The sequence below is a fragment of the Dromiciops gliroides genome, chromosome 3, assembly GCF_019393635.1.
Source record: "Dromiciops gliroides isolate mDroGli1 chromosome 3, mDroGli1.pri, whole genome shotgun sequence".
Classification (NCBI taxonomy): Eukaryota; Metazoa; Chordata; class Mammalia; order Microbiotheria; family Microbiotheriidae; genus Dromiciops; species Dromiciops gliroides.
In genome coordinates, this window is record NC_057863.1 from 585,780,161 (window position 1) to 585,909,005 (window position 128,845).

Genomic DNA, 128,845 nt, shown 5'->3' on the forward strand with positions numbered 1-128,845 from the left:
ATAGATAGCTCTCTAGGAGCAGGGAGGGGGAATGATTCAGGGGTAAATCTAGACAATGCAAAAGGAAAAGCTATCAATAAAAATCTATTTGTAAAATGTCAACAAGCATTTATTCAACACTTGTTTGCCCTTCAGAGAGGACCAAAATGACATTACAATGTCGGGGTCAATGTACAGTATGTCTAGCTGTAGTTGATCATACCGATATGAGTTTGGAAGGCTCTACTACAGGTCAGGCACAAATAGTCTCTATGACCATTTGGGAGAGAGATGTCTCTAAATCTCTCTCTGTCTCTGTCTCTGTGTGTGTCCCTCTCTCTCTCTCTCTCTCTCTCTCTCTCTCTCTCTGTGTGTCTCTCTCTTTGTGCTACTGCAATTCTGCTTTGCTCAAATAGAGCACAACTCTGATGCAGGCATGCCACTCTGGATGATCCTGTGCCAGTGTCTCCCATATTTCACAATCAATGCCAAAGTTATTCAGAGAGACCTTGAGCATCTCCTTGTATCCCTTCTTCTGACCACCATGTGAATGCCTGCCTTGTGTGAGTTCTCCATAAAATAGTCTTTTAGCAAACATACATTCACCATTTGAACAATGTGGCCAGCCTATATTGGAGCTGCACTCTCTGCAGTAGAGTTTGAATGCTTGGCAGTTCAGTTTGAGAGAGCAGTTCAGTGTCTGGTATCTTATCATGCCAGGTGGTCTTCAGAATCTTCCTAAGACGATTCAAATGGAAATGATTCAGTTTCCTGGCAAGGGGCTGGTAAACCATTCATATTTCACAGGCATACAACAATGAGGTCAGCACAACTGCTCTATAGACCTTCAGTTTGGTAGTCTTTCAAAGCCTCCTAAACACTGAGCTAGCTAGCTCTGGCAATGTGTGTATCAACCTCATCTATCTATCTATCTATCTATCTATCTATCTATCTATCTATCTATCTATCTATCTATCTATCTCTCTATCTCTCTATCTCTCTATCTCTCTATCTCTCTATCTCTCTATCTCTCTATCTCTCTATCTCTCTATCTCTCTATCTCTCTATCTCTCTATCTCTCTATCTCTCTATCATCTCTCTATATATATCCCCTGAAAGTATGCTGCCAAGGTGAGTAAGTGAACTTATCCACAGCATTTCCATTTGCTGTAACCAGTGGTTCCACATATGGATGGTGGAGTGCTGGCTGGTGGAGAACCTCTGTTTTCTTGGTGTCAATTGTTAGGACAAAGTTAGCACAAGTAGCAGAGAGTTGATCCATATTTTGCATCTCAGCCTCAAAGGCTGCATGTGAAAGATCATGGCAAAAATCAGATTGCCCAGAGAAGTTCATCAGTATTGTATACCAGTTTCATGATGGTGTGCTTGCATGAGTTCTGGATAATGGACAATGCTCTCACACTTCCCCAGCCAGCAGTGGAGTAAAGCTTGCTCCCCTGCTTTTTATTTTCTTTTCAGAAATGTTGTCAGATGCTTTTAAACAAGGATGAAAACAGCGTCAAGTTCAACTACTGCACTTATGGCAAATTATTTAATTATTAAACACTTGGGGGCAGCTAGGTGGCCCAGTGGAGAGAGCACCGGCCCTGGATTCAGGAGGACCTGAGTTAAAATCCGGCCTCAGACCCTTGACACTTACTAGCTGTGTGACCCTGAGCAAGTCACTTGACCCCAATTGCCTCACTAAAAAACAAACAAACAAACAAACAAACAAAAACACTTAATAGGTACCAGGCACTGTACTAAGCACTGGGGATAAAAAGAAAGGCAAAAACAAAACAAAAGAAAAAAAACCAAGTCTCTGCCCTTAAGAAGTTCATAGTGTAATGGGGATACACAAGAAGCAAACAACTATATACAAACAAGATCTATTCAGGAAATAATCATCAGAGGGAAATTGGAGATAATCAACAAAAGAAAGGCACTAGTATGAAGGGGGATTAGGCATGGCTTCTTGCAAAAGGCAGGATTTTAACTGAAATTTGAAGGAAGCAAGGGAAACCAGGTGGCAGAATTGAGGGATGACATTCCAGGTATGGGGGACAGCCAGTGAAAAGTCCAGAGTTGGGAGACCGAGTGCAACCGGATTGTAGAATATTTGGTTGGGGGTAAAATGTAAGAAGACTAGAAGGTGGGGGCATGTTATACAGGGCTTTGAACACAGATCCTGGATGTGACAGGGAGTCACTGGAATTTATTGAAAGGGGCCAGTGAGGGAAAGGTAACACAGTCAGACTTGCTTTAGGAAGATATATTTGACAGCTGCATAGAGGATGGTTAGAGTGGAGAGAGACTTGAGGCAGGGAGACTAACTAAAAGGCTACTGTCCAAGAGTGAGGTGGTAAGGGCCTGCACCAAGGTAGTGGCAGTCAGAGGAGACAAAGGTACATATAGGAGGGATCCAAGATTAGGGTGCTTCTAAAGATAAGGAAAAGTTGAACTTCGGCGTGATATAATCAGAGCTGCTCTTGAGGAACATTAATCTGGTGGTAGCTTGTGCTGCTTAGAATAAGGAGTGAAAAGGGAAGAGGGGAGAAATCAGAGATAGAAAAACTCAGTATGTTATTGTAAAATTCCAGCTTTGAAATGGTGAGAAGGAGATGAAGTAATAAGAGACATAGTAATAGGAAATGGACCTCAGATGTGACTGATACAAAGAACTTCAGATGAAGAAACTACCAATGCAGAATGGTACCGTTAAAAGAAAATCTTGGTTTGAAGCAAACCCAAGAAGAGAACATTTAAAAGTGCTGAATACAGCCAGGCAATGATTTCAAATTGCCCTCTGCTTAAATAGACAACTTTTTGTGATAGGTACACATTTCCAAAAACGGATAGTTCATTGTGTCTCAGCTTCTCCCTCATTGCTGCATCATAGGAAAATGAGATTAAAGGGGATGAGATGAAAGTTCTGGTGGCTATTGCTGACTAGAGGTAATACAAAAGACAAGGGGATGGGATCAAAGTACATGCCACCTCTCCCAATAGACTAGATGATTCATACCAGAAGACAAGCCAAACCAGAAACAATGGGGTCGTTCGGCACAAATTTCAATAATTCTCTCCTGTGGTGCTAACCATACTCATGGTATAGCACAACAATTAAGCATATACTGGTCTTCTATTCTCAAATGCAACATCCCAATCTCTTGCTAACCACTGTTCTATTCTTGCCTTGCTTGTTCTATTATGCTAATTTTGCAGGATTCACCTTGCCATAAGGGAATTGGGTCTAATATCCTTACACCTCTAAGCTATCTTTTAAGGATGTCTGGTTTGCTGTCCAAAGAAGTCTGGGTCACTATCTTGCAGGTGGACTCAAACAATGAATACTTCTTAGTCACAGGAGGGAAAGAGAAGGGTTGTTGCTAGGCCCCATTCCCAACTTTCAACCAATCATTTATTGTTTCCCAGGCCTCAGCTAAGTAACCAATCATGCTTCCCTAAACCCCATCATATCACCTACCCTGCTGTTGTCTTTGTTCTATACTCTCCAAAACCTATAAAAGGGGAGCTATCCTTTTACTTGGAGTCTTTGACTGGAAACTGAGGCAGGTTACCAGCCCTAATAATAAAATGTTATCCCACTCAGAGAAATGTGCCTGTTTTTGCCTTTTTGTTAAATCTCACTCCTACTCTATTTTTCTTGCCTTTAAAAATGACTAATATAGAAATACGTTTTGCATAATTTCATATGTATAATTGATATCATATTGCTTGTGTTCTCAGTTGGTGGTGGGAGGGGTTGAGAGGAAGCAAGAAAATTTGGAACTCAAAATTTAAAAAGAAAAGAACAATAAAAATAAATAATTAAGATGTTAAAAAATAAATAAATAAATAAATAAGACATACTCAAAACCAATATGTCCCATTTTGAAACATTTTTGGAAGCTGTTTGTTTTTGTATATCCTAGCCCTTAGATTTCTAATAGCTTAATCTTGTTGCTTTTCTCAAAGTTTACTAAATCAGTAAATTTTAAAAATACATTAAGATCTTTATCTTATTCCTGTTTTTTGAGGAATATATATGTACATGTATGTATATATATGCACATATGTATATGTGTCTATCTTTATCTTATCCTGAAAGATTGAGATACATCAAGGGTTTAATCTGATGCAGGAATATATAAATATTAGCAGGGTATGGCAAGCCTAAAAACTCACCTAGTTGCATAGAATATGGACTTGACCACAAAGACACATTAAAAATAGTAAGATCTTTCATACTTGCATCCTATTACAGTAACTCAGATGTTTTTGTAGTAAGCTATTAATCAGCCGGTTTAGTATTGCAACAACAAAACTTCTACTGTTCATTTACCCTGATTACAGAAATTTTCTATGAAAAGAAAAGGGAGGGGGGCAGCTAGGTGGCACAGTGGATAGAGCACTGGCCCTGGAGTCAGGAGTACCTGAGTTCAAATTTGGCCTCAGACACTTAACACTTACTAGCTGTGCTACTCTGGGCAAGTCACTTAACTCCAATTGCCTTGCTAAAACAAAACAAAACAAAAAAGAAAAGGGAGGGACATGGTTACAATGATATCAACACTGTCCCTTCAAGGACACAGACTGATCTGACATAAGCCATAAAAGGGGAAAGGCTCCTTTAGCTCTGTTTGATTCCCGGAATGAGTCATATTCAACAGCCAATCATGTAGCCAAGTTCCACATTTATTCATAGGGTAACAAAAGGAAGGCTTACATTAACCAGATGGGAAATGTTCCAGTTCAGAAAGGAAATAGCACAATGGGAAACTGAGTCAAGAAGATTCTACCTTTGCCTTTACAAGGTTGTCCCCTCAACTTTCCCAGACATAGACATTTACCTTTAGAATTCCCTTTTGGGCAACACATGGCATTCCCCTTGAACAGTGTACTACTTGGCAATTCACACAATCATATTTGAACTCAAACTCAGACTCAAATAATATCAAACCATAGTCCCATGATAGTTTGCCTTAAATAGCAAATTTACACTAATGACAGCTTAGGTATTATTACTATTAGGGTATTATAATTTTCTCATGTTGCAAGAATAGTTAACAATGAGTACATATAAGGATATCTCATTTAACCTTCAGCTATAAGAATAATTGCATTCTGTAGTTTTACACATACAGTAATAGTTGACTCCAAACCCCAGAAAAATGCTGACTACAGCAAACCTCCAATTTTGTACTGTCTTTTAGTCCCTGAGGCAAAATAAGGTCTCTGAATCTAAGTTGACTCAAAGGTGTAGCTTCAATACGTACTATCTATTTGAAGGGTATGATTTCATAATTTTTAGAAGTGACAGCCAAGTAATATGTCAGATAAAACTCACACTTTACTATAAACACTTTAGCTGAGAGTGGTCTTGGTATTCTCAAACTTAAGAACTTTAGAAAATTATAGCATGCTGACATTAGGGCTAATGAGACTTTATGATCTTGTCTACCTTAAGTCTCAGACTTTATCTGTTTTAATATGTGTGTGTCCCATTGAATATTTACCAGTTTTTAAATACTGTGACCACAGTCTTTAACATATTAATTAATGATCTAACAGCATCCAGATTAAAAGGGAAGTTACTTTCCCAATGAAACAAGTGAAACTCTTTCTGGGTATAAATTTTCAAGGTAACAACATTTCTTATACAATGGTTTTCTACAATTCACAATATGAGAAATTAAAAGCCTAACAGTAACAGAAATAATATTATCGATTTTAAAAGCATAACAAACCTTTTCTAGTCAAATAATATAATTTCATTTGAATTCACTTCCAAATTACTATCTATTAATTTGCCATCCTAAACTAATCACATCCGAAATCCAGTATAGAGTAATCCAGTATGGATTGAATTACATTCAATTAATGATAGTTAACATGTATATAGTCCTTACCATGTGCAAGGCATCTGATCTTCACAACAACCCTGGGAGGTAGGTACCACCATTAACCCATTGTGCACATGAGAAAACTGAGGCAAACAGATGAAGTGACATTCTGAAGATAAGACACACATAAGAAGTTAATACATTTCTGAGACCAGATTTTAAATGAGGCTTTCTGACCCATGTAGTTTCTGAGCACATCTCCTTACTGCCAAATATCAAATATATTTTGTGTTCATTAAGTTCTAATTTACCACAATTATCCTAGTAGGAGAACAAATATCACTGTAAATGAGACTACATAATTTAGTTACAGGATAAAAACTTTAACCAAATCAGATTTGGGTTTACAAACTCAAATGCTGGGGGCAGCTAAGCACCAGCCCTAGATTCAGAAGGACCTGAGTTCAAATCTGGCCTCAGACACTTGACACTTGATGGCTGTGTGACCCTGGGCAAGTCACTTAACCCTCATAGCCCTGCAAAAAAAAAAATGAAAAACAAACTCAAATGTTAATATTTAGAACCTCGATTTTTTCTCCAAGGACTATAAGTTGCCTACACTTCAAAATTTTAGAGCTTTTGGCTTTCAGTTAGTAAATGTTATAACTTGATAGGATACTGACCAAAATTGCTAACAGACATTTCTTTAAAAGTTTTCTTAAATACTTCTTATTCCAATGGAATCAAGATCTTTTCCAACCTCTTTCCAAACTCCAAACCCTTTTACCCTCAAACCTCCATTCACACAGTCAGTACAAAACTGATGTCAACTTTATTTAGCTTTCCAACTATTTCCTCTCATCCATACTTGCTTAAACTTTCTTTCTTCCTTTTTATAATGCTCCAAAGGATTTAGATTAAAGCCTACTAATTTACCTAAACAATTAAATTCTGCTGAATGATTTGAAACTGGTTTCCACAAACCAGGAGAAAAAGAAAGGGAAAAAAAATCCTTCCTTTTCTCGTCAGTCTTTATTTCTGCAGTCTCCAACCTGGCCAGGGTTGTGAAAACAGAAAGGAGGAATCTCGCAGTTTTCTTCCTTATTTCCCACTGAAAGTCTGATCAAAAGTCAGTGAGAATAAATCTCTGTTTAACATTATGTACAGTTGGGTGTCTGAGCCCATTTTGGGAGAGATGGTGTCATGTGATGGCTGCTTCTTCACCTGTCAGATGTCGCTACCAGGTAGAGGCTTCCTCCTGCTGGATTTTCCTATAAAATCTCTTAAAGGGTCCCTCCCATTTATAGGAGAAATTAGTTTTACTTCTTAATCCCCTTTCCTCAGTCTTTTCCCCTCAGTTTTTAAAAGTCCCTCTAAACTACATTAAAATTCCATTTTCCCCTAGACTATTGTTAAAGTCTTGTTTGATTAGTTTGACTAATTGTAATCCCCAATATCCCATACTTTATCTGGCTGAATTTTTTTTCTTTTTATTCCACAAACTTCCTGAGTCCTTACTAAGCAGGGAAGCTCAGTAGACAAAACCTGCCAGGGTTTCCTTTCCTCAAAACTTTAGCAGATTATCTACTCAGGAGTTGGGAGGAGGCTGACTTTTCCCAATCCCTATATGCATTTGATCACCAGTATTCCCTTGCAAACAGAGGGACACTACATTCTTAGCTCCTTAGCATCCTAGTACTTTACTCACTCCACCTTTGTGCACAAATGAGAAAAAAACAATCAAAATTTGGGTTTGGGGATCTATTTCTCCTTTACCATTTTCCAGTCACTTCATGTCGGACTGATTGCTGAAGAAGTCTGCTCAGGCCCAATGTAAATCAAAAACCCAGTGCTGGCTTCCAGTTGTAGTAAAATTCCCCAGTGAGAGCCCTCAGCAAAGTGATTCTCCTGGCTGGCTCACCAAAAATTGTTAAAAGAAAAATCTTTGTTCATATCTTGCCTTAAATAATGAAGCAAACCCAGGAAGAGACATTTTTTTAAAAAATAGTATTTTGTTTTATTTATTCCAATTACATGTAAAGATAGTTTTCAACATTCATTTTTGGTAGATTTTGAGTTCCAAATTTTTCTCCCTCTCTCTCCCTTCCTCAAGACAATAAACAATCTGATATAGGTTATACAGTACAATCATGTTGAACATATTCCCACGTTAGTCATGTTGTAAGAGAAGAATCAGAACAAAAGGGAAAAGCCACAAGAAAGAAGAAACCATAAAACAACAACAATAGTGAAAAAAATATCATGCTTCTATCTGTATTCAGACGCTATTTTTTTTTTTGAATGTGGAGAGCATTTTCCATCATAAGTCTTTTGGAATTGTCTTGGACATTGCATTGCTGAGAGGAGCTAAATAAGTCAATCACAGTTGATCACTGCACAATGTTGCTGTTACTGTGTATAATGTTCTTCTGGTTCTACTCACTTCACCCAGCATCAGTCCATGTAAATTTTTCCAGGTTTTTCTGAAATCTACCTGCTCATAATTTCTTGTAATATAAGAGTATCCCATTACATTCATATACCACAACTTGTTCAGCCATTCTCCAATTGATGAGCATTCCCTTAATTTCCAATTATTTGCCATCACAAAAAGAACTGCTAGAAATATTTTTGTACATGTGGGTGTCCTTTTCCCTTTTTTATGATCTCTTTGGGATACAGACCTAGTAATGGTATTGCTGGGTCAAAGGGTATGCACAGTTTTATAGCCCTTTGGGCATAGCTCCAAATTGCTTTTCAGAATGGTTGAATCAGTTAACAACTCCAGTAACAATGCATTAGTGTTTCAATTTTCTCACATCTTCTCCAACATTTATCATTTTCCTTTTCTGTCATATTAGTCAATGTGATAGGTATGAGGTGGTACCTCAGAATAGTTTTAATTTGCATTTCTCTAGTCAGTAGTGGTTGAGAACATTTTTTCATATGACTATAGATGGTTTTAATTTCTTCATCTGAAAACTGAAAACTGTTCATATCCTTTGACCATTTCTCAATTGGGGAATGACTTGTATTCTTATAAATTTAATTCAGTTCTCTATATATTTGAGAAATGGGGCCTTTATCAGAAAAACTGGCTATAAAAATTATTTCCAACCTTTCTGCTCAGCACAGATTTCATTAGTATCTTCACTGCAACATCAACAATAACATATTTATGATTAGGTGTGGCCTAGTCTTTTATTTGGCCACTCATTCAGGAAATCTTCACTAAGTGCCTAGCTTGTGCCTACCTAGTATTGAGTCAAGGTGCTATGGTGGTTATGGAAAAACATGGGCCATTGCCCTGAGGAACTTGCAGTCTAGTTGAAGAGGCAAGACTTGTCCATAAAACGACTCAAAAGTAATTTCTTTTTTGAAGTCTTAAGGCCGTTTCACACATGTGGGGTACAGACTGTGTAGAGCAGTAGGAATTCAGACAAGGGGGAGGTGGATCTTGCTGTTTTAAGTGACTCGAGGCTTTCTACTTTCCTCACAGCACCCATTGTGGATGAAATTCTGGAGTCAGAAAGACATGGGTTAAATCTCACCTATGACACTTCTTAGTTACTATGTAAGCTGGGGAATTTCATTGAACTTTCACCTCAGCTTCCTTATCTGTAAAATGAGAGGGTTGGATTGGTGCTAGAGCATTGAGACATAACATGATATTTCCAGGGTTGCAGCCAGTCAGAAGTAGGTTGAAGTTAGGACTTTTTGGATATAAGGCCAGCTCTTTATTCACTAGACCACTCTACTTACCTGTCTAGGGGAGGGGGGAAGGGAGGGGAGGGAGGGAGAAAAATCTGAAATTGTAAAGCTTGTATAAACAAAAGTTGAGAACTATCTTTACATGTAATGGAAAAAATAAAATACCTTATATGTTAAAAAAAAAGGGATATGTGAAAAGAAAAAGCAACAACTTCTTAAATGAATGGATGTAGGAAAAGGGAAAGACTTAAAGATGACTCAAGAGTTTCCAACCTGGGTAACTGGGAGACGCTTGTGCCATAAAAAGAATCAGGGAAATTAGGATGAAGGGCAGAGGGGCAGGTTTGAGTGGTTTGGGGGAGGGAAGGGAATGACGACTTCAATTCTGCAGGAGCTATAGATTCAGGAGTCATCTGTGACAAGGTGATAATTGAAGCCCTGACCTGTCCAAAGCCTAGACTGGAACCCGCTTGAGAGTATAAGTTCTCTTTTGTAATTTTTTGTATCCCCAGCATTTAGCACCAGTGCCTGGTACATATGGCAAGGGCTCTTAATAAATGCTAGTTGACTTACACACTCTGAGTGGAGTGGGAAGAGGAAGAAGAGATTGAAGAACGGTAGAGCCATTCAATCCCCTCCCCCATTCCTTGTGGCCCAAACAAACCTCCAGTTTCTCCAAATGCCCTATATGACCCATCTGGTCAGCCTGAGCCCCCTGCACCAGTGGGCTCTTCCTCTCTGAGATATGCCTAGGCATAAGGCTGTTTAGAAGAGTGAAGGTCTAGCTGGGTAGCCGAGGAGCAAGCTGGCTCCGCCCCCAGGAACCTCAGGTAAGACTCAAACCGATTCCTTAGACTGGTCCAGCCCTAGATGCTCTCTCTGGTCAGCCTCTGCTTTCCTGACATAGGCCCCGCCCAGAGGCTTGTGCCCGCCTTCTCCCCGCCCACTAGGGGCTCTGGTCCCGCCCCCAGTCTCGCTCTGGAACCACTCTCCAACGGCTGCAGAGGGGAGCTGAGGCATAGAGAGTGAGTCGGAAAACCGGAGCTCAGCCCCAGTCAGGTCCAGAAGTGGGAATGGGGTTCCTGACTGGGGGACCGAGCCCCACTCTTCTTATAATCTGCTTCTGTTCTTAGCCCCGCCCTCTCCTCCTTTCCTGGACCTCCCTCTTCTTGGTACCTCCTCTTTCTAGTCCTTCCGTATGGTACCTCCCCCTCCCCATTCTCTTCTCACCCCTTCCCCTTTCTTCCCTTTTCCTTCTCAACTACCTCTCCCCACTTCTCTCTATTCCCTCCCTCCTCCTGCTCGCTCCCTCCCTTCTCCCCCTTTCTCCTCTCTTTCCCCTTTCCCTCCCTCTCCTCTTTCACTTACTTCCCCATCTCCCTCCTCTCTCCCTTCTTCTTTTCCTTTCCTCCTCCTCCTCCCTCTCTTCCTTCCCCACCATCTCTCTTCTTTCTCCCCCTCCTTCCCAACTCCTTCCTCCCCTCCCCCTTCCTTCCCTCCCCTATTCTCTCTCTCTCTCTCTCTTTTGGTGAGGCAGTTGGGGTTAAGTGACTTGCCCAGGGTCACACAGCTAGTAAGTGTCAAGTGTCTGAGGCCAAATTTGAACTCAGGTCCTCCTGACTCCAGGGCCTGTGCTCTATCCACCACACTACCTAGCTGCCCCTCCCTGTTCTCTTTCTTCACCTCTCTTCTCCTCTCCCCTTCCCCTTTTCTCCTCTTTCCCTCTCTTCTTTCTCTCCCTCTCCTACCCCCTTCCACCTCCCCTCCTCTCCATCCATGATCCCCTGGAAAGACAGGGGACCTAGCTTTCACATCGTGTCCCTGGTCTCTTATGTTTACCTACATAACCTTTGGCAAGTCACTTCACTTCTTTGGGCCTCCATTCCAGGGTTGTACATGGGGGCCTCTGGGTATACTTCCAGCTCTAGATTGGAAAGCCTATGGTCCCTTCTTTCCTCCCACTCCCCCTCTGCTCTACTTCCCTAGTTCCTTTATCTCTCGGGCCCCAGCGGGATTTCCACAAGCAGAGATTGGAGCAGGAGGAAGGCATTGTCTGAGGTATAAAGGCAGGTGAGCCCAGGATAGATAGCTGTTCAGGAAATGGCAGGTAGTCTGGTTTGACTCCATCATACGTGTAAGTGAAGGAGGTTGAAGTCAAGCTGTTTTCAAGTTTTAAGGGCTGGCATATGAAAGGAGGCCCTTTTCTTTTGCTTGGCCCTAGAGCTAGGAGCAACAGGTAAAAGTAGAGGCAAATTTTGGCTTGTTGTAAGGAAAAACTGGCCATCCCAAACCAAAATGATCTAACTTTACAGGAAGGCCATTCCTCATAACTGGAGGTCTTCAAGTATAGAAAAATTGGCCACTTGTCTAGCATATTCTAGGGGTATTTTTATACAGTTATGGGTTGCACTATAAATGGCCTTTGAAGCCCCTTCCAACTCTGCCATTCTGTGACAAGGTGGAATTCCTTAGGAGATGCCTGTGTTTAGGGCCCAAGAAAAGGATAAACATCTGAATGCAATAAAAAAAAAATATTGAATTTGAGGACACAGGACTTGAGTTTGAATCCCAGTTGTTCTACTTATTGCTTCTTTATAAAATGAGGGGGCTAGACTAGATCTCTTTGAAGGTTAACTTCTGTGGTTAAAAGCCTCTTTTGTGCTTTAGATCCATGATCCTATATTTAGATAAAAGTGAGTGGTAAGAGAGGAGAAGAGAATATCAAGATAGGAGTAGTCAATATTGCAGAGAGATCAAGGAGAACAGAAAAAAAGCTGTTGGATTTGGTGATTGTGGGGTAATTTGAAATATTGGGGAGAGCATTTTCAGGAAAGGGAATTTAGTGAAGTCATGTGATATATTAGAGGAACACAATGGTTTAAAATGGATAGACTGGGGCAGCTAAGTGGTGCAGTGGTTAGAGCACCAGCCCTGGATTCAGAAGGACCTGAGTTCAAAATCTGGCCTCAGACACTTAACACTTACTAGCTGTGTGTCCCTGGGCAAGTCACTTACCCCAATTGCCTCACCAGAAAAAAAACAACAACAACAAAAAAAAATGGATAGACTGCTGGCCTTGGATCCAGGAACTTCTAATTTTGTCTTACCTCTAAGACTAGTATTAGTTGTGTGACCCTAGGCAAGTCATTTAATCTTTCAGTACTGTAGGCTTCTTGTTCCCAATGTGTTTTCGTTGTTGTTGTTTGTTATGTGAACCCTCTTTCAACAACAGCAGAAAAGGTGTTATGAGTCCCAGGGTAATTTAATATACTACTGATAATATTCTTTTAGTTTTTTTATTCATTAAGTGCTCATAATGACTAAAATGACAATATTTGCCCCCAAATGTTCTATATTAAATTTATATTTCATAATTACAAAATAAAAATCATTCTACCTATAATTATGGCATTTCTAAATATGAAATTATAAAATTAATTATAAAATAATTGTGACTTTTATTTGGGACATTTTATAAGAATAAAAAAATCTAAAAATACCTTACATATTAGTATTATCTGCTAGACTTCATACTTATTCATTTTACATATGTTGTTGACTATAAATAACATTTTATTTTATTTTATTTTTTAGTGAGGCAGTCTGGGTTAAGTGACTTGCCCAGGATTACCCAGCTAGTAAATATCTGAGGCTGGATTTGAACTCAGGTCCTCCTGACTCCAGGGCTGTTGCTCTATCTACTATGCCACCTAGCTGCCCCCAAATAATGAAATAATTTACAACTTGGGAAACATTTAACATAATATGATAATCATATATAAACTTAATTTCAATTTCAGACTTTTTTATTTAAACATGGGTTTGCAATATTTGGCTTAACAGCAGACAGACAGCCTTTAAATCTGGTTCCACATTGAATTTGTAATTACAAAATTTAAATTTAAATTTAGAGTTTTTGGGGGCAAAAATACATTTGTAATATAATTGGGAAATTATTTACTGTTTAAGGTGTCTTTAAAGAATTTATAGCACAGATCCCCTGTACCATCATCATGTACTCCTAAGAATGTTCATGAGTCACTAAATAAGAACCACTGCTCTAGGCAACTCTGAGACTGAGTTTCAGAGAAGTTGCTCACCAGCATTGGTAGAGGGAGTATATCCTCACCTAGGAATTCCCTATATCAATAAAATCATTGGTTTCATCCCTATCATTGTGTAATATTTTAGGAGAAAGAGCTGAGACAAAGGCAAAGCATTGCTGATATTCTGAATGCTTCAGAACTGTCAACTATTGTCATATGATGGTAAACTCAAAAATTAAATGTTATAATTCATGATTATTGTTGCCATGAATGGTTAGGTTAGCATAACTAACCCTCAAGTTGACATAGTAGAATGTAACACGTTCAACTTCAGTTCAATGTGGAATCTTTCTTGAATTTCTCTGAGATGTACCTTTTTGGTACACTACATGAAGGATTCAGCCTTGTGCTCATAGGCTTTGCTAGCCACCATTAACATCTTGAAGTTTCCAACTCCTTCTTCTGACTGATGCCTGGGATTTTTCAACTCATCAAAAACTTCTTCCCTATTTAAAAAATTATCTTATTGTATCTCTAATACATTTATCCTATTGTATCTCTAATATAATACAATCTCTTGATACACTGAGCTGACAACTTTTGTGGTCCCTCAGCCTGGTTGGCTCACTGGATATAGAAATATGAAAACTATTACCATCCCTATCTTCTGTTCCTGCCATTTAGTGTTTGATCATTATATCAATTTCCTTTTCCTCTTAAAATATTTGGACCATCTTGGTTTTAAGCAAGAATATCTATATAAAAGGGAAAAGAAATGATTCAGAAATAATATTCTAGAGGCAAGGTTAGGAGACATGTATATAAGATTTCTACTTAGCTGGGCTTTAATAAAACTAAAGGTCCTTAGGCCAAGCTTGGCTCATGAATAGCCTAGGTGAGAACCTATACCACAGCATTCAATTCCTTTGTGACTCCCTAGAAAGAATGACCACTCTTCCCAGAATGCCATTTGCCTATTTGGGATATACCCACAAATGTTCCTTGTCTCATTATTGTCATTCTCTTTAATGAAATTATTGTTTCTATGATTTGTTCTTTAACCCACTCATTCTTTAAGATTAGGTTGCTTAGTCTCCAATTAGTTTTTATTCTGTGTTTCTATGGAGCCTTATTAAAAAGAATTTTTATTGCATTGTGATCTGAAAAGGATGTATCTAATATTTCTGCTTTTCTGCTTTGAACTATAAAATTTTTATGCTTGAATATATGATCAGTCTTTGTAAAGGTACCATGTACCACTGTATTTCTTTCCATTCCCATTCAGTTCTCTCCAGATAGCTATCATATCTAGTTTATCTAAAATTCTATTCGTTTCTTTGACTTTTTTCTTATTTATTTTTTAGTTAGATTTATCTAGTTCTAAGAAGGGAAGATTAAAGTCCTCCAGTATTATAGTACTACTGTCTGTTTCTGCCTAAAATTCATTGAACTTTTCTTTTAAAAATGTAGGTGCAGGGGCAGCTAGGTGGCACAGTGGATAGAGCACCAGCTCTGGAGTCAGGAGTACCTGAGTTCAAATCCAGCCTCAGACACTTAACACTTACTAGCTGTGTGACCCTGGGCAAGTCACTTAACCCCAATTGCCCCACTTAAAAAAAATTTAGATGCATTTGGTGCATATAGGTTTAGTATTGATATTGCTTCAATATCTATGGTACCTTTTTCATGATGTACAGTGTTTCTTTGTTTATTTCTTTTAATTAAATCTATTTTAGCTTTGTCTGAAATCATGATTGCTACCCCTGTTTTTTTTACACTAGCTAAAGCATAATAAATTTTACTCTAACCCTTTATTTTAACTCTATGCATCTCTCATTCTTAAATGTGTTTCTTATAAACAACATATTGTTGGATTTAATAACATTCTGCTATTTCTGTATTATGGGTAAATTCATCCCATTCACATTCAAAGTTATAATTACCATTTGTGTATTTCCCTCCATCCTATTTTTTCCTTGTGATTGTCCTTCTCACTCTCTTTTTATCCTATCCCCCACACTTTGTAGTTTATTTCTAAGAAGCACTACCTCCTTAATCCACACTCTTTTAAAGAATCCCTTCCTTATGTTCTCCCTTTACCCTCCAATTCCTTATTCTCCCCATGCCTCTAAGAGTTCCTCCCTTATCTTCTTCCTTCACCTCCTAAAACTTGATCTACACACACTTGTAAAAGTCCCTTTCTTATACTGTCCCCTTGCCTTCTTATTTCTTTATAAATTTAGAAGACTTTTATACCCATATATATATTTTCTTTTCCTGTCTTTAACCCAGATCTAATGAGATTCAAGTTTCCAGAACTACTAAGCCGTCTCCACCCCACCTCCTTCCTCTGTATCAGTTTTTCCTTTCACACTTCATTTGTATGAGATAATTGCTCCTTTTTACCTTTTCCTACCCAATTTTGTTTTTAGAATCACCCCATCATACTCAGCTCAAACCCAACCTTTCTTTCAAACTATTCAAGTAATAATGACATTCTTAAGAACACTAATAACATTTTCACATATAAGAAGAAAACAGTTTGACCTTATTGAATCTCTTATAATTGGTCTTTAATATTTACCATATATTTCTCCTGGATCTTATATGTGACTTTTCCATTGTGTTCTGGTCTTTTTTGTCACAAATACCTGAAAGTCTCTCAGCTTGTTAAATCTCCTTTTTTAAAAATTTATTCAGAATTATACTCAACTATGCTGGGTAAGGTTTTTTTTTTGGTCACAACCCCAGCTTTTTTGCTCTTCAAAATAGAATTTTTCCAAGATCTCTGGTCTTGTAGTGTAGAAACTGCTAGGTCTTGTTTAATCCTGATTATAGCTCCACAGTATTTAATTATTTTTCTTATTGCTCATAATGTCATCTCCTTAACCTGGGAACTTTGAAACTCGGCTATAATATTCTTGTAAATTTTTCTCCTGGGATCTCAGGTAGTAATCAGTGGCGTTTTTTCTATTTCTACTTTACCTTCTTGTTCTAGAACTTTGGTTTGGAAATTTTCCTTAATAATTTCTTGTAATATTGTATCAAGATTTTAAAAAATCATAACTTTCACATAAGTCCACCAACTCATATTGTCTTTCCTTAATTTTTTCTCCAGATCAATTATTTTTCTAATGATGTTTCACATTCTCTTCTATTTTTTCATTCTTTTGATTTTGTTTTATTATTTCTTGGTGTCTTAAAATGTCATTTGCTTCCCCTTGCCCAATTCTAGTTTTCAAGGAGTTAGTTTACTAAGTTCTTGGATCTTTTTTTTCCTCTAATTGTTTGACTCCCTTTTCATAATTTTCTTGGATTGCTCCTATTTTTTCCCCTAATTTTTCCTCAATCTCTCTTATTTGATTTTTGAAGTCCCATTTAAGTTCTTCCAGGAACTCTTTTTTGGGCTTGTGACCATTTAGCATGGTAACTGTCTATGGTTGGGTTCTTTCTCCTTTGTTTATTTATTTTTGTTTTTGTTTTGTTTTATTTTTAGTAACTTATTATTGTAATCATGTTTTAGTGCTGAGGTGTGGGTTATTGTGGTCCAGGCCTCATGTCCTTCTTACTGTTTATTTTCTGAGCTTTATCTAGGGGTGGGGGAAGTATCACCTTGGGCACTCCTCTTCACTCCTAAGCCATGGCTAGGGCCCCCAGCCATGTTGTCCCACAAAGCTCTTGCTCCCTGTAGTTACCCCTGTGGCTTCAAACTTCAGCTCTCCTTTCTTCCCTGCAACCAGGGACTCTGCATTCCTGCAAGTGCCCACAGCTAACAGGGTCCCTGTCTGTCTGCTGCTATATTCACCTGGTATGTACTAGCTCCTCAGCCCCCAAGTGGGGACCATGTCTAGTCAGCATAGCTGTGCCTGACTTCTCAAGAAAGGAGATGGTCCTTCAGTCTTCTACTCAGCTTTCCAATCCCCACACTTGTAGTGAGGTGCAAGTTCCTGAGGCTGAGGCTGAGGCTGCTTCCTAACTGAGCTGCCCCCAGAGCTTGTTGTTTATGGGTTCAGCACAGTTGGCCAGGTGGTATTTGCATTTTGGTCAGGCCAAACCTCTGCCCTGGAGGTCAAGTCTTTCCTGAGGTCCTCTCAAGTTTTTGTAGGAGGCCAGCTGCTTTACCCTGACTTTTATTTATTTTTTGCTGCTTTGTGTTCACTTCAAGGCAATGTTCTGTCTCCTTTGTAGAGGAAATTTAGAGAGCCTGGAATTTTCTGACCTACTCTGCCATCTTCCCAGAATACTCTCTCTCCAGTTACTTTTGAAGTCCCTTCACCTAAGAGTTCTAGCTTTCTCTGCTCTCATTACTTTCCATGGTTGTATGCATTATGTGTTTTATATATGTGTATATACATGTACTTAAAATTATACACATGTGTATGTATACACACACACACACATATATATATATATACATGCACATACGGGAATTAGTTTTTTGGTTTTTGGAGGTTACTTTGCAGGACAGTGCAGGATTAAGTGACTTGCTCAGGGTCACACAGCTAGTAAGTGTCAAGTGTCTAAGGCCGGATTTGAACTCAGGTCCTCCTGAATCCAGGGCTGGTGCTTTATCCACTGTGTCACCTAGCTGCCCCTGGGAATTAGTTATTTAATAAAACATAACATGATATAGTGGGAAGAATTCCAGATGATGTCATATCATAATTATGACACTTAGTGTGTGACATTAGGCAATTGTAGGATTTGGTATGGTGAAAAGATTTCTGGATTTAGAATCTGTGGACCTAGTTTCAAGTCCTAGGTCTGCTCCTTATTAAGAGGGGCCTTGAACAAGTTTCATAACCTCTCCTGGCCTCAGTTTCCTCACTTGTAGAATGTGGAGGTTGAGCTAAGGTTCTTTTCAACATTACATCTATTGTCCTATGAATTAAAGTTTGTCCAACAAAGTAATATCTTTACTTTTATTATTTATGTCTTTGATTTTCCTTTTTCTCATTATGGGATATTGAAATTTATTACTATTACTGGATTTGTATCCATTGTTTCTTATAATACTGCTAACTTTAAAAAATTTAATTTGGCTATTATCTTATATATTTAATGTTCTGTTTTCGTTCCTCTACTAAGTTACTACTCTGATGTCTTATAGTGTTGTGGATGTAACCTTGGATTTTAGAGACTATTCCAATGGTAGTGATAGGTCTTTTGAAGCTGGAAAGACTTTGAATATGGGTCTGATAATGGACTGCGCCTCTTGTTTGAGAACAAATATAGCTAAATTTAGAGAGTCTGATAACCAGTTTGGACAGCTAATATTTTTTAAGCTAGTTATTTTCAGCTAATTTTTCGAAAAGTTAGTTATTTCCTGATATGTCCTCTCCTTTTTTGTAATAAAACCAATAAGCAAAATGACCGATAAAGTATTTAATAGCACAGGCAACATTCAGTCCCATGAATGAATGAAAGATAAAGCATTTATTTAGTGCTTACTATGTGTAAAGTACTATGTAGTAAGTACGTACTAGGGCTACAAATAGAAAAGTAAAACAGTCCCTGATCTCAAGGATCTCATTTTGGGTGAAGACTGGGTGCAGACAACACAATATGGAAGCTTTTAACTGCAAGTCAGATGGAAAAGCCCCATTGTTTTTAGTATACAGGATACAGCAGCAAAGCTTCTTTAATGTAATTTTCACTGATAAAATTATTTCGCTTTCTGATATTGAGTGAGCCATTTGACAGCGCCAAAAGACTTTGGTGATAAGAACTTTCTTTTCTGCATCTTCAATAGATGTGGCTGTGGCACTTGAAAGAGTAGTTGCCAGGCTGTATCTCCACAGGGGTTGCTTCCCGGGATGATGGCTGTGGGCACTGGGATGGAAGCATTGTCATTCCCATCTCTTGGTTCAGAGTCCTGGACTGATTCCATTTGGGTATGAGGGGAGATGGTGGTCAAGGTCATGGGAGTACCCTGCAAGGTCATGGGAGTACCCTGACTAGCCCAGCATATGCTGCCTCCTGTCTCTCTTCCAGACTACTTTACTACTTAAGTCAGGCTGATTTACCTGCTCTGTGGGTGGTTGTTGGCTGGTAGTTTATGGGGATAGCTGGTCCCTTCTCTAAATGAGTTGCTTTCCCAGATGAGAATGATAATGATAGCTATAAGGAATGGTCTAGAAGCAGGACTGATGGTTGAGGATGGGGGTGGGGGAGGCAGAGTGCTGCCACTTCCAGGGCTCCTATGCTTATCTGCCTGTTGGTGATGGTAGGTTATAAAGTGGTGGTAGTGATGATGGTGAAGGTGGGCCCCTTCTTCACAATGATTTCTCCCTTTAGTGATTGCTTTGGGGGCTTGACTGGAAGCAGGTTTAGTGGTTTGGTGGATGCTTCTTTATGGAGATGAGGGAAATGGCTTTAATCACTTGTTCATTTGGGCCAAGATTGGTTATTTTAATGAATCTGCGTTCAGCTTCCTTTTGGTGTTGTTTTCATTTACATTATTGTAGTCAAATATATTATTCTTATGGTTCTTTTTTCTGCATCAATTCATACAAGTTTTCCCATATCCCTCTGAATTATATAATTTCTTTGTGGTTCAATAATATTGTGTTACATCATATTTCAGTTTGTTTAATCATTCCCCAATTACTGGGTATTTACTTTGTTTCCATTTTTTTTGCTCTTAAAAGTCCTGCTGCATCTATTTTGGTATAGATGCAAGCTTTCTTTTCTCTTTGACCTCAGAGTATTTGTTGTATGGTAGTAATGGTGACTTAAAGAGTATAAACAGTGACTTCATACATAATTCTAAGTTGTTTTATTGAATGATTGGACCAATTCACATTTCCACCAACAATGTATTAGTGTGCCTGTTATTGGACTTCTAACTTTCTAACCTTCTTGTAATGATGTTAACTTTTCTTTTATATATTTGACAGTTATATTAATTATGTCTTATAAATTTAATGTTCTCTTCTTGTTTCTCTTGTTATTATGCAGTAGTTTTTTTCAGTCATGTCTGATGCTTTGTGACCCCATTTAAGGTTTTCTTGGCAAAGATACTGGAGTGGTTTGCCATTTCCTTTTCTGGCTTTTTTTTAACAGATGAGGAAACTGAGGCAGACAGGGTTAAGTGACTTGTGCAGGATCACACAATTTGTAAGTGTCTGAGGCTGGATCTGAACTCAGGAAGATGAGTCTTCCTGACTCCAGGCCTGGTGCTCTATCCACTGTACCCTAGTTGCCCCCTATTCTTATATGTTTCACTGGGGTGGGAGAGGTGAGTCTAGGTTCTAGAGAATATGCCAAGGTAATACAAATTCTGACAGGTTTTATAAGAAACATCGTCCTGGACAAATAGCATTGACTATTGCTTTCTTTTATCATCTTTGACAATTTGAGTATGAGGGAAAGCAACAGAGTTGTTTTAATGTACATCTTATGTTAATGATATGAGTACGTTTTCATGTGATTATTGGTACTTTATGTTTCTTATTTAGAAAATATCTTTTAGCCATTTATTTATTGAGCATTAACAAAATGAAGAGATGGGGAAATCACAGATCCATCAGCGTATGTGTACCCTTCATTGAAAGTGAATTTTTTGAGAGACCACAATTGACTCCATTTCATTCTGAATTTTGTGGTACATAACCCTCCTTCCCCCTCCACACCATCATGAACAAGACCAGATACAGCATCCAGTGTCCTTCAGTGTCTCTTATCTCTTCTTATCAGTACGAAAATACTTAGTTGCAGAAAGTCGGGGATTTCTTACTCCTGAGAGTGTCCTTCTCCCTTGTCTGGCCTGACAGACTTTCTCTTTTATTTATTGAAACTAGCTCTTCTAAGAAGATAACTCCTCTATCTATTTCTTGTAGCAAACTGAATACATTTTCTTTTTCTTTTTTCTTTTTTTTTCTTTTTGCGGGGGTGGGGGAAGGGGGGGGGCAATGAGGGTTAAGTGACTTGCCCAGGGTCACACAGCTAGTAAGTGTCAAGTGTCTGAGGTCAGATTTGAACCCATGTCCTCCTGAATCCAGGGCCAGTGCTGTATCCACTGCACCACCCAGCTGCCTGAATACATTTTATTTTAACAAGTATACTATTTTTCTTTGTATGACCCTGTATTTTAATGAATAACTATCTTTTTTTTCTTAGTTTCATATAATGTATAAATATTGTTTGTTGAATCGTGAATGGCACATTTGCCATCAACTGCTGGTAGAGAATGCCACACTGAGTCTAATTAAAATTTGTTTCTCACTCATTCTGGCTCATTAGTATTAGCTAATCAAATTGCTAAGAAAATTCATGTGACATCTTCCATTGCTGTATTTTTTTTTTTAACAACTAGTAAGTGTCAAGTGTCTGAGGCCGGATTTGAATTCAGGTCTTCCTGGCTGCCCCCTCCATTACTGTATTCTAACTCTGAGTGATATCTCTGAGGATATTTTTTCTTCCTTGCTTCAAGATTTCTAGTTCAGTTTCCTACTTTTATTTTGTGCACTGGTACAGAAACATTTGAGGACGTTAATCTTATCGCTAGCCCCTTTGCCTGTCTTTATCTTTGGTGAATTGTACAGTATCTTGAGAGGCAGCATGGCATAGTGGTGATGGAACCAGGAAGACCTGGGTCTTTGTAACTTTGGGGAAGTCACTTAGCCTCTCAGTGCTCTAAGGAACTCTTTGAAATGATGTGTATTGTATGTTAGATATGTATTACACATATGTATATATAAACATATACATACATAGTATATAAAACAATACATGTTCCAAAGAATTTGCTGACCTGTAGCAGGATTTTCTTCTTCTGGGAGTCTGTATACTAGTGAAGTTATAGCTCTTATTCCTATTTCCCACTTGCTATTCCTACTATCACATAGCTGCTCTTCTCTCTGATAATCTACTTTAATTGATATATATGAACACTTTCCTCCCTCTCCTTTATTTTTTTGCCTTTTTGTTTTGCTTTTTGTTTTGTTTTTGTTTGTTTGTTTGTTTTTTGTTGAGCAATGAGGGTTAAGTGACTTGCCCAGGGTCACACAGCTAGTAAGTGTCAAGTATCTGAGGCTGGATTTGAACTCAGGTTCTCCTGAATCCAGGGCCAGTGCTTTATCCACTGCGCCACCTAGCTGCCCCTATTTTTTTGCCTTTTAATTATCTTTTCCATGCTTTGTTGGATCCACTCTGTCCTTGGCTTTAGAATCAAATCTTGTTTTACAACACCTTTCACTTAGGTACCTGTTCACTTACCACATTATATGTTCCCCCCTTTAAGGTGGCATTAGTGATGAAAAACTTCCACTTTCCTGACTAGATTTTCATAATCTTTAAAGATTCTTATCAGATTCCTCCTTTTGTTTTCCTGTGAATGATCATAAATGATTAATGGTCCTCAGATTTGACAAATCTTAGAGGTGCTCATTCTAAGAGGAAGCACATCTCTATCCTGATCTTCTTAGGTAGATAAATTGTTGCTTCCATACCTCTCAGCAGGGTATCACCAACTTCAGCATGACTCCTCTTCCATGACACTCTAACCTTTCCTATATGCTTATATGCTAGCTTGTATCATAGCCATTTGTGTTTATTACTTATTCTCTTAAATCCTCTCCCATTATATTATAATCTCCTTGAGGTGAGGGACCTGCGTAATTTTAAATTTTGTGTCATCAGTACCTAGCACATAGTAGATACTTAAGCAATGTTTCTCAAATGAATGAATGTGTAAGATAAAGTCCCAGCTCTCAGGCATTTTATAATCCAGGAAAGGAGGCAAGAGCTTAACAGGAAGGATCCGTGATATCATCAGCAAGAAAAACTCTTTGACTTAGGTAGATATTAGAGAGTTGCCTCAGACACATAGAGACTTATTGACTGCCCAGTGTCACATAGCTCACAAAAACATTGATAATAACATCTAACAATCATGTAGCACTTTCACGTTTGCAAAACAACTTTATAAAGGTTATATGATTTGATCCATATAATAATTCTGTGAAGTAGGTACTATTATTATCTCCATTTTACTGCTGGGAAACTGAGGCTGAGATTAAGTGATTGGTCCAGGTTCACCTAGGTTCATGCCTCAGAGGTAGGATTTTAATTCCGTAACACTTGATCTTTATCCTTTTTATGGCCTTGAGGTGAAGGTAAAATGACTGTTCAGCAGGCTCACAAAGTGATCTTTGAGTATCTATCTCCCAGGAAAATATAATAGCATTTCTCAGTTACTATTTCATGTGTTGTTTTTGTCAGTACATATTTATGAATCTTTTGTGTCTAGGGCGGTTTGGTTTTTTAGGGGAGAGAGGTGAAACCAATTAGAAACCTCTGGTTTTAGTGTAAAAGGACCTGCCCACTAAAAGGGGCCAGGATACATGCTCAGCTCTTGGGAAAATGCTCCAGTCTAGCAGATGTGGGATTCTCCCAATTATCCCTATTATATGAGAATACTTTTCATACAAGGCCATAAGAAGTGTAAAGACTAAGTGTTGTGGAAATTCAGGAGAGGGAATGAGTTGCTTTTTGTTGGGGGAAAATCAAAAAGCATTTTCTGAAGGAAATGACATTTGAAGTAGATCCAGATGAATGAGTTGAGATGAAAAAGAACCAAGAATTTTATTTTGGTTTCAATGGAGTATAGAGTAAATGGAGAAGAATAATGTGAGAGTGTGTTAAAGCTAGAAAGCTAGATGAGGTACAGAATATAGAGGATCAAATGAAAAAGATATCTTGTGTCATTCCTTCATAGCCTCTCTTCCTTCCTTCCTACCTGTCTTCCCTCCCCATCTAATTTCGCCTACTGCTTCGATGAGCTCCTTAGAGTCTCTTCTCTACCCCACTCTCCCCTCTACTCATACACACATTGTTCCTTCCTAAGCCTATTGGAAAGGGAAGAGAATTGAATACAGATTTCTCTTCTTGCCTTACATTAATGAGCTATCTCCTTTCTTTCTCAGGTCATTGCTGGAATTGGCAGAAAACTACTTCATGCTCCCTAAGGTGATGTGTATGACTGGACTGGGATATGTATGACTGCTCGATGGTGTGTGTGTGTATGTGTGTGTGTGTGCGCGCGCGCACGCGTGCATGTGCACACATGTACACATGCTAGCTGCTTGCCAGCTTTTCTGCTGTATGCTGAATATGATGGGTAGGGGTATATGTGTGTTCTGTATGTGAATGGGGCAGTGTGTGTGTGTAATAGGGTACTACTATATGTAAGTAGACTTGATTGGAGAAGCTTCTGTGAGACTGGTGAATGTATGGCTTGAATTGCTGTGTGGAGATGTGATTTAGGTGTATTGTGTGGCAGCAGTGTTTCTTGGGGCTGTGATAAAGGAAGGTCTGTGATTGGGGGTTGCTGTTGCTTGGAAATAGGCTCAGATTCTGCGCTGCCACAGGGGCCATGAGCTATCCTAGGACTTCTTCACCTAAGGAGCATGGTTTACCTTCACCTCCCCCATCCTCCCCTATACACTTTAATCAGGAGATTAGATCAGGTAAGAGGGGAAGGGATTGGGGGGAGACTGGAACCCCAGGGTACCAACATTATAATATCATTGAATCGGTTCCTTATTAAGTCTCGTGGGATGAATGGCTGGAGAGAGGTAATATGGTACTTTGGAAACTCATGGGGTGCAGGGGGCATGATATCTATTACAAACCATGGGGAGGCCCCGTCCAACTTCAGCACTGATTCCCTTTCCCCTGTACTATCTCTACCCATAAATATTGCCTTGTGTCTCCACAGTTCCAAGTCTTTTCCTAAATCACCTTGTTCTTGTGGAGAGGTTGGTAGATGGCTCCCAGACATTCCACATACCTTCCAGTTACTCAGGACTAGGCAATCCTTCACCTGGTGTATTCCCCTACTATCTTTTTTTTTTTTTTTTTTAGTGAGGCATTTGGGGTTAAGCAACTTGCCCAGGGTCACACAGCTAGTAAGTGTTAAGTGTCTGAGGTCGGATTTGAACTCAGGTCCTCCTGACTCCAGAGCCGGTGCTCTATTCACTGCGCCACCTAGCTGCCCCAATTCCCCTACTATCTTACTGAGTTAAGATGTACAAAATGGAAAGCAGGGAGACTTCTGAGACTTTTCTTTCATATCCCCATTTTGGAGTTCTTCTTACTCATCTCTTCTTCCCTTCCTGCTCTGCCCACTTTTCCTGCCTTGCCTCTCTTACACTCCTATACTTTTTCCCCCAGTGAAGCCAGTAGCCTGGGATTGGCAATCAAAACCAGAACTGTGGGCTCAGGCCATTCGTCATGAGCTCAATGCCCAGCTGCAGCATCCCCTGGAAGCAGGCCAGTCCCATGCAGTGGAGCTCCTTCTAGCTGAACTTCAGGTTCTTCTGGCTGCTGTGCTCCAGGATGGCAGTCCTGTGGCTTGGTACTACCTATATAATGTGTTGGCCTCTCTGTCACCGTACCGGACTCTGCTTTGTGGACACCTTGACATACTTCCTTTCTTGGAGCAGTTATATCTCTGGGCCCCTCAAATCCAGACGCAGCTTGGTGTGGATTTTCTGGAGGTGCTGAGACAGACCTTTCCCCCAGATACCTCAATGATGTCCCCATCCAGCCATACTTCCTGCAGACACCAGAAGAAGCTGAGAACACTGCCTTCTCAAGCTGCTCCAAGCCCACCATGCCCTTTTGTCCAGGCTGAACAAGGGCAGGAGGATAAGGATGAGAATGAGGATGAAAACTGCGTGTACCCTGTGACCCTCCCTGAGTTACAGTGTGCTCTGGGCATCGTGGGAGTGGATGTGGCCCAAGATGAAGCCTTCTGGATGAATGGGCTTGGTCTTTTGCCTTTGGCGTTAGCCACAGACATCCCTGTGAAGTACATCAGCAGTAAAGAGGAGGAAGAGGAGGAGTATCGTGATAGTAGTGCTAGGTGAGCAAACACAAAAACCTGGGAAAAGAGAGAGGAGTCAAGACCCTAAACTCTGGCTATCCTCCTTATTCTCCCTTTTTTTTCCTTTCTTCTCTCTCCTTTCCAGTCCCTACCCAACATAGTTGTAGAAACTCTGGCTGATTGGGTACTCTGGGTGAAGGTGGGGGAAGCTCTGGTTCCAAGCTCTCTTATTGATATAATCTCCAAATGTTTTAGCCCTAAGCCAACTTAATTTGTCACCATTTTTGCTTTTTGGCCCTGGGAATAAGGCCATCTTGCTTATTTTTTGTCCTCTACTTCTAGACACTCCTGGCACAATTTTTTCTCCTTGACCTACTTACTGTAGACTGAGACTACCAGACCCAAGCCAGTATTCATAACATATTGATCTCCTGCTTTCTCCACCTGAAATATTCAGTCAACCATGGGTACCTCTTGAGAAGTTTATTGCCCAGTCTTGGAATAAAACAGATGAGGGTTCAAGAGTGGAGGAAAAGGAAAGATGAGATGAAGTTCCAAGGGACTTCAGAAGATCAAGGAAAGACTCAGTGGGTTTGGAATTTGAGTGCTCTTCTTGTTTTAGCTCGAATCTGTAGCAGGTTCTGCCTGAGAAAGTCCTGGTCCCTTTTGTGTAGCTATGAGGTCCCCAATATCACCCATATGTGACCTGTTCCTTCCCATCCCCTAGAAAAAAAATATTACATTGGACCTTTGGCAGGAAGCTGCTAATTGTCAGTTAAAGGTTATTGAGAAAATTAATCTCACCTCATAATAAAAGTAGGAAAAACTGCTATAAATAAAATAAAACCCAACTCAGGAACACCTGTCAAAGCGAATAGATCTGCCATATAGCCAACTTATCTCAGCAGTTCATTGTGTAAATTGGCCACAAGAGCTACCAACAGGGAAGATTGAGGTTTCATTTCTAGCAGGGACGAAGAGCAGGAAGAAGCTTTCAGTGGCCTGCACACAGTGTGAGATGTTTGCTTTTCTGGCATGGCCAACTAAGTGCCCTCTGTGTTTAAAATACAGGCTAGTCTTGCTCCCAGAAGGGAAGATAGAGAGCTTAGAAAATGCCTTTCCATTCTCCAGGTTATCAGGAAAATGAAGTATTATGTAGTTGGAGGTATAGGAGTTAATCAGGACATCTCAAATCAATTGTTTTTTACCTTCCAGCCCAGTTGATAAAATTAAAGGAGTTAAGGAACTGGTAACACACAAGGCCGTGTTAAGATCTTAAAATGCAGAGGAGTGTTTTATACTTTGTTAACATTTTATGAGGAGTGAAGGTCTTAGCTTACACTTGGATCAGTGGATACTCAGCCATTGCTCTGCCCTTTGTGGCCTTTTAAAAGCAAGCTTGCCAGCTCTGAAGTCAGTTAAGGTAGCTCTGAAGAGTATTACCCAAGCCAAAGGAGAAAGCCAGCTATGGATTCAATAGAGAATTAGCACCTATTTATGCCCAGCATAAATAATGCAGCTTGAGGACACCATGAGAAGAACAGGGACCTATAGAGTCAGAGGGGTGAGTTGCCCTGACCACATTTACTATGTGTGTACCTTACTAGCAATCTAAACCATATGTATGCCCATTCTTCCCACTCATGATGTGTTTATTTGTGGGAGAATATATCCCAGGTCTGAGATGAATGTTTTTTAGCTTCTATCCTTTTTATTCAATGTCAGTAAATGCTTTTGCTTTTAGCTAATTGTGTCTACTGGATGATTATTAAAGGTAAAGAGAGCATTAGGTGTTTGTGAACTATAGTTTTAGGAGTTTGAACCTACAGAGCACCTTGAACTTAGGAGTATTTGCCCCACGGGGTACCCAACCTGCAATTATGAGTTAGGGGTACCCCAGAAGGGGAGTTACATTTTAAAGATATAATTTCATGTTTTCAATTCAATAAACATTAAGTACCTTCTGAAAGAAGAGCTTCAGGATAAAAATGATGAAGACAAGGATATGAAGAGGTAGGAGGGAATCCTTGAATCAGGAAGTTGGAGAGTAAAAATATATGACTCAGAAAAGAAAGGTTCACTGAATACTTGCAGGCAAATACTAGTCATAGTTCATCTATGTATGTATATGGTGTGTGTGTGTGTGTATGTGTGTGTATGTATGTGTGAGAGAGAGAGAGACAGACAGAGAGACAGAGTGGGAGGAGGAGGAAGAAGCTGTTTGTACTCTAGTAAATAATGAGTTCTTAGTTCCCATCAAGAGAATGGTTGTTTAAAGACTGGAGGAAGAAGAGTATTGGTGGTTTTTGACTATTGCTATTTGTTGTCCTGACATTAACAACAAAGAGGTCCAGTGTCTTCCAGAGCAGGTATCTAAGACATGATGGGAAATCTTCTAAGACTTGTCAAATTTAATGCTTACTACCCACTTTTAGAGATTAATCTGGTAACAAATTGTACCACTAGAAGGAACAAAGAAAGCATTTCAAGGAACTGAAATGGTAAGAAACCAAAGACCTTAGGGCATAGATGGTCTTTTTTTAAAATTACTGTTGCCAGTTGAAGTCGGGGGCTTTGAATGGATTCAAAAAGGTTAATAGCTAGTTTAGAAGATAGTATCTGAAAATGATTTTAGCTCAAAAGAAACATGAGATGTGTAAATTTCGTGACATCTCCACTCCAAATGTTCATATGGACTATTTATGAGCTGAACTGTGGTAGAGTCGTCTGAGCTCAACCACAGCTGGACCCCAATATAGTGATGTTATTTTGGTCTTCTTTGAGCATGAAGGACAACAACCAACCAACCATCTGAAGATGAAACTTAGATTTTGGACTACAGCATAAGTTATAGGTATATGGAGTGCATCTAATGAGAGATTGTAATTGTATAATTGTCTGAATTCTTAAAAATCTAATCAAAAGGATTTTAAATGGAAAAGAGAAGCTGTAGGGGAAGAAGAAAATCAGTAGAAACACTTCATATTTCATAGGATACAAAATCTAAGACCGGAAGCAAACATAAAACCAATGGTCTTAATTATTTTTGCAAAAATTCATAAAATATACTTAACAAACAAGATGACCTACAGACCTTTATGCAAGAAGATAAATTCTACTTCATAGGTATTAATGAAACTTGTCTGCATGGTGCAGGCTGGTCTCCTTCAAGGAAAAATAGATGAAGAACCTTGAGGGAATGCTGTTTCTTCTTCCAGGTTATTAGAGACAATGAAATGATCCTTAAAATATTAGAAGATATACTTCAGTGTGAAAAAATAAAGAAGTTAAAAAAGAATATGAAGAAATAGAGGAAAAATCTGACTTGCATTAAAAGGTTGGTGGTGGGAAGAATGTTATATATAGTTCAAGGAAGGAAGACACTGAAAAGAATATTTGGAGCTAAGTGCAAATTTGAGACTCTTCCTGAAGAGAGAAGGGAACTTGGTTTGAGAGAAAGCAATTGCTTGTCCTCAAAGAAATGATGAAGTAGCTACTAGGTTTTTCAAGTAAAAACTCATCCAGTAAGGGCCATTGGAAGAAGAGAAGAATAATAGAAATTAGTGAGTCTTTGCTGTGAGAATTATTGAGAAATCCATTTCACAACCTGATAAAGATATAGAGGTTTCCTGTTTTTCTAAATAATATATCCAAGATGTGACAGAGAACCTGCTAAGATTTGTCAAAACAGATGGCTACTACCCACTTCTGGTGATTCATGTGGGCAGAAAGGATATTGTCAGAAGAAACCGAAATTATAAAATCTTAGGCAAGAAAAAGACTATAACAGTACAAGTAGTGTTTTAATTACTCCTGCCCACTGAAGACAAATGATGTAGAAGAGAAAAGAGAATTTGATAAAATGAAAGTTAAGATGATGGTAGATAAATTTGGAATTTAGATTTCTAGAACGAAACATAGGAATATATTGACCTAAATAGCTTAAAATATTGGAATGAGAGACTCAAATAGGGATGGAATTTATCTCACAAAGATCAATAAGCACATATTTCACTGATAGTTTACAAATCTAATGAAGGGGGCTTTAAACTGAAGAGAAAGGAGGAGGGAGAAAACTACTTATGTAAAACCACCAAACTACTTATCTACATAACTACCTAGAGAGTAGTAAACAGTGTAGGAAGAATAATAGCAGTTGTGATGCTCAGAAAATTAGACAAAATCCAAGAAAGGATCAAGTAATAAAAATCCATGTGGTGCAGTAGGTAGAATGCTGGATAGAGTCAGGAAGGCCTAAATTCAAAAACTGCCTCAGACACTTAACTAGCTGTGTAACCTTGGACAAATCACTTAACCTTTCTCAGCTTCAACTTTCTGATTCATAAATGGGCTTTAATATTAGTATCTACCTCTCAGGGTCATTGTGAAGATCAAATGAAATAGTATATAACATATAACATAAAGGTCTTTGTAAACCTTAAAGTACTATAATAAATGCTAGATATATAGCTTTGTAGCTAAATAGCTAGCTAAGTGCTGCTGTGCAAGTGACTTCATCTTTCAGTGCCTCCCCAGCAACTGTCTAAGATAATGAGTTGTAGAGAAATTACCAGTTTACATTGGGGGGAGGGGTTCCACATTAGAAATTCCCTACAAAAATCAACTCACAGATTCATACAAAAAAAGTTATAGTTGCCAAATTTTCTGACCTGGAAGGGACCTCAGAAGCCATCTACTACAACTTCTCTTTCTTTTTCTTTTCTTTTCTTTTCTTTTTTTTTTTGCAGGGCAATGAGGGTTAAGCGACTTGCCCAGGGTCACACAGCTAGTAAGTGTCAAGTGTCTGAGGCCGGATTTGAATTCAGGTCCTCCTGAATCCAGAGCTGGTGCTTTATCCACTTCGCCATGTAGCAGCCCCCTAATCTACTACAACTTGAACATGAAGAAGAGTCCCCTCTACAATATCTCCAACAAGTGGTCTTTTACTTGAAGCCCTCTGGAATGGGGCAGCCAACCGCCTCCCAAAGCAACCCATTCTACCCTTGGAGAACGCTAATCATTAGGAAATATTTGCTTATATTGAATCTAAATCTGTTGCTTTGCAATCTCCTAGTTATTAGATATTGGGGGACCTGTGTCCTAGTGCTGATCTCCATGGAGTAATATTAATATTTTGGGAGCTGTGATAACAAAGCTCTAGCAAATAAGTACATGTGGCATTGTCCTGAGCCCCCATCTCTCTCCCAATTGGAAAAGAGAGTGCTCAGGAAGAAGCCTAATGAGCTTATATGAACCTAATTAATGGCAAGAAGGAAGTGTGTAAGGAAGGATTGGGAGTGGTGGTGGTAGTGTTGATATTGGTAGTGAACCCATATTATCCTCTTTCATATATTGCCCTTCAGATACTTGAAAGCAATTATCCTGTGTTTACAAAGTATTTTTCCAGTATAAATATTCTTAATTTCTTCATCCGATCCTATTATGATCTTTTGTTTGTTTTAATTTTTTATTTTCAGTTCAAAATTCATTCCCTCCCTTGACTCCCATCCTTGCCCATCAAGAAGGCAAGATTATACATAAGAAGTCATATAAAACACATTTGCACATTGACCATATTTAAAAACCCCCAAAAATAAAGAGAAAAAGATATGCTTCAGTCTGTACTCTTGAGTCCATCAATTCTCTATCTGGAGGTGGATAACTTTTTTCATCATGAGTCCTCTGAAATTGTTGTGGATCATTACAATGATATAGTTGTTAAGTCTTTCACAGTTGATTTATCTTCGTAATACTGCTGTTACTGTGTACATTGTTCTCTTGGACCTGTTCCCTTCACTCTGAATCAGTTCATATACATCTATCCAGATTTTTCTGAAACCATCCTCTTCATTATATGGATGGTGTGGTGCTGGCTGGTGGAGTACCTGTGTTTTCATGTTGTTAATTGTTAGGCCAAAATTAGCACAAGCATCAGAGAATAGATTCATACTTAGTTGCATCTCAGCTTCAGAGGCTGCATTGAGTGCAAAGTCATCTGCTAAGAAAAAATCATTCACCAACTCTACCTCTACTTTAGTCTTGGGTTTGTAGCCTTTTCAAGTTAAATAAATTACCATCAGTGTGGTTGCTGACCATGATCCTGTTTTTATCCTTATTGAAGGTATCTGACAACATTGCCAAAAACATCATGTTAAAAAGCATGGGAGCAAGCACATGGCCTTGCTTCAACTCCGTTGTTGACTGGGAAAGCAGGAGAGCATTGTCTGTTATCCAGAACGTAGGCAAGCACACCATCATGAAATTGTTATACAATACTGATGAACTTTTCTGGGCAACCAAATGTTGACATAATTTTCCAACTGTACTGGTTCTAGTGTCTTAAGTTAGATACTATTCTTCCTTAGGATGCTCATAGTGTAGTAGAGGTATAATACACATGCCCAAATAGCCATAATACAAAATAACCCATAAGAAGAGTAATAGAGGTGCAAACTCTATTCAGTTTAAGGAGGGCAAGATTATTTTACTTATTTTAAAGGATAGGTGAAGGGAGTTAATCAGGGACTACTTAAAATGTAGAAGGTAGCGTCTGAGTTAGGTTAAAATGTGGGTAGGTAATTCATATCTTTCAGCTAACTATGTGACTAAATGTATCATTTGTAAAAGTTTAACAGAGATGACAAGATTCTACTGTTCTTATTCTCTGTTGACTATAAAAAATATCTTATTTGGTTTGACAAAATTCTTCTTTGAAGTCCTTTAACTATCTTATGTACATGTGAAAATCATACAAGATTCCTTGAAAGCTGTAACAACAGGAGCTGACACAGATCCAGCCCCAGGAAGGCTGTGCCAAAGAAAGAGACCTCCAGAGCCTCTGAATTGGCTGCAGTGCCTGAATCTTCTGGAACTAAGCTCATGATCTGGTGAGAGGGCTGAGTAGATGGCTGGGGGGAGATTGCAGGTGTCTCTGCTGGCACTGAGGCACAACTCAGTTGTTTTACCCCTGCTGGGAACCAGGAAGCAGCCTTTAGTGGTGGTGGCCTAGGTGGGAGAGGGGTGCAGGCTTGCAGGAGCTATCACCCCAGCCAAACAAAAATTTTGTTTTCCAGTTGAAGAGCAAGTAGGCCTGGGGTTATTTACAGACCAGATGAGTGAAGAACCTGCCACTCCTTAAATTGTACCACTTTGGACCCCTTGAAGCTTGGGACAGTGCAGCCTGGAAGCAGTGCCCCACTTTAAGAAGGAGTTAAAAGTCAAGAAATAGGTGGGCAAAATGAGCAGACAGGGAAAGATGCAGATCATAAAAAGTTTCTTTGGTGACAAGGAAGATTGAGGTACACCCTCAGAAGAGGATAGCAACATCAGGGCTCCTACATCCAAAGCTTCCAAGAAAAATTTGAATTGGTCTCAGGCCATAGAAGTGTTCAAAAAGGACTTTGAAGATAAAGTAAGAGAGATAGAGGAAAAAATGAGAGTGATATGGGAAAGTCATAAAAAAACATCAACAACTTGAAAAGCTAAATGGAAAAGCTCTCTGAAGAAAATAATTGCCTAAGAATTAGGATTGAACAAATGGATGCTAATGGCTTTATGAGAAACCAAAACACAATAAAGCAAACCCAAATGAATAAAAAAATGGAGAGCAATGTGAAATATCTTCTTGGAAAAACAGCTGACCTGGAAAATAGATCCAGGAGAAAGCTGTAACAACAGAGACAATTCTGTTCTATGACTCTCTAATTATTAATAAAAATAAGACATAAAATAGGAAAGTGGATATGAATAGTGGGTGTTTGTGACTATCTTGGAAGATGTTCATTACAATCTTTTTTTTTTTTTTTGCGGGGCAATGGGGGGTTAAGTGACTTGCCCAGGGTCACACAGCCAGTAAGTTTCAAGTGTCTAAGGCCGGATTTGAACTCAGGAACTCCTGAATCCAGGACTGGTGCTTTATCCACTGCACCACCTAGCCGCCCCTGTTCATTACAATCTAAAAGGAAAAAGGATTTTCTATAGGACAGGGGTTCCCAACCTTTTTTGGTCCCTTTTTGCCCTTTAACTTACTTAAAAAAAATTTCTTTTTCCCCAATTACATATGTGAGTGTCAATATCTGTGTAGGTAAACCCAGATTCTCCTTATACCATTATCTCCCTGAAGAATTGCTCTACCAGTTCTTCCTCCTTATTGATCTGTACATCAAGGATGAGCATATAACCTCCCTCTGCCCTGATGGAAAATAATCAGCATAGCTTGGGCCTGAACTGTCTTCTTTTCCTTAGTAATTAATTCTAGGCATAGGGATCCTATTACCTTTCTTCTCTCCCTTTTTTTTGCCCTTTTCTTCCTTCTCTTTTTATTATATTATAATATAATGTTTTCTATATTATTATCTTGTTTTTGTTTTTGCAGGGTGATGAGGGTTAAGTGACACAGCTACTAAGTGTCAAGTGTCTTAGGCTGGATTTGAATTTAGGTACTCCTGAATTCAGGGCCAGTGCTTTATCCACTGCACCACCTAGCTGCCCCATATTTTCTATATTATACAGATAATGTTTTCTATATTATATTATACAGATACACACCTCAGCTATTATCATTAACTGTTACTGAAGAAAGGAGCTCTCGAAGGTCAAGTTCTGTCCACACACCTCAGACTATTCTGCTAAAGAACCAAATCATTTCTCTTCTTCGGAGGACCAAATACCTAACTCAGATCCACTTCATCTACCTCAATTTGGCTGCTACTCGGCATTTCAGGTAAGGACTTAGTTCCCAGGCACACCTAGTTCAGGCCTATGTACTCCAGGAACCCTCTTTCTTTGACCTCTTCCCTTTTGCTCCCTGCCCTAAGTCCTGCCTTCCTCCTTTGACTCTTTCTTTGTCCTTTTCCTCCAAATCCCTCATCCTATCCTTATCTGGCCTCCTTTCCTTGGCCTGGAATCCTAGCACTAGAAATTATTCTAGAGGTCATTTAGTCCAGCCTCCCTTTTTAGTGCAAGAATCCTCTTTGCTAATGTTTATCCTGCTTGTTTGAACAATTCCATTAACTTATCTCCCAAGGTAGTCTCTTCCATTTTTGGACAGCTGTAATTGTCAATACAGTATTTTTTGTATTGAACTAAAAACTTTCTCTCCGCGACTTTTCATTTATTGGGCCTAGTACTGTCTTGTGTTTCCTCCATTCAGCACCCCATATTTCCAGACTGACTTTTACATCCTTTCTGATGCCTTTTTGGATCCTTCCCGAGCATGAATCTTCTTGCCTGTCCTCATTCCTCAGCTAGGAAACTTTTAGTCTGTGCCATGGAAGACATAGTTCATATGACTCTAAGATAGAACCTAGTGGAGCAGCATATCACCATCTTCCTCTGGACTTACTTTACTTTGTCAATGTCCTTTCTAAAATACAACACTCAAAGCTGATTATAATACTCAGATTTGTCCTGAGCAACGTGAAGTCAAGTTGAACTATAACATTTCCTGTTTGGTTCTTGATATTATATTAATTCAGCATTGCATTTTTTGTTTGACACATCATCTTGTTGATTTGTTAAGCTCACATAGTTGAGTTATATAAATTATTGGGGAGCTGGGCTGGGTTTAACTAAATTACTGGGGGCCAGACTGGCTTTTTCTAAAATATTGCTACTTATAAATTAATGGCTACCGCACCCATTTTTGGCAGTAAGCATTTATTATTAAAGTATATTTAATGTTAGTAGAGTATTGACCGAGTGGCATTTAACACAAGCAGAAAACCCTCAGCTTATATTTGTAAGAGAGAGCACATGGCCCCAAGCAGAGCTCAGAATCCCTACATTACCTAAAAAGGAGAGCACTCAGACAGCTTTCCGAGCCTGGAGTGCAAGCCAAGAATGGCCTTCACCTCATGGTCTGAATCTTTTTTCCTCTTCCAATAGAGGTGGCTCTTACACACTGATCAAAGCTAATTGGCTAGCATCATTCAATTCCATTGGTTGACGTGACTTGAAGGTGGTCCATATTAAAATGAGCTGTATAGTGATGACATCAGAGTCTAGTGGAAGACAGAACCCTCTGAGACAAAGGTGTGTTCAAATAGATGTGGCTTGAGTCTATTCTCCACCTCGATTGTAAGCTCTGCACAGGATTAGAGCTCCCTCCTAAAAACTGATCTCTTAAGTGGGGGTAGGGTGTGGGGAATAGAAAGCCAACCAAAGACTGAGTCCTTCCTGGGTCCCCCCCAAAAAAACCATTATTGATAATTATTTTCTCACATAGTTTAATAAAACCCCAGAATTGTTTTGTAGCCATGTCTCTTATATCAGTTACTGATGGATCTATTTTTTTAAAGTGCAGTAACCTGATTAGAGAGACTAGGTGGTGCAATATAGAGAGCTGGGCTTGGAATCAGGACGAGTTGGGTTCAAACCTGGCCTCAGATACTTACTAGCTATGTGATCCTGGGCAAATCACTTGACTTCTGTTTGCCTCAGTTTCCTTACCTGCAAAATGAGGATAATAATAGCACCTACCTTCCAGAGTTGATAAGATGATCAATTGAAATAATAGTTGTAAAGTACTTAGCACAGTGCCTGGCACATAACAGATACTTAATTGTTTATTCTCTTTCCCTGTTCCCTTACCTATATTAAATTCTATTTGCTTAGATATAGTTAATCATTCTAGGCTCTAGAAATTTATTCCAATCTTGATTGTATTATCCAGCTGTATTGACTTTTGCTCCCATCAATACTACATTCTCAGATTTAGTAAACATGTATTCTAAGTATTAAAGTAATTGATAAACATGTTGAATGAAATAGGACCAAGGACATGTGTTAGGCCACTAAATACCTTCTTCCATGGTGACATCCATCACCATTCTTTGTATATGGTTGTGCTACAAATCTAAACAAAGCTACGAACTCACTATCTGCCCATCTTCGTCACTACCTCTTGCTCACAAGAATATTATGAGACACCTTGCTAAAATTTAGTTATACTATCATTTCCCTAATTAATCTCCTAGTCAAGTAAACCTATGCAGTTAGTTTGCATAAATTGTTCTTAGTGAATTCATGCCACTCGATTGTGATTACTCCTTCAAAGACTTACTAATTAATAAATCGCTTTATGAATTTACCAGACATCAAAAGTTTGTAGTTTCCAATGAAGGGAGAACCTTTGACTTTTTCCCATTATTTTGGCATCTTTCTTTCTTCATGATTTCTCAGCAGTTACCAGTGTGCTTCCAGTATCATATCCTTATGTTATCTGTGTGGGCCTGGAAACTAAGATTCATTTAAAATGATCCTTACTGTGATCTTCTCTCTCTTGGCTGCATTGTGGTTTTGGCTGTCTCTTCTGTTCTTTCCTCTTTGAACATTATAATTTCTTTCTCCTATTCCTCTTACTCTCCTCCTCTCATCCCCCTTTCCCCTACTTTTTTCTACCCTCTTACCCTCTCACCTCCTCCTTCTCTGTCCTCTTTTCCTAGGCAATACAACCCAGTTGTTGGGGTTGAGGGTATGTTTGTATGTTCATGGGTCAGAACATTCTCTTCATAGGCCATATAGCCTGACAGTGGTGCCACAGAACCGGGCAAAACCAGAGCACTACATCTTTTCTCCTTTTGGAGTCCTGCATGTTCATCCTGTGGAAGGCAGTGAATTAATAGCACTGGGTATCTGGCACCGGCATTCTGTGCTCTGGCAACAACTCCAAGACATCCCTTTCTTCAAGCATTATCTTGTGAGGAAGGCCTTTATTTGGTAAGTGTCAAGTGGTTGGGAGTGGATGAGTGAAGCAGCAGTACAAAGACAGGGGGAGGTGGTAGAAGGAATGGAAAAGATGGGTAAAGGGACAGGTTATGGGGAGATGAGATTGTGAATTTTGCTGTAGCCAAAGGGGACTTCAGTGGTGATAGAGAATTGTGGGATTAGAATAAGAGTCAAGAGAGGGTGGGTGGGAAGGAAGTTTGAAGAGAATTCTGACTTTTCATCTATAGCTGGAGGAAGAATGTTAAGTTGCAGGTGCTGAAGAAACGCCGGGATTTCCTGAGGAACTACCTACTCTTTGCTATACCCCACTTTGGGGTTTGTCTGCTCCACATTAACAGGTGGGATTTTCTTTCCTCTTATCCTCAGCCCTCTACCCTCACTATGCATGTGACAAAATGCCACATTCTCTACCTTTATCTGTCACTTTGTTAACACTTGAAGCAACAACAGCTTTTTTCCTGATTGTCAGCAGGACTATGTTCTGGACAATATATGAGGAGCAGGGAAAGACAAGTCTATCAATTTCCTGAGGGACAGGAGGCATGTCTCATTCAGATCCCTTATTCCAGTCCCTTCTCACTTTAGTCCCTCCCTTCTTTGCATTTCTAAGAAGTCTATCTTCTTTTTAGGCTTTTCTCTAATTTAATGGCCAGCCTTGGTTCAACATTTCTAGACCAGGCCTCATCACTGGGTCCTTCAGGATTGGCTAGTAGATCTTGAAGAGAGCATGAATGATGGATTTCCTGGCTGTTATAACTCAGGTCTCTCATCTTTTAGTCCATTATTTTTTCCCCACTCGGGCATCCAGATTTTACCCTTTCTTCATAGTTGGTTCAGTTCTTCTCTCTTGGCTCATGGCTTACCTAATACATAATCATCCTTTCCCATGAACCACATGGCCACTTAATATGAAATAAACAGATGGTGACTTCTTGATCACAAGATCTTCAGGAAGGATATATGCAGAGTGGGGAATTTTTCCTCTTTCCTTTCTCCCAATTTCCCAACCCCTCTTCTTTAGATTTGCTATCCTAGATTTCCTATTGCCTTTGTTCTCCTGCCTCCTTGAGTTTTACCACAAACTATCTCATCCTAATCTTTCCATTCCTTGCTCTTGTCTCTTTTTCCCCCAGCTGGGTTTCTATCAGGCTTTTCCTTTAAGGAGAGTAGGGTAGCCAAGAAGGGTCTGGCCCAATCTAGTGAGCATGTAGCGTTTTTGCCTCTCATAAGCAGCTAATCTTAAGAGGGAAAGCCTGTTGCTAGCCCTTCAGAGGAAGAAGTTAAGATAGGTCTTAACCTTTCTCTGGGGCCAGAAAGTAAGAAAGGAGTTTCCTTTTAAACTAAGCAATCAGTAAATCTCTAGTGAACACTTATTATGTGGCTGGCCCTATGCTAAGCTCTGTCATAGGAGAGAGGAAACTCTGTGGTCATTGCCTTTAGGGAGTTTAGTGTAGCTGTATGATTAGCCCAGGCCAAAGATGGTAACGCCTCATGCTAGCCTAGATGCACATTCTTTTTTTTAGCTATAGAGACTAGCAGCACTTTTCCTCAGCCACTGTTCTGCACCCCTCAGTTCTTGATCCTACTGACCCACTTTTCCCAATCACTATAGGTAACTTTTTGCTGAAGAAAAACACCAATGTTATGTTAGGCCAATAGAAGTCCAGGTACCAAAAAAAAGGAAGGAAGGAAGGGAAGGAGGGAGGGAGGGAGGGAGGGAGGGAGGGAAGGAAAGGAGAGGAGAGGAGAGGAGAGGAGAGGAGAGGAGAGGAGAGGAGAGGAGAGGAGAGGAGAGGAGAGGAGAGGAGAGGAGAGGAGAGGAGAGGAGAGGAGAGGAGAGGAGAGGAGAGGAGAAGAGAGGAGAGGAGAGGAGAGGAGAGGAGAGGAGAGGAGAGGAGAGGAGAGGAGAGGAGAGGAGAGGAGAGGAGAGGAGAGGAGAGGAGAGGGAAAAGAAAGAAAGAAAGAAAGAAAGAAAGAAAGAAAGAAAGAAAGAAAGAAAGAAAGAAAGAAAGAAAGAAAGAAAGAAAGAAAGAAAGAAAGAAAGACAAACACAAACAAAGGCAGGCATGGAAGCTAAACAGGAACTATTCTCCTATCCCCATATAAATCTTGGTTCATCCAAATCTTGAAAACTGGTAATTGCAGCTCAAGGAAGATATAACAAGATGAAAAGAGCAACTAGAAGGACACCTTGTGTGAGGTGACAATTCTGAAGTCTTAAGAATTGGAAAGGGGATGAACCAGACCACTTTTGAGGTTTGAAAGTGATTTTAGGACTGCCTTCCAAAAAAACAAAGTAAAATAGTACAAACAATTCACACTGGAGAGATTCACAGTATAAACCAGACTACTTGGGAGATGGTTCAGTTACCCAGATCAAGCAAGAGAAGAAAGATTTTGCAAGTTGTGGCCCTGATTTCTCAGAGGTTGCCCAAAACCTAAGAGATAATCGGGCTTAGGAAGGGATATAATTTCATAAGGATATTTAGAGAAGGGAAGTAGGAAGGCTGCAAATGGACCCTGTCCCTTTGTGTGCCTGGCCACAAGAAACTTTGATTCTAACATTCTGTGGGCCCTTCCTCCCAGGTTCCTGCAAGAGCTACACTCTGTTTCCTGGTTGCCCCAGGAAGAAAATCGATGTTACACACTTCCTGAGTTGCAACGAGCGCTGGCCAAGATGAATAGAGGGGCCTTGCGGGTGTTGCGACGTTGTCTCCGTTACTCTGCAGCTGTTCTCCAGCTGGTAGGCTTTCTAACCCCAGATAGATACCTCAAAACCATTCATGCTCTGTCCCCTAGGGCTGAAGATGATGGTGGTGGTGGTGATGATGATTGTATTTGTATAGTGATTTAAGGTCTGCAAAGTTCTTTACATATATCTCATTTTAGCTTCATAATAACCCAGGGGAGGTAGGTGCTATTATTATTCCCATTTTACTGATGAGGAAACCTGGGCAGACATGTGAGCAACCTGCTGGGGAGAAACTTCGATGTAGGGCTTGTATCATGGGCAGGGCTTTGACTTGGTGTTAGAAGGAGAGAAGGGAGCTACAAAAGATGTCTGATTTACCACCCATCCCCTTCCACTATCCCTCCATCCCTTCAGTTACTAGTTCACACAAATGTCATTCCCCTTCCTCTGGGTCATTCCAAATTCTTGTATACTCTTCGATTATACAAATGTTCTTTTAAAGTAATTTATTATGCACTTTAAGGAGAAACAAAACCAATCAACCTTACATATTTAATGATTTAAACATAAAAATGAATTTCCACATAAAAATCTATAGTACCTATTAATTACTCCCTCTCTATCCCATTCTGTTCTTTTTGTCCATTCTTGTGCATTTGTGTATATTTCACATATCCCAAATGTCTCATAGCTTAAAACTGCATTGTCAATACAGTTCTTTTTTTAACATTGAATTTTTATTTTATTTTTTCTCAATTACATGTAAACAAAATTTTTTAACATTCATTTTTAATGGTCGAATAGGCAGCTCTATTTATTTGTTACATTTTGAGTTCTGAACTATCTCTCTCCCTCCCTCCTTCCCCATCCTGCACCATTTGACATAGATATATCTATATCTATATGTATCTCTATCTCTATATCTACATCTACATCTATATCTACATCTACATTTATACCTACATCTATCTATCTCTATCTCTATATACTATACACACATACTATGCACACTTCTACTTATCAGTTCTTTCTCTGGAAGTAGATAGCACTTTCCATACTAAATAATTTGTAATTGTTTAGGATCACTGTATTGCTGAGAATAGCTAAGTTATTTCCAGTTTTTCATCATACAATATTGCTATTATTATGTAAATATTCTCCTGGTTCTGCTTGTTTCACTTTGCATCAATTCATGTAAGTCTTCCTACATTTTTCTGAAACCATCCTGCTTGTCATTTCTTTTTCTTTTTCTTTTTTTGGCAAGGCAATTGGGGTTAAGTGACTTGCCTAGGGTCACACAGCTAGGAAGTGTCAAGTGTCTGAGGCTGGATTTGAACTCAGGTCCTCCTGAATCCAGGGCTGGTGCTTTATCCACTGTGCCACCTAGCTGCCCCCGCTTGTCATTTCTTAAAGTTTGTTCAATTTCTTTTTCTAAGATGGGGTTATTTAAGCATTCCATTTCCTCTTCCCTTAATCTGGGTAGTTTACATTCTTGCAAATATTCATCCATTTCACTTAGATTGTCAGATTTATTTGCATTCAGTTGGGCAAAATAGCTCCTAACAACTGCTTTAATTTCATCTTCATTGGTGGTGAATTTACCCTTTTCATTTTTGATACTGTTAACTTGGTTTTCTTTTTAAAAAATCAAATTAATCAATGGTTTGTCTGTTTTATTGTTGTTTTTTTCATGAAAACAGTTTCTAGTTTTAGTTCAATGAGTTTTCTTACTCTCAATTGTATATTTCCTTTGATTTTCAGAATTTCTAGTTTGGTGTTTAATTAGAGATTTTAATTTGTTCTTTTTCTAGTTTTTTTTAGTTACACGTCCAATTTGTTGATTTGCTCTTTCTCTATTTTATTGATGTAAGCATGTAAAGATATAAATATTCCCTGGGAGCTCTTGAATCTGTCTATAATATTCCTAAAAGTTTTCATTTTGGGATGTCTTTCAGGAGGTAATCCGTGGATTCCTTCAATTTCTCTTTTACCCTATGGTTCTATGACATCAGGGTAGTTTTCCTTCATAATTTTTTTGGGGGGGGCAATGAGGGTTAAGTGACTTGCTCAAGGTCATACAGCTAGTAAGTGTCAAGTCTCTGAGGCCAGATTTGAACTCAGGTCCTCCTGAATCCAGGGCCAGTGCTTTATCCACTGTGCCACCTAGCTACCCCCTGAAGGTTGATTTTCCAATGAGATATTCCACATTTTCTTCTATTTTTTTTTGTTCTTTTGATTTTATTTTCTTGTTTCTTGGTGTCTCATGAAGTCGTCAGTTTGTGCTTTCCAAATTTTAATTTTTAAGGATTTTTTTTTTAGTGAGCATTTGTGCCTCTTTTTCGATTTTGCCAGTTCTTTTTTTAAGGTGTTACTTTCTTTAATATTTTTATACCTCTTATATATACATATATATGTGTGTGTGTGTGTGTGTGTGTGTGTGTGTGTATATATATATATAACCTATATCAGATTACCTGCTGTCTAGGGGAGGGGGGAGGGAGGGGAGGGAGGGAGAAAAATCTGAAATTGGAAAGCTTGTATAAACAAAAGTTGAGAACTATCTTTACATGTAACAGGAAAAAAATTAAATACTTTACTAATTAAAAAAAAAGAAAAAAAGAAAAAAAATTTTCTTATACCTCTTTTACCCAGCTGTTGACTCTCTCTTCATAATTTTCTTTCCTTTCATTACCCTCATTTCTTTTCCCAATTTTTCTTCTACCTTTATTATTTGATTTTGAAAATCCTTTTGGAGTTCTTCCAGGAATTCCAGTCCAAATTTTTCTCTGAGACTTTGCATGTTGCTACTTTGACATCTTTGTCTCCAATCTTCCCTGTCATCATAGTAACTTAGTTCAGGTCAGGGATTTTGTTGTTTTTTCATTTTCCAGCCTATTTCTTGACTTAATTTTATGTTAAAGTTGGCTCTGTTTCTAGGGTGCACTGTTCCAAACTTTAGGCCTTTTTTGCTGCTGTTTTAGGAGCTAGCCATAGGGGGCTGTAGATTTTCAGCACTTCCAAGGTGGTATGGTCTAAGGAAAGGTGTGTTTACTTCTCTTCTGGCCTATGCTCTGTTCCTCACCTAGAAAGGGACCTTGTTCCCCTGTAGCCACCAACACTAGCACTCCTCCTGGCCCTGGGATGGTGACCATGTTCCCTGCTCTCCTGCAGCCACAATTGCTAGCACTCTCTTCTGTCTTGGAAGTGAGACCAGGTTCTCTACTGCACCAGCTAGTGACCACAAGCTTTTCTCTCCTACCTGGAACCTTGACATAGGGCCTTGCTCCTCTGCAGCCTTAAGTGCCATTGCTTCTTTTGGTCCTGGGAGTGTCACCTGGAACTGTTTATGGGCAATGTAATAAGGTCCTAAACCCAGTGCCAGCAAAGGATCCCTTGAAATCTCCTTCTGACTATTTGTTTAACATTCCCCCTCCCCGCTTACCTCAGTCAATAGGCTAAGAGCTCCTGAAGCTGCTGCCACTACTAATGTAGCCACCCCCTAGGTGCTGCCCAGCCTGTGCTTCACTCCCAAGGCCCACCACTACCCCAGTAAGATAGGCTTTTCCTGCTGACCTCCTAAATTGTTGTGGGCTGGAAAATTGTTTTACTTGACCATTCTTTCCCTGGTATTCCAGAATTTGGTTTGATGCATTATTTTAGAATTGTTTGGAGGGATATTTGGGAAAGCTCAATTAAGTGCTTCTTTATGCCACCATTTTGGCTACATCTCTCCAGTATATTTCACTTGAGCCATATTTACTGTGTTCCCACTTCTGCACTCAGCTTCATTGGGAGAGACAAGAGAAGACATGGAGTATTCACTTGGAATTTAAAAGACTTGTTGAAGAGAGCAAATTGCACACATAATAATGATATTCCTATTCTCTTTTGAGGTTTTAGAGCATGTGTTCCAGAAGTTATTGAATTTCTTCTTCAGACCACGTTTTTATCAGAAGTCAGACTCACCAGACAATCTTTTCTAGGTAGTCCATAAGGCACAGCAGGTTAAGCATAAAATACTTTGGGCCTGGAAAATTATGAAGACCAAAGATTTACTACTGTCTACATAAAGAAATCAGGATAACTAGATAGCTCAGTGGATAGAGTTCAGGGCTTGGAGTCAGGAAGACCTGAGTTAAAATCTGAGCTCAGAATTTACTAGCTGTATGACCCTGGGCAAGTCACTTAACCACTGCCTTAATCCACTAGAGTAGGAAATGGCAAACCACTCCAGTATCTTTGCTAAGAAAACCCAATGGACAGTATGGTCCACATGATCATGAAGCATCAGACATTACTGAATGACTGAACAATAACATAGAAAGAAATATATCTGTACTGTTACATTAAGTGCATCTGTGTATCCTGGTAAAAATATTCCTTTTTGAAATAAACCTTCATATTCTGTATAAAAATAAATAAAAGAAATATATCTGTAAAGAAAAAAACAAATTCATTTTAAAATATAAATAAACTTGCTTCCAGATAGAGCAAAGGATAAAATGGGGAAGAAATCTTTTCAGTGCAGAGTATATTGTGTCACTTCTTAATAGGTTTTCTGCATTCTCTTTATTCCTTTGTCCCTGTCTCACTCAGCTTATTCTCATTTGATACAGTGACAACATCTCAATGTTTAAATATCACAGTAAAACTCTTTGACTCAGCTAGAGGCTGTTACAGCTCAACCGAATTTTGTGGGTCTCATTCTTTCTCTAGCATCATTGGTCTTTGCTGAGCCCATTACTTTTGTCTGGAACAACCTCCCCTCTGGTACTCCTTTCTTTTGGAGCCAACCTTTCCTCTTCTGGAAGAAAAAATGAATCTGGTAGGAGCTGGGGCCTTCTGCCAGTGTTACTCTGATTTTTACTACTTTTGAGTATTTTAGCTCTAGTGCCATCTTCTTTCCTTTAACAGAACACAGAGACTGGTGCCAGCCTATTTTGCCTTAATTTCACCCACCAAGAGCTCTGCCACTTCTACAATTTAATTTTTAAAAACACTGAACTCTCGGGCAGCTAGGTGGCACAGTGGATAAAGCACTGGCCCTAGCTTCAGGAGGACCTGAGTTCAAATCCAGCCTCAGACACTTGACACTTACTAGCTGTGTGACCCTGGGCAAGTCACTTAACCCCAATTACCTCACCAAAAACAAAAAAAACAACCTGAACTCTCATAATTTGTTAATCCACATTCTCTTCTGCTCTTTAACAATGCAAAATTTCTTCTAAAAAAGTAAATAATTTGTGCTTAATTTTTAGCAATCAACCATATGTTTATAGTTATATAAACTTGAAAATTAATTTCTACGTAAATATCCATAGTAGCTCATTAATTACTACTTTTGTATTCAGGGCAGCTAGGTAGTAAAGTGAATAAGAGTACTGACCCTAAAGTTGGGAGGATCTGAGTTAAAAATCTCACTTCAGGCACTACTATGTGGGTGACCTTGGGCAAGTCGCTTAACCCCAGTTTCCTTAAACAACTGGGCCATCTCCAGTCATCCTGATATATATCTTGCCACTAGATCCAGATGGCTCTGGAAGAGAGAATGAGGTTGGTGACCTTGCACAGCCCTCCCTCACTTAAATCCAGTTCACTGCAAGTCATGAGAATGAAGGACAAACAACGACATTTCTGTATCCCCATATGTTCTTTTTGTCTATTTATGTCTATATGCATGTATACATATATACATATATATACATACATATATATTTCCTTCTTGTAGTTAAAGTGTTTGGTGTCCTTTTGATTTTGCTTTCTTCTCTTTGAATTACTTTCTAAACTTTCCAAATTTCTTATTATCCTTCATACTTCTCATTTTTCATTGTGTTACACTATTCCTCTGTATTGATAGGCCTTTACTCACTCTTGAATACTTTAGTTGTTTCCTGTTCATAGAGGCAATGTGGTGACTTGTGTTTGATACTCATCCTCTATTCGAATAGGCAAGACTATGGACATATAGTATCACTTTAAGTGCTCTGTCCCACTATGGTTTTCTTGGGATCTTATCTACCTAGGATTATGATTTATGCAATTCTTTTGCTTGGTCCCTAACTTACTTTTGTTGCCTCTTTCTTGTCAACATATTATTAATCACTCCTCAAAGGGTCATTATCTTAGTAAGCAGTTCACTTGGATTAAGTATAAGGGTAATAAAAGCAGAAGCATTTATTTCATGTGATATAGACTATACTTTCTATTCAGTTCCCACAACTAGTTCCCCCTTTTAGGCTGTAATCAGTCTCTTTCATCTCTCAGCCACATCATGAGATTGGAGAAGAGAGGTAACCCAAAGTTCTGTTTTATTTTTAGACTTCCTATCTCCCAGTGAAATGGTAACTAAATAGATGCAATTTAATAACTAGTTTAGAAAGCACTATAGGAACTGAAGAGACACAGGCACATGGACAAACAGGGAGCAGGATTCTGGCTCCAAGGTGTTGGTAATTCTGTTCCAGGATCTAGAGCTTTGTCTTGCTTCTCGTTGTTCCTGCAGCCCCATCAATAAAATAGGGTGGGGCTCCACTGTCATGAAGGCCAATGCTTACATAGTGCTTCCTCTTATGGATCTAATGCTCAAAGTTACAGGGGAACAGATGCAACCCTTGCTGCCACTGTGTCTTTCCAATACCCTGTATCTTTCCCTTTCCTATACTTACTTACATGTGGAGATGTGTCTCCTGCCTCAGAATTGTCCCTAAAGTCCACCACTCAAATCTAATTCTGCACTGAAGGAGCAAAACCGATTGCCTTGTTCCTCGGCATCTTCTTTAAGCTGGAAAGGTAGCCACATCCCTTTTACACCCCAAATTACAAATAATACTCTCTATGCATCTCTCCTTCCACTTAGGTGATATTCAGACACCTCACTGTGGTGTGGAATGTTCCTGGCCTGGGTTATCAAAATCTAAGCCAGATAACCATATATCTTTGCAGTTCTTACCAAACTGAAAAAGCATAGAGTAAATGGACCAATAATAGCTTTTAAGTCTCTTCTCTGAGAAGTGGCCTAGCCAAGTGTGGAGGAACTCATTACCAGATTGGCCTGCTCTCCTCACTCCTTCTTCCATGTTTGCTTATTATTCTTCTCCCACCCCCCAAAAAAAAAAACAGCAAAATCCACCCCATTCTCTCCCCTTTCTACAGTAGTATATTCCTTTTACAGCAGCAGTTGTAGTAGGTACAACTAGGTGGCACAGTGGATAGGACCTGGAATTAGGAAGACATCTTCATGAGTTCAAATCTGGCCTCAAACACTTACTAGCTATGTGACCCTGGGCAAGTCACTTAACCCTATTCATCTTGGGGGGGGGGGATGACAGATAAGTGATTTGCCCAGGGTCACACAGCTAGTAAGTGTCAAGTGTCTGAGACCGGATTTGAACTCAGGTCCTCCTGAATCCAGGGCTGGTGCTTTATCCACTGTACCACCTAGCTGCCCCAACCCTATTCATCTTAAGTTTCCTCATCTGTAAAATAAGTTGGAGAAGGAAATGGCAAAGTATTCTAGTAATATCTTTACCAAGAAAACCCCAAATGGAGTTATGACTGAACAACAGCAAATTTTTTTTTATTCTTCCGTCTCTTTTCCCTTTTAAAATCCTCAGAACAGAACCAGTCCTCTCCCAGGACCTCTGGTTTTCATCTTTAGCTTCTTCGATGCCCTTTGAGAATATTAAGATTCTAAAGGGACATTTACTTCTTTTCTCTCTATTAGAATGTTAACATTTTTTTATCATAGAGCCCCTTGCAATTGCTCAAATAAATTTACCTTTCTAGTTCTTTTGACTACATGTCTAGATTTCAAAGATCCTACTCAGCTCTGTTCTTTTCATCAGAAATGCTTGACAGTCTTCTTCCATTCAAGGTCCATTTTTTTCCTTTATAGGAACTTTGAAGGGTAAGTTATTCTTGGTTGTAAGCCTATATCTATTGTGTGTGTGTATATATATATATGTGTGTGTGTGTGTATGTATATAAATATATTTGTATATATGTATACACACATTTCTTTCTCCTAGAGCCATTCATTTTTCTTTGGTATATTCTAATTTTTAGGGTATCTGTTATTTGGGCAAAGTTTGCCAGCATAAGGGATGTACTGTGTGTGTGTCCCGTGTAGGTGATGTATGTCTGCATGAATTGTCTATTGAATTTCAGGATTACCTCTCATTTATAATAGAAGCTGTGAGGTTTTGAGTGCCTCTAAATGTAGTTCTTTGGTTCCTTAATTCTTTTTTTTTTCCTAGCTGCTTGCAATATTTTTTCATTGTAAAAGTTATGAATTTTGGTGAGTTTTTACTTTGAGGGTTTCTTTGAGGAGGTGACCAAGAGATTTTTTTTTCTATTTTTACTTTGCTTTCTAATTCTAATAGATATAGGTAGTTTTCATCTGTGTTTTCTTTAAAAGAAAGTTCTGGGGGCGCAGTGGATAGAGCACTGGCCCAGGATTCAGAAGGACCTGAGTTCAAATCCAGCCTCAGGCACTTGACAGTTACTAGCTGTGTGACCCTGGGCAAGTCACTTAACCCCAATTGCCTCAACAAACAACAAAAAAAGAAAATTCTCAGGCTTTTAAAAAAATCATAATTTTCAAGGAGTCTGATGATTCTTAGGTTATTCACTTTCACCTGTTTTCCAGCTGAGTTGTCTTTAGTAGGAAACTTACAGTAAAAGACTTTGGAAGAAGCTTATATTTTCTTTTAATTTTGATATATATATATATATACACATATATGTATATGTATGTATGTGTGTGTATGTATATATGTATACACATATTGCTTTCTCCTGGAACCATTCATTTTTCTTTGGTATATTCTCATTTTTAGAGTATCTGTTATTTGGGCAAAGTTTGCCACTGTAAGAGGTGTTTGTGTGTGTGTGTGTGTGTCCCTTGTAAGTGATGTATGTCTGCATGAATTGTCTATATGTGGTTTGTGAAAGGTATTGACAGATATCTTTGGGATCTTGCCTTCCCCTTTCCAAAGGAGACTGCTGACTGCTGGAAAAGGGCCTTGGACCTGGCCCCTCTGTTTTTCAGTCTCTGAGAAGGGAACTGGCCTAGAATGATAACCATCTGCTGTGCTCCATGGCCCTACCCCTGCCCCACCTTGTCAATTGTTTAGGAGTATAATTTTGGTTCAAAACAAAAAGCTACTTCTCTCATAACTCTTTTTTTAAATCATAAAAGTATTTTATTATTTTCCAGTTACATGTAAAGATAGTTTTCAACAGTTGTTTTCATAAGATTTTTATTTCTAATTTTTTCTCCCTCCCTCCTTCCCCTCCCCACCCAAGATAGAAAGCAATCTGATATAGGTTATATATGTACAATCACATTAAACATATTTCTGCATATTGTGAAAGAAGAATCAGAACAAAAGGAAAAAAAAACCTCGAAAAAAAAAGTAGAAACAGTATGGTTTGATCTGTATTCAGAATCCACAGTTCTTTTTTTCTAGATGTGGAGAATATTTTCCATCATGAGTCCTTAAGAGTTGTCTTGGATCACTGTATTGCTGAGAACTGTTGTCTATCACAGTTGATCATCGCACAGTGTTTCTGTTATTATGTACAGTATTTTCCTGATTTCTGCTCACTTCACTCAGCATCAGTCCACTTAAGTTTTTCCAGGTTTTTATATCAAATTGCTTTCTGTCTTGGGGAGGGAAGAGGGAAGGGAGGGAGAAAAATTTGGAACTAAAAATCTTATGAAAACAAACATCGAAAATGATCTTTACATGTAACTGGAAAATAATAAAATACTTTTATGATAGAAAAAAAAGGTGTCTATTAGTCCTCTTGCTTAAGGCCTTCTGGTTGAAATTTTTTTTTTTTTGCAGTTATAGGGTGTAAGAAATCACTTGTTACAGTTTCTTGATCAATTTCCTAGTCATTATTTGGTTTAATGTGATTTTCTTTTTATATTTTTGCTGGAGTAGATATGGGGGAGCTGAGTGGTCTTTATCCATTTAGGCAGCCATCTTGGCTAGAAGTCCCAGGTCTAGACATCTTCTCTCCTCCTGAATTTAATTCTTGTATCATCAGCTACCTACTGAAAATATCCAGTTGGATATCTTTTTTTTTTTTTTTTTGGTGAGGCAATTGGGGATAAGTGACTTGCCCAGGGTCACACAGCTAGTAAGTGTTAAATGTCTGAGGCTGGATTTGAACTCAGGTCCTCCTGACTCCAGGGCCAGTACTATATCCACTGAGCCACCTAGCTGCCCCTGGATATCTTTTAAGCATCTCAGACTCAGCATACTCAAGACAGAAGTCATTATTCCCTCCTGCCCCCCAAACCCACATTCATATGAATTTTCCCATTTTTTTTTGTGGGCCCTATCATCCTTTCATTCACTCAGGTTTACAACCTCAGGGTCACTTCCTCATTATTCCTCACCAGACATGTACAATCAGCTGTCAAGTTTACTTACTGGCTTCCCTGCCACATATCTAACCCCACTTCAGTACATTCTCCACACAGCTGCAAAAATGATATTCCTGAAGAACAAGTTTCACCTTGGCACCCTTCCTTGCCCCCTGCTCCTTAAATAAACTCCAGTTATTACTTCTAGGATGAAATATTAATTTCTATGTTTGGCACTTAAATCCCTTCACCTACCTTTCCAGCCTTACTCTATATTACTTCTCTTCACCTATTATATGTTTCAGCCAAATTGGCCTAGTTTTTCACATACTGCATTCCATCTTCCATCTTCATGTCTTTACAAAGGCTGCACCCCATAATTTTTTCACCTCTGCCTCTTGGAACCTCTAATTTCTTTTAAAGATTAGCTTAAGTGCCATCTTCTATACAATACTCTGCCCAAATCCCCAACCCACCCAATAGTTACTTGGGAGAGAGGTCATGAATGAAGGAGAATGAGAAAAAGCCATTAGATTTGTCCATTAAGAGATCATTAGTATCCTTGAAAAGTTTCAGTTGAATGATTAAGTTGGGATCTAGATTGCAAGGGGTTAAAGAGTGGGTAAAAGGTAAGGAAGTAGAGGCAATGAGTGCAGGTGGTAGGTTTTTTGTTATTTTTTTTTTTAGGAGTTTGAGGAAAGGAAGGAAGATATAGACTGAAAGCTTGAAAGGATGGTAGGGTTAAGCAAAAGTTCATTCTCCTCCTTCTCTATTGCTAGACCTAAGTACATGGGCTGTACCTGGAGTAGACAGTTTGGGATCCCTCCAGAGCCCTTTTTTCCTAACCCTGCTGAAGGGTCATTCTGCCGCATACATACTTGCTGCTTTGTCTGGCCTTTGGGTTATGTTGCACTTATCACTGGATTGGGCCAAAGGCATTGGGTCTATTTGTGCTGTTCTGCCTTTCCATCTTCCATGTCAGGTACATGAAGACACATATCGGATGCGGCAGGGCCTGCAAGAACGAGTGGAGAGCTTCTCTGAGTACAGTTCAGCAAAGGGCTCCATGTACCGAAAGTGGTTTCGTCGGCAGCAACTAATGCAGAAGCTGAACCGAGCTGAACTGTGGTGGCAGCTTTTGGGACGCCTCGCTCGCCTTGTTGATTACATGACCTGCCAGAATCTTGTCTCTATTTTGGAGAGTGAGCTGGTCACATTTGTTACTTGTGTTCTACAGGTGAGGGCAAGGCAGAGTAGTGTGGGGTAAGTACAGAGTTCAGGAAAGGCTGTAGAAGACGAGCCCCAGGCATTTCTTGCTGCCTCTCTTCTCCAGGCTCCAAGGCAGGTTGCCTTGCTGACAGGAAAGCTGGCCTTTGGTGAAGATGGAAAGCTGCTTGTGGTGCCAAGTGCAGAGCAGATAGCCCAGAGCTTATCTGGGTGGTTGAATGCTGTGGTGACCTCAACCGTAACGGTAACCAAGGGTGGGGTCTGAGAAGGGAATATATTCCTGGGACAGACCTCAATGTGGCCAGGCTCTATACCCTGCCAAAATTCTGTGTGCTAGGAACTCTGGTTCCAGCTCTAGCTCCTGCAGTCACCCTTAGTAGCCATGTACCTGAACTATGATTCCTAGGGGTCCCCTTGATTCCCATATCCCTCCTATCCCCTCCTTATTTACCATTCCACCCCCACTCCATTCCTTCAAAGTGCCCACTGTCCTCAGTCTAATGATCATTCCCCTCTCTGCTCTTGTTTTCTGCATTTTCTCTAACATCCTGGTGTGAAAGGTTATGAAGTCTACAGATCTCCAAAACCCTATAAACCCTCCACCAGCTTCAGGTATGTGGCAAAGCCAAAACTCTCATGCTGGCCCTGGCTGAGGCCTGACCAGCCTTGGAATAGTGAGCAGGGGGGAGGAGGGACTAGGGCATTGGAGGGGTAGGGGCAAGGGACATGAGAAGATTGCCTAGGATAGGAAGGGGACCCCTATACCCTAGGTCACAGTGGCTTAGCTCCTTCCTTGTGATTCCAGGGAAGAGTTTTATGGAATTTGTGTTTGGTGTGGATACAGTCGATCTAAAACTCTAATAGTAAATATTAAGCAAATATTATGTTGGGGGTGGTGGTGAGGAAGGCATATTTTTGAGAAAAGATCATAAAAGCAGATGTTAGTAATCTGGTCTTATCTGGAGCCAGGTGTTAAGAGTTACTGCGATCCTCAGTTTGGCTCCTGTGATTCAGGTACTGTCTTCTCCTTGTCACTACCAACTCTTTCTCACTGGGCCTTGTTTTCTTCCCCATCACCTGCCCAGAAGCCAGATCACTGTATCCCACTCTCAGAGTTGGGCAAATTTTAGAAATCATCGAGTTCAACACTCTTATTTGACATATTTTTAAAAATTTGATGGCTTTTAGATTTTTAGTTCTAGATAGATCTGTTCCAGTTCATTTAATGTCTTTAGTCCAGTCCTGACTTGAACTTAAGTGTTTCTTCTGGAACAATGCTGAACTGGACTTTCTACTCTCTGTGGTACATCTTAGTTACTTGGCTCCTGAAGGAAAAATACACTTTTCTTTCTGGCTTCAGGTTGCTTGAATTGAAATTGTGCTTATTTCAGCTGTCTCTTTTCTGGAGGTTTTTCTGATCTGTGGCCTCAACAAATCTTTTCCCCTCTGTCTAACATCTTTTCCTTTGGGTACCTTATGAACTGATACTTTAATTATCACTAGGTGTTTTTCTGACTAAGATAGTTCACTAGCACTTGTAGCACACCTATGAAGGACTCTTAAGGTCCAAATCCTGTCCTAAAGTTAGTACCATCCCTGAATGGGGGGGGCAGATTGTATAATTTCATAATTCCATGAAAATTCTCCACTCGAATCTATGGGGGTCCAATTGCTATATGTTGTACTCTCTAGCAGTAGCTTTCAGAATTATAAAGTTGGAATAAGCATAAACTGGGTCAGATAGTGATTGAAAATGTGCTTCAGATTAGGGTTGGTGTCTTAGTAAAGAAATACAGAAAAATGTCTGGTTGCAGGGCCTGATAGAAACTCCCTCTATTGGGGAAACTGGGAGCTTGATAAGTGTCTTGGGAAGATTTGCTAGCCAAGCTCCTGATCTCCCAGCAGTCATTGCTCAGCTAAAATTTTTTTCACATAATAGTATTTTTTACTAATTACATGTAAAGATAGGTTTCCTGGGGGCAGCTAGGTGGCACAGTGGATAAAGCATCCGCCCTGGATTCAGGAGGACCTGAGTTCAAAACCAGCCTCAGACACTTGACACTAGCTATGTAACCCTGGGCAAATAACTTAACCTTCATTTCCCCACCAAAAAAAAAAGCTAGCTTTCCATATTCATTTTAGTAAGATTTTGAGTTCCAAATTTTTCTCTCTCCTTCCCCCACCCCAAGACAACAAGCAATTTTATATAGGTTATACATGTAAAGTCATGTTAAACATACTTCCACATTAGTCATATTGTGAAAGAAGAATCAGAATAAAAGGGATAAAAACCATGAGAAAGAAAAAACCAAAAAAAGTGAAAATAGTATGTTTCAATATGTATTCGGACTCCATAGTTCTTTTTCTGGATGTGGAGAGCATTTTCCATCATGAGTCTTTTGGAATTGTCTTGGATCATCATATTGCTGAGAAGGGCTAAGTCTATCACAATTGATCATCAAACAATGTTTCAGCTAAAATTGTTAATGGATGATCACTGCTGGGGAATTCTTGCACTGATTACCCCAAATTGGCCTTCCAGGTTTCCTATCTGACTGGGCAGACTGTTCTCTGGGCCACATTTTTCTCTTATGGAAAACAACCCACTGCTTAGCAGCTTAGAAAGGTTCATATGAAGACTCTGAAATTCCTTTTATGACCCACTTCACAAAGAGTCAACCAATGCATGGTTCCACTGGCTCTGATGATGGTGGTGATTATATAGGGTATGCAAGTGTAACCACTAGATGTCACTGTGCAGCTCTATAGCCCGGGTCAGGAAGTGAGACTGGGGTATGAAAGCAAAATATTCATTCTTACTTTCCAAACTATTCTTATGACTAATGATTATAACCGACTTATTCTTCTATGAGATGAAAACACTTAGGATTCTGCTTTTTGATAAGGTTTTAGAATCATTCATAAAACTAACTTGGTAAGTCCCCAAAGAACATATAATTTGTGCCTCCCACCCCCTCTACTCCTCCCCCCATCCCAACTGGGAAATTGATACTTCCAACTTGTATATCTTGTATAGCCTGTTTCCTGGTCCTAGATGACCCCAGACCAACTTGCTAATCAACCAGCTTTGTGTGTTGTGGTTGTTAGCTCCTATGAGCCTGTGCCCCTCCCCCACCTGGGCCACTTCTACTCGAGCCTACCACCTGGTTCTCAGCAGGGGTGTAAAATCCAAGTTCTGCCTTAGCACCAGTATAGACCCCTGTAGTCTCTCCCCTGCCCAGGGCTCAGCCCACTCACCAGACTGAGCTTAGTTCCAGATGACACTGGCACTGCAGCTGATTCAGAGGCTCTGGGGGTCTCCTTCTCTGGTGAGGCCTTCCTGGGACTGGATCTGTGTAGGGTGACTGTGGGGTTGGGCCCAACTCCTGTATCAGCACAGCAGCTCCCTCCTTCTGACCTTCCAAGCTGTTCTTGGTTAGAAGATGATTTCAGTACATTCTTCTGTGAGTTCTGCTGCTCCTGGCATTTTCCTATGACCTTATTTGGATGTTTTTGGAGCAATTGTGTCATGAATTCAGGAGCTCATTGCCTTTCCTCTGCCATCTTGGCTTCGCCCTGGAAGTTCTCAGCATGTAACATGAAATGTCAGTCAATAGGCATGTATTTAAGTGCTTTAAGTGCCTACTGTGTGCCAGGAACTGTGCTAAGCTGCTAAGCAGTAGGGATATAAAGGAAGACAAAAGATATTCCCTGCCCTTAAAGAGCTCACAATCTAATGGAGGAGATAGCATGCAAACAACTATGTATAGACAGGCTATATACAGGATAAATAGGAAATTGTTGTTGTTTGTCCTTCATTCTTTCTTTTTTTTTTTGGGGGGGGAAGGGCAATGAGGGTTAAATGACTTGCCTAGGGTCACACAACTAGTGTCAAGTGTCTGATGCTGAATTTGAACTCAGGTCCTCCTGAATCCAGGGCCAGTGCTTTATCCACTGAGCCGCCTAGCTGCCCCCTGTCCTTCATTCTTGAAGAGAACTAATGACAACATCAGGAGGGCGATGTCTTGACTTGCAAGTGAATTGGATTTAAGGGAGGCAGAGGTGTACAAAGAAATCATCCTCACTCTCTCCTCCAAAGTCATTGTAGTCCAGTGGCAAGACATAGGTCAGAATGATTGTCAATGGCCTTGATGCAGTGAGAGACCTTGGCCTTTTTAAGCTATACTATGTCAACCGGGTGGAACCTGTAAATGACTGGAGAGGAACAGAACAGGCTAGAGACAGGTGAGCCAGGAAGTAAAGAAAAATTTTACTTTAAGAGTGAGGAAAAAGACTTGAAAGCAAAGAGGGAGGAGCTTATAGACACATGTGCCAGGCCCCGACTCCAGTGCAGGGACTGGAGGCAGTGTAGGAAGATCTCAATACTTATACTAGTGACTGCCCAGTGAGTTGTAGTCCTGACAATGAGGGAGCAGCAAGCATGTGACAAGTTTGATTCGTTGCAGGGCTTTCTGAGTTTGTCCTGTGTTTGTCCAGCTCAGAGAACAACTGGTGAATTATGTGATTTTGCCAGAGGGTGAGATCATCCAGAGGGTGATCGAAAAGGATTGTTGTCTTGACAGACTTAGGGCATAGCTTGCTTGCTGGGCCTTAGATCTGAAAAACAGGGGTTCTCCTAATATTTTGTCAACTATGACCCAATTGAATTTACATCAGGAATACAGGGTTGGTTCAGTAATAAGAAAACCAGCAACATGACTGACGTTATTAATAATAATAGCAACAAAACAAGCTGTGGTATATGATTGTAATGGAATATTATTGTGCTATTAGAATTGACAAGCACGATAATTTCAGAAAGGACTGGAAAGACTTATATTAACTGATGTATAGTGAAGTAAACAGAACCAGCAGAACATTGTACACAGTAACAGCAATACTTTTCAATGAAGAACTGTGAATGACTTAGCTATTCTCAGCAGTACAATGATCCAAGACAATCCCAAAAGACTAATGATGAAGCATACTATCCACCTCCAAAGAAAGAACTGATATTGATTGAACACAGACTGAAACTTTATTTCTTTCATTTTTTCCTTTTAATTGAGTTTTCTTGTACAAAATGACTAATATGGTAATGTTTACTGTAATTTCACATGTAAAACCTATATTTGATTGCTTGCCACCTTGGGGAGTGGGGAGGAGATGGAGGAAAGGAGAGATAGAATTTGGAATTCAAAACTTTAAATAAAAATGCTTACTATTAAATAAATAAATGACAAAGGGGAGGGGGAGAGAGTAATGACAGAGTGGGCTCCTATGTGTGTATGCATGCATGTATGTATAAGGTCATTGTGCTGCTCCTGGAAGATATATATGTCCATATGGGTTACCTATGTGAAGCTTATGGGTAGGCATAAATAGATGTCTCTGGATTCTTTCCAACACCCCCTCCAAAAGGAGAATGCAGACTGGAATTCCTACCTTAAGGAGAGCAAGAGAAAGAACTTGAGGCTGACTGCTTTGTTCTCCACTCTTTAAGAGAGGGGTACCAAACTCGAATTATGTCCATCTGCCCCATAAATGTTGCATTCTAAGTGTAAGATTTTGGTTTAAAACAAAAGGCTACTTTCCTGATAGCTTTTAAGTGGGAGGATTACCCCAAGCTTACACCCACAAGCTTAACTCCTTCCTACCAAATCCTAGTTACACAAAAACCATCACAAATACTGAAGCTATTTATTGAAACATGGAACAAACAGCATTCAAAGAAGTCATACAAATTAGAATATACTAGAAAATATATAGAATGAATGAGTTCTTTAGCTTGGAGTGAAATGAGATTTCTACTCAACCAAGAGAGAGACTCTGATCTCACCCAAGGGGAAAATCCCTCACCCAACGGATAAGTCTCTGAGGAGGCAAGTGGGAAATGAGGGAAATATTGAGAAATGGCTGCCACTTCCAAAGACTTTCTCTCTCTCCATATGCCTCTCCCTGAAGAGAGTCTAGAACCATGTACACCTTCTCAAAGGAGGCAAAAGAATGTCTCTTCCAAGCTTTCTCGACAACTCTTCCTTTTATATATCACATGACACAGCATTCTTTCCAGCAATCTAGAGTCACTCATCTACAACATCTGAAGCATCCCAAGGTTGGCTTGTGTAAATTTGTGTTTCTGTGTATGTCAAAGCTGACTTGAATGGATGTGTGTATGTGATGGACATACATGGAACAGGCTCATGTCTACATCAGGGTGTGTTTTGTGTACATCAGATGAGGCTCAGACAGGAGGAGGCACAACAAACAGTACAACTGTGACAATAGAGGAAGAGGATGAAGAGGAATTATTAGCTCCTGCCTTTATTTCCTTGGCATTCAGGGCCCAACCTAATGAAGCTGTCAGAATCTTTTGTGGCCCTGAGACAGATATGGTGCGTTCATGGCACAATGACCCCAGTGCTGGGCCTCTTGAGGTGTTTGGGCACAGAATAAGAGCCCAGTATGCCCCTCCTAGCCGAATCCAGTTGCAGAACGATTTGGACACCAATGTTGGAATCCAAAAGTCTTTGGCTATCCAGAAAGCATTATTAGAGGTAGGGGGTAAGAGATTTCCCTTCTTCATGCTTTCCCCTTTCCCAAACTCCCCTTCTCCATTATTACTCTGTTTCACCCTGCTCCCCTTTATTTCTCTTTCTTGTGCTCCTGAGTACCATCCCCATGGTCCATCTTTTCTCCCTTTTGAACTCTACTGGCTCAGACCTTCTTAACACCAACTATCCTCTTCTCCTCCTTGACTGGCATTATCCTTTACCTGTCCTAGACTATTTCCACTTGGCCTCACCCATGCTGCCTCCCTGACCTTCTCCATCCACATGGCTCCACTACTCCCTTTCACCATTTCTGCAGTGGTAGTGCAGGGGGCATAGAAAGGACCGTGCCCCATAGCCTTTCATTGCTTGCATTGCATCCAGGATATGTTGCAGGAAGTGAACAAGTTCTGTCAGGATCACAAATGGCTCAGGAGCATCCACCAATTTCTGAAGAACTGGGGGCCCCAGAAGTTGGAGCCCATGCAGAGCTGGCCTGCTGCGAGATATCTGAGGCTCCTCACCAAGCTGGAATCCTGGCAGGGCCAAGTGCTTGGAGTGCCCACCAAATTGCTCACTGAAAATATGCTACTGCATCTCAGCTGTAACTGCGTGCAGACAGACATTGGTAAGTTTTCTTCTCCCCTTGTTTCTCTACTGTATTATTCCCTCATCTAATCTTTTACCATCTCTTTCCTTCCCTTCCAGGACCTCTTTGCCCTACCTCATTCTTTTCTTCCCTTTTCCTTTTCCCTTCTAGCCCCCTTCCCCTCACTATCTTGTTCACTTGTCTCCCTCCTTTCGCCTTTTCATTCTTGATCTCCCCTACTGTTCTCTCTTCTTCCTCTTCCCCCCTCCCCAATCTCTTCTTCATTGCCACCTAATCTACCTTGGCCTATCAGTAATACTGTCTCTTTTTACTTTCTTTGCCCCCAATACATACTGTATACCACAAATCCATTTCAATTAAATGACCTTTAAAAAGTGTCCACTATTTGCAAGACACCATATTAGATAAGAGGAATACAGAGTAACAGGCCTGTAACCTCAAGAAGTATATATTTCATTGGTGGGAAATATCATGTACATAGAGAAGAGTAATAAACATTTGTGGGGATAATAGATTAGAAGTAGGTTTCTTTCTTGTAAATTTTCATTCACAGGTATGTTGGAAAGTATTTGGTATGAGGGGTGGGGGAGAGGTTCTCATGAAAACATTAGCAAAGAATCCAAAAAGGGGACTTGCAAGTGGTAATACAGCATACCCACATTGCATCTGACTCAAGGGGGTTATCTTTGATATGACTAGGATATTTGATTCATCTTATATTTATCATTTTCTGTATATGATCCTATAAACCAAGTTGAGGTGACTTGAGGATATACCATCATAAAATATCTTCAAAGTATTTGTGATCCCTTCAAGGGGGAGATCATTACTTCTACCTCCTATCTCACACTCAAGCAGAATGAGTCTCTCACTTTCTACCCAAACTCACATTTCTCTTAACCTCCATATACATTGCTAAAATTAATCATGGAACAAGGATTTAATCATGCAACAAGGATTACCAGCAACAGTACCAAGTGGCTACCAGTTTTCTTTAATAATGATGATGATGATACTCATAATAATAATAACAGTAACAATAACAACTAGCATGCATATAGAGCTTTAAGGTTTGCAAGGCACTACAAATATCTCGTTTGATCCTCACAACACTGAAAGGTCGGTACTATCAATATCCCCATTTTACAGATGAGGACACCAAGGCAGATAGAAGTACAGTGATTTGCCCAGGATTACACTGGTGGGAGGTGTCTGAGTGTGGAATTGAATTCAGGTCTTCCTGACCCCAAACCCCAGCACTCTGTCTACTGCACCACCGAGTCCCCTTTATATAAAGGATAATATATAATATAGCATGAAAGAACAATGAACCTAGTGGTGGTGGTGGGGTGAAGGCAAGGTCTTCCCTGTCATCACTTTCAGTAAGTGCACTTTCAGTGTTTCCATGTAAGAGTAAACACAGAAGTAGTCACAGAAGTAGTAGCAGGAGCAATGGTGGGGACCTGTCAGGGTGTTGGAGGGAAGAGCAGAGAAACTCAAACCTTCAGATCCAGCTCAGTGCTTTATCTTGGAATGTCTAGATGACTCCCAAATGGAAATGATACCTGAGCATCAACTCTCAACTTAACTCCTTCCAGCATCTTCTTCCTAGAAATCTTTGCAAAAACCTTCCCATAAGTTCCAGTTACAAAACAACACTCACTGGTGGTCTCTGGGGGAAGTCTGCTGGAGTGTCTCCATAGCAAACTGGGTTATATAAATAAACTCAAATATCAAGTATTTTTTTTTTTTTGGTGGGGTGGGGGTGGTGGTAGTGGCGAAGTAGTCCTAACAATTAGGAAAATTAGGAAAGGCCTTATGTAGTAGGTGGTACTTAAGCTGAGGCTTGAAAAGAGCTAAGGATTTCAGGAGAGAGGTGGTTAGGGAAGAAGAGAATTCTAGGAATGTGTGCCGCTGAAACAAGTACCACTCAGTGTACCTTAGTTAGCCAGAAGGTTCTGCACAGAGAACTGCTAGCTGCCCAAAGTCTAGTGTATGAGGAGGAGCAAAGCAAAATCCACATAGAAAGATAGATCAGATTATGAAGATTTTAGATGTCATGGAAAAATGTCTATTTTATTGTAGAGACATCAGGGAATTATGTTGTGATCAGGGGAGCGACCAGGATTTATGCTTTAGGCATATCAGTTTGGCAGTTGTGCTGTGTGGATGATAGGCTGGAGAGGAGAGAAACTGCAGGCAAGGAGATCAGTTAGAAATTATTACAGTAGGGGGCAGCTAGGTGGCGCAGTGGATAGAGCACCAGCCCTGGAGTCAGGAGTACCTGAGTTCAAATTCGGACTCAGACGCATAACACTTACTTGCTGTGTGACCCTGGGCAAGTCACTTATCCCCAATTGCCTCACTTTAAAAAAAAGAAAAAGAAATTATTACAGTATTCCAGGTGAGAAATGGTTTGGAGGATCAGAGCTAGGGTGGTAGCTGTGTGAATGAAGAGGGCCATGACTGCAAGAGATGTTGTAGAAGTAAAGCCAACAAGAACTGGAAACTGATTAGATATGGGAGGTAAAGGAGAGAAAAGAGTCAGGAGACTCCTTTTTTTAAAATTTTTATTTTTTAGTGAGGCAATGGGGGTTAAGTGACTTGCCCAGGGTCACACAGCTAGTAAGTGTTAAGTGTCTGAGGCTGGATTTGAACTCAGGTACTCCTGACTCCAGGGCCGGTGCTCTATCCACTACTCTACCTAGCTGCCCAGGAGACTTCTAAGGATGTGAATCTGGTTGATTTGTGAGATGGTTGTATCTTCATCAGATATAGCAAAGCTAGGAAGAAAAGTAAATTTCAGGGAGAAGATAAATGAGTTCAATTTTGGACATATCAAATTTGATATTCCAATAGAACTCTGGGTGGGATTCTCTAGTAGGCAATAAGTGATGCAAAACAAAAGACAAGAGAAAAAAGAAAGCCCATTACCTAGATTTGGGGATCATTTTTTATCAATAACTAAAGGTATACATGGCATGATTGTCAAAATTGCAAGTGACATAAGATTGCAAGGGAATAGCTGGCATACTGGATGGCACAGCTAGCATCCAGAGAGTTCTTGACAAGCTAGAATTATAGGCTGTTTTAATAGATAAAATTTAATAGGGATATATGTATAATCCTTCTTGTGGGTTTAAGAAATATACTTTACACATACAGATTACGGAAGGCATGGCTAGACAACAGTTTGTCTGAAAAAGGAGTGGGGGTTTTGGCGGATGGCAAGCTCAACATGAGTTAGCAGGGTGAGCTCTTGAGACTTTCAGTTGCTCTAAGGAGGCATAAATTCCCAGAATACTGAGGGGATAGTCCCTTTCTACTTTGCCTTGGTCACACCACATCTGGAGTATTGTGTTCAGTTCTAGGTTTAAGAGAAGCATTGATCATCTGGAGAGGTGTATGCTCAGAGGAGGGCAACGAGAATGGTGAAGTCTTAAGTATTATACGATTTGAAGAAACGGGGGATATTTAGTCTAGAAAAGACTCAAAGTGTTCTGGGGGAGCTATGATAGCTATCTTCATGTATTCAGTGTGAGGAGTACTTAGATACTATCTGAGTTGGCAACCACTGAACGGAGGCAGTGTTCAAAATCCAGTTCTATGTGTGTGGCTTTATCAGTGATCACTTGGTTCTAGATTCCTCTGCTCATCTGCTTAAGTCCAGGCTATTCCTAGTCAATTCACCTCCAAAGTCCAAACCTCAATCTGTTATCTGCTTCTTTTCCCATCTTTCCCTTCCACCTATCATCTCCTCCAGTCTTTCTCAACTTTTCTACTTTTCCCATCCACCCCGCTATCCTTTCCCTAAATAACTCATGTCTCTGAGACGTGACTTCTTCCAGCCTACTTTTTTCTCCAGTGTCACAGTTGATTGATGTCAAGAAGGACATCCTGGATCAGTTGAATAGTGTGAGATACAATGAAAGTCAAGAACTCATAAAAGAACTCTCAGAGTTTGTACAAGTCCTCCAAAACATCAGTGCTGACATCCAGACCATTGCCAAGTGTTCCCAGAAGGTGGGCACATGGGTATATGATTCATAATCCGAGGGCCTTCCAGAATAGTAGGAAAGATTCTGTCCCTGGCTAAATGGAGCCTCACTCTGATAGTGAATGCCCTTAGACAAGGCGAGTTCCTCATTTGGTTGTGATGTAGATCCTGCTCCTTACCCTCTTATGAGACTATTCCATGGGTTAAGATCTAGAAAAGGATGGCACTACTCTATAGCAGTTAGGAAAGCAGGTAGGGAGTTCCCTACTGAAGAAGAGGCACAGAGGAGGGGAGGCTGTGGTGTTAAAGCTGGTTGGAGAGGGCATAGGTGCTGATGCTGAGATGCCTGCAGCTGACAGAGGCCAATGAAAAGAGTGAAGACCTGGAGGACCGAGTCGAATATGTGCGTGGTCTCAATAACCTTGTCCGATCCCACTTTGACGAGTTAACCTATGATGATGAGGGACTGGAGATTGCGGTGAGAAACGTGCTGGGCGGAATTCTTCCCAAAGCTTGGCCCCTCCATTCCTTAAAGAATATGGATTCCTCAGTGTCCCCTCTTCCCTCTCATCCATCTCCCCCCTCCCTTTCCCCTTCTCTCCCATCTCCCCTCAGGGGTCCCTGTGCCTCACTCAGGGGTCCCTGTGCCTCACTTCCTCCTGCTCTGGGCCTGTAGCTGCTAGATATGTGGGAGACCTTCCTCTTTGAGCGGCTCCAGGCCTCTGAGTTCCTACTCAGCAAGCAGAGCACCTTGGTGCCCCAGCTTCAGGAGATGATGGCAGCTTCCCTGAAAGAGATGGAAGACCTGAGCACACAGGCTGTCACAGGTCCTTTCATGGACCCCACCCAGGAGCAGCGCAGTACTGAGCGCCAACTTATCAACATGGAGCGGACATATGTCTCAATTTCTGCTCACCTTGCTGAGCTACACCATGCCTATGTCATCCTAAGTGGTACAGAGTCCATTCCTTCTATTGTTATTCTCCTTCTCTTTCTGTCTGTCTGCCTGTCTGTCTGTCTGTCTGTCTCTCACACACACTCCTTACCTGGGGACAGTCAGGGGCCCAGAAATCCTTTTCTTCACTGCAGGGGATGAGAAGCCAATGCCAGTGCCTGAAAGAGGGCCCCAGCCCATCTTATTGCAACAGCGAGTTTGGCGTCTCTTTTGTCTGATCAGTGAGCAAATTAGTGAATGGAAGTGTCTGGCTTTTAATAAGGTATGAGTTGTTTTCATTCTAGAAATGTTCTACCTTCTACCTGTCCCCTGATTCAGTCTCCATCCATGTCCTCAACCAACTCCATCTATTCATAGTACAATTTTCATCATTGCCCTACCCCCTGCCCCTGCCCTGGCCCAACTCCTGCTTCAGCCTAGACAAAGGCTGTTTGGTTGGTTGATTGATTGATTGATCAGTAGTTAAGGTCTGGTGGGACCTGCTGACAGATCACATCATCCTTCTTAGTTCAACACCTCTTTCGCCTGGGACAAGACAGATCACTGGTTGACAGAGGCAGCCAAGCTAAGCAGGTTATTTGCAGTGGCTAATCCTATAATACAAGCCTGTATGCACCAGCTGGAGGAATTTCGGAGCTATTTGCCAGTCCTGTCTATGTTGGACAACCCCCAGTTGCAAGGCAGTGGCTGGCAGGCCATTTTTCGAGGTGGGAGAGCGGGTCAGGGGGTGGAGGAACGGAGATGTTCTGGTCATCCTGCTCAGTTTTCCTTCTAGGGCTTGAGCCCTTTCCTTCTCCTCTGGTTTTCTTCTCTTATTGCCCACTCAATATTGTGCTCTCTCTTTCCATTAGTATAACCCAAGGTATTCCTCCATCTGCTCCAAGTTTATATCTCTACCTACATCCCCTCTGACTGGTAGATGGGGCATTCCTCAAAGATCAGCCTTCTTCATGTGTTTCCTCCCTGTAGGTGAGAGCTGAGCAGGCTAGAGCCTGGGTGGTAGCTCAGACCTGTTCTCCTCCTTCCTTTCTATAGCCATGGGGGCAGGCTATCCTGAAAACGTTGAACTTCTGACCTTGGGACAGCTGCTTTCCTACCCCCTACTAGAATACCGAAACAGAATTTGTCAGGTAGGACTGAGCCTAGGTTTGGACTAGAGATGAAGGTGGAGGTGGACATTACTTAGGCTGGAGAAAGTCAAAGCTAGCTTGTGAAGCCTCAAAATGTTTAAGTCCATAGCAAGCTTTGTAGATATGAGTGAGGGGCAGGCTACCAGGACCCCCTTTTAAAGATATGGATAGAAAAGAAAGCAGTATATTAGGAACCAAGAAAGGTGGGCTCATTAAGAATGTGTTATCCTACACTAATCTCATATCCTCTTCTGATAAGGTTATTAGTTTGGTAGTTCAGAGGAATGCCATAATTTAACTTTGCTTACCTTCAGCAAAAGCATTTGTTTTTATCTATCTATCTATCTATCTATCTATCTATCTATCTATCTATCTATCTATCTATCTATCCATCCATCCATCCATCCATCCATCCATCCATCCATCCATGCATCCATCCATCTATCTATCTATTTGGCTGCACAATGAGGGTTAAAGTGACTTGCCCAGGGTCACACAACTAGTAAGTGTCAAGTATCTGAGGATGGATTTGAACTCACTCCTGAATCTAGGGCCAGTGTTTTATCCACTGTGCCACCTAGCTGCCCCGTAAGCAAAGCATTTATAACTTATCACTTGATATTAATTCATTGGAAAAATAATTGTAACACAAGGCCTTCTGGTTATCCTTTATCAGAATAAGAGGTTGAAAACAATATAATAGATAAAAGTAGCTTAAACAATTGCATTCAAGGAATATTGATTAATGGTGTAGTGTTAAGCCAAATGAGGTCTTCAATAGAGTGTACCAGAGACCTGTCCTTGGCCCTGTTCTGTTCCATATGATCAATGACTTAGATCCAGATAAAAAAAGGCTTACTTACAAAAATTTACAGATGACATAAAGCTGACAGGAATAGCTAAAATAGCATTTGGATGACAGAATAATAATGGTGATAAAAATGTTAGCTTTGTATAGCATCTTAATGTTTATAAAAGCCTTTCCCACCCATTATCTTATCTCATTTTATCCTCACAGTAGCCCATGTTGTCAGGGCAAGGATTATATATATATAATATATACATAATCCTTGTATATACACATACACACATATGAGACATGTTCAAACAGGTGACTTGCTCAAGGTCTTCTGACTTCTGGTGTCCTCTTTATCACTGGAATACTAATCTAAAAACAACTAAGCAAGTTTTTAGCAGGGATAAACATAAATTATGTAGGTTCAAAAACCAAATCATATAAGTAGAAATTGAAGATCATTTTCACATGAAAAGTAATGATATCTGCTTTGAATATGAGTTTAAGATAACTATGGGACATCTAGTTGGAGATACAGGACAAAAGTTCAAGAAACAGACTAGGGGGACAGCTAGGTAGCACAGTGGATAGAGCACTGGCCCTGGAGTCAGGAGGACCTGAGTTCAAATCCAGCCTCAGACACTTGACACTTACTAGCTGTGTGACCCTGGGCAAGTCACTTAACCCTCATTGCCCTGCAAAACAAAAAACAAGAAAAGAAACAAACTAGGGGTAGAGATAGATATACATATATAGATCTGTATATAGATACAGCTTATTGAAAAGTCCAATACAGTCTTAGACTATGTTAATAGACATGTAGTGTCTTAAGGGAATGCTTTGGTAATTTTGTCCTCATCAGACCACATTTGGAATGTTGTGTTCATTTCCCAGTACAACCTTTTAGAAGGCATATTGGCAAATTGAAGCATATCCAGATGACAACAACCAGTAGGGTGAAGGGACATACAGGAAGTTCTGTTGAAAGAACTAGAGACGTTTGGCTTGAAGAAGAGAATACTTAGAGATAACAAACCACCTTTTCAAATTTTTGAAAGCTGTAATAGGAAGTACAGGACAAATTTGTTCTGCTTGTACAGGAAGGCAGACCTAGAAGGAGTAAGTGGAAGTTATAGTGATTCAAATTTCAGCCTCCTTAGAATTTCCCTGATGATCAAGGCTGTCTATCACTAGAGTGGGCTGTTTTATAAGGTAATGAGCTCCCTGTTATCGGATGTATCTTAACAACTGAGATCCTATGATTCTAGATCTGGCTGAGTGAGATTGAGCACTCCCAGACTCAGGAGAGTCTACGGAAGCTGCAACAGACTTGGGAGGGCCGACAGCTCCGTCTTCTCAACTTTATCCTTTGTGTGCCCTATGAACCCCCTCCCTCAGAGCGCTCCAAGAGACACTCGCACAACCGGGTCCAAGGACAGCAGCTGGAGATAGTGGCCAAGGACAGCGGCACCTATATCCTGTCTGGTAATGCTTAGCATTCCCTAACCCTTCAGTTGTCCTGACCAGGACATAGTCTCAACTTTATCACATCATTTAACAGGGAGCTCAATACCTTATAAAGCAATCCATTCCATGGATAGACAGCCTTGATTTCAGGCAAGTCTACCTAAGAAGATTGAAATATTCAACAGAGTTTAGCTCTGTGTCTTTTAAAAATATGTTGACTGAGGAGCGGCTAGGTGGCGCAGTGGATAAAGCACCAGCCCTGGATTCAGGAGTACCTGAGTTCAAATCCGGCCTCAGACACTTGACACTTTACTAGCTGTGTGACCCTGGGCAAGTCACTTAACCCCCATTGCCCCGCAAAAGAAAAAAAAATATTGACTGATTATTTCCTTGCGCATTAATATTTTTGGACAACTCTACCTTTTTTTTTTCTTTCCCCATTTTTGAGTCTTCAGAATTTCATTTTTCTGAATTTCTTTTTCTTTTTGTTGTCTAGTGCTTGGTACATTGTAAGCACTTATTTCTTTTTTAATTTTTTCCTTCCTTCCCTCCTTCTCCTCCCCACTCCTTGATGCAACAAGCAATTACACAGAGCAAAGCACTCATTGAATAATACATACCCATCTAGAATCATATTCCCATCATAGGCTCCAACATACCTTGATTCAGTTATATAGATGGTATTAAATTTGCCTCATTCATTGATTCAAACAAGTATTTATTAAATGCCTGCTATATGCAAGTAACTTTATGCTGGTTGGTTGTCCTTTGCTCTTGAAGAGGACCAAAATGACATCACTATGTAGGTCTTAAGGTACAATGTATATAACTGGCTGATCAGACCAATCTGTGTTTATGCCCACAGTTTGGGCATAAATAGTTCATATGAACATTTGGGGTATAGATGTTTTGAAATTCATGCATCTCACATTATTTTGAGCTACTGCAATTCTGTTTCACTCATAAAATATAGCACCTTCTTTGATGTGGGCAGCATGCTGGGTGGTTCTTTGCCAGCATTTCCCTTGTCATGCAATCAATGCCAAAGTTCCTCAGAGGACCTTGAGTGTATCCTTATATCACTTCTTCTGCCTACCATGTGGATGCCTTCCTTTCATGAGTTCTTCATAAAATAATCTTTTTGGCCAACATATGTTTGGCATTTGAACAATGTAGCCACCCCATTGGATCGCACTCTCTGCAGTAGTTTGAAAGCTTGGGAGTTTAGCTCGAGAACGGACCTGAGTGTCTGGTACTTTATCTTGCCAGCTGATCTTCAGAATCTTCCTAAGACAATTCAAATGGAAGCAATTCAGTTTCTTGGCATGGCACTGGTATACTGTCCAGGTAGTCTTCTCTTCTTTCCCCCACTTTCCTTTGGTGCCTCCCACTGAGCTACCTAGCTATGCACATGCCTGGAAAATATACCGTCAAGGTCAGTGAACTTATTCACAGTATTAAAAACTTCTTCATTGGTTGTAACTGACAATTCCACATATGGAAGCTGTGTGGTGCTGGCTGGTGAAGAACCTGTTTTCTTGGTGGTGTTAGGCCAAAATTAGCACAGTCAACAGAGAATAGATCTGTACTTGATTGCATTTCAGCTTCAGAGGCTGCACTGAGTATAGTCATCTGCAAACACAAAATCATGCACCAATTCAACCTCTACTTTAGTATTGGCTTATAGCTTTTTCAAGTTAAATAATTTACCATCAGTGTGCGGAAGCTGACTTTGATCCTGTTTTCATCCTTACTGAAGGCATCTGACAGCATTACTGAAAACATGCTTTAAAAAAGCATGAGAGCAAGCACACAGCCTTGCTTCAACTCCATTGTTGACTGGGAAAGCAGAAGAGCATCATAAATTATCCAGAATACAGGCAAGCATGCCATCATGAAATTGGCATACAATACTGATAAACTTCTTTGGGCAGCCAAATTTTGATATAATTTTCCAACTGTACTAGGTTCAAGGGGGAGATCTACTGTCTAAGTAAGATACCATTCCTCCTCAGGATGTTCATAGTGTAGTAGAGGTATAGGGCATGTGCACAAATAGACATAATACAAAATAATCCATGAGAAGGGTAATAGAAGTACAAACTGTTCAGTTTGATGAGGGCAAGATTATTTTACTTATCTTAAAGGATGGGTGAGGGGAGGTAATCAGAGACTACTAAATGTGGAAGGTAGTATTTGAGTTGGGCTTTAAAAGGTAGGTAGGAATTTCATACCTTTCAGTCAACTATGTGACTAAATATATAATTTGTTAAACTTTAGCATAGAGATGACAAGATTCTACTGTTCTTATTCTCTGTTGACTAGAAAGAAATTTATTTGGTTCAACAAAATGCTTCTTTGAAGTCCTTTAGGTATATCTTATGTACATGTCAAAATCATACAAGATTCCTTGAAAGATGTAACAACTCTGGTCTACTCCCTACTTATTGATAAAACAAGGCATAAAATAGGAAAGTGTATACTCAAAAAGGGTGTTTGTGACTATCTTGGAAGATGTTTATCACAGTCTAAAAGGAAAAGGGATTTTCCATAGGATAGGGGTTCCCCACCTTTTTAGTCCCTTTTTGTCTCTTTAAAAATATATTTGTGTTATTTTCCTCTGAATTACATGTTAAAACAATTTTACACTTTTTAAAAAAAGTTTTGAGTTCCAAATTCTATCTCTCTCACTCCCTGAGACAGTAAGCAATCTTATATAGGCTATACATGTGCAATCATGTAAAAGATTTCCATATTAGTCATTTTGTACAAGAAGACTCCAACAAAAAAGGAAGGAAGGAAGGAAGGAAAGGAGGGAGGAAGGAAAAAAGAAAGTGAAAACAGTATGTTTCAGTCTGTATTCAGACAGTATCAGTTCTTTCTCTAGCAGTGGATAGCATGTTTCATCATGAATCCTTTGGGATTGTCTTGGATCACTGTATTGCTGAGAATAGCTAAGTCATTCACAGTTCTTTATCACACAATATTGTTTTGGGGTTTTTTTGGGTTTTTTTGTTTGTTTTTTTTTTTTAGTGATGCAATTGTGGTTAAGTGACTTGCCCAGGGTCACACAGCTAGTAAGTGTTAAGTGTCTGAGGCTGGATTTGAACTCAGGTACTCCTGACTCCAGGGCCGATGTTCTATCCACTGCGCCACCTAGCTGCCCCACAATATTGTTGTTGTATACAACATGCTCTGGTTCTGCTCACTTTACTTTGCATCAGTTCATGTAAGTCCAGGTTTTTCTGAAATAATCCTGCTTGTCATTTCTTACAGCACAATCATATTACATCACAATTATATACCACAACTTGTTCAGCCATTGATGGTCATCTCCTCATTTTCCAATTATTTACCACTACAAAAAGAGCTGCTATAAATATTTTTGTATAAATCTGTCCCATTTTTTCTCCTGAAAGATTATACTCAGTTTTGCTGGGTAAGTGATTTTTTAGCTGTAGTCCCAGTTCCTTTGCCCTCTGGAATATCATATTTCATGCCCTCTGGTCCTTTAATGTAGATGCTGCTAGATCTTGTTTTATCCTTACTGTAGCTCCACAGTATTTGAATTATTTCTTCCTGGCTGCTTGCAATATTTTCTCCTTGACCTGGGAGCTCTGGAATTTGAGTATAATATTCCCGGAGGTTTTCCTCTTGGTATCTCTTACAGGAGGTGATCAGTGGATTCTTTCAATTTCTATTTTACTTTCTGCTTCTAGAATATCAGGGCAATTTCCCTGACAATTTCTTGGAAGATGCTGTCTAAACTCTTATTTTGGTCATGGTTTTCAGGTAGTCCAATGATTTTCAAATTTTTTTCTCCTGGATCCATTTTTCAGGTCAGCTGTTTTTCCAAGGAGATATTTCATATTGCCCTCCATTTTTTTTTATTCATTTGGATTTGCTTTACTGTATCTTGGTTTCTCATAAAGTCACTAGTTTCCATTTGTTCAATCCTAATTCTTAGGCAATTATTTTCTTCTGAGAGCTTTTGTATCGGCTTTTCGAACTGTTGACTTTTTTCTCATGACTCTCCTGCATCACTCTTTGTTTTTGTTTTTGTTTTTTGTTTTTTGTTTGTTTGGGGTTTTTTTGCGGGGCAATGGGGGTAAAGTGACTTGCCCAGGGTCACACAGCTAGTAAGTGTCAAGTGTCTGAGGCTGGATTTGAACTCAGGTACTCCTGAATCCAGGGCCAGTGCTTTATCCACTGTGCTACTTAGCTGCCCCTCCTGCATCACTCTTATTTATCTCTCCATTCTTTCCTCCACCTCTCTAAATCTTCCTTCCATCTCCCCTACTTTCTCTTCAAAGTCCCTTTTGAGTGCTTCCATGGCCTGAGACCAATTCATATTTTTCTTGGAAGCTTTAGATGTAGGGGCCCTGAGGTTGCTATCCTCTTCTGAGGGTGCACCTCGATCTTCCTTGTGGCTAAAGAAACTTTCTATAGTTCTCAACTTTCTTTGCTTGCTCATCTTAGCATTTTTTACTTGACTTTTAACTCCCTCTTACAGTGGGGCCCTACTTTTTTTTTTTCTAGTGAGGCAATTGGGGTTAAGTGACTTGCCCAGGGTCACACAGCTAATAAGTGTTAAGTGTCTGAGGCCGGATTTGAACTCAGGTACTCATGACTCCAGGGCCGGTGCTCTATCCACTGCGCCATCTAGCTGCCCCGGGGCCCTACTTATAAGCTACACTGTCTGAAGCTTCAGAGGGTCCTAGGTTTTTCAGTTTGAGGAAGGGCCTGTTCTCTGGTCCGAAGATAACCTCAAGCCAACTTGCTAATTAACTAACCAGCAGAACTTTGTGTGCTATGGTGGTTCTTAGCTCTGATGAGCCTGTGCCCCTCCCCCACCTGGGCCTCCCACTGCTCAAGATTTCTTCTCAGTTTCCTGCTGGGGTGGGATAATTGAATTCCTCCTTAGGTCCCACAGATACTCCTATATTTTCCACACCCCTCCCCTGGCCAGCCATTCAGCCCTCTCACCCAACCTTAAGCTCAGTTCCAGAAGACACTGGTGCTGCTGCTGATTTGGAGGCTCGAGGGTAAGTTCCTCTGGTGTAGCGTGCCTGAGGTCTGTGTTGACACAGTTGCAGGGTTAGACTCTTCTCTCAGCCCAGCACAGCCCCCTTTAAGCTGTTTTTGGCTGGAAATAATCTCAGCCTGTCTTTTTGTGGATTTTGCTCCTCCAGGGGTTGTTTTATGGCTGTTTTGGAGGTAATTGTGTCAGGAGCTCTGTGTGTTTAATTTCTTTCCTCCACCATCTTGGCTTTGCCTCCCATAGTTGACATTTAAAGACCTTCACAATCTAGTTTAAGTCTCTCTTTTCATTCTTCTTTTTCTCCCCTTCGTGTAGGTACTCTATCTACAATTCACCCATATGACTTGCTATTCTTCACACATGTCATTCCATCTCCTGTTTCCATTCTCTTGCTTCAGGCTGTCCCTCCTATTTGGTTTGACTTCTTTCATTTTTTGACAAATGAGAGTATCATTAACCACCTATGTATCAAGTTGTTTGTATGAGTGAGAGAAAGCTCTTGTGTTATGTGGAAAGTGAAAGATGAAATAACTGAGGAAATAGAGGTTCAATCTTCTGAGCATATCGATTTATTAATCAATGCATGGCAATTGCTCAACACACCGGGAACAGACTGCCTCAGCCTAGGCTTGGACCCTGAATACAGGGGGAGACAGACTTTTATATATTAAAAACAATCAAATAAGACCAATTAATTAAAAGGAAACAATGTAACATTAGGCAATCTGATTGCAATTGGATGAAAGATTAGGGACTTTCCAAATTGGGAGGGGGTGAGTAAACAGGTACAATTACCTGAAATCAGAAAAGGAGGTTTCTTATTGGGACTTCTCCTAAGTGTCTATAATTACTCATGGGACATGGAAGCACTATCTGATTGATCCGTACAGGGCCAGTTTTCATATGGGCTGCTTGAGATATATAAATATGAGAAAACTCCTTGCAGCAGTCTCTGGGTCTGACTGAGTTTCTGGGTCAGCATAAACTAAGTCCTTAGTTTAGGATCCCTAAGCAGCAGGTAGAGGTGATCCAGTTTCCTGGCCACACAGGTCTAGGTTCAAACAATGCAACAAGGTTTTCTCCCAGTTCCCACAATTGAGTAGTTTTCTCACAAGATAGAAATTGAACTAAACCCATAATTAAACAGAAAAGGAACTGAGGAACCGAGCTCCAGAACTGAGTCCCAAGATGAAGTCGGTGTGGTTAACTCAATCCCCCCAATTAACCACTTCCTGTCCTAATCCCCTCAATTCCCCCAGTTATAGTCCAGCACTTGTAACTGTTTTTCCTCAGCCATACACAATATTGACATTTGAAAAAGAACTAAGAAACTTAAGGAATATCAATTTTAGAAAACCATAAAAGTGATTTTATGGAATATAAGGCCCTAAAGGTTCTCAGTTTTCCCATTCTTCCATCTACTTCATCAAAACCCTAGCCACATAGGGGACAGCTAGGTGGCACAGTGGATAAAGCGCCAGCCATGGATTCAGGAGTACCTGAGTTCAAATCCGGCCTCAGACACTTAGCACTTACTAGCTGTGTGACCCTGGGCAAGTCACTTAACCCTTGTTGCCCTAAACAAACAAACAAACAACAACAACAACAAAAACCCCTAGCCACAGGTGGTGTAATTGGCATTGCTCCTGGGTTAAGGTGAATTTTCTGTCCACTTGAAATGTGGGTTTCCTTTCCAAATCCATGCTTTGATCCCACTTTCCAGTAGCCCATTGTCTCCCATGGGCCTAGAGGGGACAAGTTAGAGGAAGCGGTGGGGCGGTGGTTCAGGGTAGAATAGGGCCCTTATTAACTGTCCTTTGCCAAAACTACACTATGCCTTATTTTATTTCCAGATATCAGTAGCCTGCAAGATGGAATTCAAGAAAGCCTGCAGATACTACTCAAAATCTTGAACTCCCATTATGTTGGGAATATCCAGGACCAAGCCCAGGAATGGGTGACCATTTTTCGGGGTCTACGTGAGTGCTGAGGGATCCACAGGGAGAGAGGGGAATTAAGACATCTAAAGGAATGAAAAGGTGTGTGTGTGTGTGTGTGTGTGTGGTGTCAGAAGAGAATGTGAGGAAATGAAGGTCTGTGGACACAGCTCCCATGTTACAGACCCCAGGGACTGAGCCACTAGCTTCAGTTTGGGGTCCCACCAACCATTAAAGAAAAGCTGTAATAGTAGAGCTCCAAGGAAGGATAATCAAGGTAGCAGCGTGTCTTAGTTTCATCACTACTACCAAATGAAAGGAAAGAAGAGTATATGGTAAGTAAAAACCCAGATAAGAAGCTACTTTTAGAGAAAAGGATTTTGCTTTCTGGGTCAGTGTAAAGGAGGGAATAATGGAATCTTGACCATAGATTGAGCACATCAGAGGAGGACCAGAAAGAATTTTTAAAACTCCAGGAAAAGTGGGGAAAAAACAGATATTTACTAGTTCTGTGGCAAGTAACATTTTTTGTAATAAACATTTTTATTTATAGTTTGGGGTTCCAATTTTTATCCCTCTTTCCCTCCCCTCCCTCCTCTCTGAGGCAACAATCAGATATGGGTTATACATAGTAACTTCACTTCTGCCTGTCTCAGTTTTCTCATATGTAAAATGGGTATAATTTTACACCAACAACCAGGGTTGTTGTGAGGATAGAATGAGAATATATTTGTGAAGTTCTTTGCCATCCTTAAAGTGCTATGTAAAATGATAACTATTATTATTATGATAATTTATCATCACCATCATCTTCAATAAGCTCCAAATGAATAGATGACATAGATAAAAAAGATCACATAACAAATTAGAGCAGCAAGGAAGAAGATACCTTCCTCAACTATGGATGTGGAAAGAGTTCAGGACCAAACAAAGGAAAGAGAGGATCCCCCAAAATGAAATTAACAATTTTGATTACATATAACTTAAAAATTTTTGCACCAACAAAACTAATTCAGTTAAAATCAGGAATCAGGAAGTTTTAAAAAAATCTTTGCAGCAAATTTCTTTAATAACTGTCTGGATATAGATATAGAAATAACAAGTTCAAATTTATAAAAACAAAAGCCATTCCCCAGCAAATGAGTGGGTCAAAAGAAAACAGATGGGGTTTTCCCCCTCTTTTTAAAAATTCAATTTTATTTTTAGGTCTGCATTCTCTCTCTCTTCTCCCTTTCCCCTCCACCAAGAAAGCAAGAAAAACAAAACCCTTTACAAACAAGGAAAACAATCCCTCAGCAGCCATGTTAAAAAAAAATGTCCCATTCTGAACTCTTGAGTCCATCATTTCTTTATCTGGAAGTGAATAACAATTTTCATCCTAAGTCTTCTGGAACTGTAGTTATTCATTGAATTGATCAGAATTCCTAAGTCTTTCCAAGTTGTTTGTCTTTACAATTTTGTTGTCAGTGAATGAGTTTGTACATGTCTTTCCAGGTTTCTCCAAAACCAACACCTTCATCATTTCTTAAATCACAACAGCATTCCTCACATTCATATATTGTGTAACCTGTTCAGTTATTCCCCAATTGATGGAACACCCTCTCTCTCAGTTTTCAATTCTGTGCCACCACAAAAAGAGCTGCTGTATTTTTGCATGTTAGTCCATTTTTTCTTTAATTTTTTTGGGATATAAAACTAGCAGTGGTATTACTGGGTGTTACATAAAACAGGCAGTTTTTAAAGAGAGAAATTGAAGCTATTAACAACAATATGAAAAAATAGTCTAAATTATTAAGAATTAGAAAATGCAAATTAAAGTAACTAAAGTTTCTACTGTGAGTTGAATTCAAATCTTGCCGCAGACAATTACTAGCTGTATGACTCTGCACAAGTCACTTAACCTTTATCTGCCTCGGTTTTCTCATCTTTAAAATGAGGATAATAAAAGTACTTACCTCATAGGGCTGTTGTGAGGCTCAAATAAACTAACATATATAAAATACCGTATATATACTTGCTATTATTATCATACACCTAGAAAGGGGTATCTAATTGATGAAGGAGGTCATTCCTGCCACATGAGCTTCATTTGAAGGGACTGATTATTTTAAGCTTATTGAAGAGAAGGAACATAATTGTCTTCACATACTTGAAATACTGTCATATGGATAAGAGAATTAGCCTTCTTCTGTGTGGTTCCAGAGAGCACAAGTTGGATAGTCTGGGAAAGTTGCAGAGAAGCAGATTTAGGCTTACCAGAACAAAGACTTTACTTGTTGTAACAGGGTTGAAAAGATGGGTTTAACTTCCCTTCCTGACTCCAGTTAGAGGGCTTTCTAAAAGTGAGATAGGGATATACATATATATCAGGAAATAGTGAATTTATCACTAAAGGTCTTTATCCAGAGGCAGGCTACTTATTAAGCTTCATGCTATGGTTAGGAGTTGAATTCCATGACCAATGAGAGATCTTTCAATTCTGAGATTCTATGGTTCTAAAATATTGAAGACTGTTGGATGGATCCTCTGTGGAGAATTTATGGAAAAATGTATAAAAATAGCACAAGATGAGAAGGTGTGGAAGAGCTATAATTTGCCATGGTAAAAGTACTCACATTAATGATTATAAGTCTATAGCCATATCATCACCTTTATTCTTAGTTACTCTGTACATTTTTATTGTTGGGGTTGGTCTTCAAAAGGAATAGTGGGTGGGGCAGCTAGGTGGCACAGTGGATAAAGCACTGGCCTTGGATTCAGGAGGACCTGAGTTCAAATCCAGCCTCAGACACTTGACACTAGCTGTGTGACCCTGGGCAAGTCACTTAACCTTCATTGCCCTGCCCCCCTCCCCAAAAAAAGACCAAAAAAAAGGAATAGTGGGCTTGGGTCTGCTCTATCCTTTACTAACCCTTAGTGTACCCCAGGGACCCTGGCCCAAATCTGCTTTTTCTTTCTCTTTCCAGATGCCTTGATGGAGGTTTGGGTGGTTTTCCAACAGAAGTGGATTTTTCTGAATAAAGTTATCTATGAGATGAAGATCAACCTCCCTAGCCCAGAGCTGGTGAGAATGTGGGCTGGGTATATTGTAGAACAAATGAGAAAAGGAGCTCTGGGCAGAGGTTACTTGGCTGGGGTCTTCGCTGCTTCCTTTGCCTCATTTCCTTACCACCTTTTTCTTTTTTTCATTTTACCAGACCTTTATCTTTTTCAGATTGCATGTAAAGATAGTTTTCAACATTTACTTTTGTAAGATTTTGAGTTCAAAAATTTTCTCCCACCTTTCCTCTCCTTTCCTCTCCTCTCCTGAGGCTAGCTAGCAATGTGATATAGATTATACATTACCATCATGTTAAACATATTTCCATGTTAGTCATGTTATAAGAGAATAATCAGAACAAAAGGGGAAAAAAACAACAAAAAAGAAACAACAACAAGAATGCAACAACAAAAGTGAAAATAGTATGCTTCAATCTGCATTCAGACTCCTTAGTTCTTTTTCCTGTATGTGGAGAGCATTTTCCTACATGAGTCTTCTGGAATTGGCTTGGATCACTGTATTGCTGAGAAGAGCTAAGTATCACAGTTGATCATAACACAATGTGTGATACTATGTGCAATGTTCTCTTGGTTCTGCTCATTTCAGCATCAATTCATGTAAGTCTTTCCAGGTTTTTCTGAAATCTGTCTGCTTATTGTTTCTTAGAGCACAATAATATTCCATTACATTCATGTACCACAACTTTTTTAGCCATTCCCCAATTGACAGGCATCCCCTCGGTTTCCAATTATTTGCCAACACAAAGATATTTTGTACATGTGGGTCCTTTTTCCTTTTTTATGAACTCTTTGGGATGGAGAACTAGTAGTGCTATCACTGGGTCAAAGGGTATGCACAGTTTTATATAGCCTTTTGGGCAAGGTTCCAAATTGCTCTCCAGAATGGTTGGATCAGTTCACAGCTCCACCACAGTGCATTAGTTTTCCAGTTTTCCCACATCTCCAACATTTATCATTTTCCTTTTTTTTGTTGTATTAGCCAATTGGGAAGGTGTGAGGTGGTACCTCAGAGTAGTTTTAATTTGTATCTCTCTAATCAGTAGTGATTGAGAACATTTTTTCATATGGCAATAGCTTTAATTCCTTCATCTGAAAACTGACCATTTCTCAATTGGAGAATGACTTGCATTCTTATATATTTGATTTAGTTCTCTCTATATTTTAGATATGAGGCCTTTATCAGAGACACTGGCTGTGAAAATTGTTTCCCAGATTTCTGTTTTCCTTACCACCTTTTTCAATCTTTCTACCTCTTCCTTCCACAGAATAAAAGGTTCCAAGTGGTAGACTCTCAATACCGAGAACTCATGCAAATTTCCATGGAGGATCCTCTGGTGCTATCCCTTATGGTGCCTAATAGTTTACGAAATTCCAGATTCCAAGACCAACAGCTGCAGAAGCTTCTAGAGGCAGGCAACATAGAACTGGAGTGTGTCATCACAGCCCTAGAAACAGTGCTCTATGGGGTCCGCTCTCGCTTCCCTCGCCTCTTTTTCCTCAGTGACAGGGAGCTAGTAGCCCTGATGTCAGCCCCTCGGGAGTCAGGTGAGGCCCAACTATGGGTACAACGCTGCTTCCCCAGTGTGCAAGCTGTGGTATTTGGACCATGTAGCATCTCCCCGGGACACAGTGCCCTGGAGGTCAGAGAAGAGGCACAATCAATTCTAGGCACATATGGGGAGGTTTTGACCCTGCGTTCCCCCCTGCCCCTACAACATGATATCCCCAAGTGGCTAACCTGCCTTGAACAATGGATACGTTCAGTCTTGGTACACGGACTGCCAGAATGTGTGGCTGCTCGCCTGGCCCTGTGTCATTCCTTGGACCTTGCCTTTGAGCACCCCCCAGACCCTGGGCAGCCCCCCCTGCATCAACTTGGCCATCATTGGCTAGAGTTGGCCCAGGCCTTCCCAGTCCAGTGTGTGCTGGTAGCTGAGGAGGTGGCTTGGCGGACTCAGGTGGAAGAGGCATTGCTGAACCAAAAAGCCCATCTTCTTGGTCTCACACAACTCCGCAAGCTGGAGGCCCTGAGCCACTTTGCCCAAGATCAACGGAAAGCCCATGTTGGACACCCCCCTGCCTCTCCTCGATTGTCCCTCCTGCTGAGCCTGTTGCTTACAGGGGCTATAGCCCACCGGGACACAGCATTACTTCTGCAACAGCAACAGGTCAGCGAGTTTAAAGACTTCCACTGGGCCCGCCAGTTCAAATACTACTTGGGCCCTCGAAACAGCAGCCAAAGCCCAGATTTTTCCAGCAAGTCACCTCAAGTTTGCTCACCCCACAAGAGCAAACCCGCATGTTGGGTGGATGTACTGGGGCAGCCCCTCCTATATAGTTATGAGTACGTGGGCCCTGGCCAGAGACGAGTGGCCAACCTACTGCTTGAACGGCCTGCTCTGGGGCTGCTGTTGGCTCTGAAAGAGGTGGCCTGTGGGACCCTATTAGGCCCCATCGGTGTGGGCAAGTGTACCTTAGTGACCAGGCTGGCCTCTGCCCTAGGCCGCCACCTGGTGACACTGCACTGTGTAATGCACATTGAGGCCCGCTGCCTGGGTTCCTACCTGACTGGAGCCCTGCAGAGTGGGGCCTGGCTCCTGCTAAAAGCTGCAGGCTCACTACCGATTGGCCTGCTCTCTGCTCTGGGCCAGCGCCTGGATGATCTGCGCCGTCTCTATGTGCCTCTGCTACAGAGAGCTCCAGAAATTTCTGAGGTGGATCCCATGCTGTCCCAGGTCCTAGGCATCAGCTTCTTTGAAAATCATCGAGTTCATGTGCGCCTTGGCTATGGATGCTTCTTAACACTCACCCATCTGAGCTCTACGTTACCCACCAACCTGCGCTTCCTGCTTCGCCCCCTGGCCATGGCACAGCCAGATCTACGGAAGTTAACTGAAATGACCCTGGTGGGTGCTGGACTCCGGGATGCCATGCACCTGGCATCTCGTCTGGCCACATTCTTCTCCTTAGAGCAGGATCTAGAACCTGGGCTGCGGCCCAGTTGCCTCCCACTACTTACACAGGTGCTTGAGACTACCCTACAGTACTTGGAAACGCCCAAGGATCAACAGGGCCCCCCACTTCCTCGAACCCAAGGTGCTGCAGAGGAGGCTGCTCTGCTTCATGCCCTCCTCCACTCACCACTGTTCAGTGGTCCTGAGCGGCCCCGCCTCCATATCCTGCGCAGGCTGCTCTGTAGCATCTTCTCAGGGGCAGGCAATGTGCTGGCCACACCATGGATCATGTCTCCACCAAAACTGGCAGATGAATTGCGGCAGATTGGCCTATATGTTGGTCCTGATTTCCTGGCCTCTCTGGAGCAGTTGAGCCAGGCCTTGAGGCAAGTACCTGGGATCCTGCTTATGGGTCCACCTGGCAGTGGCAAGAGCACATGCTGGCAGAGCCTGGCTAAGGTCCAGAACCAGCTGGTATCCAGGAACAAAGCTTATAGAAACATCAGGTCTGTGAATATCACCTCCCTATACCCCAGCAGCCTCAGCCCAGAGGAGTTCCTAGGCTGGTTTGAGGAATACTGTTGGTACCATGGGGTCTTTTCCCAGCAGCTGTGGGCTGGCGTAAGCCAATGTGAGAGAGACCCACAGGGAGTTCAGCACTGGCTGGTCTGTGATGGAGTGCCTAGTGCCGCCTGGCTGGATCCTATTGCCTCCTTGTTAGGTAATGCTGCTAAGCTTAGTCTGCCCAATGGCCAACAAATATCTCGGCCACCAGACACCTGGCTCTTGCTAGAGGTGGTGAACACAGCTGGCATGTCTCCTTTTGTAGTAGGAAGCTGTGCCCTGGTGTGGTGTGGAGGGCATCAGACATGGCAGGCTATGCTTGCAACTCTAATGACAGAACTGCCCCGAGAGTACTATCTGCTCCCCCAAACCATGGTTGAGTTGCAACATCTAGCAGATATCCTAGTGCCCACCGTGCTTCGCTTCCTAAACCGCCAGGGTGCCAACTCTGTGCTCCATGTCCACGGACAGCCAGTACCCAGCCCAGGTGTGGCAGAGATCAACAGCATGACTCACCTCCTTCGAGGGCTGCTTAACCCCTACCTGCACTACACAGAAGAGGAGCAATACCACATCATCGGTGTGGGGATGGGGAAAAGGGGAAAAGGGAGGTGCAGGATGGACCTGGGATGAGGGAAGAGGAGGCCTAGTAGAGAAGGGAGAAGGAAAGGGCCCAGGGTCTGGTAAAGAAAAGGAGGAAGAATGGAACAAATACAGTTGGAGAAGAGGGATGGGGGAGGAGGTAAATAGCATAGGGTCAGGGATAGGAAGAGAGCCTAGAATCCAGAACAGAGGGTTTGATGACAGGGCTCTTGGGGTAAGAGGCTTCCCTTTGTTATTCTCTCTTACTCCCTTCCCTCCTCCCATATGGTTCTTTCTATTTTCCCCACTCGCAGAAAACCTGAGCCATTCAAGCTCAATGGTCCAAGACTTGGAGGGTACTCAGGGCAGCATCTCTGCTGAGGGACTCCAGCAAGATGTGGAGGGGGACAGAAGACGTCGGAACCATTGGCTGGCTCTCAGTAGCTTCCTCTTGGCCTTTATTTGGGGCTTTGGATCCCACCTCCCATCCAGGTGCCTTCAAGGAGACTCCGGAGTGGATACTCTGGAGGCCATCTACTGGTCTTTGGGGAAGCAGGGCAATGCCAGGCTCAGCAACAGTCATTTCTGTGTGTGAAAGAAAGACTCTGTGTGACAATTTTTGTGTGAGAGACTTTGTGTATATATAACTAGTAGTAACTTTGTGTATTTGGCACATAGACTCTGGAGCCCAGATGAGAATTCTGTTGGCATGTATCTCCCTCTTGTTATTTATACAGGTATTGGTCTCCCTTTGACAACTTTGTTAGGGGAATTTTGAAGCACCACTCCGAATACCCTGAGCTGCCCACCTCAGCCTCTGTGTTTGACTTACATCTTTGCCCTGAGGATGGATCCTTGGTCCCCTTCACAGGCCTCTATTTGAGCAACCGGATCAAGGGAGCTTTGGGGACTTTTAACCTTTCACCACAGGTATGGATAAGCAGAGAGGGAAGAAAGTGAGCAGTCTGGAATTGGCTTTCTTTACCATCTGATTGGCCAGAGCTGATATCCTGCTCCTTGCTCACAGGCAGAGCGAATACTGTATGTGATGGATCTACTCTTGGCTGCGGGGCATCCTGTGTTGCTAACTGGAGAGGTTGGCTCTGGAAAGTCGGCCTTTGTGGAAGTGCTAGTAGAGCCTAACCACCCATGTGTGCATATCCCGATCCACTTGGCTCTCACCACAAGCCATCTCCGAAACCTTCTGAGTCAAGAGATCCAGAAGCAGAGCCAAGGTTGGCCAGGAAAAATCTTTCCCTCTAAGGGCTCTTTCCTTTTCCTGCTGGAAGACCTGCACATGGCAGCAGCTGGTGAGGGTCCAAAACTGGCAAATGGGGTGGAACAGATGTCCCAGGTTCCAAAAACAAAGGGCTCCTGAGACAGGAACCAACGCCTAGGGGAGTAGGATGCTTTCTCCTTTTGTGACGATGACCGTGGGACTTTGTGGCTTTGACGTGCCCTCCACTTCTGGTTTGCTTTCTGTAGCTTTCACACTGAGTTATCAGCACATCATATTCTCCTAGGGGGTTAGTGGGTCTGCCCCTTCCCTCCTTCATTTCTACACGGTAAAATTAAACTAGCTGAAATTCCAATTAGCCTCATACATACACCCACAACCATTAGATCCATTACCAGGCAACCAAGTTCTTGATGTCCCACACTTCTTTTTTTGTGTGTGTGTGGGGCAATTGGGGTTAAGTGACTTGCCCAGGGTCTCACAGCTAGTAAGTGTCAAGTGTCTGAGGCTGGATTTGAACTCAGGTCCTCCTGAATCCAGGGCCAGTGCTCTATCCACTGCCATCTAGCTGCCCTCAATGCCCCACACTTCTTAACAGTTCCTTTTTCCTAGGGTCCCTCTGTCCAGGTGGTCCATTTGCCCTTCAATTTCTCAGTTTTCTTTGTTTGCATCTCTAATAGTCATTTTATGGACCATTTGCAAGTTTCCCCTGATTGTCAGATTGGGCTGCACTCTCACTTTGCAGCTGTCCTGGCCCATATGGATTTTCCCTGCTCCCTGGCACTCTGGATAAGGAAGACATTTTCCTACCTGGCTGCCAACCTTTTCCCCTGCTTTTCAGGCTATCTGGTATTGACCTTATGGTCTACTCCTTTATCCTCCCTAGAGGTTTCACCACCTCTGCTCCTGATACTATCTTCACACTTGACCCATTCCTCTCTATTGTGGTTGATTTGCCTGAAGAGTGTTCACGGGGCACTGTTTAAGTGGCCCATGTAGGAAGAGACTACTGCTGCCTGCTAGTTTTAACAACAACAGTAATAAACTAGAATGTATTTAGTGCTTTAAGGTTTTCAAAGCACTTTACAAATGTATCATTTTATATTCACAACAACACTAGGAGGAAGGTGCTATTATCCCCATTTTACAGATGAGGAAACTGAGACAGGCAGAAGTTAAGTGTTAATTTAAGCCCAGGGACACATAGCTAAGTAAGTGTCTGAGACCAGATTTGAATTCAGGTCTTCCTGACTTCAGGGCTAGCCTTCCCAGTATGATGCAGCTCTATTAGATCTTTTAATCATAGAACCTCCTCTGAATTAGAAGGGACATAAAAGTATATCTAATCTAACTACCTCCCAGGCCTCTAGGGCACACAGGGGCACACTTACTCTTGTATCTCTGCTGATGCCATATTCTTAACCCACAGCTCTTCCACATAAATTTCATACCACATACTCAATATCTCCCACACATTTCATTAGATACCTATCATTCCATGTCACACTTCCACTTCCCTAACTGATATCTTCTCCCCATATACTTCTTTTTTTTTTTTTTTTGCAGGGTAATGGGGGTTAAGTGACTTGCCCAGGGTCACACAGCTAGTAAGTGTCAAATGTCTGAGGCCGGATTTGAATTCAGGTACTCCTGAATCTAGGTCTAGGGTTTTATCTACTGTGCCACCTAGCTGCTCCCCAAATACTCCTGAAATGAGGATTGAGATCCCCATGTGTAAAAGATAATAGGGTAGACCATCCACTACCTGGAAAGTAGTGTTTGGAGTGGTGGGGGGGGTGGGGGAGGAATTGGTTCAGTGCTTACCATGGATAAAGGACTGATGTTATTGCCAAAAGTAATTTAGGAAATGGGGTAGCTAGGTGGCAGAGTGGATAGAGCACTGGCCCTGGAGTCAGGAAGACCTGAGTTCAAACCTGGCCTCAGACACTTGACACTTACTAGCTGTGTGACCCTGGGCAAGTCACTTAACCCCAATTGCCTCACAAAAAACCCCCAAAAAACAAAAACAAACAAAAGTAATTTAGGAAATTGCCTGAATTGCCACCTGACATACTCCCTCCCCTTCCACTACCCAGATTCCTCTCCACTCAATCTAGGGTTTAAAATATGTAAGTATTATTCACATACAATATTTGTAAAATCACAAATTTGATTCATTATTTTATCCCTAGCTATAAAGTGCTCCAAAAATAAGTCTCATACTTCATTTCCCAATAAGATCATTATCTCTTTCCACTCTTGAAGTAACCAAAAAGGACACATTCACATTCTAATCTAAAATATTCATTCAACACCCTCAGCCATTTTCTGCCATACATACCCCCTCCCCCAACACCTCTTTCCACGTCAAATCTACGCCGTCTGTGGAAAGGGAATAACGATTAACTGCACTGGTTTTATGCTCACCATTTCAGTGATCTCCCAGATGAAAACACTGTCTTCCCTGGCCACCAGTACTTTATGTATATTCTCTCCCTCTTTTAGAAAGTGAGTTCCTTGCTTTTGTATTTGTATTCTCTGCATTTAGCACGGTGTTTGGCCCATAGTGGACACTTAAATGCTTTTCCATTCCTTCATCTTGAAAACAATTGTAATGAAAAACATTCCGTTATAAATCCTCAGGTGGTGCCACACCATTCAAGTAGAGTCATTAGCAAGCGCTACCCTGTTAACTGTTAATAGCTGAGTCGATGTGTATATCCTTCCCAAGAGAACAGAGTTCCTACAGAGCTATCTTTCTGTCTCCCTTACCCCCAAAATCACAGTCATAGAGCATTCTTTCTCTCACAGATCTCTGCTTAGTATCCTGCTGGGCCACCTCTATCATTTTCTTTGCTTGGGCTCTGACACGTTGTAGTCTATGATAGGATGTTGAAGCCAGAGAGAAGGAAGGAAAGGAAAGCGATTCCACCCACTGTCCTTGCAGGTTCCCCTCTCCAGCCCCACCCCCAAATGCTTCAACAGCAGTCATTTTGTCACATGATACTGCATGGTTTGATGACCCAGGGCAGTCAACGTTTTAAAAACAGTCCACTTAGCACAATAAATTATATTCGTGAATGAGATTCTCATTACCTCGAGGGTACCAGGTCCATGGAGAAACCAGAAGAATGCAAAGGAAAGATTCGACTTTGTCTGATGGAGATATACATCCTTAACTCCTACACCTGGTGGCCCCTCATCTCTCCCATATCACACACCGCAGCTCAAATCTCTCTCTCCCAGTCTTTCTACCCCATTACTATCACTCCCCTTGGTGAGTTGTGGGTACCTGGGGCTGCCAGAGAGTTTGTCCTACGAAACCCTAACTGTCCTCTCCTTCTGATGCCTTCAGATCCTACAAGGAAATGTCAGCCTGTGCTGGAGACACTGCGTCAGGTCATGAGTCATAACACACTGTATGCCAATAACACGCTGGAGCTGGAGGCAGTGCCCACCACTTTCAACTGGCTGGCCACAGCCACAGCCGCCTGCTGCTCTGAGCTGCCTCTGTGCCCACGCTTTACCCGGCTCTTCACGGTATTGTTGTTAAGCAATTTAAACCGGGTGACCATCTTATCCAGGCACTGTGCAGGAGTCCAGTCCTGGCTTGAGCGCTTCCCCTCCCTGGAGAGAGAAGAGATTGTGGCAAGGGCTCTGGTCACTGCCACAGTGGATGCCTGGGAGGAAATGCGGACCCATTTCCCCCCGTCCCCCTGCCAGCCTCACTACCACTTCTCCCCACATACGATAGAACGTCTGCTCAGCAGCCTGCAGCTGCTGCACCCCCGCCCTCCAGTGCGCTTCTCGGATCTGAACAGCCGGCTAGAGCAGCTGCGTCGCATGTCGGGCCTCCGGGGTGCCCGCTTGACTGCTTTGGTGGCCATTAGGACTATAGTCCACCTCTGGCTGCATGAGGCCCAACGCACGTTCAGCGACCGCCTGGTTACAGCCACAGAACAGGAGCGCTGTTTCCAGATGCTGCTGGCTGTGGCGACCAATGCTTTTAGTACAAGTAATAGCTACAAGAGCATTTGGGAACTTGGGGAGGTGAAGGAGGAGGAAAGGGGGCTAGTACCTGAGGTAGAAACTGAGGAGGAGTTGGCGCAATGGGAAGACTACAGCAGCAGCGGAAGTGAAGATGAGGGTGAACCAGGGACTAGAGACCTGCTGGCCTTGACCGTGGCTTGGCCTCCATTGGGCCCTGGCTCCAAATTCTTGGGCTTGACAACCTGGCCAGTACTACAGCCTTCCAAGGCCTCTTCCACAAGCATCGATGTAAATGTGAGGCCTGATAATATCTCCTCTCCAAAGCTAGAGATAAAAGCTAAAATCCGGTGGCAGAAAGCTTCGCACCTTAACTTCTCAGCCCCACTGCTGCTACCTGCTCTGCTGCTACTGCCCCAGGAACGGGTCAGTGATCTGCTCTTCACACAGGAACTGTCACTGCTGCACACTACTGAGGAACCTCAACTTTACCTGCAGCAAACCTGGGAAGTCCTGGAAACTCAGCTGGCAGCTAAACTGCCAGAGTTGGGCCCAGGCCCCCGCCTTTCTTCATGTCACCCTTTTGCCCAGCATGTGGTCCGCTTGGTCCGGGTGTTGGCCAGTCCACACCAACATGGGATTTTGCTATCACATACCAGGGGGACAGGGAGACGAACTGCCCTGCATCTAGCTACCCAACTTAGCAAGGCTGTCCTCTTTGAGCTGCCCTTGGAGCCTGAGGAGGCTATGGTGAAGTGCCTCAAGAAAGCGAGCTGGCATGCAGGGTTCCTCAATGAGCCAGCAGCCCTGATGGTGCCAGAGGGTGCAGATTCCTCCATTTTGAACCTCCTCTTGGGTCTCGTACAAGAAGGGTACTTCCCTGGCCAGTACTCAGACGAGGAGCTGAAAACCATTGCCGAACAACTGCCCTTGGAGAATACAACTGTCAAGATGAGTTCCAAGAAGGAGGTGGTGCTACAGAGGTGGGCTGATGCAGGCTACCACAGAAGGGGACTGGCAGGGCTGGCCCTGGGATAGGGGAGGAGTGAAAAAAAAGTCACATAGCTCCATTGACATGGATCAGAAGCTTGGTCATCCTCTGAATTCAGAAATCTCTCTCATTTGTTGAGGCGTGGGGAGAGAGAGGGATATAGGGGAATGCAGAGGGTTGAGTTTGGTTGCTCAGGGGAATAAGTGGCCATCCATCAATCCCCTGCTTCTAGGTTCCGCCAGCTGGTGTGCAGTAACCTCCACCTATTCATCCTGATGTCTGATAGTTCTAGACCTCCTCAGATCCGCCCCACCACCTTCCTGGCTCTCCTCGATCTTACTTGTGCCAGCATCGACTACTATGAGCCCTGGAACCAGACTACCCTGATCAGCCTGGCCCAGCATTACCTAGAGGATGCCTTTAACAGAAGCCTAGATCTTAGTAAGCCTGCCACACTTGTCCTCTCCTCTCTTTTCTCGTCATCCCATCCCCCACCCCCAGCCTTAGGGAAGCTTCTCTTCTTTGTCCAAATCCTGATAAAGCACCTCCTCCCTTTCCTCTCTGTCTCTTCCCTTCCTCCTTTCCCTGTCCCCCTTTTCTTCTCCACTTTCCCACATTCAATGGTTGGATTTCTTGCAGACTATCCCCCGCTCCCAACTCTGCAGGCCTCTGTTGCCAATATGGCCAAAGTTATAGCTCTGATCCACCTGTCAGCCAGCAAATACTACCAGCTCCTCTGCCCACTGCTGCCCTTAGCCACTCCCAAGACTTTTCTGGACTTCTTGGATACCTTCTTGCTGCTGTACTTCCACCTATCAAATCGCACTCAGAACAAGATCCATCGGTAGGATCCTGTGCCCCTCTTTCTCTTTTCTCCAGATTTCCCTATTTCCTGTCACCGACTCCTCTCCCATATCTCCTAAGCCTATGATCAAACATTGACCTGACCTTGCCCTGCCCCCCCTCCACCAAGGGAGCTCCTAGGCACCCTTCCTGCTCTTGCCCCCTTTCCAAACAACCCTTCCTGAACCCCCATGTACCTCTTCTCAGGATTCAGACAGCCCTAGGGAAACTGAACATGGTGATAGAGCAGAACAATGCCCACAACCGCTGGGTGGAGAGCCTGGAGAATGAGCTGCAATGTGCCCATGAGGTGTGAATGGTAGGGGGAGGGGAGTGATGGTGATCCAATCCATATTAAATGTGGTGAATCAGGATGTAAGGTAATTTTGAAAGGTGTGAGCAGCATCAGAGGATGGTGCTGGGTTGGAATAAGAGAACTGGTGAGGTGTGGGAAGTGTTGGTAAGCATAAGAAAAAAACTGCTTAGCTCAGGTTAGATACATTCTTACTAGAGAGCTGATAATCAAAACAGCTAGTAATTGGGTACGGGTGGGGATATGTGGGGGGGGGGAGGGAACGTATGTCAGGAAATCCAAGTCATTGCTGATAATTATCCCCTGAGGTAATTACTGGTAGGGATAAAGATCTGTGTCCAGAGCCCACCGATGCTTTGGGTTATTGGAAAGATTGGTCAACAGACCTGTTGGGAGAGCCATTCTTAGCAGCATTGATGTATGATGCCTCTGGCATTGTCAAGAGGATGGTCTTCTCTCCCCTCACACTCAGAGAATCCACATGGGAAAGAAAAAAAAAGGTGAGTTTGGTGTGGTTCTTTCCTATGGGAATCAATCCTGTTAGTCCTGTCTGTATCCTAGGAAATTAGAAAGCTGGTGAGGGAGCGAACCACTTGTCTGTTTTGGTCTGTGGGTTTCAGGAAAGAACTAAAAATTATCCTGTGTCAGGCATATCACTTGGGGAAGCTGCCTAGAGAACAGTGGAGTCCAGATTTCCAGGGTGACCTTCCCTGAGAGTTTGTTCTGAAGCATTTTCTTCATTAGATAGAATAGTTGATAATAGCATGTGCATCAGTCAGCCTCGACCAATGAACACAAATTATTGGTGGGCCAGGCCAGCAGATAGAGGAGCTGTGATGGCCCATTTCATATAGTCTCATTCCCATGACTACCCCACTGCCCTCCATACCTCTTCACATTCCACCTTGCAGCATTTTACATATCTGATTGATAGGATAGTCCCCCTAGCCTAGGGGGTAGTACTGATGGAGGAATGGCATCCCCTCATGTTTTAACATAAGAAGCCTCAAACTAGTTTGGTGAAGTGATTCACAGAGATGGACACAGCACATTTCTTTAAGGTGTACAGTCAGAGTATTTTATTTTTCATAGGTGGGGAGAAAAGAAGCATTTCTCGAATACCTACCATGTGCCAGATATTTATAGCTATATCTATCTATATATAGATATACATACATACATATAGATAGATACACACCCATATATACATACATACATATATATACATAAATACATATATAAACAATGATTTCAGCCTTAACTTATTGGCTAAAATGTATCTTTCCAATTGGACCTTGTTCCCTTAGGATGCCACTTCACCATGTAAGTTCATGGTTGGAGGGTTTTTTTTGTGGGGCAGTGAGGGTTAAGTGACTTCCCCAGGGTCACACAGCTAGTAAATGTCAAGTGTCTGAGGCCAGACTTGAACTCAGGTTCTTCTGAATCCAGGGCTGGTGCTTTATCCACTGCACCACCTAGCTGCCCCCGTGGTTAGAGTTTAAGAACTAGTAACTTGGGGTCTAGTCTTTTAATTTTATTTTCAGTTAACAAGTATTAAACGCATTGTTAGATGGGATGGCTTTCAGGGAAGAGCACTTACTATGTGCCAGGCACTGTATTAAATGCTGAGGATTCAAAGAAAAGTAAAACATAGTCCCTGCTCTCAAGGAGCTTACAGTCTAACGAGGACTTGTCAAGAATTAGCTTTGGGGTTGGAGTACTGGATGTAGGGAGTGTAGACATGAGAAGTAATGGTAGTAGGAGTATTCCCAGGTGTGGAGTATGGAGATGCATAGGAAACTGAGCCTGAATTTGGCGGTAATATGGGAAAGAGGGTCAGGGTGAGGTAGTTGTTGCTCTCCTAGCCCATGCATTTTATGCTTCAGGAAATGTGATCATTAAGGGCCGTGATAACGAAAATCTTAGTGTTCTGGTCGTATAGTGTTCTCCCCACACTGCTGCCTGAATACTTGGCTCGGTTGTACCCTCCCCTTCTGACCCTCTTCCACCTGTGGGGCAGAGGCTGCTGGGAAGTGGAATTGGGGAGGACCTGGCTTCTCTGCCTGCAGGACCTTGCTACTTGCCAGAAGCAGCTGGAGTTAGATCGGATCCAGTACCTTCAGTACCTGGCGGATTGTCAGCAACAGGAGATACTCATCAACAATCTTACCAAGCAGAGAGACACACTGCAGAGCCAGGAGGAGTCACTCGCTGAGCAGGTGAGCCCCTGCCCCATTCATCTTCTCCTGACCATCAAGCCAAGGCAATACCACGGTGGGTGCAGGACCCCTCGCTGAGCACCAGAGGAAATGACTCCTTCAAAAACATAGTCCTAGTTCAGTCCTGCCTATTGCTCTCTCCATCCTCATTCCTTCCAGAGGTGCTGGGCTAAATGATAACTTTCTTTCTACCATTGCTACCAGTCCCTGCTTGGCCTTTAGGGATTCTGGATCTTACTTATGTTTAACTCTTTCCTCTTCCTCAGTTCAGCCAAGGCTACAGATGGGTTTTGCTAAAAGATTTGAATAGTTGAAAAAGAATATGAAATGGAAAAACCCTGGATTTATAATCAGAAGAACTGGGTTCTAATCCTGGCTGACACTCACTAGCTGTGTGCCTTTGAGAAAGTTGTTCAACACTCATTTTTTTTTTTTTTTGGTGAGGCAATTAGGGTTAAGCGACTTGCCTAGGGTCACACAGCTAGTAAGCATCAAGTGTCTGAGGCCAGATTTGAACTCAGGTCCTCCTGAATCCAGGGCCAGTGCTTTATCCACTGTGCCACCTAGCTGCCCCTCAACATACATTTATTAAGCGCTTACTACATACCAGGCATTGTGCTAAAAACTGAGGATACAAAGAAAAGCAAAAAACAATACCTGTTCTCAAATAGCTTACAGTCTAATGAGGTAAACAACATGTAAATAACTATGTATGACCAAGATAGATGCAGGAAAAATTGGAAATAGCATCAGAGAGAAGGCACTGAGATTGACGAGGGCTGAGAATGGCTTTTGCAGAAAGCAGGACTTTAGTTGAGACTTAAAGGAAGCCAGGGGAGCCAGGAGATTGACATGGTAAGGAAGAGGGGCAGCTAGGTGGTGCAGTAGATAGAGCACCGGCCCTGGAGTTAGGAGTACCTGAGTTCTAATCCGGCCTCAGACACTTAACACTTACTAGCTGTGTGACCCTGGGCAAGTCACTTAACCCCAATTGCCTCACCAAAAACAAACAAACAAAAAATACATGATAAGGAAGAAAGTAACAATAAAATTTTGGGAAGTAACAATCTCCACAAACTTAAGATTCTTATCTGTTTATCTCATGTATTGGACTGTATATCCCAAAAAGTACAATAAACTTGGATGTCGCAAGGAGTGCAACATTAGGAAAACACTTTGTAACCCTCAATATGCTATCAAAATGGGAACTGATATTAATAACTAGTAGATAGGGGCAGCTAGGTGGCATAGTGGATAGAGCACTGGCCCTGGATTCAGGAGTACCTGAGTTCAAATCCGACCTCAGACACTTAACACTTACTAGCTATGTGACCCTGGGCAAGTCATTTAACCCCAATTGCCCTGCCCCCCCAAATAAATAAATAACTAGTAGATAGAAGGTAAAATAGAACAAACTCTGAGAAAACAGAATTATTTAGTTGCTTATTAGCTCAGGAATATCACAAAATCCTAGCATTAGAAGAGATCTCCAAAGCCAGGTAGGCCAACCAGTATTTGACCATGAATCTCCTCCACAACATTTCCAATAAGTAGTCTTTCAGCCTTCTGTGGAAGATCTTGAGCGAGGGGGAAGCCACTATCTCCAGAGGCAGCCCCCTTCCACTTTTGTTTGTTTGTTTGTTTGTTGGTGAGGCAATGGGGGTTAAGTGACTTGCCCACCATCACACACCTAGTAAGTGTTAAGTGTCTGAGGCTGGATTTGAATTCAGGTTCTCCTGAATCCAGGGCTGGTGCTCTATCCACTGCACCACCTAGCTGCCCCCGCCCTTCCACTTTTGGATACCTCTAATTGTTTTTTTCCTGACATCAAGTCAAAAGTGCCTCTTTGCAATTTCTACCATTGCTCCTAGTTCTGCCCAGTGGGGCCGAGCAAGACATAGAATCCCTCTTCCACATAAAAGTCCTTCAAATACTTGAAAACAACAAATATTCTTGTCTAAGGATGGCCCTGATTGCATCATGAAGATTAACACAGCTTTCCTGGCTCATTAGCCTCATTCTTCCTAGCCTTCTTTCTGACACTGGCCCCACCATGTGGCCACTAGGCTGCCTCTGGAGAGGATGTGCCTGTGACCCTTTCAGCAAGGTCTCCTATCCCACGTTAGTCTCCTTTTCACATAGAAACTAATGCCCTTTTAGCTCTTCCCATTATCTCCCCAGCTCAGCTCTTTCTGGAGTCATTATTCCTTCCCTGTTTGCAGGGTTGAGTTAGACTCACACTGACAGTATTCAGTGAAATGTGTCACATGCATCCTAGCTCCACTTCTGATTCTACTTTGCTCTGCAGGTTTAATTTGATGAATTCTGGGGACAGCTAGGTGGCGCAGTGGATAGAGCACTGGCCCTGGAGTCAGGAGTACCTGAGTTCAAATCTGGCCTCCAACACTTAACACTTACTAGTTGTATGACCCTGGGCAAGTCACTTAACCCCAACTGCCTCACTAAAAAAACAAAACAAACAAAAAATTTGATGAATTTTGGCTTCCATAAGCCAAGGAGGGAAACATTTTACCCAAAGACCTTCACAATGTGACTATAAATACCCCCTTGTAAAGCAATAGCCATGTACAAGCTTTACCAGTAAATGGCATGAAAGGAGCATCTTGCCAGGCTTGGCCACAGAGATGCTAGTGACCAAGTACCAGAAAGGGGGAAGAGGGTGGCTCCAAACAGATATCTGGTGTCAGGGGTTCATAGCTGAAAATTTCTAGGTTTAGAGCCCTTTTCACTCTCATCCCTTTGTGGTCCCTTTTCTCAGATGGACCATGCTTTCCTGGGGCCCCTAGCCCAGCTTAAGGTGGCTGATATGGAAGAGCTGCGCAGTTACCGGGCTCCACCTCCTTCTGTGGTGATGGTGACTGATGCACTCTGTGTCCTGTTCCACCGCCCTCCAGGATGGGAAAGTGCCAAGCAGCTGCTGGGCAAAGAGGGCTTTTTTGAGGTAGGGAGACTGAATCCAAGTGATACAGGGTTGTACAGGAAGAGGTGACAGGGCAAAATGAGAATCAGAGGTGGCTACTGGGAAAACCAGGGTAGAATTATGATTGATGTTATGGAAATTGTAAAGGAGGGGATTAGGGGAACAGGGTGATGGGAAGGTGGTCAAGAATAGAAAGGCATCAAACAGAATGAGGGGGCAGGAACCATATTGGAAGAGGAAGCAAAGAAGAGGGCCAGGAGGGAGAGAGAGAAGAAAAGGAGGGGCAACAGGGGCTGAAAGAGATGGGAAGGGGTGATGTGGAATGATTGAAGTGGGAAGAATTGACAGGGGCCGAGGGATTCTAGATGAAGGGACAGGTAACGGTAGGTAGGTAGGTGGAAGAGTAGGGACTATGGGGATGCATTTGTGACCCCGAGCTAGTGTTTCACTCCCTTCTCCCTTGGGGACAGGACCTTGTGTTCTTTAACAAAGAGACAGTAGGAGAAGCAGAGCTGCAGAGCCTGGGTAAGATACTGGAAAACCCTAGCATGAACGAGAAGGTGCTGAAGCACGTGAGCCAGGCTGCAGCAGGGCTAGCTTCCTGGCTGCGGGCTGTGTTGTGCTTCGGCTTGGCACAGCGCAAAGGAGTCCCCACATCGGCCCTGCTGAGACAGGTGGAGAATACCCTGATGCATGAACAGATGCGCATGGGCCGCTGTCAAATGCAGGCAAAGGAGCTGCTACAACAAAACCACCTCCTGGCTCTTCAGGTTGAGCAGGCGAGGCAGTCCCACAACCTGCTGGCGGAACAGCTGTCTAGGGCAATACAGGGCCGGGAATCAAAGGGACAGGTGCAGGCTGCCCTGATAACCCCCATGAACGTGTGGTCTGTCCTTATTCAGGTAATTCTCCATCCTCCCCTGTACCCCTGCCATTCGAGGAGTCAGCCACCCTCATCTGTTAAAAGAGAATCATGAGACGTGTAACATCCATCTCACAGGGCTGTTGTGAGGCTTTATTAATCTTACCTATAGACATATCAGCTGGGAGGAGGAAGAGGAAGAAGGAGGGAGGAGGAGGAAGAAAAAAACCCAAGAACAATAATATGCCCCCCCAAGGCTATGCAAACTGTCCACTCTTGCCTCTCTCTGCCCAAGAAACTTTTTCCCTATCACTTTCATCCTCCTTTAGCCCCATTTCCTTTCCCTCTTTTCTCCATTTGCCTTTCTCTCCTTTCTCCTGCTCTCCCAACATGAGCCTGCTTTTCTTCCTTCCACTTCCTTCCATCTCTTCCCTCTCAGAATCTGAAAGAGAATTGTCATACAGTACCTGGAGATGCCCTGCTCTCTGCAGCTGCCATCAACTACCTGGGCCCTTTCCCATCGTCAAGGCGCCAAGAGATCCTCGATAAATGGTTGGCACTGTGTTCAGGTCGCCAAAACCACCTGGACCCAGATGATGTGGCTTTGGAGCTGGATCGAGAACAGAGCCTACCAAGAGATGTGGAAGACTTCCAGATACCCATCCAAACACCCTTCGACCTCCTGTCGGTGCTGAGCTCTGAGACTGAGCAGCACCAGTGGGACCGGGACCTAAAGCCCCGCGCAGTGCCCACACGCCTGGCGGCACTCCTCCTTCGCAGCCCCACTCACAGGTCCACTCGACGATGGCCCCTGATCATTGACCCTGATGGCCAGGCCTCTCTCTGGTTGCTGTCCTTGAGCCAAAAGGATAATGAAGATATCCTAGAAATGTCCCAGTACCTGGACAGACACAAGAGAGGTATCTGGTTTTCCAGAGAGGATTTCTAGGGCTCTTTCTTCCTGGAATCATAGAATCTTAGCATTGGGGTACAGAGATGGGGCACTGAGAGAAGGTACAGTACAGCTGGCTTCCTTGACCCAGGGATCAACTCAATTTGCACTTCTACTGTTAGATCTCTTTGGCCTCAAAACTAGGCCCAGTAGTTGTGCCTATTGGCATGATGATGAGAGAGCTTTTGGTCTGCAGCAAGTGAGGGCTGTTCCAACAGCCTGCAATTCGTTAGGTGCTCCTCTCTCTCTTTTTTTTGGTGAGGCAATTGGGGTTAAGTGACTTGCCCAGGGTCACACAGCTGGTAAGTGTCAAGTGTCTGAGGCCGGATTTGAACTCAGGTCCTCCTGAATCCAGGGCTGGTTCTCTATCCACTGCGCCACCTAGCTGCCCCAAAGGTGCTCCTCTCTTTAGGAAGGGTACAGAGGTTATTGCTTACCAAGCAAACACTTATTACACACCTGCTGTGGTGTCAGGGACTGTGCTAGGCAATAGGGATACAGAGACAAAGGGAAACAGTCCCTGCCCTCAAGTGGTGAAACAACATGTCCATATAGAGGCATCCACAAAACACATGTATGGAGAGCTACAAACACACATCCAACAGATACAAAGTGTATTTGGAGGAAGGCATTACACGAAGCCAGGGATCCGGAAAGGCCACATGTGGAAAGAGGTCATTGAGCTGACCCTTGCAGAAGACCAAAGATTCCAAGAGGGGAAGGGGAGAGGGAAGAGCATTCCAGGCATGGGATACAGCCAGTCCAAAGGCCCAGAGAGAGGAGATAGAGGGTTATGTGGCTGGATCACAGAGCGCATGGACAGGAGTGATGAGTAAAAATGGTGGAGAGGTCTAATGGGGCCAAATCAGGAAGTATCGATAAAGTCAAACAAAAGAGTTTATGCTGGAGGCACAGGGAACCTTAGATTTCATTGGTCGAGGGTGACCTGAACAGACATCCTTTGGGAAAACCACTTTAGAATAGGGAGAGGCTTAAAGCAGGGAGACCAAATAGAAGGGCATGGCAAAAATTCAGGCAAAAGGAGATGGGAATTTGGATGAGTGGAAAGACACGGCAGCTAGGTGGTACAGTGGATAGAGTGTTTGATCTGCAGTCAAGTTCAAATATGGTCTCAGATACTTGCTGGCTTCGAGACCCTAGGCAAGTCACTTAACCTCTGCCTATCTTAGTTTCCTCATTTGCAAAATGGAGAAAATGATAGTATCCACTTCCAGGGCTGTCATGGGATCATATTTTTAAAGTGTTTTTACAAATTGTAAAACATTATGTAAATGCTAGCTGTTATTATTAGTTGTAGTAATCTCATCTAGTCACATGCACTATGATCTCTACGCAGGTGACTCCCAATTATGGGTATCCACATTCACCCTTGTCCTGAACCCTAGGGCCGCTTCCCCACATACCATCTGGATGTCCCATAAGCATCTCAACCTCAGCATCTCCAAAGTTGAATGAATTATCCTTCTCATTATCAAGGAGTCTGTGCCTTTTTGTGTCACAGATCCCTTTGGCAGTCTGGCAAAGCCTATGGGCACCTCAGAATCATGCGTTGTGTTTTTTTTTAATAATTGAAAGAAATATTAAATTTAAGTTAGAAGCTAGTAGAAATGGGGCAGCTAGGTGGCACAGTGGATAGGGCACCGGCCCTGGATTCAGGAGGACCTGAGTTCAAATCTGGCCTCAGACATTTGACACTTACTAGCTGTGTGACCCTGGGCAAGTCACTTAACCCCTATTGCACCACCCAAAAAAAACAAAAGTTAGTGGAAATAAGGATTTATTTATTTATTTATTTTCCCCATCCAAGTTCGTTGACAAACACCACCCCAACCTGTTAGGGATATGTGGACCCCAGGCTAAGAGCCCTACCTAAAGCACCTTCTCCTTAACTATTTCTGTTTAAATCATCATCATCCTTCCCCAACTTTGCAGTTGAGGAGTTAACCCTGATTCCTTGCTTTCCATCATTCCATATACTCCCTATAATCAGTTTGCTAAGCTTTGTTGATTACACCAACTCAACTTTTCTTACATCTATCCCCTTCTCTTTCCTCATACCACAGCCACCCCAGTTTAGGAACCTACCACTTGTCACTTGGGTTGTTGCAATAGCCTCCTACAGTCATTGGTACCTCTGTATCCAGTCTTTCACTTTTCCAATCCATCCTCCACACAGCTGCCAAGTTGATATTTCTAAAGCTTGTGTCTGACCACGTTACTCCTTTTCTGCTGAACATCACACCAAAGGTTGACTGAGTTTTCTGCACGCTTATTTTATCTAATAGCAACTGGGTCCTCACAGTAGTAGAGCATTCCCTTTCTTCTTTAATTCTCTTTCACACAGCACTTGTTCTCTCTTAAACCTCTTTGATCACTCTATGCCCTCCTTCTTCCTCAAAAGGCCTTGCCTACAACTTTACTGAAAAAGTTTGGTTCATTCACCTTGAAGACTCACTACTCTGCAATTCAATATCTCAAAAATCCTTGATATATTTGCCTTTAATTTTATTCTATATTTTTCTAGGCTCTGAATAAAACATCCATTCTCCTTACCAAGGACAACCACTCTACTTGACCCCATCCCTTCTCACTTCTTTCTGTAGCTTGCCCCTTTTAACCATTCCTGCCACCTCCTCCAGCCTATAATGTCTCCCTATCACTAATTCCTTCTCTCCTTTCTTTAAATTGACTTCGGTTTTCCTATCCTTGAGAAAACTTTCACTTGAATACTTGATCCTGTCTGCCTAAGCTGTTATCTAACATCTCTCCTTCCTTTCACATTTAAACTCCTAGAAAAGGCCATTTGTACTCATTTTCTCCATGATCTCTACTCTCATTCATTTCTTTCTTTCTTTCTTTCTTTCTTTCTTTCTTTCTTTTTTGATGAGGCAATTGGGGTTAAGTAACTTGCCCAGGGTCACACAGCTAGTAATCGTTAAGTGCCTGAGGCTGGATTTGAACTCAGGTCCTCCTGACTCCAGGGTCGGTGCTCTATCCACTGCTCCACCTAGCTGCCCCTCATTCATTTCTTAATCCTTTACAATCTGGCTACTGACCTGAGGATTCAAATTGATGTCCTAATGTGCTCTTAATAAAGCAATTCTGGCTCTTTGTGACTACTTCTTTTTCTAGATATTCATTTGACCTCTTTTGAGTTCATTTTTTAAATAGAGAAGTCAAGGATTTTTAAATAGAGAAGACATGAAATGTATATACTTTCAGATGAGGTTGCTGTATTATTAATTTTGCTTCTTGTTTTACTTTGTTGTTGTTGGTTTTTTGTTTTTTTTGGTGAGCATTAGGGGTTAAGTGACTTGCCCAGGGTCACACAGCTAGTAAGTGTCAAGTGTCTGAGGCCAGATTTTAATTCAAGTACTCCTGAATCCAGGGCCGGTGCTTCATCTACTGTGCCACCTAGCTGCCCCTCTTGTTTTACTTTGTTACAGGAGACCTATCAAAGAGAAGAGATGTTATATGAATCTTTGTCATGTAAAAACAAAGCATATCAATAAAACTTCAAATATCCACACATATATGTATTTATTGATAACAATATATAAGATTTATATTTTTTTCTTTTCTTTTTTTTTTTTGAGGGGGGAGGCAATTGTGGTTAAGTGACTTGCCCAGGGTCACACAGCTAGTAAGTGTCAAGTGTCTGAGGCTGGATTTGAACTCAGGTCCTCCTGACTCCAGGGCCTGTGCTCTATCTACTGTGCCACCTAGCTGCCCCAGATTTCTATTTATTTAACACTGTTGACTCTCTCTCCTCCTGGATACTCATTCTTCTCTGGGTTTTCAGGGTGCTCCTTTTTCCTGCTTTTACTATCTGTATGACCACTCCTTACTCTCCTTTGCTGGCTCATTAACATTATTATTATACCTTCTAACTCCAGGTATAACCCAAGGATCTGTCCTAGGCTCTTCTTTCTATATAACCCCCACCCCATGATATCATTAGCTCCCATGGATTTAATTATCATATCTATGCAGATATCAGATTTATAGATCTGTTTCAATTCTTTCCCCTGAGCTGAAACTCAAAATGTCCAAAAGAGAACTCATCTTTCCCTCCCAAATCTATTTTCCAAACTTCTTTATTTCTGTAGAAGGTTATCCCAATCTTTCAGATTTTTTATTTCAGCAATTTACTTGACTTTTCACTGTCCTTTAGTCCACATAGCCACCAATCGTCAAATATTGCCATTTCTATCTCTCACATCCTGCCCTTTCTTTCTCCTCACAGAGCTACCACCATGGTTCAGATATTTATCATCTTTCACTTAGATTATTGTAATAGTCTTCTAATTGGTCTTCCTGCCTCACATGTTTCCCAATTTCAGTCTGTCTACCACACTGCTGCCCCCTGTTCAATAATCTCCAGAAGCTCTCTACTCCATCTACGATGACATAGAAACTGTGCTGTTTAGCTTTTAAAGCCTTCACAACTTGCCCCCCACTGATTTTTCCCCATTCAGCACTCTCAGTCTAGCCACACTGGCCTTCTCTCTATTCGCACACATGACCTCTAAGACCTTCTCAAGATCCAGCAGAAAAAATGTGTGCACATTTTTGAGGCAAGATGGAGCTGTCTATTCCACATTATAATTTGTACTTGTTTATTGTGTACACGTTGCTTCCCCTAGTAGGCTTAAAACTCCGTGATGTCGGCTATTCTTTCATTTTGTCTTTGTCCTTCCAGTGCTTAGTATAGTGCCCAGAACATAGTAACTGCTTAATACATGCTTGATGAACTGGTTGACTGACTAGAGAAATAATACGCTCTGATGAGGCAAGGTACACTGCCATTATGAAACCATATTCGAGGGAGTGAATGATAAAGCATTTATTAAGTGCTTACTATTGTGTTCAGTTCTTTGCACCAAATTTTAAGAAGGATATATTGGGAAGTTGGAGAGTGTCCAAAGGAGAGTGAGTAGGATGATGTAAGGCCTTAAGAACATGATGATTAGTCGAAGAAACTGGTGACTTGTCCTGAAGAAGAGGAGATTTAGGGAGAGATTGTAACTGGAACTGTGATTTCATTGCTATGAAGAACTTCTGGTGAGGAAACAGCTTCTACCAATGCAGGCTGGCACATTTTCTGAAACTTAAAAGTATCAGAGAATTTCCTGGACCACTGAGAAGCTAAGTAGCTTCCAGGGGTGCACTGCCAGTCTGTCTTGGCAGGAGTCCAGCTTGATATCTGCAATACCATGCTTAGTGGAGGTAATTGGGGATTTGAGAGAATAAAAGATTTAATGGGACATGATAACATAATTCAAATATTTGGAAGACTATGTGATATGGAGGAGGGATTAAACTTGTTTTGTGTGGTCCCAGAGGAGAAAACTAGAAGCAGTGGAGAAAGGTTGTAGAATTAGATTTAGATTTGATGTAAAAAAAAAAAGGCTTCAAGCAATCACTTGTTGGACAGCTTGTATGGAGATTTTTATTCAGGTATGGATGTGTACTAAATGACTTTTGACTTCAAGTTGCAATACACATTTATTAAGTGCTTTTTGTGTGCCTGGCACTAATGTTAGGTATTGGGATACATAAGCAAGAAAGGAAAATAATCCTTGCTCTCACAGACCTTACATTTTAGTAATATGATTTACTTATCAAATGTGTTTTTCTTGAGTGACTTCTCCAGGAACCACTTGATGTTTTTCCTTGAACTTGGTTATGTATCAAAAGCTTCAAGCTGGTGTTTGGTTTTGTTTTCCTGGTAGGAAGTTTAGAAGTTTTCACCTTGCATCTGTGCTCCAGGTTGTATAATGCCTCATGGGATGCTGCTTTTAATTAGTCTTATCCCCTGTCTAAATCCCTGAGGTCTCAGTAACTGGTAATCAGCATCAGTTTGCTAGCCAACTCATTTAGCTGTTATAGCAGTCTCCTCTAATAATCATTAGACATAATAAGCAAGATGCATAAACCAGAATATTCAAAAATCTTTCATCACTATCTCCCTGCTGCACCTACCCACCAACTACTCATTGTCATGTGGGAATTCTTTGGGTGTCATTGCTAAGCCAGTTTATACATTCACTTCACTTCCTGCTCCTGCCAAACTGCTCACATACAAGAACTGTTTTTAGAGCCTAGCATGGGATTGCAAACAGTAGTCACTTAATACTTGCTAAATCAAATTTGAATTTCCCTCTTAGTTTCTAACCAGCCATCCTAATGAGAAATGTTCACAGATCACTCCTCTAGTATATGTTAGAGTGTGACATGTGCCCATTGCTCCTCATATTCCCAATATATGACCTCTTTACTCTTTTATTACCTCCTTTTGTTTTCTCTTCTTCCTTCTCATCTCCTTTCTCAAGAGGATGAAAAACAGAGAATTTCAGATTTGTCAGGAAGGCCATCTACTCCTATCCCTTCACCTATTCCTGAACACCAGTCCTTTCCACAACCTTGATGTAAGGAAAGGCTTTCTTAGATCAAGCCTATATCTCCTCTCCAACATCTAACCATTAATCCAAGTTCTACAACCTCAATCCACAAGGAAATCAAAACGATTTTTTCACCTTGTTCCATCTTTTCCACAGTTGTTCACATTGACCCTGTATCTCCCTTCCAGAAACATCTTATCCCTTCCTTCATGGGCACCTCTCTTTCAGAGATACCCCTATGAGACTGGATCTTTTGGACTTCAAGGGATGGACAGTTGCCCCTGAAGGCCTAAGTTGATCAGGTTCTTGTTTGTTTGTTTTTTGTTGTTTGTTTTGCGGGGCAATGGGGGTTAAGTGACTTGCCCAGGGTCACACAGCTAGTAAGTGTCAAGTGTCTGAGGCCAGATTTGAACTCAGGTCCTCCTGAATCCAGGGCCGGTGTTTTATCCACTGCTCCACCTAGTTGCCCCCTAGTTGATCAGGTTCTTAATGAGAAAATAGCACCTCTGGTCCTGTCTCTTAGGGAACACCACTGAGAAGGCCAGAAAAGATAAGGAAGAGATAAAGGAGGACAAGGCAAATTCTGGGGGGGAACAAGAAGAGAACACGTCTGCTCCAAACTTGTCCAATTCTGTAGCTGTCTTCAGAATGCTTTCAGCCAGTGACCCCAATCTGGGAAGAGAACTGCTAGAAGCAGCTGCCAATGGTAAGAATTGACCTCTTGACCATTGGCCCCTTACGAGGCTGTATCTGTGACCCTATTTCTTAAGCCTTTACTCACCTTTTTCCCCTAATCATATACCCCAATATCAGCCCTGGGATACTTCCACATTTCCAGAAACTAGCTTCTCCGGAGTCCTTTTTGTCAGCTGAACGAGAGATCACAGTAGGGGTGTAAAAGAAGGCTTTCCCAAGACGATCTGGAGCTGGAATGTAGCCAGAGCATGGCTAGGCCCTCAGATGGATGGAGCTGGGAAAGGGTCTTGTAGGCAGTATGATGAGAGTAGGTGTGGCCGTGATGGGTGTGGTCTGAAGGCCTGAGCTCTGCTACTTAAGAACATTCATAACATGAACAGGTCATTTCAGTCTCTTGGCTTCTGTTTTCTCATCTGTAAAATGAGAGGGTTGGACTAGATATCCTCTGAAATCCCTTCCAATTCTCGGCCCTAGGATGTGTGACCTAGGAAGCTGCCTCGGAGGGCATAGCTGAATGGAGGCTGTGGCTGGGTGTGTTTGAGGCTGAGACGAGTCTCAGTGGGCCTTTCTTCCGCAGGGGTGCCGGTGCTGCTGAGCAACGTGGAGCTGGGTCTGTGGTGTCCTGAGCTGCAGCGGCTCCTTCGGAGGGAGCATCTGTGCCTCCCTGAAGTGCACCCTGGCTTCTGCCTGTACCTGAGCACCAAGCTGCGCCTCGATACTTTGCCAACAGGTGAGGCCGGGACTTGAAGGTTGGTGTGGGCTCACCTTCCCCATTTCTACAGGATTATTTGCTGCCACCACTCAAAGACTCTTCCTCTCCATCTTCCCCAGCCCCTTGCTACAAGGTCCAACCCACTCCATGATGAGGTTGGATAGATGCCCCAAAATGTTATAATGTAAAGTATGAGGGTTGGAGGCTAGATGGAAGTTGGAAAATGAACAGACTTAGGGAGCGGCGGCTAGGGACTGGGAACAGAGGCTACAAGAGAAATGGGAGTATGGGGTGGGGATAGACAGCAGTGAGCCAGGGGTTGAAGCCAAGAGCAGAGGAAAAGGGAGAGTAAAGGTTGAAGGAGGTGGAGGAAGGGGAAGAGGGCTTGGCAGAGCCAGGGGATGGTTTAGGGGCTTGGGTGGGGAAAGAATGTTTGTGGGTAAAGCTGAATGGGGCCCATCTCCAGGTCTGAACTCAGAGACCCTGAAGGGTATGAATATAATAGACATGCATACGATTCGGGAGGTGATAGAGGAACAGCTTTTACAGGAGATCATAAGAGCTGAGAGGCCAGAGTTAGAGACAAGATGGCATAGTCTGGAACTCAACATACTGAATGCTTATGATCAGATCGAGGCTACTGAGGTGAGTTTGGGTCTAGGCCTGGGAGACAGCATAGAGGGAGGAGCCAGAGGAAGAAGCTTAGGAAGACTAGGAATGAGGAAAGGGAACTAGAAGAAAAGAGACAGGGACCTAGGAGAGCAGAGGTGCTTAGTCTTTTTTGTACCATGATTCTCCTTGTCAATCTGGTGAAGCCTATGGACCCCTTCTTAGAATAAGGTTTTTAAATGCAAAAAATAAATAATACATAGAATCATAAAGGAAGCCAATTATATTGAAATAAAATCATCAAAATGTTTTTTAAAAAAACACATTCACATCCCCCAGCACTTGACAGAAGAGGTAGCTCTCCAGGGGGAAACAGAGTGAAGGGTCCAGGAAAGGACAAGGCTCTTTAAAAAAAAAAGGGGAAATATGGGAACTGTGATCTACAGGGGATGGGAAAAAGCAGGTTGGGGGTGGGATGTGAAGTGGATGGGTAACAGAGGATGACAGATCTGGTTTTGAGCAGGAAAAGCTGCTGGGGCTCGTGTTAAACACGGAAACAGACCAACTAGGCCGAAACTATTTTCTGCGGGACATGCTGTGCCAACAGGCAGACCTCTATCAGCAGAAGGCTTACCTAGAAGAGCTGAAGGAGATGGAAGCCCAAGAGACTGAGATCCGTATACATTACTGGCATGTGGCTCGTCTGGGCACCACCGTGTCCCAGGCCATGTCCCCTCTGCAGAATTTGCACCCTATTTACCCCACGGCCTTGGACAACTGTCTGACTGTGACACGCCGTACTCTGGCCAGCACTGACCACCAGCTACCACCGCAGCATGGTGAAGACCTGGATAGCCACCTTCGGGAGCTGGGAACACGGCTAACACGCCGGGTGCTAAGCAATATCCTGACCTCCCTGCAGCCCCACCATGCACCCCTAGTAGGGGTCTTTGGTGCCCTGGCCTTGCTACAGCTAGCTGGGCAGGCACCTGCCCTGGAGAGGCTGGCACTCTGCCCTGGGCTAGCAGCCTCCCCAGTAGTGGACAAATATGTGCTGAGCTCAGATGTCACCTGCCCTTCCTGGCTAGGGCCCAAGGCCTGGCAGGAATGTGGACTCCTGGAGCTGCTGCCCCCCTTTGTAGGCCTGCGGGCTTCCCTGGCTGCCCACTCACGTGCCTGGCAGGAGTACCTGAGGTTGCCCTCCACAGTGGTGGGTCAAACACCAGTGCTTGGCACCACACCCCTGAGCTTACTTCAGAAGCTGGTGCTCTGGCGGGTGCTACAACCCGAGCGGCTAGCGAGTGCCTTTGCAGACTTTACCACCTGCCTCCTGGGACGGCCCCTGGCTGAGGATAAGGATCCAGCTATCAACCCCTACAGGCTGAGCCGCCCCACCCGGCCTCTGATTGTGCTGCTGCCCCCACCAGGCCACCCCACTGCCACCTCACACCCTTTGCCTTTCATCTGGAAGCTGGCATCTCAACAGGAGCAGGAGGTGAGGCTGGAGGTCTGAATAGGGAGACCAGAAACTACCCTCTTGGCACCAGATGTACAACCCAGGGCAGGGTGCACCTCCTTCCTGACTGCTTTTCATCTTTAGGTGACCCCTAGAGGACTCATGCTTCCTGCCACCAATTATGTTAGTTAGAATGTTTTATGCTAGAGCTGTAACATTTCATCTAGTCAATGCCTGCATTTTACAGAGGGAGACACCAAGGCCCAGAGAGGGTGTGACTTGACCAAGATAAAGCAGATAGGCAGGAAGCAGAACCCAGATCTCTTAACTCCCAGCCAGAGGTTCTTTCCCCAATTTCCCAGACCCCAAGCAGAGCACAGTCTGAGCTAAGAGCCTTAGTGACAGCAATTGACCCTACTACATGAGACTGGGAGTGACTGAGGCTCAAGAGTAGATGAGTGGGGGTGGGGGCAGCTAGGTGGCACAGTGGAAGAGCACTGGCCCTGGATTCAGGAGGACCTGAGTTCAAATCCGTCCTCAGACCGTTGACATTTACTAGCTGTGTGACCCTGGGCAAATCACTTAACCCCCATTGCCTCACCAAAAAAAAAAAAAAAAAAGAGTAGATGAGGGACTGAGTCACACAAATAGGCATCACTAATTCTTCCCTTTAACAAACTATGAGAAACAAATCTTCCTTGTCTGTTTTTATCCCATCGTGGGTTTCTGTTACCCCCTCCCCTTCTCCCCACTCTCTTCTCATCAACTTGAAAAGCTTCTTCACAGCTTAGAAACTCCCCCAGTTTCCCCTGAACATTGGGGTGGTTCATTTGTATGGCAGCCTTTTATCCATCTGCCCTATTGCACCTTCACTGCCTCTGTATTTCTGGGAGCTAGACAAATGAAGGCTCCTCATCCCCCTGAATCTTTGACCACAGCACTCCAGAGAAGCCCAGCCCCAAGCAGGCCCAGGCTGAGCATGGCTTCTGACTATCTCTTAACTGAAGAGCTCCTCCCACCCATCTTTCTCACCAAGTTCAGGTGTCAACCCTCACAGGGAACTGCAGACAGCTCACTCACTTTACTGATACTCCCATAAGTGGCATCCACCTTGTGGCTGTAGGACCCTTTCAGAGGCAGCTGAACCAAGGACTATGGTGTGACCTGTAAAGTTCTAGGGTTAGAGGCATCAGGGAACCCCTTTCAGTAGCCAATGGGAGTGGGGGTTGAGTCCAAAGAAGACCACACCTGACCCTGAGCCTCTGCAGACAAATGGTGACCAGGTGACATTATCCACCAGACCTTGGTTCTCTTTCATTGCTCTTAGAAGGGCAAAGGCTGGGTAGGAGAGAATAGTTTCTTTAACCATCTACAACCTTCAAAGTAGCAAGTAAGGGATTGCCATTTGTTTCCTCAGTAAAAGTACTGGGGAATATCACCATGTGGTTACTTGGGGTTCTAAGACCCTAGAAGCCACTCAAGGCATGCCTATCTCTCTTGGTGCCAAAGCATCTGCAGGTCATTGGACTGGGTTCTTCTCTATGGGACTCTGCTCAGACTGTGGCTACAGCCCTGAGCCAAGCCATGAGAAAGGGCCACTGGCTGGTGTTAGACAACTGCCATCTGATGTCTTCTTGGCCATCGGAGCTCCTGGAATCCTTGTTGGGGATGTTAGATGGGGCTCAGGGTAGGTGAGCCTGCTGCCCCATATCTATGTCCCACCTTACGTCTGAGCTCTCCTTCCTTTCTGTCCTCCTTGTGTCTTTCTTCTTGGCTGTGCCTTCCTCATGACTATATTCACCTCGTGTATATAATCTCTGTGTCCCACCTTGTGTCTTTGCTTCTTCAGGAACATGCATCTCTTCTACCTTGTTATCCTTCTGTTTGTACCTCCCTAGTGTTTCGTATTCTTTTCATTTTTGTTCCCCTTTTCATGTCTGTGGACTTCCCTTTGTATGTTAACCAGCCACCCCAGTGTCTTTCTGTTCTTTCTTATGCTGATTCCCATTGTATCTTTGTTCATTCCTTAATGTTTGCATCTCACCTTATGTCCATGCCCCTGCCTTCTCTGCATCTCTTTGGCTCTGTGTGTGTGTGCCCCTCACATCTGTGCCCCCATCTCATTGCTTCACAAATGCCTCGGTCTCAAATGTTATGTTTTTTTGTCTTCCTTCATGCCATTCTCTCCCCCTTCTCTCACACACAACCTTTAGGTCCCTCCCTTTGTGTCTCTTTTCTTTCTTGTTTGTGTTCTCCAATTTTCTGTGTGTCTACCTCTTAATAGTGTTTTCTATATCTGGCCATGCCTCATGACTGTGCTTCCCACAAGTCCATATCTATTTCCTCATGTCTTTGTGCTCCTCATATATCTTTGTTCCCTCCTTATGTCTGTATCCCTCCCCTTGTTTCTGTATCCCCATTTATATCACGCCCTCACACATCTATGTCCCTCCCTTCGTATATCTTCCTCTCCCTTGTCTGTGTCCCCAGAATGTGTTTCCCCCTCGTGCCTGGGTACCTCTCTTGATGTCAGTATTCCCTCTGCTTTGAGTCTTTGTCGTATCTGTATTTCTGTCTTATATGTGTTCCCTACATATCTGTGAGCCTCCTCATGCCTTTGCTTCCTCTCCTCAAGGTCTCTCTCCCCTCAGTGTCTGTTCCCTTTTCTTTGTGTTGGCAATGTGGCACAGTTGAAAGGACACTGGCAAAAGCAGAAGGGAAGAACGCTGCCTCTGCAGGCACTAGCCAGCCCACACCTGCCTATGCCTGATGTTCCAGGTCCTATGCTAATGGAGAACTGGGGGTACCCAAAAAGGGCAAAAACCAGTGAGAGGACCTAAGTGGCAATGCCATTCTAGGCTTTTATTGGCCATGTGATCTTGGCCAAGCCAGTTAGCCTCCATGTCCAATGTCAAGGGTGGAGTAGGTAGCTTCTAAAGTCCGGGGCTCCAGAGTTATGATCCCTTCATTTCTGGTTCACTTTCTTCATGTTTGTGTCCCCCTTGAATCTATGTTCCCACAAGTTTGTGTCCCCCAAGCTTCTATCCCCTTCATGTTTTGTTCTTCCTATTGTGCCTGTCCCTGTGAATGTGTGCCATGTGGGGCCTTCACTGTTTTCCTTGCCTTGTGTCCATGTCCCTCTCATGTCTGTGCACTCCTCATCTGTTTCCTCTATTTTTCATCTTATATCAAAGTCCCCGCTTTTCTGTCCACCTCATGTCTTTGTCCCTCCCCTTTGTGTCTGTGTTTTACTCATGTCTGTGCCCCTACCCACATTCCTGAGGCCCATAGTGTCTGAGATCTCTTTATGCATACATCATGTTTGTGTACTTCTGCACATTTGTGCTATGTGCTCATGACTTTTGTTTCTTTCATGTATATATTAGCATCATGTCTATGTTCCTCACTTCTGTGTATGCCCCGCCCCCATAACTGTGTTTATATCTATGTCTCTTTCATGTCTGTCCCATTTACAATATAAATATGCTCCCCATGTCTCTCCTTCCCTCTTCTCTATGTCCTCATTTCTATAGCTCCCTTCCCTGGGTCTATGTGTTCCCCATGCCTTGTCCATTCTGCATCTCTGTGTACCCCTTGTCTCCATAGTGACATCAGAAGTTTTGCCACTGGTCTTGCACCAATCCATGTCCAGAGAAAATCTAATTATAAATAAGAAGTTCCGGCTATGGCTTATTTCCTCATCTAATGCAATCAGCTCCCTTCCAGGTGAAAATGAAAGCCCCTTAACCAGAATCCTAATTGAATTGGGGGAGGAAGAGCTGAGTAGGCTGTCGCCCAGGTGCTGGCCCCAGTGGAGGCTGAGGAGGTGGGGAATATCTAAGGCACTGCACTGAGCAGAAGAAAGGACTGCTGTCTAGGGTACATTATGTGGCAGTAGTAGAGGGTCGTAGGCCACTGTCCAGGGTTCTTTCCTGAGTAAGCACGAAGACTTCCCATGGAAATCTGATGGGCCAGGATCAGCTGCTGAGTCACGCCCTCTCCCCTTTCTTACTAGTGGTGGTGGTGCAGCACTCAGTTCCTGTGTTCTGGGAGCAGTCCTTGCACCTGGGCCACATCCTGATATGCAGCCTACAGGAAAGAAATGAGCCGGTCCTAGATTTGCTGGAACATTCTAAACCCTCAGTGTCCCTAACCCTGTCTGTGCCAGTGATGTTCCTGCACAGCCTTCTACTGCACCGGCAGCTCTATGGGCCCTGGCTTCAGGCCAAGTGTGGCAAATGGTAAGTCCCCTACCCCTGAAGGCTCCTCCCTTTTCCCTAGGCCTAGGGCAACTGATGGGTCTGATGTGTCCCCAAGCCAAGCCAAGCTTTCCTTGTACCCCTTCTATGACAGGCTTTCCCTTGCTTTTTCTAAGCCTTATCTTAGGGCCACCAGCCACTTCCTGCTAGAGTTCCAATCTCCCGCTACTATCCACTTCACCTCAGGTTCCTCTGTTCCCTTCCCCCATCCCAACAGGAATCAGATGGTCGTGGAACAGGCTCTAAAAACACAGGAATGGATATGGAAGAGGTTCAGTAATCGCTGGGTGGCCCTGCAAGAGCTGATTGGCAAGACCCTGTCCCTGCCCCTTCCCTGCAGCTTCATATGGCCTCTCATGAGGTTCCCGGCATCATTCCACTAATCATTTGCCTTCCCTTCCTCGCCCTTTGGCCAGCTTTGTTTTCTTCTGTCGGTCACTAATCTCTGGCTTCCTCTGAGGGCCCCCCATTTCTGGCTCCCATCACACCCATTTTTTAGTTTCCTTTGTTTTCCCCCTTCTTGATCTCTGCTTCCCTCATCCATTCTCAGGAAAGGAACCTACAACCTGACTATATTCTTCCTGGGACAGAGCCCAAAGGCCAGGCAGGGGATAGATGGGGTTAGAATACCGGGCTTTGGGGGCAGCTAGGTGGTGTAGCAAAGAGTGCCAACCTGAGTCAGGAGGAACCGAATTCAAATCCTGTCTCAGACACTTGACACTTACCAGCTGTGTGACCCTGGGCAAGTCACTTAACCCTCATTGCCCCACAAAAATAAATTAAAAAAAAAAGAATACAGGGCTTTGAAAGGGGCCTGTGGTTCCTGTCCTCCAGGAACAATTTTTTATGGAGGACATGTGGCTGATCCCGAAGACCAGGCTACCATATTCAGCCTTGTCCAGGTCTGCTTGGACCCCAACAATGAACTGAGACCCTGCAGCTTTACTCCACAGAATCTGTTGGCTACCCTTACACCATGTCCAGGTAGGGTCCTGCTCTGTGGGGGTGGGAGATGGCCAAGTGTGATTCCCCAACCCTATTGAGGATATATGTGTGTGAAGGGCCTAATCTCATAGGTGAGGAGTGAGCTCCCATCCATGGGCCATCTGTGTTTGGAGATGAAGTGAGGAGGGAAGAGACTTGGTGTATATGGGTGACTGTCTCTGTGTGTGAGGTGTCCTGTTTTTTGTATGTGTTTGGATGACCCTGAATCAATGTGTGTGAGAAGGGAAGGTCCTATCCCTGATTCATACCTTACTGGGGAGATACCCTATTCTTGTGTGTGACACCCTGCCTGTATGTATGTACTGGAGAAGGGGCTAGGGAAGTATGTGTGTGTGTGTGTGTGTGTGTGTGTAGATCAAGGCTGTCCTTGTATATGTATATGCTTGGTTGTGATGGTATCCCTGTCTCTATATGTGGGAAGTCATGTTGATGTGTATGTTCAAGAGCTGGGGAAGGAATGCCCTTTTTCTTTCTCTGGTGTGTGTGTGAGAAAAGGATTATATTATGTCCCAATGTATGTGAGACCTTATGTGAGTCTGGGGGGTGGGGGCGCAATGCAGAAGTTAGGATGGGAGAGAGGTTAAAGTGAAGGTAGCCTAAAGCCTTGTCCTCATATGTGTGTGTGTGAGAAGGTGCCGTGCAGGGGAGAGGAAGAGAGGTATCATTGGCCTTGTCTTACAGTTCTGCAGGTTCCTTGGAGTCACATTTTGTATACCTCATAGCACAGGGCATCAGGTTGTCTTTTCTCTTCATTGGTTATCCTTAGCCAGGGATATTTTTATCTTGATTCTTCAGATCCAGATGTGGTTGATATGTATTCTTTGTGTTCCCCCCAAAATCTCTTCCTCTGGCTCTTAGCAACCAGGATTTCTTTCAGTTTATTTTGGGGAATTTCAGTGGAAAAATCAGACTGATTTCTCTTCCCAAACCAGTTATATGTCTCTCCTTTGTAACCAGCTTGGGCTCTCCTCCAGTCATGGGATTCAGAACTTCTGATGGCTCTGCTAGGTGAAGAGTTCCACATCTAGGTCTGGAAATATGTCCACTGGAAACACATGCCCTAGTTATCCTGAGTCCCATCCTTGATATTCTCTCTATTATCTCCTTTGAAATCTCAGGAGTCGACTGACTTTGAGGTACAGAGGTAATAACTTTGATAAACTACCATGTAAAGAGTAATTTTCCAGATATTAATTATGAGCTGCTCAGGTATGAAGCGTCTAGGCTGAGGTTGAGTTATGCAGATAACTCTAGCCTCACACATAGCTTTGGGTCAGTTTCTCCGTCCCCTACTAATGCTGTGTCCACAGTCAAAATTGGTGCCCCCTGGATAAATGAGCACAGCCTTTTGGGCATGGACCAGGGAGAAATCCAGCTAGATCCCTGCTTTTCCAGGCCCACAGCTCAGCAGGGATGGCTGAGGCAGCAGGAGGCAACGGGACCTCCCAAGCACTAAACAAGTTTAGAGGAAGCACCAAGTCCATATTTCCTTCTGAATTTTTACCTCTCTAAACGTCATCAGAATCTCTCAGCTTTGGTGTCTGATCAATACTGATTCACCCATGAGCATCACCATAATCATTCTGATAAGAAATTCAGCCTAACCTTCCATACTTATGTCCACTCTATCATAGGCTCAATTCAACACCATTGCAGTAACTTACAAAACAGAGGTCAGCTTTAAGACTGCTACCCCTCCAGTTGAAAGTGGGGTGGGCTCCAAAGGCCATGGTTGTAACCTCTGCTGCCTCAGACTTCTAAAAAAATTGTCGCACTTTAGACAATATTTGAGATCTTAAAAGCTGCAAAGCGTAACTCTCCTTTTCCCCATTGCTCCCAATTCTGCTTTTTGTAGCCAAAGAAATGGTGGGCCTTTGACAATTTGAAGACAAGTTACCAGCTATCCTGTCCCCAACCAGAATCTTCTTTTCTCTAACCTAAGCATCACTTGTTCCTTCAACTAATCTTCACGTTATAAAGGACCAAGGTCCTTTTACCACATTGGTTGTAATCTTCTAAATTCTCTCCAGTTTATCAGTGTCCTTACTAAGCTGTGGCCTCCAGAACTGATTCCCTTGTACTCCACATATGGCCTGACTAGGGCAGAGTCCAGAGGGACTGTCCTATCCTGAATCCAGGAAGGAGTGACTTTGTTGGAGTCAAGATTGGTTGATTTCAACAGGAAGAGATGATAACAGAACATACTAGTTTCCTATGGATCCTAAATCAGACCTCATATGAAATATTCCTGCTTTGGAACATCAGTTTTTGGAAGGCTTGGCTCCACTTATTTAGGATGGCCTAGAAGGACATGGCTATCAAACTGGCCATACCTTTGTGGCAATATGTTCCATTTTTGTTTGTGACTAGCCTAGTAGTCAGGTACATACTAGCAATCAGGTGCATGATGGGAAGGAGGGGAATCCAGGATGACTTTTGGGGAAGGTGGCTGCCCAGCCCACTTTTTCTACCCAATCACAAGACTTCTATGCAGGTTGACAGAGTAGGTAGGTGGTACAGTGAATAGAGCACTGGCCCTGAAGTTGGGAGGACCTGAGTTAAAATCTCACCTCAGATACTTATTAGCTGTGTGACCCTGGGCAGGTCACTTAACCCCAATTGCCTTAAACATCCGGGGCCAGCTCCAGTTGTCCTGATCTATATCTTGCCACTGGACCCAGATGGCTGCGGAGGAGAGAGTGAGGTTGGTGACCTTGCATAGCCCTCCCTCACTTAAATTCAACAGTCTGCCCTCAAGGAACTTATATTCTATCATGGGAAATATGTATGGGTGAATATATAAATACAAGGTAATTTAGAGGGGGGAGGCACTAGCCACTGGAGAAATAAAGAGAGGCTTCTTATAGACAATACTATTTGAGTTCAGTTTTGAAGGGATTCTCAAAGACAAAGACAAGGAAGGAATACATTTGAGGCTGGGGGAAAGCCAGTAAAAGGTACAAGGACAGGAGATGGTGGTTCGAAGGACAGTAAAAAGACCAGTTGGCTGAATCATAACATTTGTAAAGAGAAGTAGTACATACTAAGGCTAGAAGGGAAGGTTGGGGGCCAGGTTGTAAAGGGCTTTAAATGCCAAACAGAAGAGTTTATATTTGATCCTAAACATAACAGTCAACTACTGGATATTGCCGAGTAAAGGAGTGATGTTTCCTTATTTGTAAAATGAGGTTGGACTAGATGACTTCTAAGGTCTCTGCCAGTTGTGACTAACACATGATGGCAACCTAGAAGGAAGCAATAGCCAGAGGGCTCTGCCCTCAGCCCTGGCACGCTGACCTGGGTCTTGGGTTCACACCTTCTAACTAGTTGCCTCTCAGAATCTTTTGCTGTCCTTTTGTCTTTAGAAGAGAAGACTAGGGTTTAAGACACTGTCTTGATTCATTCAGTCACTGGGTAAGGCACATTGTGGATTTTTATTTTCTCTATCAAGCTACTAGCTGTAGTGTCAACACCAACTCCTTGGTAGTTTCCCAAGGATCATTGCACCTGGATCACAACCCTTGTTCCATCATCCACTACCTGGATACTTCCCAAGGCTCTGTCGCGGGCCTCCTTTTTCCCCCTATATATTCTCCCTTGGTGAACATCAGCTCTCATGGGTTAAATAATCATCTTCATGCAAAGGACACCCAAACCTAATCTCCCAAACCTAATCTCTCCTGAAGTCCAATCCTTAATAAGATGTCCTGTAGAAATTACAAACTTGCCATAATATATGCAAAATGGAAGTTATATTTTCTCTAAAACACACTCCTTCTCAAACTGCCTATTTTCATCAAAGATACCAGTATTCTAGTTACTCAGGCTTGAAATGTTGCAGACATTCCTGATTTTTATCCACTCTTTCACATCCCATGTCCAATCGTTAGGTTGTCACTTCTACTTCCACATCTCTTGAACCTCTCCCTTTCTCTCCACTCATATCCTAATCCCAGTTAGGTGCTCATGGATCCTTGCCCCCTTCTATTCCTAACAAACTGGCTTGCTAGCTGTTCATAACATTCGATCTCCTGTCTTCATGCCTTCACACTGGTATTCCTCTATGTCTAAAATGCACTCTCTGATTGCACTGGAATCGTGTACTTCATGTGTCTGTCAAAGAACAGACCAGGTACCACCACCTACACGAAGCCTTTCCTGATTCATCAGGTTGTCACTGCTCTCCGCCCTCTTGAAATCCCATTGCAGTGCTTTACACCTACTGTGTTGTATTGCTTCAGTAGAATATAAGCTCCTTAAAGTAGGTTTTATATTTGCCTTTGTAATAACCAGCACCTGGTGCCATGCTGCCTGGCATATCGGAGTTGCTTAATAGATGTTTGCTGAAAGGGAGCAGCCAAAGAGAAGAAATGGGGATGTTTAGCTAAAGAAGATAATTAGAGGAAATGGATGCTGGCTGTCTTCCTATATTTGATTTGTTCTGTTGGACTCCAGGTGCCAGAACTAAGAACAGTGAGGTGAAAATTCTCATGGAGCATATATAAGCATAATAGTGGAAGGAGGTCTTCAGTCTTTATTTGGGGGTGGGAGGACCTGCTTCCCTTATCAGTCCTTGGGTCTAGATATGTTCTTTGGCTCCATCCATCCCATTGAAAGTTCTCCATAGGGGCAGCTAGGTGGCACAGTGGATAAAGCACTGGTCTTGGATTCAGGAGGACCTGAGTTCAAATCCAGCCTCAGACACTTCACACTTACTAGCTGTGTGACCCTGGGCAAGTCTCATTGCCCTGCTGGAAAAAAAAGAAAAAGAAAAAAAAAGAAAGTTCTCCATTTCCTCTCTCAGATCCAGGCGCAATAATGGATCATTTAGATTTAATATCTGTAATAAGGGATAAAGATTATTTACTTAAAATAGCATTATGAAATCAAGGAAATACATAAGTAGCAACTCTACCAACATCTGCGACTGCAAGTGAACATCCTTTTGTCTTCCCAACCCTCTGGGGATGAAGAGTCACGAGTTCATCCTTTCCCAGCCCTGTGGCCTGGCCCTGACCCACAGCATCAGTGCACCTTCGTGACCAGGAAGCTTCAGAAGTTTTACATGGGAACTCTGCCTTCATGAAAGAGGTGTGGCCCACCCAGGGCCAGTAAAAACCTAGACTACATTAAACTCAGGCAACTGTAGTAGGCTCCCTGTCCTATCTCTTTCAAGTGCAAGAGAACTGTCTCTGTCCAAGACAGCTGGATGGGCATGATTCCAAAATAATCTGGACTATGCTCTCTCTCTCTCCCCCTCCTTCCCTCCCCTCCCCCCCCTCAATCTCTCTCAATCTCCTTTCCCCCTCCCTCCCCCATTTCTGTTTGTTTCTCCCCTTCTTTCCTTTCCTCACTGTTCATTACAACTATAGTGCTTCTTTACCTTAAAGAGGGACCAGCCCAACAAAAAAATCAACTATACAAGTACAAGATAGGGGAAGAAGTAAATATGTGTGGGGAGTTTGGTAGGCTGCGAACTTAATGGGAGTCGACAGCATGATACAGCAGCCAAAAGAGCTAATGGGATCTTAGGCCACCTTAAGAGAGGCTGAGCTTCAAGTAAGGAAGCAACAGTCTTTGGTATCTGCTCTCTTGGCCAGGTCACAACTGGAGTATTACGTTCCAGACTGGCCGCCACAGTTTCAGAAGAATATTGATAAGCTGGAGAACGGCCAGACAAGGGCAACCAGAATGGGGAAGGGACTTTAGTATATGCCATATGAGAATAAGTTGAAGTAACTGGGGACACTTAGCCTGAAGAAAATAAGACTTAGGGAGGATATGGCAGATGTATTTAAGCTCCTTAAGATATGAGAAGCATATGGAAAAGCTGTTATATGAAAATGAAATTAGATTGGCTTTTTGGTTTCAAAGGGAAGAACTGGGAACAATGGGTGGAAATTGCAAAGAACCAAATTTAGGCTTGGTGTCAGGAAAACATCCTTATAATTAAAGCTGTCCAGAAGTGTAATGGAAGGTAGTGGGTTTTCCTTCACTGTCAATTTCAAGCAGAGGTTTGATGACTCCCTTATCCTGAAGCACCATAGGTATATATGGTGACTCCCTGAAAAAAGTTCCTCATGATAATTAAGAGGTAAAGAAAAACTTCCCAACAATTGGCAGTGTCTCAAATTGCAGTGGGCTACCTCTCCTCTGAAATGGAAGGTTCTCAATGATGTAGAGAGGATTTCTGCATAGCACCTGGGGTTCACTGCTCACATGTGAGACCCAAAGAATTACTACTCCAGGATCAGAATAAGACCATGGCCAAAATGGAGCTAGGGCCAAGGCCCAAGCAGAGTCTGGGGCTAGTGCCAAGGCTAAAGCCATAACTGGGGCCAAGCCAATGATAGAGGCTGTGAAGACAGGATTAGGGACCTTCAAATCTACCTTATAAGGTTGTTGTTGGGGCTAAATTAGAAAACTATATAAAGTGTTTGCAACCTTTAAAATGCTATCTAAACTTTAGTTATTATATTTTAAATAGCATTTTTCCAATTACATGTAAAGACAATTTTTAATATTGTTTTTTAAATTTCAGTTCCAAATTTTCTCTTTTCCTCTCACCTCCCTCTACTCTAATATGGTAAGCAATTTGTTATAGGTCATATGTGTGCAATCATGTAAAACATATTTCCATATTAATCATGGGAAAGAAGAAACAGAACAAAAGAAAAAAAGCACACAAAAAACAATAAAGTTGAAAACAGTATGCTTTGATCTGCATTCAGACTCCAACAGTTCTTTTTCTGGATGGATAGCATTTTTTCAGCATGAGTCGTTTTAGAATTGTCTTTTTAATTTAATTTTTTTTTTTTTTGGTGGAGCAATGAGGATTAAGTGACTTGCCCAGGGTCACACAGCTAGTAAGTGTCAAGTGTCTGAGGCCAGATTTGAACTCAGATCCTCCTGAATCCAGGGCCGGTGATCTATCCATTGTGCTACCTAACTGTCTCTAGAGAATTGTTTTGCTGAGAATAGCTAAATCATTCACAATTGATCATCACACAATATTGCTGTTACTGTGTACGATGTTCTGGTTTTGTTCACTTCACTGTGTATCTGTTCATGTAAGTCTTTCCAGGTCTTTTTGAAATCTGCCTGCTTATCATTTCTTATAGCACAATAATATTCCATTATATTCATATACCACAACTTGTTCTACCATTACCCAATTGATGGGCATCCCCTCAATTTCCAATTCTTTGACATTACAAAAAAGAACTGTAAATCTTGCATCCTGCCTGTCTTCAGAGAGAAATTATAGCCACTACACCCTAGCCAAGTAGAACTGAGATGGATAGCAAGGGACCTTGAAGAGATGAAGCCTTGAGGCAGGGAGAGGAAACAATACCCAGAAAAGTAGGGAGAGGAAACAGTACCCAGAAAAGTCTACATGCCCAGCATTTACCAATGAAGCAACTCATCCAGGAAAGATTACACCCCTAGAAGGTAGCAAGCTCCTTGAGACATCACCAGATTTTGGGCGTCCTGCAGTATCAGAGAGAGGCATGGATTATCCCCTTCACATAAATTCCCTTCAAGTTTGCTCCTCATACACAATTCTTATTGTATCCACTCTACTTGTTTATAATAAGAGCTTCAGATTTGTGGAGGAAATGTAACTTACTAAATGCCTTTGCTTTGAACTAGACTAGAGAAAAACATCAGTGGAGGCTTGTGAGCCATAATTTTAAATGGATGAAAAATAGAGAGTACACAGAGCCTGGGATTAGTTATTCTGTGTTGTCTTCCAACTCAGATTGTGTGTGTGTGTGTGTGTGTGTGTGTGTGAGCAGACAGGGACAGGGCCCTTTGTATGTATGGAGAAGGGGGATTATCTTTCTGTAAATACGTATGGGGATCTACCTGAGTGTAGAAAAGGGTGAGTTTGGATCGCTTTGTGTGTATACTTTTCCTTTGTGTGCATCTTTGTGTGGGAGACACTGGGTTTGTGGAAGAAAGCCCTCCCTTTCTATGTGTACTGTCTTTGTAGAGGGTGATGTCTCCTGGAGTATCTTGTTCCTCTTAACTTGCCATCCTCACCTTCTCAACTCCCTAGATATGTTGGAATTACAGGCAGTATCAGAGATAGAGGCCCAAGCACACCTGATACCTGCACTGCCTGAGCCTCGCAGTTGTGGACTAACTGAAGGCCCCCAGGCTTGGCTGTTAAAGAAACAGAGTCGGGCCCTTTTGGCTTCTCTACATAAGGCCCAAGATCCCTGGGGACCTTCAGGACTTCCTAGTGCCCGAACCCAGGCCCTTCATCAGATGGAGTATCGACTAAAGCATCGGGTATCCCAGGCTATCCGGAGGCTCAAAGCATTACAGGCCATGCTGGCCTTGTGTTCTCATAGCCAGAATCTTGGTTTGAACTCCTCTAAAGGGTTGCAGACCCTGGAAGGCTTCTTGGAAGAGGAGGGCACAGCATTAGGTTTGCTACTGCCAGAGCTACATAGTGACTTGTCCTGCCTGGAGAGCCAGCTGGCAGGGGGCCTTCCCTGCTCCTCCCCACGATGTGAAGAAGTGGCTGCTGCTCTTTGGGCTGGCCGTGTCCCTCCACCCTGGCGGTGTCACATGTCTGCTGGGCCCCAGCCACCTTGGCTCTGGCTGCACCAACTGTGGTGCCAGGGCCAGTTGCTAACCAGATATTTAAGCCTATGTGGACAGCTAGGCGTGGGGGGGTTTGACCAACAGAATCGCTCCTTTCACCTGTCTGCCTTCCGCCACCCCAGAGGGTTATTGTTGGCTATTCGCTGGGAGGCTAGCCAGAACTGGGCTTGCCCCTACACCAGTTCAAATTTAAGGTCAAGTGTGAGCTCCAGCCCAAGCCATCAGCCTCCATCCTGCCCTGCCTCCCTCCCTGGTGCACGCCCTCGATTTCAACTTAGCCCCAGTTTTATCTCCCCCTCCCGTAACCTAACCCCCAGACTTGACCCTGCCAGCCCCAGCCCCAGTGGTGGTCCCCATCGCAGCCTTGCTCCTGGTCCCCAAAGTGGCCCTCAATCTAGCCTTGGTCCTGGTTCCCGAAGTGGGCCTCAATCTAGCCTTGGTCCTGGCCCCCAAAGTGGTCCTCAATCTAGCCTTGGTCCTGGCCCCCAAAGTGGCCCTCAATCTAGCTCTGGTCCTGGTCTCCGAGGTGGTCCTCAACCCAGCCTTGGTCCTAGTCCTGATGGTGGCTTAGTACACAGTCACAGCTTCTATAACCAACTTGGCCTTAGTCATGACTTTGTTACTGGCATCAGCCCCAGACTCAACATAGGCCACAGCCCTAGGTCCAGTCTTGGTTTTGGCCCCCATCTCAACACTCGACATGGGATTGAAGCAATTAGCCTTCAGTTTCAGGTAGGTACTCTTATTCTTGTCCCCTCTCCTTCAGGCTATATCCATAAGCCTGATTATTTTCATGCCTTTCTCTGAAGGTTCCCGGGCCTGTCCTGGTCATGATGATTGTGTGTGTCCCCAGGTGGAATGTGGACCAAAGCCATTAGCTCCTGAGGGTGGACTTCTAATAACAGGACTGCTTCTCTATCATGCTGAATGGGATCCCGAGGACAGGGCCCTGAAAGATGGGCACTCAGGCAAGCCCAGCCCTCTGCCCCCTGTCAGTGTCAGACCCCAGTTCAACCGAGAGCCACCATTGCCTTCCTCTCCTCTGCCTCTCTATCTCTGTCCTGTCTACCTGGGGGGAGTCCTGGGCTCTTCACGGCTAGACCGTGCCCACCTCTTGCTACACCTGCCACTGCCTACCAAATTGTCTCCTGCTACTTGTGTTCAGCGCAGGGTATATGTGTGTAGTCCACCCTTGATTTAAGCCAATATCCAAAATAAAAGACTCTGACTGAAGGCATGTGTGTGTGTGTGTGTGTGTGTGTGTGTGTGTACACACATGTACGTGGGCACATATTCCTTCTAGACATTTCCACTTGTGCATGTTCAGACAGCCCTTGAGGCAGAGGGGAAAGAGAGGGGGTATAATGAATTCAAACCCTTTCCCTCATCTAGTAACAGCTATTTGGTCTTTCAGTCTGGAGCTCTCTAGAGTTCAAGGATATAGTTGCTTGGCGCATTGAGTAATGAATAGTGAGCAGGCCTCAAAGTTCACACATACTGGCTACATGACATTGGATAAGTCATTTAACTTCTCAGAGCCCTAAAGAACTCTCTTCTAAATATAAGTTGCAAAGAAGGTGCTGACCTGAATTGGTAAAGGGTGTTTCCTGTCTAGAAATTTCCTATACTAATGAAATCATAGGTCTAGTTACTATCTTTATATTCACAAAGGAAGAGTATAGGTCATAACACAGAAAATCATCCCATAGTCCTTCCTTCTGGTCTACAGCCTAGTGAGATTTTACCCACCTTTCAATTCATCTGTCTTAGGTTTTTGGTCAGGCTATAATAGGTACTGTACCTTCAGCCAATCTATGATGACTATCAGTGGGCATTGGCCTTAGCAATCTAGCCATCATCACCTCTGGCTCCATCCCCCATCATGCAGTACCTATCATTATATTAGAAGACACAGAATATGCATATAAAATAAGTGCTGGATTTGAAGCCAGGTTATTAATTCAAAATGTGTGTTTACCTCTGTGACCTTTGTCCATACCCCTCCTCAGATTCTTTATCTGTAAAATTAGCTTATTGTACTAGAGTACCTCTACTTCTAAATACAGTGTCCCCAGAATCTTAGTATGCAGGGGTTGTTTTTTTTTTGTTGTTGTTTTGCCGGACAGTGAGGGTTAGGGGACTTGCCCAGGGTCACACAGTACAAGTGTCTGAGTCCACATTTGAACTCAGGTCCTCCTGAATCCAGGGTCAGTGTTCTATCTACTGTGCCACCTAGCTGCCCCCTTTAGTATATAGTTTTAAACTTTGCCTGTATATACTACAAACCAAGTGTAAACCAAGTGACACAAGTCAGAGGCTTGCTTTAAAAAGGCCCAGGTACATGTTAGAGGATTTCTTATTTCTCTAGTTCATAGCTATACCAGCCCCTCCCACAAAAATATGAGAAAATCACAATCTGATACCAACTCCTCTACAAAGCACTTTTTTCATGTTATCTTTTTTTTTTTTAAATGACGGTATATGATCAAATCTGTGCATGAGATGATTCAGATAACTTTTCACTGTATAAATTATAGAACTAGAAAATCTCAATAATCTAATAACTGTACCTTTAAATATAAAAATGAAAGGCCTTCCCTTCACATTATGGAACATGTACTATGGTCTTAACATGGCTGCAGTGCTCAAAGGAAGACTCCTTAAGGGAGGATTATTTGTAAGCTGAGAAATACATACATGTACACACACACAAGATTTCCACGGCAAAAGGCACGCTGTTTGAGTCTGATGAAACACCTGTATTTATGAGTGATGTCTTGAGGAGGACAGCTTTCATACTTCTGGCCCCTCTTGGTTATTGTTGCCACAACCTCTGTCTGGACAGAAGCTCATTACCTTGGACTCAGGTAACTTAGGAGTCCAGTCTAGGGTTCTTTCCTAGGGTGAAATGGTGTCAAGGAGAGGGAGGCAGCTCCATGTTTCTGAAGTAAGGAGGGTTCAAAAACACAGCATGTTAGCGGTAGGAGGGACTTGATACATCACCTGGTCCACAACTGCAGTTTATAGAACTGAGACCCAGTTAAGGAATGTCTCCAAAGTCACACAGGGAGCATGTGGCAGAGTGGGGGTTCAAACCCCAAATAGTGTCATGGATGAGAGAAAAGTATTAAGTGTTTCCTACGTGCCCAATGCTTTGACTATACACACCACAGCCTCTTGCCCACCACAGGTTATGTGTCTGTTAACACTAGAAAGCGTGAGGGTGGGGGTCAGGGGCACATATACCTATTGGAAAAATTGGGTAGCAGGGTTATTAACCTCAGGAAAGGATTAAGGGACATATGATAGCAGATTTCTAGCATTAGAAGGGCTTGGATTAGAACTGTTCAGTTGGGTCCTTGAAAGTAGAACTAGGTAGTAGATTCTTCATTACTGGGTACTAACCAAACAAGTATTTATTGCCTTCTATGAACCAGGCACTGAAGAGCCTGGTCCTAAGAAGACAAAGACAAAAATGAAATAGTCTCTGCCCTCACGGAACTTGTTTTACTGGGATGATATAGAATGTTCCCAGAGAAATAAATATAAGACAAAATAAATACAAAGTCATTTCAGTGGGGATACTGAAAATTTGGGGATTGAGGAAAGGCCTGGATGCTTACGTCAATAAAACAGAGAATGAGCAGACCAATGAATTGTATGTACAGTTAAAAATACTAGAAAAAAAATTTAAAATCCCCAGTTAAACACCAACTTGGAAATCCCCCAAACTAAAGGTGATATTAATAAAATTGAATCTGAGAAAACCATTTAATTAATAAATAAAACTAGAAGTTGGTTTTATGAAAAAAACAATAAAATAAACCACTGGTGAATGATTTTTTTAAAAAAGAAAACCAAATTAGTATCAAAAATGAAGACTGTAGATATACCACTAATGAAAGTGAAATCAAAGCAATTATTAATCTTGTACTCCAGTTTTCTCTAAAAAATGAAATTTGTTAAGGATAAATACAAGGCTACACAAGTTTAAAATAAAATAACCGACCACACCAGTTCAAAATAGAGGTTTGGCTAGACCAATTTTGGGGAAAAGACATGGGGATTTTAGTGGACCACAACCTCAACATGGGTTAATATTGTGACATGGAAGCCAAAAAAATTTAATATTTGTGTTCAGTTCTGCATGCCATATTTTAGGAATGAAATGGGTAAGTTGTAATTCAGAAAACTGAGATCAGGAGACCACAACATGAGGATTGGTTACAGTAATGATTTTTAGCATCTCAGAAAAGGATTTTTTTGGGGTTTGGGGTAATGATGGTTAAGTGACTTGCCCAGGGTCACACAGCTAGTAAGTGTCAAGTGTCTGAGGCCAGATTTGAACTCAAGTCCTCCTGAATTCAGGGCTGGTGCTTTATCAGAAAAGGATTAAGGGGCATATGAAAGCAGATTTCTAGCATTAGAAGGGCTCTCTTATGGTACTGGGATTAGAATTGTTCAGCTAGGCCCTTGAAAGTAGACCTAGGTAGTAGATTCTTTATTACTGGGTCTTTGAGCAGAGCTAGATGACTGTTTGTTGGGATTGTAGATTGCTATTCAGGTATGAGTTGGATAAGATGGTCTATGAGGGTCCCTGCTAACTCTTGAGATCCTGAAATTCTTAAGTAAACCTGGAGGAGCAGCTTGGGGGAAGGGAAAGAGAAAAATCAGTCATTATTGGGTGTGTAGCCACTAGGACTCTGGGCTGCAAATCATCTGGCCCACTGGGCTGAACAGGCCATGCCAACTTCCATCTGTGCTAGTAAGAAGTGAATCCCACCTCCTGCTGCCAACCTGATCTCCATGATGTGGAAAACTTCTGATTCAAAGAGAACCTTTCCTTTGACCTCAGACCTTCCATTTCCACTTGTGCCTGTTCCTTGAGGGAAGAGGAAAAAGAAAGATGATAGATTGTGGGACTTCTCCTGCTGTGCAGGTTCGATTTTTAATTTCTGCTGCAATGTTTCCTGCCTAATTTCTAGTCTTCAAAAGGGAAGAATATGGGAATGAGGCCTCCCATCTATCTGACTATGGGCCTTCCCTTTCAACCCAATATCTAGCCTTCTTTGGGAAGAGGAGTGTACCTTCCACTCAATGATGAATAGTGTTAGTGTCAGTCATATCCAGCACATCCCAGAAATTCTGAACCTTTTAAAGTCATTATCCAAACTCCATTCCCCATGCCCCACCATCTGATTACCCTCAACTCTCCCACTCAAAAGTTCCAACTAAAGATCTTCCCCTTCTACTGTGCTCCTCTGGAATGCTTGTTCGATGGGCAACAATCTCTTCTCCCTCTCTTTCCATTCCCCCTCCCCAATCTACTGCTAGTATATAGTCTCCCTAGTCACCCTTTCCAGTATTGGCTATACCTTCACTCCTTCCCCTTGGCTCACTAGTGGAGGCAGGGGAGTTAGGATAATCTTTGCTCTCCGATACCACTTCCAGGTTCTTCCCCTGTACCTCTACCACTCAATAACCTCTCATCCTTTGAGGTTCATGTTATTAATCTCTACCACCCAATCGAAATCCTGGTAGCTGCTCTCTATAGTCCTCCAGGTCCCTCCCCTTCTTCAGGGAATTTGGTATATGGCACACAATTTTTCTCTCTTCCTCAAATCTTGCTCTCATTCTAGGAGACTTCAACCCAGATTATGGCTCTCCCTCAAATACCCTAACCATTCAGTTCTACAATCTACTCGATTCTCATGACCTTCTCCCTCCATCCCACCATAATCACACACAAAGATGGTCATACCCTTGATATTGCCATTACCCACAAATGTACTTACCTCCATGTTCAAGAATTCCTAAATCCCCTTATCCTACCATAATCTATTGGCTTTTCACCTTTCCTTCTGCCTTCCTTTACCAAACCCTACTCTTCACACCATGACCTCCAACCCTTGACCCCTGTATTCTCTGGCAGGCCATCTCCCCTGCAACAGTCACTCTCTCCTCTTTTCTTCATTTTGACCCCATGGTGAATCAATTCAACTCTACACTATCCTCTTCTCCAGTCCCCAGACTCCTTAGCATTTCACTGATTATGCCCTGCCAACCCTCTGCCTTGTATCACTCCCACCTTCTGCAGCTTTTGACGCCACACCTGTGCTGCTGAATGAAGATGGAGAAAGTCGTCCAACTGTTCTGATTGCATACACTCTAAATCTGTTACACAACCTCAACTGGGCTCTCACTGCTGTTGGACAATCCTGCTATATACCTCCCCCTGTCACTCCCACACCTTTCAAACCACTCACCATCTCGGCTGAAAAGCTTGCCTCTTACTGAGGCTATTTGCCAGAAGCTCTCTCTTCTCCAGTCTTTCTCCTATCACTCAGATGCCTTCTGCCACACTATCTCCTTCACCCTTCTCACATGATACAGTTGCCTTACTCCTTAGCAAAGTTAACTCCACAACCTGTTCGAGTGATCGTATTCCATTCTCGCTCCTCCAACAGATTGCTCCCTCTGTTATCCTCACTCCATAATTTATTTTCCTATTTCTCCCTGTCTACTGGCTCCCTTCTTACTGTCTACAAATGACCATGTCTCCCCCATCTTCAAAAAAACCCCCTCACTTGTTCCTTCCGTCCCAGATAACTATTGTTCTATGTCTCATGTTCTTTGTAGTTAAGCTCCTTGAGAAGGCTATCTTTTATCTACAAATAGATGTCTCTACTTTTTTCCTCTCATTTTCAATCCCTTATAATACGACTTTGGACTTCATTTTTCCACCAAAACTACTCTCCAAAGTTACTGATATTGTAATTGCCAAATCCAATAGACTCTTCTTGATCCTCATTCTCTTCAACCTCTCTACAGCCTTTGACATGGTTGATCATTCTCTCTTCCTTAAAACTCTCTTCTCTCTAGATTTTTGGAACACCACTCTCTCCTGGTTCTCTTCCTATCTGACTACTCCTGTCTCCTTTGTCTCAACATGTACTCTTCAATTAAGTCCCACTGCCCTCTTTGTTCTATGAACAAGGTATTTCCATTTCTTGGCTTTGGGCATTTTCTCTGGCTGACTCCCCCCCATTCCCCTTCCCCACCATGCTTAGAATCTCCATAATTTCTGCCTTATGGTTTCCCTGGATTCTTTTAAATCCCAACTAAAATTCTATCTTCTAGAGGAAGCCTTTCCCAGTCCCTCTTAATTCTAGTGCCTTCCCTCTGTTAAATATTTCCTATTTACCCTGTATATAGCTTATTTGTACATAGTTCTTTGCTCACTGTCTTCCCCCATTTGATTATGAACTCCCCAAGAGTAGGGATTATCTTTTGCCTTTTTTGGTATCCTCATCACTTAGTATGGTGCTTGGCACATAGTAGGTACTCTCTGACTAAAAGCTAATCTGTGGTGGGCTGAGAGTCCCAGCTGTATTCCATTGCCTATACCATAGCTGCTTCACACTTTACTGTTGCAAAATGGCCCAGTTTGTGATTTTTGCTCTCAAATTCTCTAATGTTCCATGGTAGATTTGTTAGAAGCATTCTCCAGGCTATCAATGCTTTCCCTATATCGTAGGGGAGCCTATGCAGCTGGGATCTCTGCCCCCATTCATCCCTCAGAGCAGGCATGGAAATTAAGAGACAGTCCTCTGAGCTGCTGTCAACTAGCCAAACAAGAGCCAAGGAGCTCACCAAAGAAAACAGGAGCAAAGTGCACTAAAGGTGGAGTGATCAGCACAGCTATATCACTTTCTTTCCTGCCCCCCAAGGTCACATCTGTCATTGTCATTCTTTTCATGGTATCCATTCCTCCCAGCCCCTTCTCCCCTACCCACAACATTCCTCAATGAACTCCTCAGACCACTAGAAACTCCAAATGCATTCCTAGCTGACTGGGTCAACCAGAGTAGATCTCTGCATAATGAACGGAACCGCTGATAGTAAGGCCAAAATCAGAGCCAATTATTCAAGGAACTGATCTTTTCCTGGGTACATGGAGGGCATAGACAAGTGATAACTTGCCCTTGGCATAACCCTACGAGGATGTCCCAGGGCCACAACAAAGTCATAAGTGGCAGTTCTTTCTTTGACAGGCTCCTTTAAAACTTTGGTGAGTTTTATACAGAATATAGACTAAGCCTAGACTTAAGACGATTTGTATTGTATTTCTACTTTCCTATCCTTCTAATCAACATCATCTTGTGACTACCATACAATAAAGGCTCTATCTAGAAAACCAGAAGCTTCTTCCATTTACTAGTCTGGGAGATAAATTAAGGGAAAGGTTAAGTAGGGTAGATTTATGATCTAATATCCAATTTTAATCTCACAAAACCACTAGGCCTAGGCTGAATCTCATATCAGCAGAGACAGGAAGCCCACAGGCATATCTTTACCCACCCCTTCCATGCTGAGTAGGGAAAGAACACCATGCCCAAAGGACGTTCCTGCTAGCACCATCAGGGCAAGAGGAGCAGAATCTGCAGTGGCTGAGGCCCTAGTGCAGAAGAAATCCTTAAAACCAGGTTCATGAACAACACTAGGGAATATGCAATGTAGAGTTTTTGTGACAAATCCAAAAAGCCAATTCTATTTCCAAACAGATAACTGGTCAAAGAATACAAACAGTTCTAAAAAGAAGAAATGTAGACTATTAACCATCATATGAAAGAATGCTCC

At 42.3% G+C, this 128,845-nt stretch overlaps 1 protein-coding gene across 1 annotated transcript; it reads left to right on the forward strand.

The window, feature by feature from the left end:
• The first annotated feature begins 19,741 nt into the window (after positions 1-19,741).
• Positions 19,742-121,406, forward strand: DNHD1 (dynein heavy chain domain 1). The gene is made up of 45 exons (XM_043993814.1): positions 19,742-19,808; positions 25,760-26,437; positions 33,212-33,224; positions 34,954-35,136; positions 37,929-38,132; positions 38,369-38,479; positions 40,728-40,884; positions 52,194-52,448; positions 52,545-52,682; positions 56,619-56,683; positions 58,782-58,995; positions 59,374-59,617; positions 63,465-63,622; positions 63,949-64,074; positions 64,273-64,549; positions 64,686-64,813; positions 65,060-65,258; positions 65,587-65,681; positions 67,746-67,962; positions 74,839-74,964; positions 77,889-77,986; positions 79,248-82,080; positions 82,397-82,574; positions 82,820-83,012; positions 83,110-83,392; positions 86,675-88,289; positions 88,530-88,738; positions 88,937-89,141; positions 89,348-89,450; positions 91,523-91,672; positions 94,452-94,634; positions 95,084-95,515; positions 95,915-96,395; positions 103,376-103,558; positions 104,126-104,278; positions 104,727-104,905; positions 105,393-106,364; positions 107,835-108,012; positions 109,932-110,051; positions 110,341-110,566; positions 110,802-110,893; positions 111,419-111,568; positions 119,652-120,404; positions 120,523-120,767; positions 121,059-121,406. The coding sequence occupies exons 1-45, from the start codon at positions 19,742-19,744 to the stop codon at positions 121,404-121,406; spliced, it is 14,217 nt and encodes a 4,738-aa protein (XP_043849749.1).
• Positions 121,407-128,845: the final 7,439 nt, after the last annotated feature.

Bases quoted from the DNA above. Each gene is read 5' to 3' on its own strand.
- DNHD1 (XM_043993814.1), top strand. From the start codon at position 19,742: ATGGGGGTGGGGGAGGCAGAGTGCTGCCACTTCCAGGGCTCCTATGCT. The intron at 64,075-64,272 runs GTGAGAAACGTG...CTGGGCCTGTAG, and splicing joins ATGAGGGACTGGAGATTGCG to CTGCTAGATATGTGGGAGAC. The intron at 88,739-88,936 runs GTAAGCCTGCCA...GATTTCTTGCAG, and splicing joins TAACAGAAGCCTAGATCTTA to ACTATCCCCCGCTCCCAACT.